We start from the raw sequence: 136,498 nt of genomic DNA, 5'->3' as shown, positions 1-136,498 counted from the left end.
CCCTTTTTTGGATGGGGACATGGAAACAGAGCTGGCAGCAGCCAGTAAAATGCAGAATCCAAATCCAAACCTCTATCTGGCCTCAAAGCCTGCTCTTTCCACACATTAATGAAGTGCACACCACACACTGCTCACAGGCCTCATTAAGTGAATGTGTTGCACTCCCCGCTCCAGCAGCACAGACTATGGGGCAGCGGGGTGTGTCTGCGGGTAATGTTACAAGAGAAAAGGACCGCCGAGGTACCAGCTTTCCACTCTGCAGGCTTCTTTGGTTAGAACTGTAATAAATGTCCTTTTCTAAGGTAGAATCTTGAAAGCTGAATACGCTGTAATAGTAGTAAAGATAATAAATGATGGTATCTATCTTAATTCTTTTCCTCCCAACATTTTATTATGAAAATTTTCTAACACAAAAAATTGGAAGACTCAGAATGTCCAGACGCCAGCCACATTTACTACTTTACCATATGTATATTTTTTGTCACACACCTTTCTATCTGCCCATCCATCAGTCCATTAGTCCATCTCATTTTTTAGATACATTTCAAAGTCACAGACATCAGTTCACCCTGAAGCACTTCAGCACACAGGTCATTAACTAAAGTTCAGTATTTGTTTACAGTCCATGTTTTAAGTAAAATTTACTTACAATGAAGTGCACAAATCTTAAGAGTACCATTTAATTAATTTTGACAAATGCACATACCCACGAAACCCCAATCCTTCTCTAGATACAGAATGTTCCCATCACTCCAGGAAGTTCCCTCGTGCCCCTTCCAGCCAAATCCTTATCCTCAATTGCCTCAAAGGCAATTATTATATTAGTGATTCCTGTCCTAGAACTTCATGCAAATGGAATTCGATTTTTTTTTTGAGAAGCCTATGGCTTTAGCAAACGGTTGCATACGTTCAACACACCTTTACTAGACTCCAGGTGTATATCTGTAAAAGAATTCGTTTAGGGAATTCCCTGGTGGTCCAGTGGTTAGGACTTTGCACTTCACGGGGCACTTTTTTTGTTGTTTCTTTTTTTTAGTTTTATTTTTGGCTGTGTTGGGTTTTCGTTGCTGTGCGTGGGCTTTCTCTAGTTGTGGCGAGTGGGGGCTACTCTCCCTTGTGGTGCACAGACTTCTCACTGCAGTGGCTTCTCTTGTTGTGGAACACAGGCTCTAGCCTCGCAGGCTTCAGTAGTTGCCGTGTGCAGGCTCAGTAGTTGTGGCACACGGGCTTAGTTGCTCTGCGGCATGTGGGATCTTCCTGCACCAGGGATCGAACCCATGTCCCCTGCATTGGCAGGCAGATTCTCAACCACTGTGCCACCAGGGAAGTCCCAGGGGGCATGGTTTTGATCCCTGGTTGGGGAACTAAGATCCCACAAGCCTCACTACGTGGTGAAGCCAAAAAAAAAAGAAAAAAAGAAAGAAAGAAATTAGTTTACAGGAAACATTTGTTTTAGTCAAGTGGTAAAGTTTGGAGGGTGCACAGGCAAGCCCTCCATACCAAGGTAGATACATCTATAGACTAGATCAAGGAGCAGAGTGATCCCCAGGGTGGGAGGTTCAGAGACTTACAGGGTCAGCCCCAGCATGGGGCTGCTGGGCCTCGGGGCATCCTCGGATACCTGTGTCCATACCTGCTATCAAAGATACCAAGATCCTTTGAACTCTTAAGTTTTTTTTTTCAGTATTTCAAAATACCAAATAGAAGTATCTAATCTTCCAGAGGCAGCAGAGACTGACAAAAATACCCTTCCCCCCTTGGCTTTCGGCTGTTATGATACAATCCTAATAGCTAACATTTCCAGAAAGTCCACACTGTCCCGTCATTGTTTGAAGTGTTTCACACATCACATTTCACTTGGTAATATCAGTCAGTACTGTAACCTCTCATACACAGCAGTGTGTCTGTGCCTCTAAAAGTGAGAAAGCATGTTTCCTCTAAATATGCACCTCGTTTGGTAGACTTTAAAAAAAAAACCTGAGGCCTGTGGAGAAAGATAATGAAAGAAATGGCTGGGCTAGAAAGAGGCAGGCCCCTAAGTCATTCTTTTTTTAAAAACAATTTATTTATTTATTTACTTATTTATTTATTGGCTGCATTGGGTCTTCGTTGCTGCTTGCGGGCTTTCTCTAGTTGCAGTGAGCAGGGGCTACTCTTCGTTGCTGTGCACAGTCTTCTCATTGCGATGGCTTCTCTTGTTGTGCAGCACGGGCTCTAGGCTCTTGGGCTTCAGTAGTTGGGGCACATTGGCTCAGTAGTTGTGGCTCGTGGGCTCTAGAGCTCAGGATCAGTACTTGTGACACACCTGCTTAGCTGCTCCGAGGCATGTGGGATCTTCCCGGACCAGGGATTGAACCCGTGTGCCCTGCATTGGCAGGTGGATTCTTAACCACTGCACCACCAGGGAAGTCCACCTCTATGTCATTCTTAAGGAAATCCTTTCCTGGGGGAGCCTTTGGGATCCAAACATAATGAATGATTTTTTAAATCATTTGATGGTTTTCAATCATGTACTGGAAATGTGAATAGTTCACATTATAGGAAGTTGAAATTATCAATCATAAGAAATGGGCACAGTATATTTATGATGAATTGTTAGTTTTTAAAAAGGCAGAAGAGTGACTTTCCTGGTGGTGCAGTGGTTAAGATTCCGCACTCCCAATGCATGGGGCCCGGGTTCGATCCCTGGTCAGGGAACTAGATCCCACATGCATGCCACAACTAAGAGTTTGCATGTCACAACTAAGGAGCCTGCCTGCCGCAACTAAGACCCAGCACAACCAAATAAATAAATAAATAACGTTATAAAATAAACAAATATAAAGGCAGAAGAGACTGCAGTTGTCAGTTGGGTTTCCCCTTGATGGGAGGCACGGGTCAGGAAATCCAGCTGTTAACCAGCTGTGACCACGGACAAGTCACTTGACCTATTTGGGCCTCAGTTTCTCCATCTGTAATACATGGGTTTGAAGTAATCACCTTAAGGTCCTTTCCAGGTAAGTCCAAGCTTCTCTGACATTGGACCTGAGACCCCTATCCACCGGAAGCCTCACCCCACTCTCCATGTGGCCTCAGCACCACTGAACAGCAGGGGGCACTCTCCACACGGGGACCCATGCCCTCCCCGCAGGCCTCTGGCCATCCAGGCCGAGACAGGGCAGAGGCCAGCGGTTCAACTGTCAGAGCGCAGCCATCCAGAGTAGCCTTTCCGTGAACAACGGGGGTGGCCACGGCCGCAGAGGAATCCACTGATCTTGCATCTTTCCAAATGTTTGTGAGACTGAAACATGTAATTGTATTTTCAGTATGGACAGCATTGAAGATGAGTGAAATCGTGGCACATATTCTTATAATTCCATGGTAATCTACTGCTCCAAAATCAAACACAGATACATAAGATAGACATTCTTTTTTTTTTTTAAATGGGAGGGTGTTTCACATAATGTCCTGGGTTCTCAGAGCATGGATCCATGCATTCATTCTTATCTATAGAGGGTCTACTTTGTGGCAGCCACCGCTTGGTTACGGCATTAACAAAACAACGCCCTCGTCCCTATTAAGACTTGTATGGTAAGAGCGTTTGAAGACGGTGGGTTGCAGTGGGGCTCAGGCCTCAGAACGCATAGGTAAAGCCATATATTTGAGATAACCACGAGGGTGCTCCTTACACACTCCATGTAGTGTCCAAAGGAAACTGCTTCGGAGGGTAGGAAATCTGCTATCTGTTCAGGAGTTTTTCCACCAGCAAAATGGGGTAATGGAGAAAGCAACTGCTGAGTGAGTTACATGTACAGATACATCAGCTCAGCTTGTCTGCATTTATCAGGCAGGAGAACGGGTGGAAGGATATTAGTGTACATACTAACCATGGTGCTAAAGCCCCTGAACAGCACAGGTTCTAGAAATAAGCAGCCCAAGGTGAAATGCCAGCTCTGCCACTCGCCCACTGGCTGACTCCGGGGAAATTTCTTAATCTACCTTCAGAGGGTCATGTGAGGATCCAGCGGGTCCGTGTGCTTAAGCCATCAGGACAGCGGCCTGGCACATAGAAATTGCTCAGTAAATACTCACCATATCATCATCATGATTGTAACTATAGCTTTAAATTGGCGCGGTTCCTCATTTCTTTTCATCTGGACTAAATTCTTTTAAATCTTAGTTTAAAAAGGCTGAATAAATTCACTTAGTCAGGCAACCCAATGTATGCATATAGACATACAAACATAAGTTAATTAATTAATTATTTATTAAGCACCTACTATGTGCCTGGCAGTTTTAGGTAATAAGGATTTGACGATAAAAAAGACAGAGCGTCTATCTTCTCAGGAGCTTACAATTTCCAGGGAGATGCCAGGCCATAAATATGTAAAAAAGTAAACAAGTGAAGGTGTAATGGGTATAAGCTGTGTTTCTTTGGAATTAATTTTAACAACACTGAAATAGTATTTGTGATATTCTTGATGATACGTTGCTATAGACAATGTTTGTGTCCCTCCGATATTCACATGTTGGAACTTCAACTCAATGTGATAGTATGTGGAGGCAGGGCCTTTGGGAGCTGATTAGGTCCCGAGGACAGAGCCCTGAATGGGATTAGTGCCCTTGTGAAAGAGACCCCAAAGAGTTCCCTCAGCCCTGCCAGCACGTGAGGACCCAGAGAGAAGACAGCGGTCCATGGGCCCCATGAGGGTTCTCACCAGAAACCGACTCTGCCGGTGCCTTGATCTTGGACTTCCCAGCCTACAGAACTGTCGGAAACAACTTGTTTAAGCCACTTGTGCAGGATTTTTGTTTTGGCAACACGAATGGACTAGCCATGTGTTCATGAAGAAAACGTCTTTCACTTAAGGAACCGATACAAGAATCCCATCAAAGAACTCGAGTCGAGGCATCTCCCAGGGCCCTTCTCCACTCTCACAAGATGAAAGCAGAAGCTGGGGATGCTGCACTTGCTCTTCCGGTAAAAGAACATTGCACCTGACTGTAACAGGAGTTGAAGCCTGGGCCTTCCCTGGCGGCGCAGTGTGAAGAATCTGCCTGCCAGTGCAGGGCACACAGGTTCGGGCCCTGGGCCGGGAAGATCCCACATGCCGCAGAGCAACATCGCCCACCCATCACAACAAGAGAAGCCCCCGCAATGAGAGGCCCTGCAGTGCAAGGAAGAGTAGCCTCCGCCCGCGGCAGCTAGAGAAAGTCTGTGTGCAGCAAAGAACACAGCCGATAAATAAATAAATTTATTTATTTATTTTAAAAAAGAAAAAAAGAAAAAGCAAATTAGGCACACTAGCTCTCCTCATTTAAAAAAAAAAGAGTTAAGGCTGATTATGCCTTAAATTGTGTTTGTTCTGGCTAAAGACTGAATTCCAGGCTGATATCTATAGTAGGATTCCAGCAGCTAGAGAATGAATGGACTGTGTTTCCTTTCAGCCTTCTAATATCTGGGTGAAATGTATATATGTTACTGCTCTTACATGTCTCACCAATGAACCCTCTTCAACAGGAAAAGAAAGCTTCTGCTAGCCCCGATAGCATTTTTGTGCAAATGAGAAAAAGATGCCCCCTTCCTTAAGGCATTTTGCTTTTCCTGAAAATTTTCCTAATAGATATTCATTTCTACAAGGTCTAAGATGTGAATGGCACTCCTTAGTTTTGTTCAGTGCACACCCCCAACAGCGATCTCAAACTGCTCTCCTGATAGGTCCAACCAAGAGAGAAGCAGAAGAGCAACTTATTTCATAACCCTGTTTTGTAATTGCTTTCTTTCTACCCTTTCCCCTTGTCAACAACTTTTCTCACCTGATGGCAAACAAAATTTCATGCCAGTGATGAAGTCTATACCAGGTCCCAGCAACTAAATGCTTTCTCAGGAGAAGACACCCAGCTAATATCTGGATGACCACAACAAGCAAGCAAAGACAACTGTGCGCACACACACCCTCAAACAGAACAGAACACATTTAAAGAGCCCAGAAGACATCCCAGTCTGGTCTGGCATGGGGGCGGGGAGCATATTTGTCAGCGGCCAGATTAGCTTCCATGCTTTGATCGCATCATCTGAACCTGTATTGCTCCACTGTTTCGGAATTACACTGGTCTGCGATCTCTGGCATCAAAACTGAGCTCTCTCTGCATATGTGGGAGAATACAAGATCCATCCCATGGGGGGTTTCTGGGGCTCCAGACCTAGTCTCCAGTGTCCGGTGGGTGTCAGGCATCTCAAGCTCAGCGTGTCTCAAACTTAGCCTGTTCCCTTCCTTCCCAGGCCTCTTTCTCCTCCTTGGTCCCTTGATCGCCATTGATATCATGACTGCCCTCTCAGTTTCACGGATGATCACCCAACTTCCCAGAGTCTTTCCCAGCATCTCCTTTTCCAACATGCCCCCTCTCCCCGACATCAAATCAACGACCGAGCACCCCCTGCCCGCTCCGGATCTTTAAATCTGTCTGATTCTCTCCGATGCCTGCCTTCGCCTTGCGTGTAGCCTTGGGCCCTTTGTCCTTTCTCTCTGGGAGTAACGCAACAGCTGCTCAGCCAGTGTCCTGGCATGGGGAAAGCTCCTGACCGCCTTTTAATTTTCCGCTCTCCTGTTATCTAAATAGAGCTCCAACCATTGACCCGAACTGCTTATTAACCCGCAGGGGCTCGTTGCTGCCTTTGGGATAAAATCTCAGCTCTGTTCCAGCCCATCCCAACTCAACCCTAGTGTGAACCTTCACTGTCCTTTCTGCTTCCCCTCTGCACCTCGGGTCTTCTGACCCCTTCAAGCTACTTAGAATTTCCTCAGAACATCCTGCTTCTAGCCCCCATCTTCCAGGACCCCGTGGACCCCTCCTTCCCCGGCAAACTCTCATTCTCCTTTCAAGGTCCAGCTCAAGTGCTGCCTCTTCTCAGCAGCTTCCCTACCCCCTTTGATTTGACTTTCCTAGCGCATTTTACAAACCTCTGCCTTAATATTTTTTGTCATGGTGTGCTGCAATGTGTTTCTCATGGTTTCTCTCCCATCAGAAATGATCTCCCCCCAGGCAGGTGCTGGCTCTCATTTTAGCACCTGTCGCTCTCAGAGCTGACACTCAGAAAGTACTCAAGAGATGGCTGAACCCTTGAAATGGAAAGATAAGAACAATGGGGTGACTCCCTGGATGCTAAGCAATTTCTGAGGAGCTTCAAGGATGGAAGGGAGGCGTCTGCTGCGGCCTTGGGGGGCCACTGCTGTTCAGAGAGCTAGAAAACTCAGACTGTGTAAAATCAGAACTTTCCAGAATGTTCTCCCATTTTGCCCACTTGACACTCGGGGGTTCTCTGGGACTGGGGCTTTACAAAATGAAATAAAAGGATCACTGCTTTTGACTGTAGAGTGAACATCTTTAGAAAGACAAACACTAAGAAAAAAAATCACTATCAGTGAATTGCAAGTTCTCAGCAAGGTGGTCAGACGTTAAACAGTGATCTTTTTATCTTCTTCCAATTCACCGTTCAAAAATATTACAAAAGTGAAAGCAGTCTTGCTGATATATTTTGAATTCCTTGGAGTTCAAGATGAAATATGAGGAAATATGAATGGGTCTCATTACCTTGCCTGCTAAATTCATTGATGCAATGTAAACACCATTTTCTTTTTGCCTGAAAACAGGCTTTTTCATAATTCTTTTTCTTAAGAAACAAAAAGATTATCTTAGATTATGAATATTTGAGTAGATTAATTTAAAAAACAAATACATACCTCCCATAATATATTTATATTAGTTTGAAATATTAGTTGTACGTCTATATTAGCTCGGTAACATGCTATAACATATACGCAGCTAAAGCCGTGCACTGGGTCCTTACTGGGCTGCTTGGATTCAAAGCAGGGAATCCTGCTCCTGAACCCAAGACCCTCATAGTCTCACTGGGAAGATGATGAAGTCAAGAAATAAATCAATGCAGTGAGGGTAGGAAGGTCTTTAACATCCTGTTGGCGCCCAAAATTCCAGCATGTAATTCTCTGGCAATGCTGAGGTCCACATCAAAGCGGAACATAGGCTGACTCCCGGTGTGGCCGAAAAAGCAGATTCATGTATAAGCAGATGGGAGCTCAAGAAAGAGGCTTCCAAAGACTTCTGTTTTGGACCTATTCCTTTACAGTGAAGGTCTGAGGCATAGCAACCGGGGTTTGTGCAAGGTCACCCAAGTCACCGCACAGCACCAGTCCTCCGAGCCACGTCTAGCACCTCATCCCACTTCACAGGGGCCCTAAGTCTGGAAGGATGTGCTAGGAAAGCTTGGCGTTCCTGCACCAGGTGAAAACCAAACTCTAAACTCAATGCATTACTCAATGCTTTCACTATTAAAAACCATGTTCTGTTATAGTTATAGTTTTAGTTAAGCAATTTTTCTGACTTAGAAAATCAGCTTCCTATTAACCACAGGCTGGGATACTTTCAGCTCAAGGGTAGACGCTTATGTCAACCAGATGGGTCATGAGTACATCACGTGTGTTGGGGGCATGAGCATCAACTGGGGCCCCGAGATGCTTCAGATTCCTGGTTGTCACTGAATGATACACCAGATGGGAAGAAGTCTGCAGTGAATTGGGGGGGAAATTAGATGTCTTAAAAAGGCAAATTATGTCAATGTATTTTTTCCCCTTTTTTTGATTCCTTCTCATCTGTGAGTATTGCAGCAAACTCCAAAAGGAAACTCTCTCTCCCTTATTTGTACTACTTTATTAAGAGGAATGTTTCTTGATTTCATCTCTTTATTCTTTATTCACATTTCTTTTTTTCTTTTTCTTTTCATGCTGCAACACTTGGAAGGCCCAAGTGTCACATGAGTTAGAGATGTTCTACAGTTCTCTTGGTGATATGTTAGAATCATTTTTATTTCCTTTTTCTGGAGAGTGTTTCAAACACCTAGGGTTTGATACTGCTCTTTTCACTTCGGACGGCATGCATTTTTCTAAATGTCTTTCGTGCCTTGCAGCCAGTGGCAACAAGCTCTAACAGGTCCAGAATGAAAGTGAAAATTGCAGGACTAAGTTTCCAGGCTCATTTTGTGGCCAATTTTCCAGGTGATCTTGAGGCAGTCCTAACTGCCTAAGGCATAATTGGGATGATAATACCACACCTATGGATAAGTTTGTCATACAGATAAATGAGGTCATGTCTGCAAAGGATTCTTGGATATTATAGAGCCACAGTGATTACAGCAGTTGAGAGTCTAACTCACGACTGTTTTTAGTGAGATCTGCTCTGGTGTCCTTTGTTTCTGTCTGGTTTCATTGTAACCAGCAGCTTTCTAGAGAGGTCACAGTGGGTGTTTAATGGGGACACAGAAGGATAAGAGAATCAGGTCAACACATAGGATGGTGTGTTAAATGTTGCATGTCCCTTACCACTATCTTTAATACCTGCTACTCTCCAAAAGGCACTGCGTGTTCCAGTGTTGTCATTCTGGATTCAGCCATCTATTTCAGAGGGTCCTCACCACCTTGTCTGCGCCACTGTTAGACCAGGTTGGTGCATATTTCCAACGTCTTGGGAAGTGGCAGATGGGATAAGTAAACATGGCCAAGGAGGCCGCACTGTCCATTTCTGCCCCGGTAGACTCTGACCTCAACAGCTTGAGCCCTTCTGAGGCTGCCAGGTGGTGGGGTGGGTTTCAGAATTCCCACCAGGCTTCTGGATAACGTGAGGGGAGAGGGGCTCAAACAAAAGCCTCCTGCGCAAGCGTCTTTCAGCGACCCTGGCGTACCACGCGTCCCTGATAAAACGTATGATGATGAGCTTGAACTCATGACTTATTGAGGCACTGACTGATCACCTACTCTGTGCCAGGCACTGTCTTCCTTACTCCTCTCAATCATCCTGACAGATGGGGGTGGTTATCCCCATTTTACTGATGATGAAATTGAGACCTCGGCAAAGGAAATAAACAACACAAGGGTACAGGCATCCCTCAATATTTGCAGAGGGTTGGTTCCAGGACCCCCGTGGACACCAGAATCCACAGATGTTCACATCCCTTATATAAAACAGTGTAGTGTTTGCATATGACCTATGCACATCCTCCCTTATACTTTAAATCATCTCTAGCTTGCTTATAATACCTAGTACAATGTAAATGCTATGTACGTACAATATAAATGCTATATAAATAGTTACCAGTGCACAGAAAATTCAAGTTTTGCTTTTTGGAATTTTCTGGTATTTGGGGGTGGGTGACATTGTCTCTCAAAAATCAGCGTACTGTCCAGGGAAAGCCAAGACACCTCCTGTTTGGGGGTAGAGGTCACCTCACTTAAGCACATGGAGCATCTGTAGACTGAACCTCCCTGGAGGAAAACTGCTCATTAGTAAGCCCGGGACAGAAGTGAAACTCCCAGTCAGTACTCCTTCCAGCCACTCACAGGAAATAGGCCTTCATACACAGCAGCACAGGAAACCCAGACCAGCCCTAGAATGCTTTACATTAATGGGTTAAAAAACATGCTGAGGGTGCTGACTTAGTGGTTGGGACTAAACTTGGACTCAGATGCAGGTCTCTGTGTAAAAGCCACTCTTTTAACTGCATCCTGTTGCTTCCCCAAGAAAATGCCAAGATGAGAATGAAATCTTATATTTGAAATTTGAAACCTAATTATTTGGGTATTTTATATCTTGCATTTTTATCTATCTTTTGTTTATCTTTTATCATGCCCTGAGGAAGATATTCTGCCCTAATAGTGATTATACAGAAAGAGGAACTAAGGGATAAGTAACATAATTACTTTAATGTTTTTAATTAAGCCTTTTATAGACACTATAAAATAAGCACTGAAAGTACTAACACAGCACCATGAAGTCATTTCCCCTAACTCACAAAAGGTCAAGGACCAAACTTGTGTAAGGATTTAGGCTTTTTGGTACCTGCATCATCTCTTTTTCTCTATTCTACTTTTATATAGTAACATATAAGAAGTATGTAAATATATGTTGAATGAATAATTTTATCTGAAATTAAATCCCTGTGTTTGCAATTTATTAAGTGAAAAAATCAGTAGGTATATTCTTTCTTTAAAAGTATACGCATAGGGGACCTAACGAAACTTCAAAGCTTCTGCACAGCAAAGGAAACTGTAAGCAAGACGAAAAGACAACCCTCAGAATGGGAGAAAATATATGCAAATGAATCAACAGACAAAGGATTAATCTCCAAAATATATAAACAGTTCATCCAGCTCAATATCAAAAAAACAAACAACCCAATCCAAAAATGGGCAGAAGACCTAAATAGGCATTTCTCCAAAAAAGATATATGGATGGCCAAGAGGTGCATGAAAAGCTGCTCAATATCACTAATTATTAGAAAGATGCAAATCAAAACTACAATGAGGTATCACCTCACACCAGTTAGAATGGGCAACATCAGAAAATCTACAAACAGTAAATGCTGGAGAGGGTGTGGAGAAAAGGGAACGCTCTTGCCCTGTTGGTGGGAATGTAAATTGATACAGCCACTATGGAGAAGAGTATGGAGGTTCCTTGCAAAACTAAAAATAGAGTTACCATATGATCCAGCAATCCCACTGCTGGGCATATACCCAGAGAACACCATAATTCAAAAAGACACATGCGCTCCAGTGTTCATTGCAGCACTATTTACAATAGCCAGGACATGGAAGCAACCTAAATGTCCATCAACAGATGAATGGATAAAAAAGATGTGGTACATATATACAATGGAATATTACTCAGCTGTAAAAAGGAATGAAACTGGGACATTTGTAGAGACATGGATGGACCTAGAGACTGTCATACAGAGTGAAGTGAGTCAGAAAGAGGAAAAGCAAATATTGTATATTAACACATATATGCAGAATATAGAAAAATGGTACAAATCAAGTGGTTTGCAAGGCAGAAATAGAGACACATATGTAGAGAACAAACATATGGACACCAAGTGGGGAAAGCGGGGAGAGTTGGGGGGGAAAGAATTGGGAGATTGGGATACCAAATTGTACACTCTAAATATATGCAGTTTATTGTATGGTAACTGTATCTCAATAAAAGTTCTTTAAAAAAAAGATAGTATTCGTACGTCCTTACCTATCAATACTTACTTTAAATGTAAACTAATTAAATTTTCCAATCAAAATTTTCCAATCACAAGACTCAACTATATGCTACCTACAAGAAATTCACCTCAGCTTTAAGGACACACATAAGCTCAAAGCAAAGAGACGGAAAAAGATATTCCATACAAATGGAAACCTAAGAGAGCAAGGGTAGCTATACGAATATCAGAGAAAATACGCTTTAAGTTGGAAACTACAACAAGAGACAAGGCACATCATTATATAATGATAAAGGGGTCAACCCATCAAGAGGATATAACAACTGTAAATGTATATGCACCCAACATCAGAGCACCTAACTCTATTAAGCAAATACTAAGAGATCTGAAAGGAGAAATAGACCACAATACAATAATAGCAGGGGACTTCAGTACCTCACTTCAATCATCCAGACTTAAAATCAAGAAGGAAACACAACTTGAAACATACTTTAGACCAAGTGCACCTAACAGGCATATATAGAACATTCTATCCAATAGAGACAGAATATACATTCTTCTCAAGCACACATAGAACATTCTCCAGGATAGATTATATGTTAGGCCGCAAAGTAAGTCTTAGCAAAGTTTTAAAGACTGAAATCATACCATGTACCTTTTTTGACCAAAATGATACAAAACTAGAAATTAATAACAGGAAGAGAAGCAGAAAATTCACAAATATGTGGAAATTATACAACACACTCCTGAATAACCAATGGGTAAAAGCAGAAACTTTAAAAATCTGGAAACAAACAAAATTGGAAATACAATATACCAAAATGTATGGGATATAGCAAAAACAATTCTAAGAGAGAAGTCTACAATAATAAATGCTTACATTAAGAAAAAAAAATCTCAAATAAACAGTTTAACTTTACACCTCAAAGAACTAGAAAAAGAAGAACAAACTAAGGCAAAGTTAGCAGATGGAAGGAGATAGCAAAGATCAGAGCAGAAACAGATGAAATAGAGAATAGAAAAACAATAGAAAAGGTAAATAAAACAGAGTTTGTTTTTCTGGAAAAGATAAACAAAATTAACAAAACTTTAGCTAGATTTTCCAAGAAAAAAAGAGAGTACTCAACTAATAAAATGATAAATAAGAGACATTACAACAGACAACCACAGAAATACAGAAGATCATAAGATACTATTATAAACAATCATACACCGACAAATTGGACAACCTAGAAGAAACTTGTTTATCCCTAAAAGTATACAACCTACCAAGACTGAATCATGAAGAAACAGAAAATCTGAACAGATCAATCCAAGTAAGGAGACTGAATCAGCAATCAAAAACCTCCCAACAAAGAAAATCCTAGGACCAGATGGCTTTACTGGTGAATTTTATTAAACATTTAAAGAAGAATTAATACCAGTAATTCTCAAACTTTCAAAAACTAAAGAGGAGGGATTACTTTCACATTCATTTTAGGAGGTCAGTATGACCCTTATGTCAAAGCCAGATAAGGTCACTACAAGAAAAGAAAACTGCAAGCCAATATTCCTGATGAATAGAGATGTAAAAATTCTCAACAAAATACTAGCAAAACAAATTTAACAGCACATTAAAAGGATCACATTCCATGATGAAATGGGATTTATCCCCAGGATGCAAGGATAGTTCAACACTGGATAGTGCAACAAGGACAGTGCACTGTTGGTGGGAATGTAAACTGGTGCAGCCACTACTGTTTCCACTATGGAGACCTGTATGACAGCTCCTCAAAAAGTTAAAAATAGAGCTATCATATCATCCAGCAATCCCATTTCTGGTTATACATCCAAAGCAAATGAAAACGGGGTCTTGTAGGGATACCTGCACTCCCAGGTTCACTGCAGCATTATTCACAACAACCAAGACATGGAAACAACATAAGTGCCCATCAATGGATAATTGGAGAAAGAAAATATGGTATGTATGTATGTGTATATGTATGTGTATACACACACACACATAATATATACACACACAATAATAATTCAGCCCTAAAAAAGAAGGAAACTCTGCCATTTGTGACAACATAGGCAGATCTGAGAGTATTATGCTAAGTTGTTAGCAATGGCTTTTAGATGCAACACCAAAAGCACCATCTATGAAAGAAGAAGCTAAGGTAACACAGAGAAAAGAGGAAACAGAACAGATGGACTAGAAAATATCAAGATGGGATATTTAAACCCAGTGATATAGATGACCACACTAAATGCAGATGCTCTGAAGATTCCAGTTTCAATGAGCAGAGATTGTCCTTCTGGATAAAGAAGCAAGACACAATTATTTGATGCCTACAGGAAACTTACTTGAGAAATACAATTTCTCCTAGCAGTGTTTTGTAGTTTTCAACAGAAAGGTCCTGCACTTCTTTTGCTAATTTGTTTCATGAGTATTTTTAGTCTTTTTATGCTATTGTGAACACATTTATTTCATAATTTTGTTCTTAGATTATTCATTGCTAGTATATAGAAACACAGTGAACTTTATTGATTCTTGTGTCCTGAGACCTTGTTATTTCATAGTGTCTGTGTCTCGTGAATTTGGGAGTGGCTTAGCTGGATGGTTCTGGATGAAGATCTCTCATGAGATGTCAGTCAAGAAGTCAACCAGGGCAATGACATCACAGAAAATAGCAGATTGGCAGCAGCAGGGGCCTGTCCCTCCAGAGAAACACTGAAAACATGAGCAAAAGTTATCAGAATTAACTTTGTTGGAACTCTGGAAAATGCTCAAAGGTATACAGCAACCACCATTTCTTTTTATTTATTGTTGGATTTGATCTGTTAATGTTTTATTAAGGATTTCTGCATCTATGTTCATGAGGGAGATTTGTCTATCGTCTTTGCTTGTGATTGTCTTTGTCTAGCTTCAGTGTCAGGGTAACATTGACCTCATAAAATGAGTAAGAAATTGCTCTTTCCTCTCCTATTTTTTAATTGAATTTGTGTAGGATTGTATTATCCTGCTCATTTTCATTAAATGTTTGATAGGCTTCACCACTGAAGCCAGTTGTGCCTGGATTTTCCTTTGTGCAAAAATTTAAAATGACTAATTCAATGTCTTTACTTGATACTAATCTAATCAGACTTGATGTTACTTTGTGAATCAGGGTTGGTAATTTCTTGCTAGGAATGTGTTTAATCTAACTTGTCTAGTTTGTTGAAATAAAGTTGTGAACAATATTTCCTTTTAATTCTTTTGATTTCTCTAGGGCATGTAGTGATATATCTTTTTTCATTCTGATTTTGAGAGTTTACATCTTCACTCTTTTTCTTGATCAGTCTAGCTAAACATTTATCAATTTTGTTGATTTTTCAAAGAATCAGCTTTCTGTGTTTCATTGATTTCCCTATTTTTTGTTTTCTATTTCATTGATTTTGCTCTGATTTTTACTATATTTTTCCTTCTGCTTACTGTGGGTTTGATTTCTTCTTTTTCTAGGTTCTTGAAGTGGAAGCTTATGTAATTGATTTGAAACCTTTCTTCTTTTCTAATGTAAGCATTTACTGCTATGAGTTTTCCTCTAAGCACTAGTTAGGATGCATGACAAAGTTTTGACATATTGCATTTTAATCTTAACTCAGTTTTCAAGATATTTTCTAATTTTCCGTGTGATTTCTTCTTTGATCATTGGGTTATCTAAAAGTGTGTTATTTAATTCCCAGACATTTGGAGATTTCTCAGATTCTTTCTGTTGCTGGTTTCTACCAAGTTGGGACAAGTAATTTTACTGTGATATCTAATACAAAATGATGAAAAGTAAATTACATCAGTGCTTCCCAAACTTTAATGTTCATGTGAATCCTCTAAATGTCTTGTTTTAGTGTAGATTTTGATTAAGTAAGGCTGGGGTGAAGCTGGGATTCTGCATTTTTAACACACTCCCAGCAGAGTCTAACCTATTTCAGAGCACATTTTAAGTGCTAAGATTTAAAGGATGATAATAATTTTCAAGATACTTAGTATTTAATTTCTTTTTTTAAATTAATTTATTTATTTATTTATTGGCTGTGTTGGGTCTTTTTTGCTGTGCGTGGGCTTTCTCTTTTTAGTTGCAGTGAGTGGGGACTACTCTTCGTTGTGGTGTGCGGGCTTCTCATTGCTGTGACTTCTCGTTGCAGAGCACAGGCTCTAGGCATGTGGGCTTCAGTAGTTGCAGCACACGGGCTCAATAGTTGTGGCTCACGGGCTTAGTTGCTCCGCGGCATGTGGGATCTTCCTGGAGCGGGGATTGAACCTATGTCCCCTGCACTGGCAGGCAAATTCTCAACCACTGCGCCACCTAGGAAGCTCCTTAATTTCTTAATTCCATTTATTTTATGATATTTTCCAACTGACCATCTTTATTATTTATTACTGGAAATGAATGTCTATCATCATAGTGCTTTACATTTTTAGAGACCGTTTTTACACTTTATCCCACTCTTTCTTTTTTTTTTTTGGCTGCACCACACAGCATTTGGAATCTTAGTTCCCCGACCAGGGATTGAACCTGCACCCCCAGCAGTGGAAGCACGGAGTCTTAACCACGAGATCGCCAGGGAAGTCCCAATCCCACTCATTTTTCAGAACAATAATGTCAAGTAAGGTGGGCAAACATCTATTTAATCATCATTTCAGGAGTGAGGAAACTAAGGCTCAGAGAGGTTGGGACTAGCTTGAAGTTGCTCACAATTTCAAGCTTAGATCATGCTCACTCCTTTCAATAACATCATACATTTGTAAAGCTGAGTTCTCAGTGTTTGCTGTGATTAAAAAAAAGGGGGGGGCATCATGTGAAGATCAACGTGGTACAGGAAGTGAAGGTGGTTTTATCCAATCTGGTTCCAAGTTTTGAGAAGTGTGAATGCCCAGCAGGCACCTAACCATTTAGTTGATTTCAAGATATTTATTTAAGGAAGAATAAAATATATTTTTTCAAGCCATGTGTATTATTTTTTCAAATGGCTACTAAAAACGTATATAATATGTGAAGTAATAGGAGTTTGGAGTATTCTTGTTGGCCTAGGGGGTGCCACGAAAAAATTACTGAGATGCTCAGGGCACTGTGAGTGGAGAAAGTTTGGGGATGTCTGCTATAGATAATTAGTCCCATATATGTATATATATATATATATATCTTTAGTTAGATTTTACTTGGGAGTTTGTGTTTTTTCTGCTCACTATACTACCATGTACATTAATGTGTTGTTTTGGAATTTAAGCATGTATGAGGAGGGGAAATTGTCTTTTCTGTGTTTTTGAAAGTGATTGGTAGAGTCTCGTGTTGCTGTCATCCACGGGGTGTGGTGCCTTTCAGTAATTACACTGATGGGAAAACTGAGAAGAAATTGCTAAAAGCCACAGGGAGAATCAGTAGCTGAACTCAGGAGCACATGAAAAGCAGGTTTCTCTGGAGTCTGCCACACCTTTTGGGGGACTTGTTAGGAAAAAAAAAATCTTCTAAGTCCTTGTAAACCTTGATTTATGGTTTATTTTGGGGCAGGGAGAAGATGAAACAAAAATTGTCATCGGAATGTAAGATGTCCACCTAACCGTCAGAGCTTTCAGGTACTGCCTCTGATTTGTTTAATTATTTGGCGATTCTCCAAACCCACCTAACACACCAGATAACAACCAGCCCTCCACTTGATAATGTGCTCAAGTCTGAATCAATAAGGTGGAATCTTCTTGAATTTTTTTTTTCCAACTTGAAGATTTCATATAATTAAATCTTAAATGCTTGGTCTGAGAACCATTTAACATGCAAGGTCTTTGAGTGCTGATTTAGTGCTAATATGTGAGTAAAATGAGGTTGTGAAAGCTAGATTGTGAAAGTCTTTTACTATGAAGTGTTGTTTGCTGGCCTCACAGCATGCATTTTCTCTTCCACCAGCGCCTGGGCTAACAACCTGGCAGACACCCCTTCTGCAGCTGTTCTTGGGGGGAACAACATATACACAGATGCCAGGGCCCTGCCCCTCTCCCTGTATCACAACCTCTGGGTGTGGAGCTGGGTTTAACTATTTTTAAAAACTCCCCAGATATTTCTACTGTGCAGCCCAGGTTGAGAACCACCAGCATAAAGTTCTTTAGCGTTTCATTCACTGAGTTTCTCATCTTTCTAAATTTTCTCTTGCAGTCATAGTCCAGATGACCCTGGTAACACTCCCTTGTCTTGGGCGGGGGTGGGAACACCAACCCTAAGTTTGGATCCATTGGTTAATTCATACTTGACTCAACATGTTGAAGATTAATCCTACCCAAAGGGAAGAAATGAAAGGTTTGGTTTTTTTTTTCCTTTTTCAAGAAATCCAACTCTTTAACGGGAAAATGGAGAGAGATGGTGTTTGCCTTTTCAGAATTCTGCATGGCCGGCCTGAGTCAGCACTTGAGCATGAGATCACATCATCTCTTGGGGGGGCCATATGCTCCTCTCAGCTCTCCTGTGACCCTTACACACTTTCCCACCATGCCGGGTGAGTGGAGCACAGGGTGGGTCCCCACTCATCTTCAGGCCGTGTGCTCTTGGGAAGCGCTCACGCTGCACAGCTTTACCCTGCGTTCCTGCTGGGCTCCAGGACCTTTAACACTCACTCACTCACTGGTAGATTCAACACATACCTGCTGCCTTTTGATCAGGTGGAGCAAACTGACTATATTTCCTACATTATAAACCCTTGCCAACGTTCTCCCTCCCTCTCCACCCACACCCTGGTCCTGGTTGAGGTCCTCACTGTCTCTTACCCGGACGTCCGCAGTAGCCCCCTGATCAGACTTGCTCCCTAAAGCCTCATCCCCTCGCAACCCCGCCCACGTGCTGCCCGGAGCCACTTGTTTATAATAAAATTCAGATGTGGTCCTCATGCCTGCCCTGCGTGCTCCAGAGGCGCCTGCCGCTAAGGTCCGCAGGGCCCTGTTAAAAGTGCTGGAATGGTGGTGAGCTGGCCCCTGCCCACTTCCCGAGCAGCCATCCCACTGCTGCAGCCTCACCGAGTCCTCCAGCAATGCTGATTTATGGCTCTCCAAGCGCATCCTTCTGGGCATTGCTTAACTGCCTCCTATTCACCTGCTGGTGAGGGGGGGATTCCAGTCCTAAGGTCACGGGGACGGCCAAGGACACACACACATACACACACACACACATCACTGGACAGAGGAGACTGTCACATGTCCTCACAGCCAGTGGGGCGGGGCTGGGGGGTACCCTGTGCCTCGTAGGGCCCCACGGGGCCTGCGCTTCAACACGGACTGAACTGCGTGTTTCTTGTGGGGGTAGGCTCGGTGGTACCAAGGGGCAGGGGTGATCTTGGGCTCACAAGGGAGGATGTGGTTGGCTTATTTGAACACCTCCACAGGCTGAAATCTGCTCCTCAGAGAAAAGTAGGAACTGCGCCTGGTCCCCTTGACAAAGAGGGTTGCTAGGGTGGGGGACTTCATCCTGGGGAGCACGGTGGGGAGGGGAACTTGTGATCCAGGCATTTGAGGCTCTGTGCGATTCACCAGATGCTAAGGCAGCACTTAACACTGGGCCCTCATCTTAGATTTTACATCACAGGCAGGAGAGCTTCCTCTCTGTGTTTCTCCACTTCCCCCTCCCATTGGCCTCTGGCTCAGTCCTAGTCCCCCTGGACCATCAGCTCAACTTCCTGTCCAGCAGGACACATCCCCTGACCTCTCCCCTCTGACTGGTCACTCACTGATTCCTAGTAACCCTCGCTGTACCCCCTTACCCAGAAGCTAAAAAAGTACTTTTAATTTTCTGTCTTTCCTCTAGAATGTAAGCTCATTGAAGACAAGGACACTGCACAACTTACTTATTTTTAAATCCTTGGTAAATGCCCAAGAAAAGATGATGTGTTTCAAGAATATAACTCACAAGCTTACTTTTACCAAAAAAAAGGTCCAATTTGCTTTTCTAATTTTACACTGTCAGAAAAAAACACGCCTGTTGGAATTCCTCAAAGAAAACAAGCAACAACAAAACTTTTAAACTCTACGAGAAAACTGTGAGGGGAAATTATGTAAAAATTGTTTTGCTGGGACTTCCCCGGTGGCGCAGTGGTTAAGAATCCGCCTGCTACCCCCCCAAAAAATAATAAATAAATAAATAAAATTTAAAAAAAAAGTATCCGCCTGCCAATGCAGGGGACACGGGTTTGAGCCCTGCTCCAGGAAGATCCCACATGCCGAGGAGCAGCTAAGCCCGTGTGCCACAACTATTAAGCCTGTGGTCTAGAGCCTGTGAGCCACAACTATTGAGCCCACATGCCGCAACTACTAAAGCTCTCGCACTGAGAGCCCGTGCTCTGCAGCAAGAGAAGCCACTGCAATGAGGAGCCTGCTCTGCAATGAAGAGCAGCCCCCGCTTGCTGCAACTAGAGAAAGCCTGCGCGCAGCAACGGAGACCCAACACAGCCAATAAATAAAAAATAAAGTAATTAATTAATTTAAAAACTTGTTTTGCTAAAACACACTCCCCTTCTCTTTTCTTCACAATGTTTAGTTTGGCCCATCTGCACACCTGCCCTCCTCTTAAACTTGTGTTAAGCTCAGGTTCAAAGAGAGCTTGTAATTCTAAAGCACCATTTCAAGTCAGCATGTTGGCAACCTGTTCACGTAGCCAGGAGCCGAGTTCACCTCTGCCATCACCCAGGGCACCTGGGCTGAGGCATTCAAGGTCAGTACCTCCAGGGACCTTCAGGTAGGAAACAAACACAGTGACAAAGCGGCTTTTATCATCCCCGACCTCCTCAGGAGAAGTCTGCAACTTTTCAAGACTGAAGAGAAGCAGAGTCAGGTTTCACACCCGGGTGCGCCTGGCTCCAGAGAAGGTGCGGAGATGGGCCAAGCAGGAAAGTGGACGCAGTGAATAGACCAATGTGGAGGGTCAGGTGCAGCAGAGAGGACAAGCCAGCAGCCTCAGGCCCCACTGACCCAAAGGCAAGTTTTCTTTGGCTTGAGCTGTACTTACAATTTTTTCCATTTTTTTTTGATGGTGGGAAAATATACATAAAATTTACCATCTTAACCACTTTAAAGTGCACCGTTCAATGGCATTAAGTATATTCACATTATTGTGCAATCATCTCCACCAACTGTTTCCAGAACTCATTTCGTCTTGTAAAACTGAAACTCTGTCCCCAATAAACACCAACTCCCTAGTCTCCCCTCCCCCTGCCCCTGGCAACCACAATTCTACTTTCTGTAGAATTTCTATGAATTTGATGACTCTAAGGAACTCTTATAAATGGAATGATATGCTATGTCTTTTTGTGACTGGCATATTTCACGTAGCATAATGTCAATGATGTCCATGTTGTAGCATGTGTCAGAATATCCTTTTAAAGGATCAGTAATATTCCATCATATACATTTTACTTGCCCATTCATCCAGGGGTACCTCCACATTTTAGCTAATGTGAATAATTCTGCTATGAACATGAGAGTACAAACATCTCTTTGAGACCCTGTTTTCAAATCTTTTAACCATATACCCAGAAGTGGAATTGCTGGATCATAGGGTAATTCTATTTTTGATTTTTTGATGAATAGCAACACTGCTTTCTACAGCAGCTGTACCATTTGGCATTGCCATCAGCAGGGTACAAGGTTCCAACTTGTCCGCATTCTCACCAAGACTTTTTTTTTTCTGTTTTGTTTATTTGCTTTTGCTATTGTTTTTGTTAATAGTAGCCCATCCTAATGGGTATGAAGTGGTATCTCACTGTAGTTTGATTTTCATTTCCCTAATGATGACTGATTTTGAGCATCTTTTCATGTGCTTATACAATTAAAAAAAAATGTTTCCCAACATGAAAAATATGGAAATTTCACAACTCCAAATTCCTGGCCTCTTTTGACAAATCAAAAGATGTGACAAAGCTGGGCACTCATTCCCACAAGGCAGGCCAGCCCGAGGGCAAGGCTGCTGCCTGGAAGGGGCAGGCACTCTCCAGTTCTCCACAGTCCCTGCCACTCCCTACTGCCTGACCCAGGGGGCCCAGGCATTTGTGAGTCCCTGTGGGGATGGTCAGCATTGCTCTCAATTGTCCAGACCTTTAGGCGAAAAACTCACCCCAATCCAGCCACACATTTTCCCCACCTGGTCCCTCGGGCCTCTGGAAAACAGTCAGCTCTGGAGACCGCATGTGACTGCAGTTTCCACTCCTTTTCCATATATTTCTTGTAATCATCGCCCAATGGGAGTCAAAAAGACTTTGCCAAGCAAATAACAGAGAAGAACTTTCCCCATAAAACTTAATAAATCCATCAAGAATCTGGGCGTGACCAGGGCGTGACATCCTGAGCCCAGATGATTTTGGGAGGGGCTGCTAGAGGGCTTTTGAAATAAAGAGCAGGCTGAGCCCTGGGTCCTGGCATTAAGCTTTTACAGACGCCAGCTTTGGAGTAAATGGCATGGCTTGATGAGGCTTTCTTGAGAAGCCAAAGTCAGAATACCAAGGAAGTTGCTGGCGTGGAACATTTCTATTGCTGCGCCTACTAAACAAATGCACAGAGGGCTTGCTCAGTGATGAATGCCCTCATCGTGCCCCATGGGGAGAAGCTGGAGGGTTGGGGGCCTCCCATCTCCCGCAGTTTGCAGGCAGTACCTGGGATCTTTGGCTGAGATACCAAGACTCAGTAAAGAAAACCTGGGGTCTTGTGTGTCTGGGAAGACAGGCAGGACCCTCAGCGCCTGCTCCCAGACTGAACCTGGTGGATCAGCCAGCATCTTACGGTGAGCAAGGGCAGGAGCAGGAGAGTCTGGGACAAACCCAGAGAGGAGAGGAGTCACCCGGGGGCCATGGCCTTCCTGGGACCTTAGTCTTACCCTTATGCAAGGATCTATTCCTATTAACCTTCCTAGCACCTTGAAGATGTGCACCAATTTCACAGGAGAGGAACATGGAGGTTTGTGTCACCATGGCATGTGACCTTGGACGTGAGCTATAAAAGTGTTATTAAAGGTCTGTTTGGCATTTTAAAGTCCCAAGTTCCTAGCTAAGTTGATTAGGTGCAGCCTGGATCAATTACAGCTTCAGCAAAAAGATGCTCAAGCTACCCATGGCAGGGTCTCATCATTTTGCAAATGTAGGCTGGCCCAGAAATCCTTCAGGGGCCCATGGGACATCAGAACAAACAGGCAGCTACCTTATTATTGTAATAACAGTAAGTAGGTTCATTGAGCACCCACATTAAGTACCGCCCCCCCCACCCCCCACCCCAGGCCAAACATGTTTCTGAACCTTCCCACATACTAATTCTGTCACCACAGATCTTTGAGATTGTACTGAATTCAGGGATGCAGGCCACAGACAGGTCTCAGGGCTCCAGCTCCGGGGGCCATGCCTCTGAGCCATCAGACGAGCTCGTTCTCTCAACTACTCCAACCTCAGGGCTCCATGTGCTTCTCTACAAGAGTTGCCATCTGCTCGCCCTGTCTGCTCAGAGCATCATTCCAAAAGCAAATCTGCCCCCCACACCCCTTTCCGTTTCCTACGAGAAGCGAGAACATCTGCGTCTGTGATTTTCTATTCCTCATGATACGGTGAAGTGGGCGCTGATCTAGAACCAGGAGAGAGTGAGCAGCGTGGGCACAGGTGAGTGGCAGATGCGGGACACACAGTCCCCCTGCCCTAGAGCTCGGGTCCCTGCGGTCCACCCACAGTGGGTGACCAGCAAACCTCAGGATGAATGTGTTCGTCCAGGAGTCCTTCCAGGCTGCCCAATCAGGTCATTGATGACTCCACTCCTCCTCCTCCATGCGGCAAAAACTTCTTAAATAATATTTTGGATTAACATTTTTGTAAAATACATTACTTCTTGCTTGCATTTTTTTCTTCTTCTTCAACTGCCAGTCTTCATTTTAGCAATTTTGATGGAAAATTTTCTAAACGGCTTTACAAGTCTTTACTTTTTTTTCAGAGCAACTAAAAGAAGCCTTTATCATGGAGAATTTTGAAGATACACAAAAGTAGTTCATAGTAGAAACCCCGCAGCATGTACTCTGCCGGGTCTGGCCGCTGGGCTCACATCGCATCTGCAGGAACCATTCATGCTGTGAGTGTAGCCGGAATGCGTTCATTCTCACCGTGAATGTCTCTTTCAGGCACTTGCACTGCTACAAAAAATTACGTTGTGTGAATAAACCGTAATTTACTGTCCTTCTGTTGATGGAGGTTTGAGTTGGTTTAGGTTGGAGGATGGAACCAAGAGAATTACTGAGAAGGATCCTGCCTGTGACTTTGGTGGCTCTGTGTGCTCACTTCTTGCGCTCTCTTTTTTATTGAAGCATAGTTGATTTACAATGTTGTGTTAATTTCTGCTGTAGAGCAAAGTGATTCAGTAATATATATACACATGGTTTTTTAAATCTTCTTTTCCATTATGGTTAATCATAAGATATTGAATATAGTTCCCTGTGCTATACAGTAGGACCTTGTTGTTTATGCATTCTCTTAAAATAGTTTGCATCTGCTAATCCCAAACTCCCAGTTCATCCCTCCTCCACCCCTCTCCCCCTTAGCAACCACAAGTCTGTTCTCTATGTCTGTGAGTCTGTTTCTGTTTCGTAGATAAGTTCACTTGTGTCATATTTTAGATTCCACATGTAAGTGATATCATATGATATTTGTCTTTCTCTGTCTGACTTACTTCACTTAGTATGATAATCTCCAGGTTCATCTATCTTGCCACGAATGGCATTATTTCATTCTTTTAATGGCTGAATAATAGTCCATTGTATATATGTACCACATCTTCTTTATCCATTCATCTGTCAATGGACGTTTAGGTTATTTCCATGTCTTGACTATTGTGAATGGTGCTGCTACGAACATAGGGGTATGTGTATCTTTTTAAATTATAGTTTTGTCTGGGTATATGCCCAGAAGTGGAATTGTTGGATCATATTGTAATTCTATTTTTAGTTTTCTGAGCAGCCTCCATACTGTTTTCCACAGTGGCTGCACCAACTTACATTCCCACAAAGACTGTAGGAGGGTTCCCTTTTCTCCACACCCTCTCCAGCATTTGTTATTTGTAGACTTTTTAATAATGGCCATTCTGAACGGTGTGAGGTGGTACCTCATAGTTCTGATCCGCATTTCTCTAATAATTGGCGATGTTGAGCATCTTTTCATGTGCCTGTTGGCCATCTGTATTTCTTGCTTGGAGAAATGTCTATTTAGGTCTTCTGCCCATTGTTAGATTGGGTTGTTTGTTTTTTTGTTGTTGAGTTGTATGAGCTGTTTATATATTTTGGAGATTAATCCCTTGTCGGTCACATCATTTGCAAATATTTTCTCCCATTCCATAAGTTATTTTTTTGTTTTGCTTATGGTTTCCTTTGCTGTGCAGAAGTTTGGAAGTTTGATTAGGTCCCATTTGTTTATTTTTGCTTTTACTTCTAATGCCTTGGGAAACTGACCTAAGAAATCACTGGTACAATTTACGTCAGAGACATTTTACCTATGATCTCTTCTAGGAGTTTTACGGTGTCATGTCTTGTGTTTAAGTCTCTAAGATATTTTGAGTTTATTTTTGTGTATGGTGTGAGGGAGTGTTCTGGCTTCATTGATTTACATGAGGCTGTCCAGCTTTCCCAGAACCACTTGCTGAAGAGACTTTTTCCCATTGTATATTCTTGCCTCTTTTGTTGAAGATTAATTGACTGTAGGTGTGTGGGTTTCGCTTCTCTTGAGTATAAAAACAGGAATGGAATTGCTGGATTAGAGGCTATAGGTGTGTTAAGCCTTAGGAAATTATGCCAAACAGGTTTCCAAGATGGTTGTGCCAATTTACTCCTGCCTGGGATTAGTAACTTTAAGAACTAGAAACATGCCTTTAATATTGAAATAATTCCAGTTTATGAACAATGCAGCTGAGGCCTGTATGACTTGAGTGATCTAAACCATCTTCATTTTCAACAGAGGTTTGGAAAATGCTGCTCAAGGGTGCAGAGAGGAAGGTCATTCTGGCAGATGCCAGGTGGCTTTCTTAGCTCCAGATATGAACCTGTATCTCCTCTGCTTAGAGCTCTTCTCTGTTAAGTTTCATGCTTGTGGGAAACCAGCCACTGGGGCCGAGGGTAGACGGCAAAACATCCGGAGCTGGCGTGTCCCGGCTGTAGACATAGCCTTCGAGGACAGCAGACCTGGAAATCCTGCAGTAAAAGTAAATGTGTAAATAACTTTTAGGAGAAAGTGTCGTTACTTGTAGGTGATATGATTGTGTATCTGGGAAATCCAGGAGAATCAACTGAAAAATGAATAGAAATAATGAGAAAATTCAGTAACGTGACTAATTATAAATTTGACATACAAAAAGCAATCTCTTTTTTCTAAAGTTTTTATTTATTTATTTATTGGCCATGCCACACTGCTTGTGGGATCTTAGCTCCCCAACCAGGGATTGAACCTGGGCCCTCAGCAGTGAAAGCACAGAATCTTAACCACTGGACCACCAGGGAATTCCCCAAAGCAATCTCTTTGATGTACAAAGAACCTCTTAAAAATATGGTAGAAGAAAAGTCCCACTTACAATACCCATAAAGAGAATATCTAGGAATAAACTCAATTAAAGTGAATATAAATGAGCCAAAGCTCTAGCAAAACTTAAAAAAAAACCTGAATGAATAGCAAGGCATACTCTATTTTTGAATAGGAAGAACTGATATTACATTTTTTCTCCCTAAATTTATCTTAAAATGCAATCTTGGGACCACGTAGGTAGCGCAGTGGTTAAGAATTCGCCTGCTAATGCAGGGGACAGGGGTTTGAGCCCTGCTTCAGGAAGATCCCACATGCCGCAGAGCAACTAAGCCCGTGAGCCACAACTATTGAGCCCATGTGCCGAAACTACTGAAGCCTGTGCGCCTATAGCCTGTGCTCCGCAACAAGAGAAGCCATTGCAATGAGAAGCCCGCACACCACAATGAAGAGTAGCCCCTACTCACCGCAACGAGAGAAAGCCCGTGTGCAGCAACAAAGACCCAGGGTAGCCAATAAATAAATAAATAAATAAATAAATAAATTTATTTTTAAAAATGCGATCTCAATGAAAATGATTCTAAGGGTCATATGAAAAGTAAAACATGAAAGAATAGCCAAGAAAACTCTGTGAAAGAAGGCTAATAGGGGGAGACTGAATAATAATAAAAGGTATTATAAAATGATACCTAATTAAAGGAGCTTGAAATAGCATATGAATGTACAGCTAGATCAGTGGGACAAATAAGAGAACCCAGAAATAGACCCAAATACATATGGAAAGACGGCATTTCAAAGCAGTGAAAAAACTGATGGATTCTTCAATAAATGACTGGGACAGCTGAGTGCCAGCTGGAGCCTTACCTTACTCCTTACACCAAAGTCAATTCCAGATGGATGAAAGCACTTTAAAAACATAAAAGTATGAGAAGAAAGTTGAGGGTTGTTTTTTTTTGTTTGTTTTAAATCATCTCCAAATAGGGAAGATCTTTCTAAATAAGACATACAACCCAGAAGCCATAAAGGGAAAGACTGCTACATTTATGTACATATAAAGTTTATTTATAGAAGATTAATAGGTACAAACTACTATGTATAAAATAAGCTATAAGAATATATTGTACAGTATGGGGAATATAGCCAAGATTTTATAATAACTATAAATGAAATATAACCTTTAAAAATTGTGAATCACTCTACTGTGCACCTGTAACTTATATAATAATGTACATCAACTACACTTTTTTTTTAAAAAGCAGATTAATATACTAAGGAAAAAAGTTTATTTAAGGAAAAATATTTATTTTAAAAGTTTTTTAAAATGACAAACTTGGAAAAAACACTTGCTACTCATACGACAAAGTCCCAATTGCCTTAATATTGAAAGAAATGTTATTTAAAAACAAAAAGAGCTGGCAAATATCAATAATCCAACATCCAAAAGAAAAGTGAATAAAAGACAAGAGCAGGTAGCTTATACATGAAAAAGTACTTAACCTAACTTACATTGAAAGAAATAGAAATTCCAATGAGACAATAAAAATTAAAAACATGGATAATTCACCTCGTAAGCACACAGGGAAAGAGGCGCTGCTGATGAAAGGTAAATGGCTCTGACTTCTTTCCAGGGCCCTTCGGTGTTAACTGTCAAAAACTAAAATGCATGTACCTCTTCATTTAGCAATTCTTCCTCTACCAGGGATTTACCTACAGATAGATATTTCTGAGGGCAAAAATCAATACATGAGAATTGTTTATTATAGCAGTGAATTGGAAACAATTTGAATGGCCTTTCAATAGGAGCCTGTCCAAGTGTGTTCTAGAATGGGGACTGAAAAGCTTTTTCTTAAAGGGCCAGATAGTATTTTAGGCTATAGAGGCAACATAAAGTTTATTGTATAGGTACCACTTTAAAACTATTCTCAGCTCAAGTATGAAAACAGGTAGCTTTGGTCTCAGGTCTAGAATATCCATACAACGAAACGCTATCCAGAATATGATGAGGTATGTCTAAGTATTAATTGTGTGAAAAAGCCCTAAGGCATACAGTTTAAAAAGTAAGAGATAGAGGGTGATACAAAATCAACACACAAATATGGTTATGTTTCTATACACTGATGATGAACAATGTGAAAAGGAAACTAAAGAGAATGATTTCATTTACAATAGCACCAAAAAGAATAAAATACTTAGGAATTAACCAAAGAAGTGAAAGACATACTGAAAAGTATAAAATATTGCTAAAAGAAATGAAAGAAGACACAAATGAATGGAAAGACATTTCATATTCATGGATTGGAAGACTTAATATCATCAAGATGTTAGTATTATCCAAAGTGATCTACAGAGTCAATACAATCCCTATTAAAATCCCTAATGACATTTTTTGCAGAAATAGAAAAATCTATCTTTAAATTCATATAGAATCTCAAGGGACCCCAAATAGCTAAAACAATCTTGAGAAAAAAAAAAAAAAAAGTTGGAGGACTCATACTTTATGGTTTCAAAACTTACTGCAAAAGCTACAGTGATACAAACAGTGTGGTACTGGCATAAAGATAGGTATACAGATCACTGGAACAGAAAAGAAAGCTCAGAAATAAACCTCATGCATACGGTCAAATGATTTTTCACAAGGGGGAAAGGACAGTCTTTTCAACAAATGGTGCTGGGAAAATATTTCAACAAGGAAGCTAGGGGGACTTCCCTGGTGGCACAGTGGATAAGACTCCACACTCCCAGTGCAGGGGGCCTGGGGTTCAATCCCTGGTCAGGGAACTAGATCCCACATGTAGGCCACAATTAAGAGTTCACATGACACAACTAAGACCCAGCACAACCAAATAAATAAATAAATAGATAAATAAATAAATATTTTAAAACAATAACAACAAAAACAATGAAGATGTACAAATGGCCAAAAAGCACAGAAACAATGCTCAACATCATTGATCATTAGGGAAATGCAAATCAAAACTACAGTGAAATACAACTTCACACCAATAAGGATGACTACTATCAAAAAACCAGAAAACAAGTGCTGGTGAGCATGTGGGGAAACTGGTACACTTGTGCACTGTTGGTGGGAATGTAATATGGTGCAGCTGGGACTTCTCTGGTGGCGCAGTGGTTAAGAATCTGTCTGCCCAGAAATAGAGACACAGATGTAGAGAACAAACATATGGACACCAAGTGGGGAAAGCATGGGGTGGGGGCTGGGGTGGGATGAATTGGGAGATTGGGATTGCCATATATACATTACTAATAAGAAAAAAAATCAAATTGTACACTTTAAATACATGCAGTTTATTGTATGTCAATTATATCTCAATAAAAGTTCTTTAAAAAAAAAAAAGAAAGAACCTGCCAGCCAATACAAGGGACATGGGTTCCATCCCTGGTCTGGGAAGATCCCACATGCCACGGAGCAACTAAGCCCATGCACCACAACTACTGAGGCTACTCGCCTAGAGCACTGTGCTCCACAACAAGAGAAGTCACAGCAACGAGAAGCCTGCACCACAACAAAGAGTAACCCCCACTCACCGCAACTAGAGAAAGCCCTTGTGCAGCAACAAAGACCCAATGCAGCCAAAAATTAATTAATTAATTTTTTAAAATGGTGCAGCTGTTGTGGAAAACAGTATAGTGGTTCCTCAAAAACTTAAAAATAAAATTACTGTATGATTCAACAATTCTACTTCTGGGGATATATCCAAAAGAACTAAAAGCAGGGTCTTGGAGAGATTTTTGCACACCCATGTTTGTAGCAGTATTACCCACAATAGCCAAAAGGTTGAAGCAAACCAAGAGTCCGCTGAGAGATGAATGGATAAACTAGATGTGGTATATACATACAATGGAATATTACTTAGCCTGGAAGAGAAATGACGTTCTAATATACACTATAATATAGAAGATATTATTCGAATGAAACTGGAAGACATTTTTTGAAGTGAAATGAGACAGATGCAAAAGGACAAATAGCATATGACTGCAGTTATATGAGGTACCTGAAACAGTCAAATTCATAGAGACACAAAGTAGAATGGTGGTTGCCATGGCTGGGGGAGGGGGTATAGGGAGTTATCCTTTAATGGGTACAGCGTTTCTGGTTGGAGTGATGAAAGAATTCTGAACATAAATAGTGCTCATGGGAATTCCCTGGTGGTCCAGGTGTTAGGACTCTGTGCTCTCACTGCTGTGGTCTGGGTTCAATCCCTGGTTGGGGAACTAAAATCCCACAAGACCTCTGGCACAGCCAAAAAAAAAAATAGTGGTTATGGCTGTACAACAATGTGAATGTACTTAAGGCCACTGAAATGTACACTTTAAAATGGTTAAAATGATAAATCTTATATTATGTATATTTTATCAGAATAATAAAAAGAATATTATTTAATGTTTTTAAAAAGCAAAGGATATAATAAGCCGCCATTTGTGTAAATTTGTGTGTGTGTGTGTGTGTGTGTGTAGGAAATTTCTGAAGGATACATGAGGAATATGGTGGGTTTCTGGGATAGCAGAGAGCCTTACTTTTTCAATATAAACACTGGATTTAGAAAGAAATATTTGCCATAAAATAGTAAAGAGTTTTCAATAGTCAAAGGATCACCAAAATCCCTTCTGTCACACCAAACTTGTATTTCCCAATCTGCTCCCCACACTGGTCACACCAAACCTCCTCTTAGAGCCAACACTAGCCTGCTCAGCACCTTTGTGTAATTAGGACAAGGCAAGCATTCCTCCAGGTGGATATGAGCCTAGAGGCAGGCAGCATGGAGGGCAGAGAGAAGGATGGGTTTCAGCCGCACTAGCCCTTCACTGGGGTGCCCTTTTTTGCAGTGCGTAACACGCACCACTGTTCATGGTGGCCCCCCTGGAGCCACTTTTTCCCTACTTTACCAGTGTTATTATTCATAGACCAAGAAAGAACATACAACACCTTTGTTAAAAACACAGTTTCCTTAAAAATAAATGTTCCTTTGAAAAGCTTACAAAAGGTTAAAAAAGAAAAGGGGGGGGGGATATTCCACTCTTTTCAGTTGTTTCATTGATGCAGTACCATCCAAATTGTCTGTTAATTGTTGGTTGCAGTGATTTTCATAACCACAATGACCTGTGGCACTTTCTGGTTACTTGAAATTTGATTTTTTTTCTCTCAGAAGGTCCTAATTGTTTAGTTAGCAGGGAAAACTCCCTTGTTCTCTATTTTCCTTTCCATTGGTTGGGTCTGTGTAACTGAAGCATTGTGTTGAGAGATGTGGTCTTCCGGGATGTGGTCTGAGGACTTTAACACACCAGTGTGAGGCCAGAAGTGATAGAGTTATAGGGTCAACATGACATCTGATTTCGGGTAAACAAAATGCACACCAAGTGGTTTCTGTATTCCTTTTTTTTTTTTTTTTTAAGAACAAGGCATTATATAAGCCACATTACCCCATGCAAAGAATTGCAATTATTTGTAATACTTTTGAGCCAGGGGTTCATTTGTATAAATCTGGAAAATCAAAACGACCTGGAAATAGTCAGCAAGGGGCAAAGCAAGAAGGAAAGTCTCAGCTACCCTGACAGCTGCTTTTTGGCTCCTACTCCATAGACACACAAGTTTGCCTCTCTCCATGACCCTAAGTCCACGATAAGCAGGCGCCCTGTAAAACCAGACCATTCTGAAACTAAAGGTAAATCCTTCCCTTCCTTCCTCCCTCTCTCCCCTCTCTCTCTCCCTTTCTTTCTTTCTCTCTCTCTTTCTTTCTTTCTTTCTTTCTCTCCCTCTCTCTCTCTCTCTTTCTTTCTTTCTCTCCCTCTCTCTTTCTCTTTCTTTCCTTCTTTCTTTCTTTCTTTCTCTCTCTCTCTCTCTCTTTCTTTCTTTCTTTCTTTCTTTCTCTCTCTCTCTCTTTCTTTTTCTTTCTTTTCTTTCTTTTTGCCATGATGTATGACTTGCAGGATCTTAGTTCGCCAACTAGGGACTGAACCCCTGCAGTGGAAGTTTGGAGTCCTAAACACTGGACCACCAGGGAATTCCTGGTAAATCTTTTTCTATGAAACATAACATAGACCTACTTTCAAATGTATTCTGTCCTTTAACAAAATTTTTTAGACTTACAGAAAAGTTTATTACTTACCATTTTCCAGATTATCTAGCATAACCATATAAAATTAAGAAGTTGTCATGGGTGCAGTACTATCAACCAATCTGCAGACTTTATTTGGACTTCAGCAGTTTTCCCACTACTGTGTTTGGATGTCATGCATCATTAATCTCCTTGAATCTGTGACCGTTCCTGTCTTCCCTGTCTTTCATGACTTGAGGATGATTGAAACGTACTGGTCAGTTATTTAGTAGAATAGCCCTCAGTTTGTGTTTGTCTCAGCATCAGATGCAGGTGAGGTGTTTGCACAGGAACCCTGAGGCACCGTGCCCTCCTCAGTGTATCTGTCAGGGGAGCAACGTGTTGACATGTCTTTTTACAGTGATGTTGTCTTTGGTCACTTCGTTATGGTGCTGTCTCCTGAATTTGTGTACCATGAAGATACTGTTTTTCTCTTTGTAATTAATAAATATCTTGAGGAAATACTTGAGACTGCAAATATTCTGTTTGTCCTCAAACGTTTGCCGACTACTTTAGCATTCATCAGTGGATCTGAAAATTATTAGACTGGTTTTCTTAAGAAGATTTTCTGTTTTCCTCTTTCTACATTTATTAATTAGAATTCTTCTATAAAGAAGAGCTGTCCTTTCTCCCTTATTTGTTTACTTAGACAAGTACGTGCTTAAGGATGTTTATTTTACTCCATGGGTTATAATCCAACATTATTGTTATTTATTTCATCGCTTCAATTGTTCCAGCTTTGGCCATTAGGAGCTCTGTCAGCCACTGACACATCCCCATCCTTTTCAAGTACTTCCTTCCTTACTGGCACCACAAGATGCTTCAGGCTCTTCATAGCAGCACTGTTTACAATAGCCAAGATATGGAAGCAACCTAAGTGTCCATCGACAGATGAACAGATAAAGAATATGTGGTATATATGTACAATGGAATACTACTCAGCCACAAAAAAGGAATGAAATATTGCCATTTGCAGCAACATGGATGGACTTGGAGGATCTTATGCTTAGTGAAATAAGTCAGAGAAAGATAAACACTGTATGTTATCACTTATATGTGAAATCTAAAAAATAAAAAACTAGTGGATATAACAAAAAAGAAACAGACTCGCAGGGACTTCCTAGGTGGTGCAGTGGTTAAGAATCCGCCTGCCAACGCAGGAGACACGGGTTCGATCCCTGGTCCGGGAAGATCCCACATGCTGAGGAGCAACTAAGCCCTTGCACCACAACTATTGAGCCTGTGGTCTAGAGCCCGTGAGACACAGCTATTGAGCCCATGTACTGCAACCACTGAAGCCCACGCACCTAGAGCCCATGCTTCACAACAAGAGAAGCCACAGCAACGAGGAGTCCACGCACACCACAATGAAGAGTAGCCCCCGCTCACCGCAACTAGAGAAAGCCTGTGTGCAGCACCGAAGACCCAAAGCAGCCAATAAACAAATAGAAAGAAAGAAAGAAAGAAAGAAAGAAGGAAGGAAGGAAGGAAGGAAGGAAGGAAAGAAAGAAAGAAAGAAAGAAAGAAAGAAAGAAAGAAAGAAAGAAAGAAAGAAAGAAAGAAAGAAAGAAAGAAAGAAAAGAGAGAGAGAGAGAGAAAGAAAGAAAGAAAGAAAGAAAGAAAGAAAGAAAGAAAGAAAGAAAGAAAGAAAGATAGATAGATAGAAACAGACTCACAGATATAGAGAACTAACTAGTGGTTACCAGTGGGGAGAGGGAAGGGAGGAGGGGCAATACAGGGGTAGGGGATTAAGAGGTACAAACTACTATGTATAAAATAAATAAGCTAGAACTATATATTGTACAGCACAGAGAATATAGTCAATATTTTACAATAACTATGAATGGAGTATAACCTTTAAAAATTGTGAATCACTATATTGTACACCTGAAACTTAGATAATATTGTATATCAACTATACGTCAATTAAAAAAAAGATGCTTCAGGTTCATCTTGCATTTTCCCTATCCCAGTGCTAGAAAAGAAGCACAAATGATATTGCTATCTAATTTTTCATGAATAAAACAAAATCTAACTATTGATATCTGCATGATAGGACTAAAATAATATCCCAGACCTCTATATCACCACCATCTAGAAACTGTATAATCGGTTTAGATCCTATGGTTTTGTTCATTTAAGTTATTTCTAGAAGAGAACATGACATATAGTAGGTCATAATACAATATCTCTGAGAATGCATGCTCCACACACATTTTTCTTTCTTAGCCTCAGAAAAATTACCCACTTGGCTGAATTTGGGTTTCTCTTCCTTAGGACACTGGAGAAAACGGTTACATCTCCTCTCTGCTCACCACAGGTCTCGTGCTCAGAACAGCCCTCAGTTCCAGACTTTAACCACAGAACCCAGGATGGGAAAGGTAAGGGAAAAGATGGTAGGACACGGCAGAATCAAAAGGTCACCACCTCCGGAAGACCTCCAAGCCTGTCGGCTTGGCCGACAGGCCTCGCCACCCCTCTTCCCAGGCTGTTATTGTTGTTGCCGTTTTTCCCTGAATCTGCTCATTCTCAGCCTCAGCACTGTTTAAATCTCGACGAGAAAGCAAGAAACCGAAGTAAGCAAACATAAGGATTTTTCTCTGCAAATGCTGCCTGGGTATGTTGGCTCCGGCCTCCAGCCAAGAACATAGATGACCCAAGAATCATCACCCTCAGCCAGGACCTGCCACCCTTCAGCTCAGAGGTTTCCTTATTTTGCAGGCAGTGATGAAGACGCGAGAGGCGGGTTTAATCCCAAGGCTCCTCGGCCCGCAGTTCTGCCTCCACGTGCTGTGAACTTGCCCCAAGCATGAGACAGGGCACCTGGGCACGCTTCCTGTGGTAGTCGGCAGAAAAGCCGGGTGGTGTTGAAGAAAAAGCAAAGTGAATTAAAAAACAGGAGATGGAGGTTCGAGAACCTCCCCATGAGTCAGCCTTGGGCTCAGAGAGGGCATAAAACCAGGCTGATGCAGAGACACCACCTGCTTTCTAAGTTCCCGAAAATGATTTTTTTTTTTTTTTTTTTTTGGTCCTGTTGACTGATAGCAAGTCCCACAGCAATGACAAGAATTCCTAGGATCAGGCCAAATTTAGGATTGACTTAACCCTGGGCCTTTTGGTATAGATACTATTTTCCCAGCACTGAGAGAGCTTGCTGCAAAGGAAGTATTGTTTTTCTTTTTTTTTTTCTTTTTTAAGCAGTAGAACTCTTGTTTTTCTTTACCTCTCTATAATCTTTTATGTCTTCATTTCTGGGAAGCTGGAAATCCGATGAGAAAAATGTATTGAAACCATGGGATGTGTGAGCAGCCGATATGAATTAAATTGTCTCCCCCAAAATAAGGATGTATTGGAGTCCTAACCCCCAGTGCCTCAGAAAGTGACCTTACTTGGAAATAGAGTCTTTGCATATTTAACCAAGTTCAGATGAGGTGACTGGTGTCCTAATAAAAAGGGGAAATTTGGACACAGACATGTACAGAGGGAAGCTGACACGAAGACACAGGAGAATGCCACGTGGAGGAGGATGGGAGCAATGCGCCTACAAGCCCAGGAACGCCTGGAGCTACCAGATCCAGGGGAGAGGCTGGAACGGTTTCTTCCCAGAGCGTCACGGGGAGCATGCCTTGGCTAGCACAGGGCTTTCAGACTGCTGGGCTCCAGAACTGTGAGATGATAAATTCCTATTGTTTCAAGCCACCAAGCGTGTGGTGTGTTGTTACCGCAGCCCTGGGAAACTAATACGTCTGAGTTAGAAGCCTGCGAGTTCACTGCTGTGAAGTTATGTTGATAAGACAGTCTCTAGGCAATTTGCAGATTTTGTGACAGCCGTCTATTGCCAAGCAAATCCTCAGGAAGCAGCCGGGGAGACAGGCATGCATGTGCACACAGCCCAGATGCCAAGTTTATTAGCTGTGTGACCCTGGGCAAGCTCCTATACCTCTCTGAAGCTCTCTGTTCACCTAAAATGAAGCTAATGAAACCTTTCTAGGGTGGCTTAAGGATTAAACACGATGACATTTTAAAAACGATCTCTAAGGAATTTCTTGGTGGTGCAATGGTTAAGAATTCGCCTGCCAACTCAGGGGACACAGGTTCGAGCTCTGGTCCGGGAAGATCTCACATCCTGCGGAGCAACAAAGCCCATGCACCACAACTACTGAGCCTGAGCTCTAGAGCCCTCAAATCACAACTACTGATTCCATATGCCACAACTACTGAAGCCTGCACTCCTAGAGCCTGTGCTCTACAACAAGAGAAACCATCGAAATGAGAAGCCCACGCACTGAAACGAAGAGAAGCCCCTGCTCGCCACAACTGGAGAAAATCTGTGTGCAGCAAGGAGGACTCAATGCAGCCAATAAATAAATAAAGTCATTAAAAATAATAAAAATAAAATAAAAATTTAAAAAATTTTAAAATGATCTCTTGTGGGGCCTCGCACATGGTAGTCTTTCAACAGATGTTGGTTCCTCTCCTAACCAGTATGAAAGGAGACCCTTTCCTGATGTCTATTCAGCCTAATAGGTATTAGTGAGTGTAGCAGAGCCTGTCAGGGTTCTGCCCAGACCCCTTTGCATCCCTTTAACTGTTTGGCTATTGCCCCTTGAATGTGCTTCCATGATTCACACCAAGACTCTTCACTGGAGGACTGTTCTTAGTAAAAAGGTGGTAAAATGTTGATAGAAGCACCTGGGAGTTAATACCCTCCCCCAAGCGCAGCCCTTGAACAAGGTCTGGAGGATGCCTGAATGCCTTTGTTTCAGGTCTAGGAAACTCCGAGGCATAACTTATACTCCTGAGTCCCCCCCAGGATGAAGCCATAGGACTTAACTTGAAAGCACAGAGCTGCTTATCCCTCTCTGTTCTGCTTCCCACACTCCCACACCTGTCTTCCCAGTGCGTGCATCCTTAATAAATCACTAACACTCAAGTCCTCAACCCAGAGTCGGCTTCTGGGGCACCTGATCCAAGATGATCAACTTCAGAACATCTCATGCAGAAAAGCTACGTGATACTGAAGTTCTGACAGTCAGAGCTAAAAGAACTGACCAGATGGTACACTCAAATCATTCACTACTTAACAGCTATGATAACCATACCAGTGTATTCATGTGTCTAACACCTGCATTATGTTCAACTCCAGTCCTTATCACCAGCCCATACGATAGGTAGTTTTATCCTCCGTGGCAGTTTGTTTAAATGGCCACAAATCTTTGACTCTCTGTTGAGATCTTTGTCCCCTCCCCTTGAAACCTGCTACTTTTAGAGAAATCTGCTCTATTTTGATAACTTGTTCTTCAGTTGCCAAGACCCGGCCACCCTAGGATACTCTTCACCAGGTGAGGACGTCCAGCCATGCGTGTTGCTTACACTTCAGTTGCACCTCTAGTAGACGCAGAGTTAAGTCTTGCTTTAATATGGGTAGAGGGTTCTAAAAAAGTACATAAAAGTTGAGTTTCTCTTTTTGTTCCTTTGAATTAATATTCTTAAATGCCATGGTTTGTGCTTTGGTTTAAAAACTCAGCTTTGAGTAAAGCATTTGCAGGCTGCAATTTTGACTCACTCCATTTTCAGGTGTTTGTGTCAGCTTCTGGGCCATGGCGCTGTGGTCACGGAGTCCATCAACTCTCTGCTGGAGGATGTGAAGAGCCAGCGCGCGGGGTTCTGCTGGGGTGGCTGCCGGCACCACTGCCCGCCCTTCGTCTCCCATCACTGCCGTGCGCCAGGTGAAGTCACTCTCCGAGGTCACATGCTAGTAAATGACCAGTAAGTAACAGAACAGGTCTCAGACCCTCACCGAGCACCCAGTGGTGGAGGCGAGAGCCCCACACAGCAGCCAGGAAGCTGGGCCGGCCAAGGGTGGTGCCGGGATCACCTTGTAAATTTTCTCAAGCAGCCTCTCTGTTTCTTCTTCCTCTTTCTCCTCTTCTCCTTCTCTTCTTCTCCTCCTCCTCCGCCTTCTCCTTCTTCTTTTGGCTTCGGGCTACCAGGATCTCAGTTCTCCAATCAGGAGTCGAACCCGCACCCTTGGCAGTGAAAGCACGGAGTCCTAACCTCTGGACCTCCAGGGAATTCCCTTTCACATCATGAAATAACTCAAAATCCCTGTGCCCCACCAGCAAAATTGGAAACGTCATCAAGCTACACCAAACAGACTCTTAAGAAGTCCAATTAATCAATTTTTCTTTCATGGTTAATGTTTTTGTTTGTTTTTTGTTTTCCTGCTGCATGTTGGCTTTGCCCATGGTTGCCTCTTGGAGAACCTGTGATGAACAAATGGATGGAAGAAGGCGCAGCCCCAGCAGCCCCGGGCTGTCCTGCTATTCCTATAGCCAACAGGACCCAGGACATGGGACAAAGCCATTGGAGGCTGTGAAGGCAGCGGCCTATTCAGTGAGCTTGTGAACAGCAGGTGGGCCTGTTGCCAGGAGTAACGGGAGTCTCTGCAAGGCCCTGAGCGATGTCCCAGTAAACCCATGGCCTGAGAAGACCAGCCCCAGGTTTACATATTAAACTGAATATCTCACGACCTACTCTCTGGCGCCTTCCTGAGTAATCTCCAACGCAAGCTTGTTGGGAAGTGCCGGAGGAATGGCAGGCTTGCCAGAGCTGGCCCCGAGGCCAACACTTAATGACCCACTTCAAACAGGACTGTGGCTCTTGTGGCAGGAGGGAGCCGCTGTTGCCCTGGGTGGAGCTTTAATCCCCTGAAGGTGTGTTTGCGCTCTCTCCTCACCTGTCCCCACTCAGAGATGATGCATTCAAACCCATGCAGCCCCCAAACAAAAGGCCACCAGAGGCTCAACCCTCAGGGGCTCTTGAGCACCAGGATGAAGGCCAAAGAAACCCTGGGAGTCAAGGGGGTTTGCGTAGAGAGGACAGTTGAGGCATTTAAACGTGTGACATCCACAGAAGCCACTTTTTCCCGGGTCAGAGAGGTTTGCATTGAAGCTGCAGCAGACCCTGACTGATGGTGGGTTTAGAAGACTCAGGGCAGGGGTCAGTAAGCTCATTCTGGAAAAGGCCAGAGAGTAAGTGGTCTCTGTGGCAACCACTCAACTCTGCCACTGCAGCATGAAAGAGCTTAGACAACACACAAACCAGAGAGCGTGGCTGTTGCCAATAAAACTTTACTTACAAGACCTCGTGGTGGGGAGGCTATAATTTGCTGACTCCTGACTCAGGAGATGGTGGTCAAAACAGGGCTAAGCCTTGCCCTCAGCTGCTCACGTGGAAAATATCTTTTATGTCTTCATTTAAGAAACATTTAAATAGCCTCACTATGCCCCAGACATTTGGAAGAGCTTTATAAATATTGATGCACTTATCACAATGATCCTATAAGGCAAGCACTATTATTATCCCTGGTTTGGTACAGAGAGGGTAGGTAACTTGCCCAAAGTCACACAGTGGTAAGTGAGACTGTCAGGATGTGAATGTATGCAGCCTGTGCTCTTACCCATCAGCCTGTGCTGTGCAGAGACAGGGTAGCCTTCATGGAAGGCACATCCACTGGGCACCCTGCTCTGTGTTAGCCTGGAGGGAAGGGGAACAGGGACAGAGGTGATTAAGATCCAGTCCTGAAATGGAACGGGACCCTACGGGGCCTTCCCAGGACAGAACCTCCTCACACCCACCCCTCCACGTCCTTCTCCTGCCTCTTGTCTGTAGAAAGACTTTAGCCAAAGAATAAACTTAAAGAAATGAGAAAATACAGAAACAAAGGAAAGCAGTCAAAGAGGACAAAATAATGACACTTGAGTCATTAAACAAAGTTAAGGACCTTTAGTTCTTCCTCAAGGTCTATAGGTAATATTCTGAGCCATGTCCTCTGAGCTGTCTTATAGATACTGAAACCCCACCAGGTGGAGAAGTTAACTACATGATGACCAGGCTGTAGCCATGACATAAGCTGCCACAATTCTGAGAACTGGCCTCAAGGAAATGGAAACAAACTGACCCAGGAACTGAAGATTAACTGCGCTTAAAACAATCAAGATGATGCTAGTCAGACCACTGCATGACCAGTTTCAAGATGACTGCCAGAGCTGACTGTGCTCTTCTGCATGCAGCCCCCTCCCTCCACCTATAAAAGCTCTTGCCCACTGATGGGCAGTGGGGAGTTGGCCTTTGGACATGAGTCTGCCTTCCCCTCCAGCTGGCCTATGGAATAAAGCAGACTTTCCTTTCCATCAACACTTGCCTCTTGAGTATTGGCTTTCCAGCTGGAGCAACCAGACATGAGTTCCGTAACAGTCCCACCCTCAAGGAGCCCTGTGGGGAGACACCAGGGCAGATTAACAAGAGTGTAACCTCAGGAAGGCGTGGGATGCAGGATGACTCCATTTATATGAAAGTGGAGAACCTAACAGTCAGAAAAGTGGTGGCCTTGGAGAGTACAGATGAGACTTACAGATGAGCACAAGTGACTTTCTGCAGTGCTGGAAAGGGCCTGTGTCTTCAACTAGGTATCTCATATAGCTAGGTTAAAAAGTTGTCAAGCTGACCCAATAAAATACACACATTTGAAAGAAAAAACAGCCTTGTGGTGTTGGGTGGAAGCTGGCAGGTAGTGAGGCAACTGTTCAGGCTGCTGCTCTCTGAGGCCTCTTCCGGGTGCTGGAGGATCCCTGGGCCCCAATCCTGTCTCCTCAGAGTTCTATGGGAGGAAACGGGGTCATGGACAGTGACGTGACCAACTAGGAATCAGTGCACTTGGCCCCGCTTGTCAGGCTGATGGCTGGGGGCAGCCCTCAGACTGGAGCCAAGGCCTGTCCCACAAACAGGCTGGGATACTTGAGACAGGCTGGGATACTTGACACAAAGCCTGGGCACACGTGTGGGATCCACTACCCAGTCACCCAGGTGGCCCCAGAAAGAGAGGGAGAAGGCCTCTCTGTGGCCGTCAGCCAGCACTTGAGCTGCAGACTGTGTCCCTGGCCTTGGCCAAGGGCCCTGTGAGGGGGACTCAGATTGTAAATTCCTTGAAGATGAGAGTCCTCTTGGGAATCCCAGTGGCTTGCACAGGCCTAGAGACTTGGGAAATGAAGACCGGCACTGAAGTCTCTCTGCTAAAGTTCACTCTGGGCTCTCCCTCCTCTGAAGGAATGAAGACTCTGCACTCACCGTCCCCAGCTCAGAGGACCTCTGATTGGAAAGGCCATCTCATCCCAGTGCAGACCCCACCCCTCAGGCCCTCAGCCTGATGGCCCCAAGAAAGTCCACTGGGAAGTTCAGAGGTCTTTATTTCCTGCCCCTTCACTTCAGAAGAACCCAAGCAGAAATGAGGTGAACGTTGTCCTCAGCCCTCTCACATCATCTACCTGCCAACAACTCACCTACCCACACACCCACCGGTCCACTCAACCCTCAGCCACCTGCCAGGCTATCTGTCCACTGCCCCCAGCACACCTCCTCCAACTTCTCTTACACACCTGTCCTTCAAGGAGCCGAGGGTCTCTGGAGATGATTTTCTCCTTGAAGTTGACAGTGTGCTGGGGATTTTCAGAGATGATAAGATCATTTCACAGTCAGGAAGGCTTCATGTCTGTGGACAGATGGGAGAGGGGCTGGATGCTGGGGTGCTGCTGTCTGCCCGCCCAGGTCCAGACCCACCACCTCCTGGCTCTGTGAGTTCAGGCAATTTCAAGTAACCTCTTGGTTCCTGACTCATCTGACCTGCAGAAGCCCGTGAAGTAAACCACCAAAATGGCCACAGACCTTCACCCCTCCTTGAATCATGCCCTGTGCAACGTGACTGCAGCTCCTTTCACCCAGAGGTGGAGTGATTTTCCTATCTCTTGAATCTGGGCTGACCCTGTGACTTGCTTTGGCCAAGAGAATGTGGAAAAAGTGATGTTCTGCCAGTCCTGGGCTAGACCTTAGCAAGCCTTGGTACCCTCTATCTCTCTCCCACTCTCACCCCTGTGCCCAGCATGTAAACAAGCCCAGGCTAGCCTGCTGGGGGATGAGACACCACGAAGATCAAAATCCCTCTCACTCCAGCAAACAGCCAGCCAACTCCCAGAAGCTGAGCTGACCTGCAGGTGACCACAGACCCAGGAGGGAGCCCAGCCGAAGCCAGAAGGACCGCCAACATGAGCCCAGCATAAATCACTCGCTCATGGAATCACAGGCAAATGGTTGGTGGTTGTTTCAGGCCGCAAAGGTTTGGGGTAGTTTTATGCAGAACTGCTGTGGCCACAGGTGACTGATGCAATAGGATTACAGGCGAGTCATGGGGTTGGGGAGTTAAACGAGATGCTCTCTGTCTGGCATGAGCCAGCATCCCATGGCTGGTAACTGTTATCCTCGGTGGGGGACACTGTCCCATGTGAGGATCACAGCTATGATCTCAGCCACATCAATTGGGCCACAAGTTGTCTCCACTCAAGCAGCCAACCAGCCATTCGTGGGCCATCTGCGGCCCCATCTACAGAAGCCCGGGCTCTGCCTGAAATTTCTAGCAAAACCTTTTTAAAGTTATATAATTAGCAGAAGCATGAACTAGCCAAGGTGGGACCTGCCAAGTCTGGGTGACACATGGAAATGCTGGACTCCCCTGCCACCTCGATATGGGGCCCCTGCCACAAGACAGCAGGCTGTTCCAACAGTCTCTTCGTGTCCAAAGAGAAACATGGGGGTTGAGGGGCCAGTTTCCCAGACGACATTCTGGCCCGCCTCTGGAAATGCTGGGCTTGTGTGCAGCTGGACAGGAGGGGTGAGCAGATGGCCTTGGGAGACCAGCCTCACTCCCACGGTGCAACAGCTTTGAACATGATGGATCGTGAAGCATTTGTGGTGCTACCTGATCTGACTGAAATTCTAATTCCAGAAGTGAGTCCTGGACTCAGCACCAATACCGCGGGTTATATATACAAGGATGTTTTTTGCCACCTTGTTTGTAGTGGTAAAAAAAAAACTGGAAATTACCAGAATATCCAACAATAGGGGGATGGCTAAAGAAACTGTGATACTTATACACCTGTTTCAAAGTAAATTAAACCTATGCCTTTTGACCTAGAAGGACCTTTATGATGTATTGTTAAGACAGAAAAATCAAGTTGCACAGTAATTAATGCACTGAGAAAGATCCCATTTTAATAAAATGATAAAATCCCATCTAAGTGTATAAATATTAGTATATGTGTGGGTAAGGGAAGGGTATGGAAGGATACACACCTGGAGGAGTGGAGTAGAGGGGAGATTACTAGCTTTTCCTTTCTTTGTATCAATATTTTTTATTCGGAGATCATCTCAAACTTATAGAAAAGTTGCAAAAATTAAAATAGTACAAAGAACACCTATATATCCTTTGCCCAGATTCACCTACTGTTAACATTTGACCCCTTTAGCTTTATGATTTGTGCATGTTCCCTGCCCCTCTTCACTTAATTGCAATCTCTCTCTACACACACACACACACACACACTTACTTCTTCCTTGATCCATTTGAGGGTAAGTTATGTGCATCATGGACATTTAGCCCTAAATACTCCAGCACGTATTTCCTAAGAATAGAGATGTTCTATTACATCACCACAACATAGCCTTTGGCTTAAGAAATTTAACACTGATACAAAGTATGTTCTCTGATCATAAGAGAATTAAACTAGAAATCAGTAACAGGAAGATATATGAGCTTTCAGTCTTAGTAGGGGTCCAGCTGGGAGGTAGGTGTGTGAGCCTGTGAGGCTGGCTCTGTAGTGTGGACGGCCAGAGTGTACCTCGGTCCCCGCCCCCTCCTGGCTAATATGTGTTGTCAAAGGTCCTTTCTTGGGAGAAGGACTTGAGTGAGAGGCATGCGGAGATTTCCCCCACCTGGAGATGAGGGAAATGGGCGCCTGAATTTGTATCTCTGTTCTTGGGACCCGCTCTGGAGATGCCTGAGTAATTCAGAGGTCAACTATGCCAAACGTGTCACTGCCTTCGAGCATACGTAGACGTTCCCTCCCTGGGCAAATGATAGAGCTCACCATTCTGGCTTTCCAGATCCCAGAGTTTCAGCTGGTTGGCCCTGCAATCGCCTAAATTTGCAAGTGAGACTGAGATCTAGAAAGGGGAAATGGCCTTCCTAATACCACACTGCTGGTGAATTTTAGGCCTCCCCAGAACCCAGGCTTCCTGATTCAGACGGAAGTTCTCCTTCCATCAATTCACATTTCACATTATCTGAGAGGTTACTCTGATGTCTTTCTTCTCAAGTCCTACGGAGATGGGTCTTATCGGTTCCCGAGCCTATGGACTCCGTTATCAGGATCACTTTCTTCCCCAGGGTACACTACAAACCTCCGGATGTTGGTCTACAGGATTCAGCAGAGGATGAGTCATCCACCCTCCTCTCGTTGGTAGGCTGTTTTTCCTCAAGGTTCTCCCACCATCCACTGTCGTCATGTCTACCTTACTCCTCAATCTGGATTTCGGCAAACCTCCCCCGAAGAAGGCATTCGAGGGGAATGCCAAGCACCGAAAATTTGTCAAGAAGAAGCGGCTCTTGGAACGGAAAGGCTTTCTGAATGAGAAGAAGCAGTCCCCTAGCAAGGTGCCTAGGTTGCACTCAGAACCTTCAAAGAAAGGGGAAACTCCCAAGGTGGGTGGCACTTGGAAGGCCCCTCCCCTTCCCGAAAAGAAAAAGACTGCTGCTTCCAGCAGTGGGTCAGAGCAGTCCCTGGACAAGAAAGCTGCAGTGCCTTGGCTGACCCCTGCTCCTTCCCAGGAAGCTGGTTCCGTTGTGGCTAAAGTAGATTTGCTGGGGGAATTCCAGAGTGCCCTACCAAAGATTCAGAGCCACTCAACTCACCCCCAGAAGAAGGACTCCCAGAAGAACCCTCCTCAGAAGAATGCCCCACGGAACTTCACCCAAGCTCATTCAGAGAATAAACACTCTGGAGCATCCCAGAAGATGCCGACAAAGATGGTGGCAATTGACTGTGAGATGGTGGGCACAGGACCCAGGGGGCATGTCAGTTCCTTGGCTCAATGCAGCACTGTCAGCTACAACGCAGATGTGCTTTATGATGAGTACATCCATCCCCCCTGCCACACTGGGGACCACTGGACCAGATGGAGTGGTACCCGGAAGCAGCACATGGGGAATGCAACACCCTTCAAGATTGTTCGGAGCCAGGTCTTGAAGATTCTCACAGGGAAGATCGTGGTGGGGCATGCCATCCACAACAACTTCAAAGCCCGTCAGTACTTTCAATCCCAAGTCCCTCACCCGAGACATGTCCCCTATTCCCGTCCTCAACCGTAAGGCCAACTGCCCAGAAAACGCCACCATGTCTCTGAAGCTCCTCACCAAGAAGCTGCTGAGCTGGGACATCCAGGTTGGGAAAAGTGGACATTCCTCTGTGGAAGACACTCAGGCCACCATGGAGCTGTACAAGTTGGTTGAAGTTGAGTGGGAACAGCACCTGGCCCAGAATCCCCCAGAAGACTAGTGCCAGTGGGGACCCTGGTGATGTGGGGAAGCAGAGGCAGCACCACACCCAGGAGAACAGGGCAGTGGACCAAAGGACAACTCTACCAGCTCCACGCCTTTGGAAGCTAGAGCTGTTGGGGAGGGTGAGGCTCCACCCCAGACTTAATATCCATTGAAATTTCACCTCGGGTGTTGTGTCCTGTGTCTGGTTAAGTGTTCCATGAAAGGAGGAAGCCTCCATGTCAGAACCCAGCCCTACAAGCTGTTTACCTCTTAAATGGTGCTAACATGGGTGCCAAGGTGCTTTGCTCCTGGGAAAGCCTTTTGACTTTCTAGGGGCAGGGCATAGTGGGAAATGTAGTTTACCAAACTGCCTTATCACTAGGGTGGCCATATGTCTCATTTTATGCCTTTCGTTCTCAAGTAATTAGCCTCTTTCACTCTCAGAAGTATGCTGTTGGATGATAACTTGTATGATCACAGTACAGCTCTCAGACTCTGCTTTTGGCTCAGAGTCTACATCTAGTCTGTGTCAGGATATCACCTGTTCTTTCCACCTTGACTTCCAGAGGAGCCATCCCTGGTGAGATTTAGTTCTCCTTATGGTTACAAGGCAGTAGAGGTAAGAGAGTGTGACTTGGAAATCAATTTTTCTGATTTAGGAAAGCAGTCTCCAAAAGTGATAGAGAACTTACGTAATTTAGATCCCACTTGATAGGTTAAAGAAGAATTTTAAAGTGTTTTAATAGTTTTTAGTCTTTTAGTTTGCTAAACCAAGACTCTAAAAACTCAAATTATTCCCTTGATAAATTTTTATAAAGGAAAAAAAAAGATACATGAAAACATTCCACCAAGATATGGGAACTAAATGACTCACTTCTAAATAACCCACGGGTCAAAGAAGAAATCAAGAGCAATGAGAAAACATTTTGAATTTAACAATGTTAAGTAATACAATCTTTGATCTAATCCACCGATTACACAGTTTATAATTCTTCGTGTCCTTTGCCATGTGACTTGATACTACCACTGACTGGTGTGAGTAGAATTAACCTCCCTCCCCCTTCGCTGAAACTGGGCTGGGACATGGCACTTGCTTGGGCCAAAGGAAAGGGGGCAGCGTGAGAACATGCCAGTTCCCGACGGAGGCTTGTGTTCTTCCTCTATCCTGTGTCCCTGCCACCGTCACATTAACAGCATCCTCCTGCACCTGCTGCACTGCTGCCCTGGGACCCACAGGGAACACATGTGGGGCAGACCCAAGCTATCCACACAGACTGAGTGGAAGGGGCAGAGCCAAGCCCTGCCAACCTGCAGACGCCTGGGAAAGAAACGCTTATTGCTGTGGACCACCAAGAACCTCCCATCTGTTACACAGCAATGACTGATACAGTAGCTGACACGTACAGAACACTTCCTTTAAGTGAATGATTGTTGTAAGGCCTTTACTAATGTTAACTCACTGCACGTGCAACAATCCTTTTACACAGATGAGGAGACTGAGTTTAAACCACCAGCCCAAGCTCATGTAGTTCACACACTAATGGTTGCGTGACCACGGGACACACTCCCTCTGGATATCTGCTGGGTGAGACAACAGTTGGTGGTCCTTTGAGCCAGTCTGAGCTGGGGCTTCTCTTACTTGCCGCCTAAAGTGTCCTGCCAAGTCCACCTGCACAGCCTTCTCCCTGCCTCACCCTCCCAGCCTCCTCCTCTCCAGCCCCGGGGATCTCTGACAAGCTTGGGGAGAAAGACACACTTTTCCCAAACACTAGTTTACACCCAGGCACCTCCAAGATGCCCCAAGGGTCACAAAAGCCAACGAGTCTGATTTTCTGTCCACAGATGTGCAGAGAGGAAAAGAACGTGCAAAAGAAAAAGCGGTGCGACAATAGATTTAAACCCCGAGTCAGGAGAGGAAATGGGCCCTGCTCCTGCTTCATTCAGGGAAGGCAGTAACCAGAAGCTCGGGCAAGCCTTTCGGCTTGGAGAAGGGATGCATTTGGGAAAGTGAGATGAGGAGCCTCCCCTTGGGAGGCCTGGAATGGAGGTGGGGGTGGGGCGGGAGATAAAGGGCAGACCCCACCTGGACTGGCTCCCCCCCAGCCTGTGCATCCCAACCTTGGCCATCATCAGAATCACCTGAGCTGGGAAGCCACACCTCCCCCCCGCCCGGGCCCCAACTACATGAAATTCTCTGAGTAAGGGACCCAGGCTGAGAAACCTGCAGTTCTGGCTTCATTTTAACCAGGGTTTCCTCTCTCCCCTGAGGGCAACCACCATTGTTCCAAGCCCCCCAGCTACCAGGCAGCCTGCCAGGTACTCCACATGCTCTCACAGGTCCTCCTCACAACAAATGAAAGGTTTTTAACAAACAGGGAAACTGAGGCACACCCAGTAAGCAGCAGGTGCGGGACTCGGGCTCAAACAGTCCAGAAGCCAAGCTTTTTACAGCCAGGCCACACGCCTCAGTGATTCAAATGACCTGAGAACCAGGAGAGAAGACAGAAATTGCCAAGAGGCTCAAGAGGGCAGAAAGACTGGTCTGCTGTCGGACTGGGGGGCCTGGAGAAGGAAGCGGGGTTCCTGGGATGGCCAATCTGGGGAGACCAGGCCTTCATCGACTAATGAGAGCAGACAAACAAGGGACGAGGTTGAGTAGGTGGAGCCAAAGGCACCCAGAGACAGAGAATAAATGTTTAATTCTTCTGTGCAGCCACTTCTCCCAGGACTCGGGGAAACAAGTTATACAGGGTTGGTTGAGGACCAGCTGAGGGCCTAGAAAAAAAACACTCCAGATCCTGCCTTTGGGTTGTTTTGTTTCTGCCTTGGTCCCTCCCTTCTCTTGCCCCACCTCCACCTCCCTCCTTAATAAACTGAATGAAGGAGACTTTCCAGGGACCCTCTCCACAAACTCCCCAGGTGGGACCAGCCACTGAGACTTGGTTGGGAATCACAACTTCAATGGAGGGGGAAACATATGAATAAATGATGAGAAATACCAAGATCTCCCTATTCCCTTGAGATTAATAGATGATACATATAATTTATAAAAGAAGAAATGCTACTAGGAAATAAACAATGGAAAACGTTCAACCACACTCGTAATTTTTTAAATGGCAAATCATTGCCTGTTTAGAAATTAGCAACAAGTACTTTATTTTTTTTAATTAATTTATTTTTTGCCTACGTTGGGTCATCGTTGCTGCACGCAGTCTTTCTCTAGTTGCAGCGAGCGGGAGCTGCTGTTTGTTGTGGCGCAGGCTTCTCATTGCAGTGGCTTCTCTTGTTGCAGAGCATGGGCTCTAGGTGTGCAGGCTTCAGTAGTTGTGGCACATGGCTCAATAGTTGTGGCGCATGGGCTTCGTTGCTCCGCAGCATGCAGAATCTTCCTGACCCAGGGATCGGACCCATGTCCCCTGCATTGGCAGGCGGATTGTTAACCACTGCGCCACCCGGGAAGTCCCAGCAACAAGTACTTTAAGCGACAATAACTAATCCTGGTAGTTTTGAGGTGAGACTGGTACCTTAACACATTAATGACAGTGTTGGCAATGAGAAAGTGACAATGAAAATGTTCACATCCTTTGACTTAATTCCATTTCTAGGATCTATCCAGAAGTAAAAAATCAAATCCATGGCAAAAAACCTTAAGCACAAACACGTTCACTGCAATGTTATGTATAAAAGCAGAAATCTTAATGAGGAACACTAAAAGAATAACTAAGAAAATAGAACCATTAAAGAACGGTCATGAAAGCAATTTGAAAAAATGACCGTGATACAAGTAGGTAATCCCTAATCTACTTTCTGTCTCTATTAACTTGCCTTTTGTGGACATTTCATATAAAGGGAATTCTACAACATGTGTTCTTTTGTGTCTGGCTTCTTTGAAATGTTTTGATGCGTGACATTTCATCCCTGTTGTAGCATTTATCAGTGCTTTGCTCCTTTTAATTGCTGGGTAGTACTCCACTGTACGCATACATCACATTTGTTTATCCATTCATCAGCTGATGGTCACTTGGGCTATTTCCAGCTGGAGGCTATGGTGAATTAACATTCACATACAGGTCTTGGTGTGGGCATGTTTTCATTTGTCCTGGGAGGAACTGCTGAGTCACATGGTAATTCTATGTTTAACATTTTGAAAAACTGCCAGCCTGTTTTCCAACAGGACTGCACTATTTTACATTCCCACCATAAATGTATTTCTGCACAGCCTTGCTCACCTAATGTCTTGATTCTAGCAGCCCTGTGAACATCATGTGAGTTTCCCTAATGGCTAATGATGCTGAGCATCTTTTCATATGCTTACTGGCCACTTGTATATTTTCTTCAGAGAACTGTCTATTCAAATCATTTGCCCATTTTAATTGGAGTATCTTTTTTTTTTGAACAATTTTAGGTTCACAGAAAAATTGAGAAGGTACAGAGATTTCACAAATACCCCATCCCCAGATGTACACAGCCTCCCCCATTATCCACATCTGCCACCAAGGTGGTACCTTTGTTACAGGAGAACCTACACTGACACATCACTGTCAGCCAATGCCCATAGTTTACATTAGGGTTCATTCTTGGTGTTGCACATACTATGGATTTTGACAAATGTATAATGACATGTATCCATCATTAAACTATCATACAGAGAATTTTCACTGCCCTAAAAATCCTCTGTGCTTTGCCTATTAATAATCCCACCCTCCCTCCCTAACCCCCAGAATCTGATCCTTTCCCTGTCTCCACAGTTTTCTCTTTTCCAGAATGTCATATAATTGGAATCATACAAGCAGCCTTTCCAGACTAGCTTACTTCACTTAATAATACGCATTTACGGTTCCTCCTCGTATTTTCATGCATGATAACTTGTTTCTTTTTAGTGCTGAAAAATACTCTGTTTTCTGGATGTACCCGTTTATTTATCCATTCACCTGCTGAAAGACATCTTGGTTGCTTCCAGGTTTTGGCAATTATGAAGAAAGGTTCCTGTGCAGGTTTGTGCATAGATATACATTTTAACATCATTTGGGTAAACATGAGAGTGTGATTGCCGGATCGTAATGATGAGAGTACTTCTATTTTTGTAAGATACTGCCAAACTGCATTCTAATGCGGCTATATTGTTCCATGTTTTCACCGGCAACGAATGAGAGTTCCTGTGGCTCCACACCCTCACCAGCATTTGGTGCTGTCACCGTGGTGAATTTGAGCCATTCTCATAGGTGTGTAGTGGTTATCACGTTGTTTTCATTTGCATTTCCCTGATAACATATGATGTGGAACATCTTTTCATATGCTGGTTTGCCCTCTGTATATCTTCTTTGGTGAAGTGTCTGTTTAGGTCTTTTGTCCATTTAAAAATCAGGTTGCTCATTTTCTTATTATTGAGTTTTAAGTGTTCTCCATATATTTTGGATAACAGTCTTTTATTAGATGTGTGCTTTGCAAAGATTTTCTCTCAGTTTATGGCTTGTCTTCTTAATTTCCTGACAGTATCTCTCACACAGCATAAATTTTTAATTTTAATGAAGTACAGCTTAGGGAATCTTTCTTTAATGGTAACCGACTAGGACCCTATGGGACCTTCCCTGGGAAAGACCCCTCCCCCCACATCCTCTGCTTTAGTTCCTCTCTGAAGTACCTAAATAATAGTATTGGATGCCCATTCCCTGAGTTGTTTTACAGATGCTAAATCCCTCACCAGATAAAAGAGGTTAACTACTTAATGACCATGAGCACCTACTGAAGCCTAAGGACTGATAATGTGAACCCCTGTGACCCCACCCTGTGACCTCACCATTAGCCAATCAGGGAACTGTGCACGAGCTCATCACTTACTCTGGGACTCCCTTCCCTGACCTTACCTCTCAAAATGCTTTGCTGAAACCCATCCAGAAGTTTGTGTGCTTTGAGCATTAGATGTCCTGAATTCCTTGCACAGTGCCCTGCAATAAATGCTGCTCTTTCCTTCACCACAACCCAGTGTCAGTTGTCTGGCTTTACTGAGCATGGGCAAATGGACCTAAATTTTGCTTTGGTAACATTTTGTGTTGTATCTAAAAAGTCATCACCACACCCAAGGTCACTGAGATTTTTTCCTATGTTAGCAGTTTTTTTTTTTTCCCCCTTTAATTAATTTATTTATTTATTTATTTTCCAATTTATTTTATTTTTTTATTTTTTTGGGGGGTACACCAGGTTCAATCATCTGTTTTTATACACATATCCCCGTATTCCCTCCCTTCCTTGACTCCCCCCCCTCGAGTCCCCCCCACCCTCCCCGCCCCAGTCCTCCAAGTGTTAGCAGTTTTATATGACCCATTTTCAGTTAATTTTTGTGAAGGATATAAGATCTGTGTCTAGATTTGTGTATGTGTGTCTGTGTGTGTGGATATCTAGCTGTTCCATCACCATTTGTTGAAAAGACTGTTTTCTCCACTGTATAGCCTTTGCTTCTTTGTCAAAGATCAGCTGGCTAAATTTATGTATTTCTGGGCTCCCTGTTCTGTTCCATTTACCCAGTTACCTATTCTTTCACCAATACCACAGTGTCTTGATTACTGTAGCTTTATACTACATCTTGAAGTTGAGTAGTGTCAGTCCTCAAATTTCATTCTTTTCCTTCAATATTGTGTTGGCTATTCTGGGTCTTTTGGCTTAAACTTTAAAATCAGTTTATCAATATCCACAGAATAACTTGCTGGAATTTTGATTGAAGTTGTTTTGAATCTATAGATCAAGCTGGGAAAAAATGACATTTTGACAATGTTGAGTCTTCCTAGGCATAAATGTGGAACATCTCTCCATTTATTTAGTTCTTCTTTGATTTCTTTCATCAGAGTTTTGTAGTTTCCCTCATATAGATCTTGTACATATTTTGTTAGATTTATACCTCCTAGTGTAAACAGTATTGTTTTTAATTTCAAATTCCACTAGTTCATTGCTGGCATATAGGAAACTGACTGGCTTTTGTATAAATAACCTCATATCTTGTAATCTTGCTATTCACCTATTAGTTCCATTTTTGGGTCAGTTTTTTATAAATTCTTTCAGATTCTCTACATAGACTACCATGTCATCTGCATAGTTTTATATCTTCCTTCCCTATCTGTATAGCTTTTATTTCATTTTCTTGCATTTGCTAGAACGATGTTAGAAGTAGTGGTGAGAGAGGACACCCTTGCCTTGTTCCATCTTAGCTGGAAAGCTTCTAGTTTCTTACTAAGTATTCTAGTTTCTCACCATTAAGTATGATTGCTTAGGTGTAGGTTTTTTGCATAAGTCCTTTATCAAGTTGAGGAAGTTCTCCTCTATTTCTACTTTGCTGAGAGTTTTTATCATGAATGGGTATTTGATTCTGTCATGTATCATGTGATATGATCATGTGAGTTTTATTCTCTAGCCTGTTGATATTACATTAATTGAAAACAAATTGTGATTAACTGGAAACAAGGGGTATCTGTTAAACTATGGTACACACCTATAACAAAATATAACTCTATCATACATGATTTTTTAGCGCATGTGACAACGTGGAATGTTATTTGTGATCACCTAAAAAAAAAACAACCCAGAGAGTCCTATATCTTATAGAACAAGATATACAATATGATCACAGTTCTTTTAAAAATTAGTATATGAAAAAAATTGGTATATGCAAGGGCATGTGTATGTGCGTAAAACAAAAGGCCTTGAAGGATTTATACCAAAATATCTAAAGCAATGGGCTCTGCTGGGTTACAGAAGCCTCTCTGGGAGCTGGTAATAAGCCAACGTGAAGTTAAGCAAAAAGGGTCATTTGACATGTAACGTCTAGAAAAGGCGAATCTACAGAGACAGAAAACAGATGAGTGGTTGTCTGGGCTTGGGTAGGAGTGGGGACTGGCTGCAAATGAGCGCCAGGGGCCTATCTGGCCCTGTGTTAGTGATAACTCCATAAACCCACTAAAAACCACTGAATTGTACACTTAAAATTGGTGAATTTTATAGTATGCAAATTATAGCTCCATAAAACTTTAAAAGGAGGGAGGGATGATTTACTATAAAAATGGGATGGATGTAAAGAGAGGCCTTCCCCAGTCCTGAGGAGGAGCCCCAGCCTGGCCTCAGAGAGAGGCCTCACCTGAAATATATCTGTAACTGTCTCAACCCTTCCTGTTCTCTACATGCTGGCCCACAAACAAAAGAAAAACTAAAAAACCGTGGGCTCCTGCCCAGAGCTCCTCCACTCTGGCCCCAGGAACACCCTCACTGCATTCCTAGCATGGATGAGACATCTACCAGCTACAGCCCGCCTGCTGCCCTAAAGGGGAACAATTCCAAGCTGGCAGCTGCCCTCTGGGTATCACATCAGAGGCTTTTCTATAACAGCCTTTGTGGTTGACTATACTTTGGTGCCTTCCCCCCACCGGGGAATCACATATCCCAATACTGGTCCTTGTGAAGCCATTCTGCATGGTCTAGGAGCTTGGCCATTCACTGGCTCTGGCTGATGGGTCAGCAGTGAGCACGATGTGAGCAGAGGTCTGGGAAGCACATGCAGTGGGCCTGTCGTCCTGGAAAGTTGGAAGAATGTTCCTTCCTGGAACCCAGCCACCTCGCCATGAGGCAGTGCAAACAGCCCTGTGGAGAGGCCCACCTGGAAGAGAACCGAGGCCCTCAACCAGCACCCCAGCTAAACTCCCAGATGACGGGGGCTGCCTCAGTGCCCCTGCTGGCACCACGTGAGAGAACTGTCCAGAAAACCCTCAGAATCCCAAGAGAAAACAAACTATGGTCTTTTCTTTTTAATATTTTATTTATTTACTTATTTATTTTGCTGCATCGGGTCTTAGTCGCGGCATGGCACGTGGGATCTTGATTGCGGTGCGTGGGCTCTTCATTGAGGTGTGAGGGCTTCTCTCTAGTTGTGGTGCACAGGGTCAGTAGTTGCGGTGTGCAGGCTTAGTTGCCCCACATCATGTGGGGTCTTAGTTCCCTGACCAGGGATCGAACCCGCGTTCCCCGCATTGGAAGGTAGATTCTTAACCACTGGACCACCAGGGAAGTGCCCTAAACTGCTATGGTCTTAAGCCACTAGATTTTGTGGTGTAGCAATAGGTAGGACAGATTCTTTAGACTTTGTCATCAGAGAAGTTCCAGTAAGTGTTGAGATGCACAACCTGTAACACTGAGTGCCTGGCCCACCTGCCCATGACACCCTGCTGCTGTGCTCCTGAAGCAGCACTGGGGAGGCAGGAATTCTGGCCACATCTTCCTGAAGTGACAGGCAGGCTCTTGCTTAAGCTCAGGGCACTGCAACATGGAAGAACCGGGCCCTGCGGACCCAGCTCTAAAAGCTGCTTCCAAAAGATGTGACTCTAGAATACTAAGGCGCCACTGTCTGGATGCTGAGACCAGTGGTGAAAGTCTGAGGAGCAGTAGGATATAGACGCATCTCAGTGAACTTCCCCATGAGACATGTATTTGCAAAGTGAACTCCCCCGCCTTAACTAAAAGTTAACCTTGCCAGAAATGGGACTTATGTCTGTGGTATTTCTGCCCAAGTGCCTACAGAACCTCAACAGGAGCAAAGAGCAGACACCCCCAAATCCTGGGACACGGCAAACGTCCACATTCACAAAGACTTGGGGATGGTTCCTGATTACAGGAGACTGAAGGAGCCTGATGACTGAATGCAACACTCCATCTTGATTTTCTTTTGCTATAAAAGGCAGTCTTAGGACAATCAGTGAAATGTGAATTAGGTCTGTACGTTAAATTAACAGCAGGGGATCAAGGTCAAGGTTAACTTCCCTGATTTTGTCACTGTACAGTAGCTAGGTAAGAACATTCCTTGCTTTCAGAAAGGCACACCAAGATATTAAGTGTAAAAGGGGCACAGTATCTGCAACTTACCTTTAAATGGTTCAGAAAAAAGTGTGCATGTGCACACATACAGGTATGTGTGAGGGGGCACAAACGTGTGAAACAGGAACATTTAGTGAACTGGGATGAAGGGTACCTGGGAATTCTTTGTACTCTTTTATAACTTTTCTGTCAAGACCGAAATTATGTCCCAGCTGGCTCCAGAAAGGTCTTCCCTCCAGTCTGAACAAGGTGTGTTACTATGTTTAGGCTCAAACACCCCTCTGAAGATCTGATGACGCTTCAGGCCCCTCTCCCCCAAAAAACATTCACACACACCTGCCTATGCACACGACCACCTCAGGTTATGAACCCTGACGTGGGAGCCCAGCAAGGAAAACACGGAAGGTCAGAGGTCCATGCGGTGGAGCATGTGGGAAGTGAATGAACAGCCAGCTCTGAATCCAGGCCACCTGTCAGGGTCTGAGGCCCTAGGCCTCAAGGAGGGTTCCTCTCCTACATCGCAGGCCCCACAGGCCATGGAGGGGGCACCCAGTGCTGGGACTGGGGTCCCGTCCTCTGCTTTCCGTCTGTGCGCCCTGGCATGGATTTACACTCCTCTCAAGCCTGTTTTCTCTTCCCTAGAATAGAGGCAACGGGGACTTCCCTGGTGCAGTGGTTAAGAATCCGTCTGCCAATGCAGGGGACACAGGTTCAACCCCCAGTCTGGGAAGATCCCACATGCCATGGAGCAACTAAGCCCATGTACCACAAGTACTGAGCCTGAGCTCTAGAGCCCACGAGCCACAACTACTGAGCCCGAGTGCCACAACTACTGATGACTGTGCACCTAGAGCCTGTGCTTTGTAACAAGAGAAGCCACCACAATGAGAAGCCCGAGCACCACAATGAAGAGCAGCGCCCACTTGCTGCAACTAGAGAAACCCTGCATGCAGCAATAAAGACCCAACGCATCCAAAAATAAGTAAAAAAAATAAATTTAAAAAAATAAAAAATTTTTAGTTAAAAAAATTTTTTTCAAATACATTAAAAAAAGAGAGGCAACTGTACCACCACCTCATGGAGTTGCTGGGAGAATTCAGAGCTCATAAATGGGGCTGACATTTTTTCCTGCTCTTAGCACCTTGTACCTTGTCTGCTCAATGCTGCCTCCACTGGAGCCCACTGGGCTGGGTGCTGCTCAGGGCAGTCAGCCGCGTGGACGTGAGGCCCCTGCCTGAGGCTTACACCCCAGAGGCTCCAGTTGCCAACAATTCTTTTTTGTCTTGATTTCCTCTGAGATCAGGCCTTTGCTTCCATCCCACTTAGAGCCTACTGCCTTGTGCTGGGCAAACCTTTGATTTCATTTAGCCTTTAGCCACATTCAGTTTAGCTAGAACACTAGACATTTTTGCCAAACATGAACACACGAGCAGTATATTTGCCTTTCAGGGGCCACTCACCTTCACCTCAAAATTCTCTCTCAAAAGGACACGAATTATTATAAAGTGTCACTCAGAGTGCAGATCAGTCTGTCTTGACCCCCTGGAGTTCCGCTGCAGAGGAAAGCCTGAGAGTCCATGGGCACAAATAACACACCCAGGGCACATACGGGCCAGGGCTCAAATCGCCCATCTCCCTCGAGTGACAGCACTACCTTGAGCTCTGGGGTGAAAAAAATCCATTACTTTAGCCATAAAACAGACGCACTCAGAGAGTAGCATATAACATACCTGTAATGTTAAGAACCTAAACCTTAAAGGCTGAGTGCGTGGCAGGTGACAGCTGGCCCCTCGCAGTCTGTTGGGGGTCCCTGCAGGGCCAGGCTGGGAAATGCTGGTTTTGACCCCCTGGAAGGGAAGAGGGTGAGGAGGAGCCCAGAAGTCTCCTCCTCGGAGGCTGACCATCGCTGCTCTCGGGATCTTGGCACCTGAGTGACTCTGCATGTCCAGGCCTGGGCCTTGTTCAGGGGAGGGGAAAGGGAGCCCTGATCACATCGGGTTAATGGAGACAAGCGACAGGATAGCTGCAGCCTCTTCACACGGGAAGACACACACACCCCTTGAACGAAGGGATTCGCAACCTCCCTCTAAGCACAGCCTCTAGAATAGAGATGGCTGTGGTCCACAGATCATGGATGCAAAATTTTAAATATGCAGAGTTTTCTAGAGCATATTCAGCTTTCTTTGGATTCTCAAAGGGATAAATGTCCCCAAAAGATAAGAACTACTGCTATTAGTTTGAAAGCAAACTGATGAGACTGAAGCTCTGGCCACAGGTTGTCACAAGGGAAGATTTTTATTTGAGAACATTGGCTACGTTTGGAAACATTCTTGCTAAACACCTGACTGACAGTCCAGCTCCAACACCCACAAACCCACCAACAGCATCATCCTGCAGACAAGACAGGTCTATCCACGGCTGGCTCTCCTCCCACCGCCGCATGCCTCCATCTTGGGGGCACAATCGAAAGGGCAGGCCTCCCGCTACTCCAGCCCTGAACCAACTTCACAGGACAGAACAGGATCCCGCCTTCCAGACCAAGGCCCCAGCGGGAGATGCTCCCAGGAGAATGGGTGAGGCGATGTTACACACAGATACTGTGACCAAAGTCAGCGAGTGCCCGAGGGGTCCCCCCGGCTTCAGTGACAGCACAGCCAGGCTGGGGTGGACTGGTTTCCACTATGTGACCATCTCACCACCCTGGGACAGCATGGTGCCTCCCAGGCACTGCAGGAATCCTGAACCACGATCACATTTCTCACTCTTTAAAGGGGACAGAATCTCTCTCCCCAAGGACATAAGTTTAGACCTTCCTGGCTCAACAGGCTGTCGGGTGAAGGACAGCACACCTGCCAGTCTTAGTTGACCATGGAGTCCAAGGTGTGGACAAAGGCCTGTCCAGAAAGGGCTGGGCAGCGACTCAGCTGAAGGGGTACCCACACTCACGCCACAGTCCACGCTGCTCTCGGCTCAGCTGAGATTAGAACCTGCAACAAAATGAGTACCTGCCGCTGAGTCTACCAACGGTCTTTCTCTTCGAGCACGTGTGGCCCTCTGTGAAGGGCTGTACTCACTTCAGCGTCGGAGCCGCAGAAAGAATGCGTGTTTACACTCTGTGCTCTCCAAGGGGTAATACTTATCATAAAAATCTAAAACATACTCTTCAGTCTTGAATCCAAACTTCTGATAGAGCAGCATAGCAGGGTTGCTTGCTGAGACGTGAAGGGTTACATCCTTGCCCATGCAGGTCTGCCAAAAGAGTGGAAAAACACAAGGTGAAAACAAAAAAGCCGCAGGGAAAATGAGTGGGTGAAGAAACTCTTTTAAGTGAAGGCAGTCAGTTACAGAAACTGGAGCAATCGGAGCCTGAAGCTGAGACACTGCAGCACCAGCAATAGCAGGAAACCCGACCCCACTCTGCCACCACCAAAACACTGAACGTTCAAGACCAAGGAAACAGACGGTAAGCTGGAGCAAAGAGCCAATGGGGATATTTCATTGCCAACTGTTTTAGATTCAATTACATTTAAACATATCAAGCACATCAATACCAAACACCATGACAATACTGAAGAAATAGAGGACGAAACCAAACGTTCTGCTTTTAAAAACTAGACATCATCCTTCGAGGGAACTGTAAACATTTCTTGCTTGGACCTACTAGAAAAGATGTTAAATTATGTGGCCAGATATGAAATATTAAGACTTCCGTTTAATTATGCAACCTGAATACCCCATGCAGATATTCTAAATCCCAAAGACCCCCTTCTCATTACTCCCAAACTTCTCAGAACTGAGGTTTCTACATTCAGCATGAGCCTAATCCTAAGGGAAAAGTGATGCTTATTCTATCAAGTCTTGGCAAGTTCTTAGATTCTTTAATTAGCTGCACAGAAGTACCCCAAAAGTCACATAAATCCAGAACTTGCTCTTTAATGAGGAGGCGCTGAGACTGTCGACTTAATGAGTCGCTCAGATTTTACAATCCCAGGTTCCTCAAGGCTGCCCCACTAAGAGGCCTTGGTCAAAGGTAGACAGACACTTTCTCTTCCCTGCTTCACTCACATTCCGCATCCAAAGGCATTTTTAGGACAAGAGAGAACTACGAGCACACCAAGGACAAGAGTCCTCTTTACCCTGCAAATTGGCAGTCCCAGCAAGGCTGTCGCCAAGCATGGCTGACTGTCTAGGCGGTACTATGTCTAGGCTGGGGCTTATGGTCTGGCCAGGGGCCAGTACTCATATACAAAGACAGACACTCCTCCACCCAGCCAGGGAGGCTCAGGAAGGACCAACTGGGCCACCAAAACATCACTCCTGCCCTGTCCACCGGCCCTTGCCAGTGAAGGAGAATGCAGAAGCCCCGTGGCCAGTCTGCCAGCACAGGGTGGACCCAGGGAGGTCGGCCCTGTGCGGGGGTGGGGGACACAAGGGACCATGGCGGGGATAACAGAGACAGCCTCATACTAACTACCAAGAGAGGAGAAGAGAACATGATTCCCTGAAAGATGGTTCTTGAGACCAAAATTTGGGAATTATTGAGCAAGTTTTATTAAAAACTGGAAAAAAAACATTTCACCATCTCCATCTTCTATTTAAAAAGAATCTTGCCCACATGACACACAACACTCCATACCCAATGGTTTCTAAATAAGATACCAGATAAATTCTGGGGAAAAAAAAAATCCCTGCATGTTCCTCTGGTGTCAGTATATGAGCACATGGTCCATTTCCCTCAAAAGTGACTCAGACACATCAAAGGATGGATGGATCACTTAGAAGGTTCATATCAGCTTACACAGCAATAACAAAATTAGAAACAGGCAGCAATAACAGAGTGCACATACTACTGATTGATAGTTTAGCTAAAACGTTTAAAAATACCTAAGAACTAAAAATCATAGGTCCACTTCCACTTCTCAGAGTCACTGCGGTGGGGATTCCAAGAGCAGCAACAGTTACAACACGGATGGTACAAGTGCCTCAGGCTCCCACTTGTGTACTTCGTTCATTTTATTTATTACACATGTTCACAAACTGACTCCTTTGAAACTCGGGTCTGAGGAGTGACCCTTTTTGGGGGTGAAGGCGTCTGTCTGGGTGTAATAACCTCGTGAGTGATGCAGACTGGCTCCCCGGCACCTGGTGTCACCTGGCTCTTGGCTTCCAGAGGCTTCCAGGGACGCCCAGAGGCAGGTGAGCAGACAATGAGCAGGGACAACATACCTGAATCAGATGATAAATCATGAAAGTTGCAATCCCTGCTCGTCTCCACTCAGGATGGACAAACAGAAACGAAATGTAAGCTTCGTTGTACTTCACATCAGGGACCATGAAGCCAAAGGCGATGATGACTTTCTTATAGAGGACCACAACGCTGAAGTCCGGGTACTGCAGGCACTCGGACAGGTCAACACCTACGGAGAGAGGCCAAGAGAGTCAGGTTGGGCTTGGGAGTTAGTGGGCAACAGGCTGCTCGGTTTTTAGCTGCACCTGCATGCTAAAAACACCCGAACTGTAGACAGAGACATTACCACACATACCACACATTCAGATCATGAAAATAAAAACGTGAATTTTAGAAAATATCAAAATTAGCATCGCCTGGTCTATGTACATATGTTAAAAGAAGAAAAGCAGGACATGGTGGGTAGGAGAGAACACACAGGCTCAGAACTGGATGCACCTGGCTTTGCACGCGGCCTCCGGGGCCACGTGTGCCAGCTGGCACATCCTTAAACGTCCCGCCTCGGTGTCCGCCTCGGGTAAGATGAGAGATACCCAGACCCCAGGAGGTTGGGGAAAGATCCCGAGACCGCCCACACACACTGACAAGCTCTTTGGTACAAATGCCATATTTTACAATAAAGGAGTTAAACACAACCTAACTCCACGTTAATGTGGGAAAGCGCCCACCGTAGGGGCAGGAAGTAGCAGACACTCCCAGAATGTTCCTCTCAGCCCCCATCCCATCCCCACCACGTGCACTGTGACATCCTGATGAAACCTCATCCAGCTCCTGGAAGACCTGTATTCTTCCCTTTACATTCCACAGCAGCGCAGTAAAACAGATCCACAAAGGACGTGTTTATCTCTAGCAATGAAAGTGTGTTCCTTTAATCAATGGCTTCAGACACAGTACGTTAAGATTCTTATTTTCAAAGTCTGTGATTGGGGTATTTGGCTTTTTAAAAACAACTTTTGGCTGTGCTAACACTCTTCAAGGACCAGCTAAATAAACAAAGCACACAGAATTATTAAGCAAAAATCAAAAGTGTCCAAACACGCCCAAGCTACCAGTGTGTGTGGTGCTGATGGACGTTACCTGGGATCTAGACACATGTGGAACCAGAGACAAACAGGGAAGAAGAACAAACAAAAACACTGTTTATGACTTTAATTGTTGGCTTCTTCTTGATCTTAGGAAAGAAAGAGATGTTTATTTTTTAATTTATTGGCTGCATTGGGTCTTTGTTGCTGTGCATGGGCTTTCTGTAGATGCAGAGAACAGGGGCTACTCTTCATTGCAGTGCACAGGCTTCTTATCGTGGTGGCTTCTCTTATTGCGGAGCACGGACTCTAGGTGTGCGGGCTTCAGTAGTTGCCTGAGTGGGCTCAGTAGTTGTGGCTCACGGGCTCTAGAGTGCAGGCTCAGTAGTTGTGGCACATGGGCTTAGCTGCTCCGTGGCATGTGGGACCTTCCCTAACCAGGGATTGAACCCATGTCCCCTGCATTGGCAGGCGAATTCATAACCACTGCACCATCAGGGAAGCCCAAGAAAGAGATGCTTATATTTTAAATTTTTTATGTTAGTAGAGGCAAACTGAATGAAATCATATGAGTAAAGATTTGGGAGGTCACATGACATACACTAATTTTAAAAATTGCTGAAGTGAATGACACAGAAAACACATCTGCCTAGTTTGAGAGGGGAGAACATACCAGGCCAGAAGAACTCCTGACACATGGAGTTTATCGTTGGGATGTGATTTGGCCGGACGTAGCAGTAATCAAGAGGTGCGTCTGGCTCCGGTGTCCAGTGAGGGTCACTCCTGTGTGGGTGGGAACGAATCTGGGACAGCAGCTGAAGTTTGGGTGGCTTTGTTTCATAATCACGCCTCCAGAACCCAGAAAATAAACAAACTGAAGTCAAGAAAAATACCCATTATTCCTAGCCATTTGATTCACAAAACTCTTTGATCTGCTTGAAATTTTAAATTAATTTGCACTACTTCATATGACAGCCAACTTTTAACAGTTACGATACTTTCTGGTATGAAATTTAAAATTCACTCTAACATTCGTCAGACCAAACCCCTCATTACCTGCTAGGAACTCTACCAGTGCTGGTGTGCCTTAATGAACAGACTGGGGAAACAGGAACAGCATTCTAATTCAACCCTCTGAGTGCTCTGACCCAGGACACAGCCCAAGAGAGGAAGGCCCAACCCTGCCAGGACAGCTGGGGACCAGCAGGTGAAGCAGGCTCCCAAGCTGCATCCCCGTGTCTGCCAGGGAGGGCAGGGCTGGGCCAAGAGGGCCGCATGACTGGTGGCTGCAGAGACAAGGGTGCACCGTGAGCAGCCCAGTGCTGGGGCCTCTCCGGCCAGCTTGGCACCCAGGGTGCTGCCTACACGAGGAGACTCAGCATCAGTCCACGTACAGGCCCAACTGAGACACCGTCCCACTTCTTCAGTTTGCAGATGACTACACATACAACTTTGAAATTTAAAACCAAGCAACGAGCATGATAATCATAATGAAATCTAAGAGTTAACTTATCCTTGGCTCTTATGTTTCTTTCAAAGGACCATCCTTTCTGCAAAAATGTTCAGTACAGTTGAAACAAGCCAAGGATGAGACTGGACACACAACACAGTCTTGGTCCTTGCCGATGTCAGCTCAAGGGTTTTGGTCTTTATTCACTCCAAAGGGGGAACAGGGCTCGAAAACCACAAACATTAGTCTCCATGACACACTCGACATCACAGCTCTTCTCTTATATACCTGATGTAAGGCTTCAGGATCCGAGAAGTGTAAGGGCTGACAATGCTCTGGTCCACAGCCATATCTTCCGATCCCACCAAACGGTACAAAAACTTCGTGGTCTGGTGCCGAAATCCTTTCCTGGATGGCAAGGCAGTCTATGAGAAAGACATGTTAGTTATACAAAAATAAAATTACTCAAAGAATTGGTTTAATTTCCACAGGTTAAGTAGTACTCACAACATTTTTATGTGTCAGAAATTAGGTCTTTCCACAGGACCTAACTGGAAAGCTCAAGGTTCAACACAAACTTCATAGGTACCTTTGAATAAAAGTGGATTATGAAAAACTAATCCCGGCGATAATAGTTTAAAAGCAAAATAATTTTTAAAATTTTAAAGTTATGTAAAGATTTTAAAAGAGATTTAAACAGGTGAAATGCAGAACTGATCCCTGGATTTACAGCTTTTCCAGGTTTCATGTTGTCTATAAGGCACAATCAAGCCACTCATCAAACGTTCACCAGCCCAAGCGTGGGGTGGGGAGAGGGGCAGGGGGCCATACACAGGCCTCCTGTCTCACGAGTGCTCTCTGTTATCACAGGGGCATGGGGTCAATCACTGCTACATCGTGGATTTATTACAATATATCTCTACTGAGTAAATCTGACAAAAGTAGAACTGATGTAAGTTATTATCCCTAAAACACAGCACGAGCGGAGAGGCCCAACCAGAGGGTTAAGGGGGACATAGTCCTGCTCCTCTGGAGGGTGTCTCCATAGAAGGGCTGCAGACGTCTGCTCTCCAGACACTGCTGCACCAGGTCCCTTGGTCATGTCGTAACAGAACACAGACAATTACTGTTTTATAGCAAAGAGCTCAGATGGAAGATTAAAAGGCACATTTATAAAGTGGTTTGCCAAGGGCTGGATGAAGTTTAGAAACCTGAGTTGTTTTTATAGAATCAGCTTGCTCTCAGCATAGAAATAACTTTGTTGGAAGAAGAGCAAGAATTCCTTCCTTAATAATTTGCTCTGGTTACCTTCCCAAATTGGACACCAAAACTTTCAAAGGCCAACTCTGAAATTCTTTCAGGATTTTAAGTCTCAAGGTGAAATTCAAAGTTGTGGTATATAGTTTCCAAATACGGCCCCAATGCTTCTTCCTGTGCCTGAAGGTACACGTGTCTCTGTATGAAAAGACAGAATCGATGTCCCCTCCCCTGGAATCTGGCGGGCCAGGACAGGCTGGACCAGTCAGAATGTGGCAGAAGTCACATTCTGGGACTTCTGAGCCCAGGCCGTAAGGGAGCTGGTGGCTTCTACTTCCTCCCTCCTCGAGTCCAGCTGCCACAGTGTCCAGACAGGACCACTGAAGGGCTGGCAGCTATACGGAGACAGGTTCTGGAGGACCCAGCTCCTGGCTGAGTGGAGCCACAAAGGTGCCCTTTCCTTCAGCACATGAAGTGGAAGAAACACCCAGCTGAGCCCAGTCAACTTACAGACTCAGAAGAATTAAGCAGTTACTGTCTTAAGCCATTAAGTTTTGGGGGTGGTTTGTAATGTGGCCACAGATAACACCAGCCCCTGAGGCCGTGAAACAGCATCAGGTAAAATGTGAAGGTGAGGTTTGTGAACCCATGGATGCACACAGTCCCCCCACCCTCTTCCCTCTCCCCTGCTTCCACACCAATTAAACCGTCATCAGCTTCTGCCTGGACCACCACCCCCACCTCCTACTGGGCTTCCTGCTGCCATGCTCGCCCCACACCACCCATCTCCAAACAGAGCCGGAATCCTCTTTTAAAAACTAGTAAGTTCACTTCCCTGGACAGCACATCTGTTTTCAACATGGTTTTCTGAATATTTTAAGCTCACTGCTGAGACCTATTGCTCCGGAAAAAAGATTCCTTTTAAAAAAACATTACTGTTCTTTGGAGAGATGGAAAAGAGTATAGATGAAACAAGATTGACCATGAGTCCTTTCTACTTTTGTATTTATTTGAAATTTTACTTAATGAAAACTATTTTATAAAGAAAAAAAAAATTACTGTTCTTTGACAACGCACCTGGTCACCCAAGAGCTCTGGTGGAGATGTACAATGAGATTAATGTTGTTTTCATGTCTGCTTACACAATATCCATTCTGTAGTCCACGGATCAAGGTGTAATTTCAATTTTCAAGTCTTATTATTTAAGAAATATCTCTCATAGCTATAAGGCTATAGCTGCCAGAGATAGTGATTCTTCTGATGGATCTGGGCAAAATAAACAGAAAATCTTCTGCAAAGTATTAAACATTCTAAATGCCACTAAAAACATCTGTGGGGCTTCCTAGGTGGTGCAGTGGTTAAGAATCCGCCTGCCAATTGCAGGAGACACAGGTTCAATCCCTGTTCCAGGAAGATCCCACATGCCGCAGAGCAACTAAGCCCGTGCGCCACAACTATTGAGCCTGCGCTTTAGAGCCCGTGTGCCACAACTATTGAGCCCATGTGCTGCACCTACTGAAGCCCACGCGCCTAGAGCCCGTGCTCTGCAACAAGAGAAGTCACGGCAATGAGGAGCCCGCACACCACAACGAAGTGTAGCCCCCACTCACCGCAACTAAAGAAAGCCCGCACACAGCAAAAAAGACCCAACACAGCCAATAAAATTAAAAAAAAAAAAAAAAAAAGAATATCTGTGATTCAAGAGGTCAAAATATCAACATTAGCAGGTGTTTGGAAGAAGGTGATTCCAACCCTCATGGATGACTTTGAGGGGTTCAAGACTTCAGTGGAGGAAGGAACTGCAGATGTGGTGGAAATAGCAAGAGAACTAGAATTAGAAGTGGAGCCTGTAGATGGGACTATACTGCTGCAGTCTCAGAACAAAACCTTCACAGATGAGGAGCTGCTTCTTACAGACAAGCAAAGGAAGCAGTTCCTTGAGGTGGAATCCACTCCTGGTGAAGGTGCTGTGAAGACTGTTGAAATGACAACAAAGGACTCAGAATACTGCAACTTAGTTGATAAAGCAGCCACAGGGATTTTGAGGATTGACTCCAATAACTATGGATAAAATGCTATCAAACAGCATTGCTGCTACAGAGAAACTGTTCGTGAAAGGAAGAGTCAATCAATAAGGCAAACTTTACTGTTGACTGATTTTAAAAAACTGCCGCAGCCACCTTATCAGTCTGCAGCAGCAACATCAAGGAAAGACCCTCCACCAGCAAAGAGATTACAACTCACTGAAGGCTCAGATGATGGTTAGCATTTTTTAGCAACAAGGTATTTTTAATTAAGGTATGTACGTTGGTTTTTTTTTAGACATAATACTATTACACACTTGACAGACTACATTATACTGTAAACATAACTTATACATGCACTGGGAAACCAGAACATTCATGTGACTCACTCTACTGCAATATCTGCTTTATGGTGGTGGTCTGGAACTTATAAACCTGAAATATCTCTGAGGTCTGCCTGTAAAGCAGTCAACAAATGATGTCAGGACAGGTCTCTTCAAAAAACCAAATGAAGAGATTAAAAAAAAAGAAATAATGGTGTCAACATCCACATTAGCAGTCCAGAAGGGGAGAAAAAAAATAACAGAGGAATGTATTTAAAGAGCAGTGATGAGGAATTTCCCAAAATAAAGAAGTATGAAAGGACCTTCAGTTTCCAGTCCTACATGTAAGGAGCTTGGAAGTCCTCACTCCACTGTAACAAGGAAAATGCTGACAGGTTGAAAATCAACAACTCTTCTCTGTCCCATCAGAGAAGTAAGGTCACAGGATAAAGAATAAAAACAGAACATACAATTTTCTTTATAGAAGAGAATCGACAAGACTATTTTCTCTGACTGCAATATAATTTGATTAGAAATTAAATAAATTACTAAAAGATACTGTAAAAATTCTCATGTACTTGAAAACGAAGAGTTATTTAGTACTAAATAACTCTTTGGTTAAAGAGGAAATGCTGAGAAAAACTACAAAACGCTAAGTACTGACTGATAAAACAAAAAATCACATCATTTTAAAAGCCATGGCTAAAATATCACAGCTATGAATATATTGATCAGAAGACAGGAAAGAGAATGGACTGACCAAATGCATTTGTGGCTGCTCCCCTATGTAACAGCATTAAAATAACGCTAACAGGGACTTCCTAGGTGGCGCAGTGGTAAAGAATCTGCCTGCCAATGCAGGGGACAAGGGTTCAAGCCCTGCCCTGGGAAGATTCCATATGCCACGGAGCAACTAAGCCCGTGCACCACAACTATTGAGCCTATGTGCTGCAACTATTGAAGCCCACGTGCCTAGGGCCCGTGCTCCACAACAAGAGAAGCCACTACAATGAGGAGCCTGCGCACCACAATGAAGAGTAGCCCCGGCTCACAGCAACTAGAGAAAGCCCGTGTGCAGCAACGAAGACCCAACGCAGCCAATAAATAAATTAATTTAATTAATTAATTAAAAAAAAATAACGCTAACATTCCAGGTTAAGGTGGGGATTAAACACAAACATCCAGTTTTATTTCCTCCCAAAACCCAACTACAACTACAGACACAGACTTAAAAAAAAAAACAGACAAGCACAAAAACCCAAAAAGATCAGGAGAAGAAACCACAGTAACTGGGAAGCAGATGGACAAAAAGTAACAGATTTAAAGCCAAAATCCCAAGCTGGCTTTCAGTGAAGTGGGAACCAGCCCAACCTGTACTGCAGAATCCTCCTAAAACCCAGGTGGCAGCACCAGGTTGTGGAACTGGGAAAACTAAGGAGCAGGTAAAGGCTGTGTGCGGAGCAGTAAGGCCCCAATCCTACCCACCCCGGGTGGCTGCCCTCCCCTCAGGAGTCTGGGGGCCTAGCTCTACAGAAGGTGCAACCGGGCTCTGGACTGGACCGGGCAGCTCGTGTGGCACTGAGGGGTGAGGCCCACTCCAGCTGAAGGCTAAGACCCCTCCTGTAGTGGCCACAAGGGTCCTGAGACTGAAGATTCTTCTGTGGGGACTCTAACCGGCCTAAGGGTCTAAAGGAAGTGACACTGGGGGTCCTTGGCAGCGGACTCACCTAGAACTCTAGTGCAGACTCTGAAAGCAGCACTCACTGTCGGCCTCCTTCCAGGACTGCGGTTAAGCTGGCGCTCAGCTTCACCCAGCGCTGGCTGGGGATTCTGGCTCTAAGTTCAAGGCCTTTCAGACACACAAGGTCTCAAAGTTTACTTCCCAGGCAGCTTTCCCCAGGAAGCCACTAGGACGTGCTTCACTAAAGAAGGGAGTAAACCTGAAAAAAGGTAAAGATGGGGGCAGGAAATAGGGGGTTCAATCCTGCAGAGGGGAAGATCCACTCAAGTGAGGGGAGATCCCAGAACCACAAGGGTGCCCAGTACAGAGCAACAAGTGTGACTCAAAGGGCAGACTCCTGAGGCTACCGTCACTAAGCCTCTGCCCCACCAGACCGTCCTTTACACCCGAGGAGGCTCGTCATGCTCAGCCTGGCTCACCGCGCCTATGAGGCTCCCCCACTCCCCCGCAAGGCTCCCTGGGTCAGCCAGGGGCACTGAGCCCACAGACGACTGCCCTGACCTCTGACAAGCTGTAGGGAAGTACAACAGCCCCGGGGCAGGACAGGGACCCCACGCCCCAACCAGATTTCCGCACATTCCCTGTACACACTGCAGCTCACTGGCACTCAGATGGTGGGAACCTCATGTTTCCCAGGACTCCCTATCGACCTCCACCACCGACTTCCCCAGGAAGGGGTCATGGCAGCTGAAGCCAGAACACAACATTCCACAAACGGGAATTCAACAACAGAAATGTATGTATTCTCTCATGGTTCTGGAGGCTAGAAGTCAGCCACCAAGGTGCCAGCAGGGCCGTGCTCTCTCTGAAGTTCTGGGGGACAACCTATTCCCTGCCCTCCTCTTGGCTTCTGGCGTGGCCAGAAGGCTGGAGGCCCCTTAGCTCTGCAGACACAGCACTCTGAAGATTGCCTCAGTCATCACGTGGTGTCTCTCCTGTGTGTCTCTCCTCTTCTTGTAAGGACACCAGCCACACTGGGTTAAGGGCCCACCCCGCTCCAGTGTGACCTCAGCTTAACTGCTTACATCTGCAAAGGCCCTATTTCTACATAAGGTCACATTCACAGGCACAAGTGGTCAGGACTTCAATACACACTTTTGGGGACACAATTCAACCTACATCAGTAACCCGCAAAGCCCATTAAGCTTCTCTTCTCCTGGAAGGCTTCATCTAGTAGTGGCAAGTTCCTCACACAGCTTCATCTGTGCTTCTTACTTAGTTTTCGAAAAAACAAAAACCAAACCAAACTATGCCGACACTGTTTAGGGATAAAGATATTAAAAAGACAGAGGAGTGATTAACACTAAAAGTCCAAGAGTGGCTCTCTCTGGGGAAGCAGGCAGTGCACAGAAGGATCTTTAAGGTATTTTTAATGCTCCATGTCTTAACCCAGGAGCTAGATTCAGTCATTCATCTTATTAACCTCTAAACCATACCCATATTTCTATGCATTCTTCTAAGAGTACGATGCGTTCCATAATTTTAAAAATTAAGTATAGGAATTAAAACATATGAGAACAAAAAACAGGTGAGCAGATGACAGCAATGAAAGCATATGAGTAAGTGGCAAGTGACCAAGATGAGGAGAGCCAAAACCTAAGGCGGCAGTGAGGACAGGCCAGAGCCAGCGCCTCAGGACAGCACTGCAATGGGGGCATCAGGTCCTGCTAAGTTGAGGGCCGGCAGGGGGGCTATGGACTGAGCGTCTCTTTAGTAAAGAGGCTGAAGCCCCAACGGCACCTCTGCCGTCCACATCCAGAAATGAGCCTCTCCCTCCACGGGCAGACTAGACTCTCTGGAGACTCCAAAGAGATTCTGATGCAGCCAAGGGTGGAAGTTCTGTCCTGAAAACAGGGAGACTCAGGGCAAGTTTAGCAACCACACGGTCAGCTCCTGGCCCTCCTTACGAGGCTCCTAGGATGTAGGCAGGCAGGTTACTACTTTCCAGGAAAGGAAAGCTAGGAAACAGGGAAAAAATGAAAATTATAGGGATCCAGCTAGAGCAAGGATCTCTGGCAAACTATACAGCCCAGAGGCCAAATCCAGCCTGCTTTGGTAAATGCGTGTTCTTGGCGCACAGCGATGCCCATTCATCACATACCACATATGCAGCTCTCACACTGCACAGCAGAGCTGGCATGCAAAGCCATAGCTATTTTACTATCTGACTTTTTACAGAAAAGGCTTGCAAATCTCTGGTCTAGAAGGTCCAATATCCAAATAACAGGGATGCTGTGAAGAGACAAACCAGAGAAAATAGAAGCTGGGAAATTCCAGAATTCAAGAAAGAGCGTTTCAAATGGGAAGGCCCACAGAGCAAAAGCCCAGCACCAGGAAAGAACAGTCCCACACACGGTATATCACCGAGTAATATCAGAACACTGGCAACAAAGACCAGATCCCACTAGTGTCCAAAGAAGATAGGAAAATGTAAAAAGAGTCCAAACAGGCAATTCACAAACAACTAGAAAACAGAAAAAATGCTTAACTTCACCTATCATCAAAGAAACGTAAACAAAAACCGTTTCTTAACTGTATCTCAATAAAAGTTCTTTAAAAAAAAAAAAACCGTTTCATTTTATAGCCATCAGATTAGCAAAACTAGTTAAAGGATGGTTAGCAGCAAACGCCAGCAAAGATACAGGGAGAGAAGCTGTCTGGCTCCTGCCGTGGGAAGGCAGATTCCAGCACTTCGGGGTGGAATCAACTGTCACGGGAGCCTCACACATGCAAATCCACTGAACATCCTCCGGCCACGCTGACCCACGCTGACCCCGCCTGCTCTTTCCATAGGGTGTCTCCTAACTACACAGACGTCCAGACGCCTTCACTCCTGCTCAGCTTAGTGCCCGGTACGCTGTATGTCCTCAACAAACCTGTCCATCAAGGCCATGACCCAGACCATGCACAGCCACCCTAAGAGACTAAGAGATACAAAGAAAATGTCTAGGTTCTGTCTGGAATCCCCAAAAGGAAAACAAAAAACCAAACTCAGATGTATGAAGGGATGTTCATATTGGACAATTAAGAAAAATAAGCCCAACTGTTTCTGTACTTCTCTCCCTTGCAGTTTTCTTCCACATCCCCATGAGCTCTGTGGAGCTGCAGCCCCAAGAGTTGGAGAACGAGGGCGACACTCACCTGGTACCGGTCGAGGATTCTGAAGTCCTGACAGGTCGTCCTGTATGTGGCTTGTCCAGCCGGAAGCCTGGAAACTCCTCCTTCTTTGGCCCCATAAATCCCGTCCACTAACAGAAGTGCAGCATTCACAACCTGATCCAGGTCAAAGAGCGGCAGCCCCCGGTCCCTCTTTGCCTGGCGGACGATCAGCTTCCGCTTCAGCCGCCGGGCCTCTGGGGTCATGGCCACGGCTCCAGGACAGGCTTCCAGCCGCTTGAGGAGCAGCTTCTCCTCGTAGATGCTCACAGGAGTGAACGTGGGTCCTTTGGGCTTCCGGTCCTTCTCCAGCGTGGACTTCCTCTTCTCTCGAGCCCTCATTTGCAAGGACGTGTTGGAGTCTGTGTCCTCGCTGTCGATGTCCATCCTGTCGGGCTTCTCCTCCTCACTCTCCACCTCCTGCTTGATCTGCTCGGGGGCTCTTACCTTCTTCCTGCCCCCGACCCCTGGCCCCGAGGCGGCCGAGCCGGCAGGGGGCGGGACGTACTCCATCCCGGGGTCGATGACACCGTCACCTTCCATCTCATCGTCATCTGTGCAGAGCAGAAAACAGAGGGGGGAGTGTGGACCTGCTGCCCACAGGGACAGCGCACGCACTGCCATCAGGGCCACACACAACCCAAGAGACCTGAGGACAGGCCGTCTTACCGTGAAACAAGGCTTGCGGCGGCATCACGTCTGGAATCAGATCAGCTTCGGAGAGCAGGCTGGGCGTGGCTGAGTGAGAGGCAGGGGTCCCAGGGGCAGAGAAATCCAGAGATGGAGAAGGAGACGGGCTCGTCAGCGGGGTGCGGTCGGAGGAGCTCAGGGATGAGAAGTCGATCACTTCTCCTTTTTCCAGAATCACATCTGGCCTGCGGCCTCGGCTGATGAACTTCACAGGCGTCGAGGAGGTGCTCCGGTCAAGAAAGCCAGCTGCCTCTTTCTGGGCTCTCCGGATGTCCTTCGCTTCCTGAGTGCGAGACCTTTTCTCTTTCAATTCCATGGCAGATTCCACAGGATTCCGACTTGCCCGCTTTCTAAGTCCCTCGACAGTAATGATGGGATCTAAAGTTGGTTTTGAGGCTGCTGGAAAAGAATAAATATCTAAATTTTTAAACAGCTATTCAACATTAGCTTCTTCTGCTAACTTGTGAATCGACTACTACCATGTTTGAAATAGAGAAATGTTCAAAGAATGTCCTGAACTAAGACTTAGATTTCTCTTAACCAGGAAAAAGGAATTATAATGCAAAACACTTCTGCACCTACTGGAACTGGTGAAAGTTAAAAGTTTGATAATGCTCAGAGAGCATAGGGGGAAATGGATATTTTCATGCCTTTTTGGTAGGCATAAATTTTATTACAACTTTTTGGAGGGTAATTTGGCAAAATGATTAAAATTTTGAATAAATATGAACCTTTGATACAGCAACCTATTTCCAGAAACTTATCACAAAAAATTGGCAAATGTGTATAATTATAGTATTGTTTAAATAACAAAAATAGGGTAGAAATAACCAAAATGTCCATCAACAGGGTAATGGTTTAATAAATTGTATACATTCAGTGGAATGCAATGAAATAAAAGAAAATAGGGTAGATCTACATGTACTGTTACATAAAGATGTCCAAGGTATATTGGTAAGTGGGGAAAAAAATAGAGAACAGGTAATATAGTATGAATCAGTTTACGGTTTTTGTTTTTTATTTTTCAGTAAGAAAATGCTTAAATATGCAGAGAGGACTCTGAAAGCTTCACAAGAGACAGCAGTGGCTCCACTGGAGTGAAGCTGTAGGCAGGATGGGTGTGTAGAGAACTTTCAGATTTTATACCTTCAGTACTACATGCTTTGTTCCCACAATTATATTTTTGAAGATTTAAAAGCTCATTAAAAACTTTTTAGGTAAAAAAAAAATCAGATCAATGTGTGACAGTAAGGAGCTACTGTTAATTTTTTGTAAGCATGAAAACGGCATTATGGGGACTTCTCTGGTGGTCCAGCAGGTAAGACTCCGTGCTCCCAATGCAGGTGGCCCAGGTTCAATCCCTGGTCGGGGAATTAGCTCCTGCATGCATGCTGCAACTAAAGATCCCATGTGCCACAACTAAGAGTCCGCATGCCGCAACTAAGAAGTCCATGTGCTGCAACTAAGACCCAGTACAGCCAAAATAAATAAATGTACTGAAAAAAAAAAAAAAAAAAAGAATGACAACTTTAAATCAAAAAAAAGAAAGAAGAAAATGGCTTTACGGTTAGGCTATGAAAAAGAGTCCTTATGGCTAAGAGATAAATAATGAAACATTTAAGAAGGAAATGCTGATGCCTGGAAGTTGCTTCTAAATAATCCAGAGGTGGGGATGGGTGGAGGGCTGGGAGAAAGGACCCAGGAGCCGAGATAAAACGAGACTGCCAGGTTAGCTGCTGAAGTGAAGACAAAGGTATAACTCTCTTCACATTTGTATATTTAAAATTTTCCATACTAAAAAGGTTAAAAACATAAATAGATTGAAAATCTTTCAGACACCACATTTTAAAACTGGTAACTTGATTAGGAAGTTATAAAACATTTTTTGTATAACATTTATTTATGGCATAAAAATCTGTGTTAGAACAAAACTACAGAGCAGGACAGCGCTGGGGAGGCAAGGGCGCCACACCTGGTAAAAGCGGATTGTCTACACTGGCACTTCTCGGCTAATGACAGTACCTTTCACTTTCAGAGCGGAGGCAGACAGCTTCTCTCCCTCAGGTTTCAGGGTTGGGGGCCTGTTGTGGACGAGCTTCCACCATCCTGGTTCTCCGAATTCCTGAGCTCCTGAGCGGAAGTACATGGGGCTCCCCACGCTGAGGCAGCCCGCCACAGTGCTCCACCAAGTGGAAGTCTTCTTCCTAGAAAGCCCGAGAATTTAAAAATTATTGGCTTTTCAACTCTATCTTTACACTGACAGTGTAGTCTCTGCCTCCGAGTCTGTGACAGGCTACGGAACCTCCCCTCTTTGAAGGAACAGAGCACATCAGATAAGGGAGAGGCTCGGGGGTCTGTGTGGCTTCAAATCCCAGCTCCATCACCTTCTAGCTACCTCAGTTTCTTCACCTTTAAAGTCAGAATAATAGAACTTGCAAGGCTGCTGTGGGCATTACATGAAATAATTCAAACAAAGCTCATAAAACACTTCTTATCAGAATCACCATGATTACAGAGTTCTACAGGCTAATTTTACTTAACTTGCACTGCTTTTATGTGTGAGTTAAACACAGCCCTTAAGAAAGAAAGCAGGAGAGTCATCAGCCCTGGTAAACAGTTCATTCTACCCGAGGAGTCGGATGCATCCCTTAGTCTGCTACTTGCCTTCGAGTAGTAGAGCAGGAATAAAGCTATATGGTATGTCCCACAAACACAGAGTTGAACCTTGGGGGAATAACCAACTCTGACCAAACTTCCCCAAGACACAGCAAGCACTTCAAAATAACTACACAACAGTGTATACAACAAAAATTTTAAATGATATGTAAAATGTCAACTATACAGGTTCCTATTAAAAATGCCTTTTTAAGGAAACTGTTCTACTTCCACCTTGAAAACATAAATCAATGACAATAAATCCTAAAGAACTGTTGTTCATAAGAAAGCCAGTCTAACATGAAAAATACTGCTAGGGAGGCAAGAGAATAAAAATATCCTTAAGAACAGAAATGTACTAGAAAAATACAGACAAACCAAAAGAATCCCACAAAAAACAAACAAACTTTAAAGGATGAGCACTATCTGAGATGGCTCTCACCTGGAGCACCCCTCCCCCGTCTCACCTTGTTCTCACCTTTCCGGGCAGAACCCATTCCACTTGCTTTCTCACACCACCCGCCACTCTCCCACAGGCCCCTTGGGCTCTGTTCACTTTTCTTCCCATTGTCCTATTTGGCTTTGAACCCCTCTAGTGAATTTTCAGTTGTACTTTTCAGCTCCAGAACTTCATCTCTTTATCGGTATTTCTGTTTTGTCCATACATCGCTTCCCTGAATTTCTCCATCTCTTCCTTTAGTTCTCTGGGCATCTCTAAGACAGCTGCTCTTAAGTCTTTGTCTAGTAAATCCACTGTTAGGTCTTTTTCAGGGACAATTTCTGTTAGTTTATTTTTTTCATTTGAATGGGCCCTACTTTCCTAGTTCTTTGCATACCTTGTGATTTGTTTGTTGAAAACTGGGTGTCTGAATTTAACAACTCCGGAAATCAGACTCCCGTTCTTCCCCAGGGTTTACTGCCTTTTGATGGCTGCAGGCCGTTTCTGTGTCAAAGATCAGCTGGAATGGAAAGTCAAGGTCCTCTCAGCTCATTTCTAAGCCTGTGCCTCCCAGCTGGGCATGCACGGTGGCTAATTTCCCCTGTACATGTGGTTGCTTTTGAATGTCTTAGTTTTCAACGTCTGGCTCCAAAACGGGAACAAAGAGGAAAGTGAAGGTGGGGAGAAAGATGTCAGCCCTATAAGTCCCTTTAAAGTCACTTCAGACACAGGGGAAGGGGCTTGCAACAGTGGGGGAGGTACAGCAACAAAGGCTGCCCACCCCTTTGTGGGCACCTCTGTGATCAGAAGCAGCAGTGATTAGAGCACAGATACGCTATTTGGAGGACACAGTCCTTTGTGTCCACCTGGGATTCCATACTGAATGAAAGCTGTTCCAGGTACATGTGCATGGCTGTCTGCCACAGGGCTAAAGGGTGTGAGATCATTAAACCCTACCATGCTCAGAGTTAAAACTGATCAACACTGACTGTAATCTATGGTCCAAGGCTTCCCCTGGAAGTTGCAAGCCTTCAGCTGACTCCAGAGTTCCAATACAGTCACATCAGGTCCTGCCACTGCAACTGCTGTCTAGGTGGGCAGGCAGATCTGATGCTTCCTACTCTGCATCTTCCTAGAACCCTCATCATACAGGTATACCTCATGTTATCGCACTTCAAAGATATTGTGTTTTTTAAAAATTGAAGATTTGTGGCAATCCTGAATCAAGCAAGTCTACTGGTGTCACTTTTTCCAACATCTGCTCACTTCATGTCTCTGTCACATTTTGTTAATTCTCCTAGTATTGCAAACTTTTTCATCATTATTATATTTGTTATGATGATCTGTGGATCTGTGATCAGTGATCTCTGGTGTTACTCCTACAATTTGCTGAAGGCTCAGGCGGTGGTTAACATCTTTTAGCAATAAAGTATTTTTTTTAATGTTTATTTGGTTGCATTGGCTCTTAGTTGTAGCATGCAGGATCTTTCGTTGCAGCACACAGGCTCTTTGTTGTGGCACACAGGCTTCTCTCTAGCTGTGGTGTGCAGGCTCTAGAGCACATGGGCTTAGCTGCCCTGTGGTATGTGGGATCTTAGTTCCCTAACCAGGGATCGAATCCACATCCCCTGCATTGGAAGGTGGATTCTTAACCACTGGACCACAGGGGAAGTTCCACAATAAAGTATTTTTTAATTAAGGTCTGTACACTGTTTTTTAAAAATAATGCTACTGTGTATTTAATAGACTGCAGTATAGCATATACATAACTTTTATATGCACTGGGAAATCAAACATTCATGTGACTCACTTTATTGTGATACCTGCTTTACTGCAGCAGTCTGGAAGTGAACCTGCAACATCTCCGACGTATGCCTGTATAATATTTTTAATTTTAAATACTACAAATGTATTTTATCACATTTCATCAAACCTAAGGCCCACTGACTTTAAGATACACCATTTTGTGTACAAGTAAGAAGGAAAACTAGCTATTGAGTAAATTAGGACAAACCATCACTTATAAGATGTATCCAGCTGTCAGAGATGTCAAAGTTCAAAAAACTGTTTATCTTAAAATCAATGAAATACGGTAATAGAAAAAATATTCAAACTACTCTTCACTAATCAAAATTATATCTTCAGCAACAATTCAAGGCCAGGACTGTAAAACCAGAATAAATGATCACATACACAATGGCAATTAAACTGCAGTAATTAAGCTTCTGTATACTTTTTAACTTGTTTCTACAATAGGTACATAAAGTTGTTTAGGTTAGCCCTTAATAAACCCTTATGCATTTAAACTTTAATAAAATGTTAAGGGCATATATGAAAAATCCAGAGTCCCTCCCATCAGGAAGCACACAGGAGGCTCCTAGATAACTTCCTCCACAAGAGGGCAGAAAGCAGTATCAAGCAGTATCAGCAGTATTTCCTCTTGTGGAACTGAAAACCACAGCCACAGAAAGATAGAGAAAATGAAAAAGCAGAGGACTTTGTACCAGATGAAGGGACAGGATAAAACCCCAGAAAAACAACTAAATGAAGAGGAGATAGGCACCCTTACAGAAAAAGAATTCAGAATAATGATAGTGAAGATGATCCAGGACTTTGAAAAAAGACTGGATGCAAAGATCGAAAAGTTTACCAAAGACCTAGAAGAATTAAAGAACAAACAAACAGATATGCAACACAATAACTGAAATGAAAAATACACTAGAAGGAACCAATAGCAGATTAACTGAGGCAGAAGGGCGAATAAGTGACCTGGAAGACAGAATGGTGATCATCACTGATGCGGAAAAGAATAAGGAAAAAAGAATGAAAAGAACTGAAGACAGCCTAAGAGACCTCTGGGACAATGTTAAATGCACCAACATTCACATTATAAGCGTCCCAGAAGGAGACGAGAGAGACAAAGGACCTGAGAAAATATTGGAAGAGATTATAGTTGAAAACTTCCCTAACATGGGAAAGGAAATAGCTACCCAAGAGTAGGAAGCGCAGAGAGTCCCAGGCAGGATAAATCTAAGAGGAAACACGCCAAGACATATAGTAGTCAAAATGACAAAAATTAAAGACAGAGAAATATTATTAAAAGCAACAAGAGAAAAACGATAAATAACATACAAGGGAACTCCCATAAGGGTAACAGCTGATTTCTCAGCAGAAACTCTGCAAGCCAGAAGGGAGTGGCATGATATATTTCAAGTGACGAAAGGGAAGAACCTACAACCAAGAATATTCTACCCAGCAAGGATCTCATTCACATTCGACAGAGAAATCAAAAGCTTTACAGACAAACAACAGCTAAGACAATTCAGCACCACCAAATCAGCCCTACCACAAATGCTAAAGGAACTTCTCTAAGCAGGAAACAGAAGAGAAGAAAAGGACCTACAAAAACAAAAACAAAACAATTAAGAAAATGGTACTAGGAACATACATCTCAATAATTACCTTGAATGTAAATGGACTAAATGCACCAACCAAAAGACACAGACTGGCTGAATGGATACAAAAACAAGACCCATATATATGCTGTCTACAAGAGACCCACTTCAGACCTAGGGACACATACAGACTGAAAATGAGGGGATGGAAAAAGATATTCCATGCAAATGAAAATCAAAAGAAAGCTGGAGTAGCAATACTCATATCAGATAAAATAGACTTTAAAATAAAAAATGTTACAAGAGACAAGAAAGGACATTACATAAAGATCAAGGGATCCATCCAAGAAGAGGAGATAACAATTATAAATATATATGCCCCCAATATAGGAGCACCTCAATACATAAGGCAAATGCTAACAACTATGAAAGAGGAAATGCAAGGCAGAAATAGAGACACAGATGTAGAGACTAAACACATGGACACCAAGTGGGGAAAGCGGGGAGGGTTGGGGGGGAATGAATTGGGAGATTGGGATACCAAATTGTACACTCTAAATATATGCTGTTTATTGTCTGTTAACTGTATCTCAATAAATGTTCTTAAAAAAAGAAAAGAAAAATCCATAAACAAGAAACTGTATTCCAATTTAAAACTTCATTATACAGTATACTATTCTCTTAGATCCTATGGCAAATGAGAAATGGTTAACATTGTTAAGAATTTTAAAGTGTGTTCCATGGATAGCTGAATGTAAATCTTTAGTAGCTCTGAGAAACATTTAATTGTTGGGGTAGTGAGTCTGTGCGTTCATACATGGAGACATCTGAGCACTGGTGAACACCTCGGGTGAGTGGTTTTGGGGCTTTTCCAATCACTGATGCTTAAAGCAGAGTTCCCAAAGTGAAGGACAGCACTGAGGCAGGAAACTAAGTGCCAAGGAATGAGAGTAATTTTTAATTCTCTTTCACTCCTCTGGTTAGATCAAGGAGGAAGTTAGTTGTTTTAAATTCTCACTAATACAGATAGCCTCCCTTTTTGATCAAGAAAGATGCCTTGGGACTTCCCTGGCAGTGCAGTGGTTAAGAATAAGAGTTTGATTAAATGAGGCTTTTTTTTAAAATAAAAATTTTTTTTTAATAAATTTATTTTTTTAAAATAAATTTATTTATTTACTTTATTGGCTGCATTGGGTCTTCGTTGCTGTGTGCGGGCTTTCTTTAGTTGCGGTGAGTGGGGACTACTCTTCGTTGTGGTGCGCGGGCTCCTCATTGCCGTGGCTTCTCTTGCTGCGGAGCACGGGCTCTAGGCACGTGGGCTTCAGTAGTTGCAGCACATGGGCTCAATAGTTGTGGCTCACGGGCTCTAAAGCACAGGCTCAGTAGTTGTGGCACACGGGCTCTAAAGCGCAGGCTCAGTAGTTGTGCTGCACGGGCTCTAAAGCACAGGCTCAGTAGTTGTGCTGCACGGGCTCTAAAGCACAGGCTCAGTAGTTGTGGCGCACGGGCTTAGCTGCTCCGTGGCATGTGGGATCTTCCTGGAGCAGGGATCGAACCCATGTCCCCTGCATTGGCAGGCAGATTCTCAACCACTGTGCCACCTAGGAAGCCCTCAAACTCTTTATTTTTTAACATTCTAAGAATCTGTTCAAATGCCTTCCTGCTCAGTAGAAACCAAATTTCCTCTGGAGGTAGGATAAGAAGTACAGAAACCTACACTTGTAATTACATACACTTCCACTTCAATTATTAACTTAAAGTAAAAACATTTTCTGGATTACACAATTCTCAGTAACTGCCACAATACTCTAATTCTCTAAAGGTTTGCATTAGGCTGTCTTAAATCTTATACATTTTATTCTTTACATCTTCATGCAAGTGTAAGATTTTTTTAAAAAAATCACATTACCTACTCCCTAGTAAAAAAGTCCAGTGTTTCTCAATGAAAGAGCAGATGTCTTCTTTCCACCGGAAATAGCCCTGACGCCCACTGCCTTCCAGGGACAAGTTGTACATCGCCAGCATGACCACCTGAAACATAAGCAGAACAGGCTGGGAGAAAAGCACGAACAGGGATGGTAAACTTCAGGGCGGACTGCTTGTTGTTTTATATTCTGAGTAGGAATAGAGCGGGGAAAGGAAGGATAATGTCTTGGAATATTTTCAGGACAGAATTTTACTTCCTTTTTTGCTTTCCACAGATGAGTATCACTGATCCCCTTAATCATGTGTACTTATTCCTCTCATGTTACATGTGCAAGGCTGGTGTGTGGCTGAACTGGTGATGAGTGACTACTGCCCTAAGCACCCCCCACCCGAGGCCCCCTCCAGCACTCAAAGGCAGCACTGAACACCATGTTAACCACGGGCATCACGAGGCCCCAGGGCCTGCTCCAGCTGGCGTTTCTGATGGACAGTGCTGACCTTTACTAAATATTCTGAGCATCACCCCTGCACATATACTTTTCTAAGCTCTTTAGAGGGCGAAATAAGAGACTCTCAGAATTTCAGAGCTGAAGATAACGTGAGGTACCATCTACTCTGGGTTTAGCCTTTCTCAGCCATGGAAGCCTTTCCTGAGATGAAATCAGCATAGACAAGGGACAGGGACCTGAAACACCTGGCTGCCCGGCCCATCCTCAGAGTGGGACACCCCCAGCTCCAGGAGGCTCTGCATCTGGTCCAACCTCCTATTTTACAGATAATGAATTCACAGCCCCAAATGGGGAAGTACTTTCCAGAAATATACATAACACATGCTCACTGTAAAAGACGTCACTAATACAGGAAAGGGCAAAGAAGGAGGTAAAAATCCTTTTGAACATCTTCAGTGACTGTCCTTTCAGATATTTCTCTTCGCATCTAAATGCAATTTTGTACTCATAAATGGACAAGAAAACATACCAGCTATTCAAAACCATGTTTTCAACCTAATAAAAATAATGATTAACTTTGGGCCAATGAAACTGAAAAGGGGACAGAGAATCTGAGGATCCTTCCATAATTCTTCTTTCCGTGAGGAGTAGCCCAAAGCTGTACGGAGTCTAACAGACTGCAGTTTCATCCTCCCCGACATCGATGTTCACAGCCTGAAATCCAGATGGCCCAACAGGGAGACCTACGACTACACCCTCACAGGGGCCTGGTGATTCTGATGCTGCTACCAACCGAGTCTCAACTTCCCCCATCCTTAAATCTGTAAAACTTGTGGACAGTATGCCAAACAATTAACCCCATGAAGAGACTTTTTGAATTCATCCACTTATTTTTGCATCGGGTCTGCATCAGCAAACAAACCTCTCCCTTTAAACAGTTATTGTTCATGGGAGTCGTGGATACAGGATTTCAGTTTGGGGAGATGAGCATGTCCTGGAGATGGATGGTGGTGATGGTTGCAAAACAATATGAATGTACTTAATGCCACTGAATTGCATGCTTAAGAATGGTTGAAATGGTAAGCTTTGTTACATGTATTTTACTATAATTTAAAAAAGCTACTGCTCAAGAAATACCTTAAGAAAATGATGGAATGAATTCTTCTGCCCACTGAGACTCCTAGTAACTTGGAAACGTATTCACTGTTAATCTCAGTGGTAGAGACATAACTGTGTTGTTTCATTTCCACTGCTATTTTTTTTGAAACATTTCATGACTTTAGAAAGTTAAAATTCACATATGTACTTGAAAATAATTTTTCCTATTAACGCCATATTTACTGAGCAAACTACAAATCCAATAAATGAAGGACATGGTTTTCCCCCCTCTCCTGGAATTTGTAATCTTAAAGAACGAATCCCAGTTGCGTTTTCTGCTCTCACACACCAGCGCAAGCTCATAGTAACAGGCGCGCCTTGGAGACTAGCACAGCCCCAAGGCCTTGCTCAGGCTGGCACAGCCCAGCGGGCACCCCCCAAGTATCTGCTGAAGAGCACCTGGAAAGATAATAAGCATGTCTAGGACAAGGATGTAAAAACTACCCTGTCCTTCCTGGTAGCTTCCCTACTTTTCAGACTGTTGTTCACAAATCACCAAGGAGAAGGAGGACACAGAAACAGTGGAAGAAATAGGCCTTTTAGTCACCTCTGTACTGCTGGTATTTGTAATATAAACAAGCATTTCTACTTCTTATTTTGAAAAATCAACAAAGTTTAAGATTTAAAACAGCAGAAAACCCATATTCCAATTGAAATATGACATTAATAGAGTCTATTCCAGACCAACAGATCTTCTTTTAGCTCTTGCACGAGAGAAAGAGACAGACAGACAGACACAGAGAGAAAAATGAAAGAGATGCAACTCGGGACTTCCCTGTTGGTGCAACTAGAAACACTGGTTAGTACTTTTCCAAGAACCAGCTGTGTCTGGTCCCAGTTTTCACTTCAACATCCCAGGATATTTATTATCTACCACCCATGTGTCTTTTGGAAGTGGAAAAATAATTTTCATGTGATGTTGGTCTAATTAAATGTGCAAATTGAGACAATATTCTGAGCGATATAATCAAAAGTCCTCTAGAATTCAGGAGGTTGGTCCCTGCAGGGGAGCTCTTACTCACTTGCTGCCATGTCAGCTTCAGCCTCTCATACTGCTCCTTGCCATCTTCTGAGCAATCGCAACAAGTAAACCTAAAAAAATTATCGCCCTTAAGGTAACTGAGCTGTTCCCTCAGCTGACCTAGGAGGAAAACAAAAAGGCACATCACAGGTGTATCTAGAACAGACCTAACCCAAAGGTTTAATCAATCTACCAGCCGTTTCCCAAGTTTCTCAGGCTACGTTTTTCCTTTCTTTCAGCCAACCCATGATGGCAGAGGCGGCGGGGCGGGGCGGGGGTGGGGTGGGGGTGGGGTGGATTATCCTTCTACCATCAAGTGCATGCCCACTAAGATCTGTGGTTCCCTGACTTTCAGAAGAAGACACCAGAAATGTAGGTAGGATTGTTCTTACTGGCTGTTCCAACCGTTAATTCCTGACTCCAACAGGTCTCCTCACATTCTTCCAAGAAATAGCTGAGCTCCCACTGTGCCACTGGGCTAGGAACCAGGAACACTACACTCAAGACAGATGTGGTGCCAGCTCTCGGAGGCTTACAGATGCTGGGAGGCCTACAGAGGAGTGAGTAGGAAATCACAGCAGCACAGAGGCTCTTTATCCTCACTGTTCATCACAACCACCCAGGAAGTTGTTTTAAACATGGCTGGGCCTATCCCATGCAAAATAAATCAACCTCTGGAAGCAGGGCATTTTCTGAACTTGCCCAGGTGATGCTGATGCTCTGGGAGACGTGGAAGCCCCTGGATGTGATGTAGGATATGATGGACACCATGGGTCAATGTGAGGGCACATAAAAGAAGTGCCCATCCACATGAGAAAAAGTAGAGTGGACGGGGGCCTGAAGGACGGCTAGAATTGGCAGGTGAAAAGAGGTGCTTGGGGGCGGGGGGACGGGGGAGTGTAGAGACACATGTTCCACAGAGGAAATTTACATGTGCTAAGTCCTAGGGATAAGAAAGAACCCCTTGTGGAGAAGGAAAAGCTCACCCTAACTGCAAAGCTGTTTCTGTAGGGGGATAGGAGGACACGAAGGAGAGAGGCCAGAGCAGTCAGCAGGGGCCCCAGCAGGCAGGGCATGTACAGTGCAGGCTGTGAGGATGGGAGAAAGCCCCCAAGGTACTCAGGCAGAACCCTGAGTCTACCAGCGAAGATAGCTCAAAAGCAAAAACCAGCTAATGTGTAGTCAATTTTAGGTTTGCTTTCTAAAAAACAATGTTAATTTATTAGTAGTAACTATGAATCTGAATAGTTGAATCCATCTTAAAAACATCTCCACATACCAGAAAATGACCCACTTCACAGTATACATACATAAATTTCTCTGACCTAGTTACAAATTCTATTACACAAAGTATTCCTCCAGCACATATGTCTTTACTAGTCTCCACCTAATGGAAACATCCTATTTTGGTAAGAGCCCTGATGCCTGGCAAAGCACCTTGTTGTGTGTGTGTATCTATTGCCAGCAGATCAAGGAGGTCAGCAAGTAGAAAACATGAATGGCCCTAGAAAAAGTCATAAAACACTTTTAATCTGCTAATTCCGACCTGTATCAGCACACTACAGCAGTTGTTTTCCATGTAAGTTAAATATTACCAGAGTTGTGTTTATGAGTCTGAACTTCAGCTCTACGCTGGGCCTAGAATTTGGCCCCACATCCACAATAATGTGATCTTCGTAGAAAAATGTGGCTAATTCTTCAAGTAACACAGAATTCCCAATTTTCTAATTTTTATTGGGTTACAATCAAGAATGCTAATTTTAAAACGTGATAGAGGTTGGCAGGGATATTTATTAGCACAAATGTCTCTATGTTTTATATGAATTTGCAGTTAATCAACTGAACTAATAATAAACATAAGAGTTATCTTTCTATTTGGGTCTATTTCACATTCATGTTTCTTTCACAGGTTAGAAAACAAACCTTCCCGCAGGAATTGACAAAGCAAAGGAAAGGAGATGCTCTTACTGGCAGGGATCCACTTCTGGCACTTGTCACAGAAGTAGGACAGCTGCTCCTCCATCCACGACACATCCCCTTCGTCACTGTTGAGGGAGTCCCCGCTCTGGTCGTGAGACAAGTCCACGGACACCTGGTCCTCCGATTCGACAATCAGCAGAGTCTCCCCCTCCACCTCCCCCTCCTCCAGCCCCTCTGAGGTGGATGTTCTCGTGGCTTCGTCGTCATGCCGACTGATCAAACTGCTCAGGTGGATGTTACTCTCCATTCCCTCCAGCTCAGAGGTTCAGCACTTTCAGGAACAATCCCAATCTCTGGATAACAAGCTTGAAGGGGCTCCTTGATGACCACACAAACAGAAACTCTCAGAAGACAGTCTGCCCACCTCCACTCAGACTCAAGGGGCTCTTAAAGCAATTATTTAAAATATATGATCCATTGTCCTTTTTCTGACCAAGTTTAAAAGGACAATGACAAAAAAAAAGACTGAAGATGTCAGTAAGCTGTTCTCCATCAACATGCATTCACACACTTAATGCTCTCTGTTCCATCAATATTCCACGTGCAATTCAAGTCACGTTTTTTGAGACCCTTTTGCCAACACCATCTTCTCTCTTTCTGCTTCAAGTTGCTCAGTCAGAAGAATCTGTTCTCCCAAAAGACGAATATTTTCTTTTTTCCGATTCTGCCTCTCAATGTCTCTGATGACTCCGTCACGAAGCCTCTAAAAATGTTAAGAAACAGATTTCAGTAAAACCCAGAACAGGTGGTTCCCATCCTTGCATCATTCAAATTCAAAAAAAAGCGTTACCAAAATACACTTAAAACTTTTAGATTCCAAGTACCCAATTACTATTTTAACTTTCTGTGTAAATGTACGTGTAATAAACCATCAAATTAACTGGGTGGGTGCAGACCTCTAACCATATTCTAAAAAATCCCATGTCATTTAATATAAAAATGGGAAATAATAATTAAGAAAGAAAAACTGCCACTATACTGAATTTTAAAAGTTTAGTTGACATATGATGCTTTAAAAATTTGATGAGGGACTTCCGGGGCGGTCCAGTGGTTAGGACTCCACTGCAAGGGGCATGGGTTCGATCCCTGGTCAGGGAACTAAGATCCTGCATACTGCATCCGGTCCAAAAAAAAAAAAACACAGTGAACTACATTCCTGTTAGCAACTGTCCTAGCTGAATAATAAACATCAAAGAAAGAAAATTACTAAAATTTGAACTATAAGAATGCAATAAAGAACCCAGCTTATGTTATATACAGAGAAAAAGTAAAAATTACATGGAATTACTATCAATTATATAATGGGGAGAGAAGAGGAAAAAAGAACGCTACCAGCAGAGGAAAAGATAAAGGCCCTTCAATGGTAGTTACTTTGATAAGCACTAAAGACAGAAAATTCCAGAATGTGGACCTGGCATCTAAGATGAGACTTTCTAAAGCATCAATCCAATTACTAATAACATTTTATAGTTTACAGACCATAAAATACTCTAATAACTTAACAGTAGCCTTGTGGGGCAGAAAAATGGTGGTGGGGCAAGGGGCCTGGGCATGGTGTTTTTAAATTAGTTACATCTATTTTAACAACTCACCCAGTACCTACTTGCTGGCCCTCCTCCAGGCCTAGGGCTTCAGTCCCCATTAAGGGTGAACTGGGAAATTTAAGAGTGGGACTGATAACCAAAAACCAACCGTCTTGAACCCTGCGCCCTTGGCAAGATCTCCAGGTGGAACTGGAGGCTCTCATTCCACTCCTCCCTCCCCAGCTCTTCCTGTCCTATGCGCCGCACATCAGGACACACCTACACACCCCACCCAAGCCCAGAAGCCCACACTGGCCACACCTGCTCTGAGGTCCTCCCCTCCATTCTCAGGGACTTTAGCACGTGGCTTGGGATCCTGTTCACCACCCATCATTTGCTAGCTTCCCCCAGGTTTCAAGGTCTGTGCCGACTGCCTCACACACCCTTCCTGTGACTTCCACTTGACTACCTTACTAACCACCGAGACCTCTTCACCATCACAACTCTAACACCTAGAACTCGGCTCCTCATGTAGTGCTCACTGCTGGTTTTCCTGGGTTCCTGTGCGGACTGAGGACGATGTATGTAGTGCTTAGTACAGTGCCTGGTATGTGGTAGACAGTCAGGAAACAATGGGGGACAACAGTCATTGTTTCATTTCTTGCTTCCTTGAACTTTCCAACACACCGACTGTGTCAAACATTCGTCCTCCTCTTTTCTGCTGCTGAGAAGTAAGCACCCCCCCGCCCCCCTAAAAAAGATAGTAAGACTGCAATGAATGATTAGATGTAAAACAAACACAAGGTATTCTGGTCAATCTTCACCTCTAACTTCCAAACACCTAAACCTCCCACTTCTCGCATTCTCTAACCGTGGGTCTCAACTCTAGCCGCATGTTAGAATCCCTGGGTCGCTTTTAAAATATACCTAAGCGGGATTCGCATCCCCAAGACATTCTGATTCAATCGGTTGGTCGGGCGCAGGGCCCAGGCTGTTACGTGGAACCATAGCCCCTGCAGCTGGAGGTCAGAAGCAAGCTTTCACCCAGCCCTACTCCATACTCGGAAAATCCCTGCTCACTGGCCTCAGAACTGCATCTCTACCCCACTTCTTAGAGGAGGAAGTCTCCTGCCTCTGTTCCAAAAGCTACCCCCTTAGAATCACCACTTCAACCCTAAATCTCTATAATCTCTTCCGCGCCGCGTTACCATTAATCATCCCATTCTCTCCCCTAAATTCTCCTATCATCACAGACTTCCTCTCCTCTGACTTCCAGAGTGTGAACACAGGACAAAGCCCTCACCTGCTACATCTCTGCACCCCGAGCACCCGGCGCCGTCCCACGCAGACCAGCCTGTTTACACTGACTCACCCAACTGCCTGCGTCCACCCGGGGGAGACCGGGCTCCACCGCACCCCACCCCCCGGCTGCCCCCGCTCGCGATCGGCCTTCCGTCCCACAAGCAGCTGCGCTTCCCCATCTCCGCTTCCCGACGCGCCCGGGGCAGAGTGTGGCGCACGGGGGCGCGACAGTAACGTCTGCCGACTGGAAAAGGGAAAAAAAAAGGGGCTGGGAGACACAGCAGGGCGGTCAGGCCCCTGAGCGATCAAGTCACAGATGTTTCCGGGCATGAAACTACCGAAAAGAGAAAATTTGGAGGCTGGGAACTCCATCGTTCCCAGGCTCTAGAGTCCACAGCAAACTGTCCCTTGGAAAGGAAAATCCCGCCGCACACGACGATCGCACCCCATTCCCGAAGGCGCGAGGCGGGCGCAGGGTCACCGGCGCTTCCACACCCGCGAGGGGCGCGCGGGTGCGGGCGGGGCCGTGCCCCGAGAACCGGGGACCCTGCCCCCACTTCGCGGACGCCCCAGCGCCGCACCCCCAGGAGGGGGTCCCCCGGCCTCGGAGGAGGGGGGCGGGAGGCAGGAAAGGCGAGGAGGAGGCGGCGCCACGCGGAGCGAAACCTTAGGCCCCAAGCCGCCGCCGCCGCCTCCGCGAGGGCCCGGAAGGCGAGCGCACGTGTCACCGACCTGCTGGTCCTGCCGCTGCTTCAGATGCACGCCCGCCACGGTGGCCGCCGTCAGCACCACCGAGAGGCCCAGCACCACCTTCGAGCGCCCCGACATCCCTGCACGGGCTGCCACGGCCTCGGCTCCTCGCGCCTCAGGCCGGGGCCGCCGCCGAGGGCGCGCTGCGGAGCGGGCCAGGCTCGACTCCTCGAGCGCAGAGCCCCAGCCGCGGCGAGGACCGCCCGCCGCCGTCAGGCGCGAGCAATCGAGAGTCGAGAGCCCAGCGGCGCTCGTGCTCCGCGAAAAGCGCGGCTTCGGGTAGGGCCTCGGGAGCCAAGGGATCCCCTCCCTGCCCTGCAGGCTGGCGGGTGAGACCTCTCTCGAGAGCCCAGGCCCAGAGCTGGCCCCGGCACCACCCAGGGCGGGGATCCAGGCGCCTGAGCCCTCTCCGTTCATCCCCTGCCCCCAGCGGCCGGAGGGTCCGGGGGGCCGGATGCGCGACCCGGTACCTCGCCGATCCTCTCCTGCGCGAGTCCCTTCGGAGCGCGGGGCTGCCTTGCCCAATGCCAGCCTCACCAAACGCAGCCCTCGCTGCCCCTTTGGTGGGGAGGTGCCAGCAGGAGATGGAGTTTTTCTCGTTAGACGTTGTAGACGCGGTCCCCTGCTTTCACCTTGACGCTGTGAGGTGGCGGGTCAGGGTCTGGTTTTTCTTGACATCAGAAAGCCTTCTGGCTACAGAGCAAGCTCTCTGGGCAGGGGCACCTCCCCACCTGCTGCTACAAAAGGCGTTGTCACCTTGTCGCCCAGGTAATCCCTGAGGCATCCCTTCCACCCCAGTTCCCTCCCTCAGAGGCCCGCATTACTGGGGACAGAAACCATCACGTGAAGCAGAGTGTGGAGAACCACCGCAGAAGATATATGCGAGGCGCTGTGCTTCCCGAGGAAAAGTATTGTCATCGTCATTCTTTCGCAGATTTCCCAAAGGACGAACGTCCTCCTGTGCAAACAACTGTGGACGCTGTTGATTTGGGCAGAGTCTTGTTAGCCTCGCCCCGGGGGCTTCTTCCACAGTGATCTCTGTAGCGCTTTGCTGTTCCAGCATCTGTTGTGCGAGTGTCAAGGGTTTGAGGTGAACGTTTCTCTTGAGAAATGTAATAAGATAAAAATAATTTTTAAAAAGGAAAATCTCTTTTCAAATGTCATTTTGTCTGCAGCATTTTTCTCAGCAGAGAAGGAAGTACCATTGTGTTTGGAGAATGGTGTCCCTGTGCTGACGTTGGAGGTAGAAGCAATTAAATTCAGGGTATATTTGGATGTGTCTCTAAGGAAAAAAAAAAACTATATTAGACTGCTTTTTACTTAGGGTAGGCTCCAGATATTTTTTTTCTAAGACAGCGAGCCTTAATAAAGTTGCATGTCTTTAGAATGTATGTCAGAGTGAGGTGGCCTTTTATTCTATTATGACTGATTTTTCAACTTGTCTTTTTGAAATGGATTGTTATTCTACCTTTTTAAAATCCCTTATGGGGAATTCCCTGGCTTCCCAGTGGTTAGGGCTCTGGTGTTTTCACTGCCGGTGACTGGGTTCAGTCCCTGGCCAGGAACTAAGATCCTGCAAGCTGCTGGTCGCCACCAAAAATAAAAAAAATCCCTTATGTTAACAGTGTCAAATTCAGAAATGGATTATCTGTTTAAATATTTATAAACCTAAGCAGGATATTTTCTGTGATTATTGCCATGTAAATTACAGGGTTGTGAAAGTGACTGCACATCATCAAACATTGAAACCAACTATTTTTTCATTAAAAAATTTCCATCTAGTCTGAGTGTATTTTTAAGTGTGTCCAGTGTGTTTGAATAAAGCAGTTTCTAAGACAGCTTTGAAGAGTTTCTACCAATGAATACATTTTCAAAGAGGGAAGTCCAGACTTGCCGATTGGCTCATTTTTTTTTTTCCAACAGACTTTGAATGTATCTGGAGCAGTGGACTCAAGGCAGCCCCCAGCCCTCAGGCAGCTCAACACCTGCAAGGAAGACAGACTGGTATCAAGTAATCACAATAAAAAAAGACAGGGAGACTGCTGATTGTTATCTGTCAGGTAGCAGTTCTTACCTTCTGCATGCTTGTGTCTCCAAATTCTTTTTTTTCTTTTTCTTTTTTTGCTGCCTGTGAGATCTTCGTTCCCTGACCAGGAATGGAACCCTTGCCCCCTGCAGTGGAAATGCTGTCTTAACCAGTGGACCATCAGGGAAGTCCTTCCTTCAAATTCTTATATTGAAATCATAACCCCCAAAGGGATGGTATTAGGAGCTGGGGCCTTTAGAAGGCAATTAGGTTTAGATGAGGTCATGAGGGTGGGACCCCCATGAGGGGGTTAGCATCCTTATAAGAAGAAAAAGAGACAACCCAGCAAACAGATGGCACCTGCAGACTAGGAAGAGGCCCTCAGTAGAACATGACCAGGCAGGCGCCCTGATCTCAGACTTCCCAGCCTCTGAAACTGTGAGAAATACGTTTCTGTTGTTTATGCCACCCAGTCTATGGTGTTTTTGTTTTAGCAGCCGGAGCTAAGACAGCAATTATCTGTTCCCCAAAGTTAAGTGTGGGTGTGGATCTACCGCTCCAGACTGAGCATCACCTGACACAGAAGAGTCAAGACCCAGTTCTCTGTAAGGACCTTCCAGCAGCTCCGCTCTGGGAGCCAGGTGCTGGCTTGTGTTGAGTTCCTCACTCCCTTCCTTTCTGTGGTAAATCACCACTAATGCCAAGTCAGTGGAGAGGTCCTGCTTAACCATTGCGGACTCCAGGTGAGAGGTGCTCCTGAAGTAATCACAGAAGTAAGTACAGGCATAGTTTCTACTATAAGGTGGAAGATTTAAAATTGAGGCCACCTTGCCCATAGGGAGGGTAAAAAACATCACTTCATAATATGCAAACACTTAGTGCCGAGACCAGCTCGGCGACTCGAGGTGAGTGACGGGTGCCGCAAGCTTGAAGAAGACACAGACACAGACTGAAGAGAAAAGTGGGACCGGGGGGCTCAAGACCTCTCGGATCAAGAGCCCTGCTGACTCATCCCAGGTTGCTTTTATTGAGTTCGTGGGCTAACATTCTCAGGTTACACTCATAAACAATCAAAGGCCTCACATGACTGAGGCAATTATCTTTGTTTACTTCCTGGGTCTGAGTTGAGCAGGTGTGGATTTGAGCTGGGGGTGGAGAGCAAAACAGCCCTGGGGGCAGGAGACCTCTCTCAGATATTGGGGGTCTGTGCCCCACCCGTGTTGGCCCCTCTGCGACTGTGCCTGTCTTAGGTTGTTCCTCCCTTGAGGAATCTTACCCGTCTCTGGCTAACCAGTCATCCTCCAGGGCCAAACACGGTGATATAAGGAAGGTTCTATGCACCACCCCTGTTGGCCCCTCTGCAGCTGTGCCTGTCTTAGGTTGTTCCTCCTCTGAGGAATCTTACCCGTCTTTGGCTAACCAGCCATCCCTCAGGACCAAACAGGGTGATATTAGTCTCCACGCCCCGCACCCTCAGCTCCTCCACTGCTCAAGCAGGACATTCTGAATCCCATCGCTCGGCCCACATACTTCAACATTTTCAAGGTTTTCGAAAAGGTTCCAGAATGTCTTCCCACAACTTAGCACATTCAGGCATCCTGCACATTTTATAAATTTATTTATTTATTTATTGGCTGCAGTGGGTCTTCATTGCTACACGCAGGGTTTCTCTAGTTGCGGAGAGCAGGGGCTACTCTTCATTGTGGTGCATGGGCTTCTCATTGTGGTAGCCTCTCCTACTGTGGAGCACGAGCTCCAGGCATGTGGGCTTCAGCAGCTGCGGCACACAGGCTCAACAGTTGTGGCTCATGGGCTCCAGAGCGCAGGCTCAATAGTTGTGGCCCATGGGCTTAGTTGCTCCGCAGCTATGTGGGATTTTCCTGGGTCAGGGATTGAACCCGTGTCCCCTGCATTGGCAGACGGATTCCCAACCACTGCGCCACCTAGGAAGTCCCACCATGCACATTTTAAAGCTGTTTATCCTTTGACCAGCATCTCTCCACTTCCCTCACCCTCCAGCCCCTAGCAACCACCATGCTACTCTCTGCTTTTGTGACTTCAATTTTTTTAGATTCCACATCTAAGTGAGAACATAGTGTCTTTTCTGTGTCCAACTTATTTCACTTAACATAATAAAATGTCCTCCAGGATTTCCTTCTTTTTTATGGCTGAATGATATCTCATTGTATACATATGCCACAACTTCTTTTTTTTTTTTTTTGGCTCTTTATTGGAATATAATTGCTTTACACTCTTGTACCAGTTTTTGAGGTACACCAAAGTGAATCAGCTGTATTTATACACATATCCCCATATCCCCTCCCTCCCACGACTCCCCCCCACCCTCCCCATCCTGGCCCTCTAAGGCATCACCCATCATAGAGTTGATCTCCCTTTGTTATACAGCAACTTCCCACCGGCTGTCTGTTTTACAGTTAGTAGTATATATATGTGCCACAACTTCTTTATCCATTCACCCATCAGTGGACACAGGTTGTTTCCATACCTTGGCTATTTTGAATAATGCTTAAATGAATGTGGGAGTGCAGATATCTCTTCGAGATCCTGCTTTCATTTCCTTTAGGTACATACCCAACAGCGGGATTGCTGGATGATATGGTAGTTCTATTTTTAATTTTTTTTTAAATTTTTTTGGCCACACCACACAGCTTTCAGGATCTTAGTTCCCCGACCATGGATTGAACCCTGGCCTTGGCAGTAAAAGCCCAGAATCCTAACCACTAGGCAACCAGCGAACTCCCTATTTTTAATTTTTTAGGAACTTCCATACTGTTTTCCATAGTGGCTGCATCAATTTACAGTCCCACCAACAGTGCACAAGGGTTCCCTTTTCTCCACACCCTCACTAACACTTGTTATCGCTTATCTTTTTTTTTTTTTGTGGCTGCGATGCTCAGCTTGCAGGGATCTTAGTTCCCCTACCAGAGATTGAACCTGGGCCCCCGGGAGTGAAAACGTGGAGTCCTAACCACTGGACTGCCAGGGAATTCCCTTATCTTTTTTGCTAATAGCCATTCTAACAGGTGTGAGGTGATATCTCATTGTGGTTTTGATTTGCATTTTCCTGGTGATTAGTGATGTTGAGCACCTTTTCACGTGCCTGTTGTCTATTTTAGTTATAAGATAAATAAATTCTGAGGGTCTAATGTACGCTATGGTGACTATAGTTAATAATACTTGTATACTGGAAATTTGCTAGGAGAGTAGATTTTAAGTATGCTCACCACACACAAAAAAGGTAAACTGTGTGAAGCAATGGACATGCTAATTACCTTGATTGTAGTAATCGTTTCACAATGTATAGGTAGGTCAAATCATCACACTGTACACCTTCAGTATATACAATTTTTAATTGTAAGTTATACTTCAGTAAAGTTGGGGGGAAAAGAAATTTTAGAAAAAAATTTAAAGGACTAAGAATAAAAATAAATTATATACACACACACACACACACAAAAGAGAGAGAAATGTGGTACTGATACCTGATACAACATAGATGAACATTGATATCTTAAACACATTTATGCTAAGTAAAAGAAGCTAGTCACAAAAGACCAAGTATTATATGATTCCACTTATATAAAATGTCCAGAATAGGCAAATCGATAAGAGACAGAAAGTAGATTACTGGTTGTCAAGGGCAGGGGGTGTTGGAAGGTGGAGAATGACTCCTAATGTTTCTTTTTGGGGTGATGAAAATGTTCTAGGATTAGATCATGGTGATGGGTTCACAACTCTGTAAATCTACTAAACCACTGAATTGTACACTTTAAAAGGGTAAATTTTGGACTTCCCTAGTGGCATAGCAGTTAAGAATCTGCCTGCCAATTCAGGGGACACAGGTTCAAGCCCTGGTCCAGGAAGATCCCACAATGCCATGGAGCAGCTTAGCCTGTGCACCACAGCTACTGAGCCTGCGCTCTAAAGCCCATCAGCCACAACTATTGAGCCCGAGTGCCGCAACTACTGAAGGCTACTCACCTAGAGCCCATGCTCCACAATAAGAGAAGCCACCTCAATGAGAAGCCCAGGCACTGCAACGAAGAGTAGCCCCCACTCTCAGTTACTACAGAAAGCCCGTGCGCAGCAACGAAGACCCAACACAGCCAATAAATAAATAAATAAATAAAACTAATAAAAGGGTAAATTTTACAGGATATTATTTCAATAAAGCTGTTAAAAGAAGGGGAAAAAAAAAAGCTGTTTATATGTATCGACTCATTTCATCTTCACAGTAGGTGCTGTTATTATCCCCATTTTACAGATGAGGAAGCTGAGGCACAGAGCAGTAGGTAACTTGCCCAGAGTCCACAGCCTGAAAGTTACAGAGCAATCTAATTGTTTTGTTTTCGAAAGACATAAAAGATTAAATTTACCTGGTTTAAAAGTTTAAAACAGAAAACATTTATCTTTGGACAATAGACAAGAGGAATGTGTATATGTAGAATCTTCCAATTCCATACTTTAGCTACTTAAAGAATAGGAGAAGTGAAAAGAAAAGAGACTAAGATTAGACACACAGGTGGTCTATGGTTCCTGAGGTCATAGCATTGGCTTTTCAGGATGTTCATTTGACTTCTGACGGGTGTGCCCCATTCACACGGGCCTCTGGGGTTCAGTTTTTGGGTTTCCCGTTCCTCCCTTTGTAGGAGCCCTGCAGCCAACCCTCCAGTGGGATGCTGTTCTCAGAAGGTGGCATCTGTGAGCGAAGCTCTACAGCAGTGAAGGGCTTCTGGCTTCACTGGGGACAATCCCTGACCTCCTGGGGCCTCGGTTGCCCCCTCTATACTGTAGGGACAATGATAATGCCTGCTACCTCCTGGGCTTGCTAGTTGAGATGAGGAATTAGCAGCGTGACTGCACCAAGCCAGGCATCACTGCCGCAACCTGGCCAGTGAGCCTTCAGGGGTCCCCCAGGGAAGGAGTCCTGAGACAGGGACCCCTTGGCCCTGGGGGAGAGGGAATCCTTGTCTTCACATCCTCAGGAGAAGTCTGTTCATTTGCACCAGCTCAGAGGGCCTTTCAGTGACATCCCAGCTGACAGCAGTGGGAGTGCTCTCCCTGCGCTTGCCCAAACTGTGCATTAGAGTTTCGTGGTTTCAGAATACTTGGTGTGGCTGAGTTCTTTTGAATTCAAAATCCAGTCACGTTGTCAGAGAAAAATGTCAATGTTACCGGTTGTTAATGGAAGAAAAGAGCTGTTAGTTCCTCTAAATGTAACTATTTCAACTGCTGTAAATTTATGAATCGTTAAAAAATGGCTTTAACTGACAGTACCACATGTTGGCATTTAAGACATAGGACAGCTGGAACGCCCTGTACTCCTGATGGGAGTGTCTGTTGGAACCACTTCAGCTGAATCTGCTGAAGCTGAACGGGTGCAAACCTGGTGACCCAGAAACTTCAGCCCCAGTTGGAGGCCCCACAGAACTGCATACATGGGTGCACCCAAAACACGTGCAGGCCTGTCTGTATAAATCCCACTTGCAGAAGTCAGCATGGTGGGTACCTTGCTGGGGGCACAGGGGTGAGGAGGGTTGCAGTGGAGAGTATTTACTGGGAGAATCGGGTGTGAATGGGTCTTCTGGGATGCTGATGTCATCCTGTTTCCTGATCTGGATGTTGCTGCTGGATATTCGTAAAGATTAATCAGGTGGTACATGGATTCTGTGCTCATATCTAGATGCATGACCTCCTGCTATACAAAATCTTAGGTACAATTATGAACTGAAAAAAAAAAAATAGCTTCACATTTTATCACCACTTCTTGCACCCAGAAAGGTTTTTCTCTATGATGACTATCAAGGATTGAAGAGATCATACTAAGTCAGATAAAGACAAAGGTATGATATCACTTGTATGTAGAATTTTAAAAAGTGACACCAATGAACTTATTTATGAAACAGAAATAGACTCACAGACATAGAAAACAAACTTATGGTTATCAAAAGGGATGGGGGGAGATAAATTAAGAGCTTGGGATTAATATATGCACACTAGTATATACTATGTACCATATAAAATAGGTAAAGAAGGACCTGCTGTATAGCTATATACGTATAACTGAATCACTTTGTTACACACTTGAAACTAACACATCATTGTAAATTAAATATGCTTAAAAATGGAAGAGATTATCATTTAAAATATCTGAATCGGAAATTGTGTGCAGACATTTTAGACATAAAACTTGATCTAAAAAAGTTAGCTGCAGAGAAACATGCTCTAGTTTTTCATTTTAAAAAAATCAGAGAGGGCTTCCTAGGTGGCGCAGTGGTTGGGAATCCACCTGCCAATGTAGAGGACATGAGTTCAATCCCTGCTCCAGGAAGATCCCACATGCCGCGGAGCAACTAAGCCCGTGCGCCAAAAAAAAAAAAAAAAAAAAAAATCAGAGAATTGTTATCAATGTTTAAATCTACCAGTACTTTTTTATTCTTCCTATATTTTATAGTATCATAGTTTTTTGTTTTTATTTTTTATAATATCATATAAAGAAAATGTAAGTAATTATTATCCACAAAGCTCCATTTAGAATTATCCAAGCTTCCTCAAGTTGATTCCAGCGAGCTGTACAAAAATCCTTTTTTCAAATGTTTATCAGGATGGGACAAAGATTAGGAAGCATAGCTAATTTAACACAATTTGCTTTGCAGGCAGAACTTCAGAAGCTTGTGTACCTGCCCTTATTCTAGTATCTTGATGTCCAGTGATCACCTCAGCTCCTGCCCTTTTCAGCTTTGGACTGACCCAGATGTGCCCAGAGTGACCACTGCTCTCTCGAAGGGGACAGCGGTGCTCCATTCACAGCTCCTGTCCCCTTTAAAGTCAGCTCTGATTAGAACTGGAGAAGAGGCTGGTGGTGACTTGCAAACGTGAAGCCTCAAGAGCAAACCTGCTTGCTCAAACTCAGGTGCTCTGGAAGCTCGGGAGCTGTGGGCTCCCCCACACTTGTTGTTTTTGATCCCTGAAGTCCCTTCGAAATTGATTGCTTTTGTGATACTTCTTGCTAAATAAAACCACTGGGAGACCTAAGCCCTGCCATCATATTGAACTTACTTCTTAAGACAAAAATATGAATCTGACCTTCTTAAAAACCTCTCAGTGGCTCCCCATTCCTATAGGATAAAGCCTCAAACTCTTTAGAATAGCCTACTACCCTCTGTGCTCCGCTGCAGTCTCTGCAAATAAGAGGAAACATCAAAAAGAAGTACCAGTGGCTTGGAGAGGAACCAAGCAATGGAGACTAAGTGGCAGGGGTGCAGTCACCTCCCTGTGTTTGAACCATGTGGTTACCCAGTGCTTGTTCCACCTGCACTCACACAAGGGCAGGATTTGAAAAAATGCCTCCACCGCTGAGCGTGTAATTTGACTTCTGCTGTGTGGGCTTGAATCGGGGCCAGGTCCCCTCAGCTATTGTGGGAGAGCTGGGTTTCCAAGTCACTTCTGTCTTAGGGAATATTAATTGCCTACTCTTGTGGGAGGTATTAATAGGGAGGCTTGGGTTCATAGTGGGAGAGACGGTGGGCACAAATGTGCAGGTGAGAGCAGAGGCAGGAGGCAATGAACGAGAAGGTTATGCAGGGTGGGGCTGAGTAAGAAAGGAGGCAGAGAGGCAACGGTTTGTTTAGGAAGAAGGTGGACGGCGTCAGCCAAATTGGCACCAGTGACCATCTTTTGTGCAAATGGTTTCAGAAACATCACACCACAGGGGATCCCATAAAGCACCGTTAGGATTATTTAAAAAGCAAATGCCCAGCCCTGCCTCATGTATGGCCCTATAGTGGGCTCTTGCAGGCAGTTAATACAATAGGGTCTCATCTTCTTTAAGCTTAGCTTCTCAAACCAGCCATCCACAGAAAGCAAACATCACAGACAAAACCGCCCTTGAAAATCCTTAGGAAGGTGTCATGCTGGAGAAAATAGACTTTCTCTAGGTCCAACACAGACTTACTTCCAGTGCTGGAATTGATCAATGTGAACTCAGTGAAGGATCTACATAATTTATTTGGAATTCTGCACTGGATATTTGTCTCTTCTCACCCATTTAGTAATTTGTTCAATCATTTATTTACATCAATACGGACTCATGGATACTTACAGCATACATTGTGTTATAATGCAATATTACTTATTTTGTGGCTTAAATTGGTCCAACTTTGGCCACTGGGAGCTCTCTCCATTGGCTCCTGTACCCTTTGACATGCCCCATCAAGGTGGATTTTAATTTGTTACATACTTCCTTATTTTCTAGCCCTACAAGATACTCCAGGTTCACCTTGTATATTTCCTGTCCCAGTCTTAGCCATTTCTCCAAGGAACCCTGCCTTTATTGATGATGGATATTAGAAACCAAGACCTGGGCCCTGTATGTGCTTGCTGCTCCTGGCGTGTTGTTTCTTTTAGGCACTCTCAGCTGGCAGAACAAGTGTGTGTGTATATACCAACCTGCGCATGTACACATAGCTATAAACATTTCCATACGTCCGAGTCTACACTAAGTGAAACATGAATTATTACTGCGGTCTCCAACTCTAATCCTTTACTGCATGGATCATTCTGGTCCCCTCCCTTGTTCATCTGTAAATTCTCACTCCCACCGCCCACCACCCACTTACTTCACTGTTCAATTTCTGTGTATGTGTAGGCAGTCTCAGGACTGTTAACCCTTACCCTCATGAGAAACCAGTTTATCAGCTAGCGTACTGTGCTTTTTGGCAGTTCCTTTGTCTTTGGTCTTACAGACTCCGTGGATTTCCAAAGTTGCTAAGTCAGCACCTTTTCCCCACCTCCATCAGGGAGGTTGTTTCACGTATTGAAATACAGTTCAATGCTCTTGTCACAGCTTTCATTCTTTCCTGAGAGGTTTTTTTTTAATCCCTCTATAAATATCCCAGAATCAACATAAATCCATTCTCCCCACCACCAACTGCAGTAGATAATGTTGTTTTTAACCTTTACCTTTATAGCTTTAAATATGTTTAGACCTCTGTGCTTGATGTATCAATTTTAAATATTTTCTGACTGCCAGCTCTAAACATTGAGGAAATGTGTAATCACCCTACTTCCCACCTTCATTCTTTCTCAATTTTTTTATCATTTCTTCACTGCCAGAGTTTATAATATTTGCATTCTGTTCTGTAACCACAATTCCCACATTTATTTTCATCTTAGTCCCACATTTAAATGATTCAATGGTCATTTCCAGTACTGTCAGTGTTGTCTCTCCATTTATCCCATATTAGCATCTTCAAGAAAGGGGTTATACACCTCCTAGAATAAAGGAAATAAAATCAAGAATAGACAAATGGGACCTAATGAAACAAAAGCTTTTGCACAGCGAAAGAAACCATAAACAAGACAAGAAGGCAACCCTCAGAATGGGAGAAAATACTTGCCAGTGAAGCAATGGACAAAGGATTAATCTCCAAAATATATAAGCAGCTCATGCAGCTTAATACCAAAAAAGCAAATAACCCAATCCACAAATGGGCGGAAGACCTAAACAGACATTTCTCCAAAGAAGACATGCAGATGGCCAACAAACACATGAAAAGATGCTCAACATCACTAATCATCAGAGAAATGCAAGTCAAAGCCACAATGAGGTATCACCTCACACCAGTCAGAATGGCCATCATCAAAACATCTAGAAACAATAAATGTTGGAGAGGGTGTGGAGAAAAGGGAACTCTCCTGCACTGTTGCTGGGAATGTAAGCTGGTACAGCCACTATGGAAAACAGTTGGGAGGTTCCTTAAAAAATGAAAAATGGAACTACCATATGATCCAGTAATCACACTGCTGGGCATATACCCGGAGGAAACCATAATCCAAAAAGAAACATGGACCATAATGTTCATTGCAGCACTATTTACAATAGCCAGGACATGGAAGCAACCTAAATGCCCATCAACAGATGAATGGGTAAAGAAGATGTGGCACATATATACAATGGAATATTACTCAGCCATAAAAAGGAATGAAATGGAATTATATGTAATGAGGTGGATAGCCCTAGAGACTGTCATACAGAGTGAAATAAGCCAGAAAGAGAAAAACAAGTACTGTATGCTAACTCATATATACAGAATCTGAAGAAATGGTACTGATAAACCCAGTGACAGGCCAAGAATGGAGATACAGATGTAGAGAATGGACTTGAGGACACGGGGCTGGGGTGGGGGGTGAAGGGAAAGCTGGGACGAAGTGAGAGAGTAGCATAGACATATATACACTACCAACTGTAAAATAGATAGCTAGTGGGAAGTTGCTGTATAACAAAGGGAGATCAACTTGATGATGGGTGATACCTTAGAAGGCCAGGACAGGGAGGGTGGGAGAGAGTCACGGGAGGGAGGGGATATGGGGATATATGTATAAATACAGCTGATTCACTTTGGTGTACCTCAAAAACTGGTAAAAGAGTGTAAAGCAAATATATTCCAATAAAGAGCTTGAAAGAAAGAAAGAAAGAAAGAAAGAAAGAAAGAAAGAAAGAAAGAAAGAAAGAAAGAAAGAAAGAAAGAAAGAAAGAAAGAAAGAAAAGAAAGAAAGAGAAAAAGAAAGAAAAAAAAAGAAAGGTTATAAAAACTGTGTTTCCTACTGGGACATTTTTAGAGACATGGATGGACCTAGAGACTGTCATACAGAATGAAGTGAGTCAGAAAGAGAAAAACAAATATTGTATATTAACACATATATGTGGACTATAGAAAAATGGTACAAATCAACCGGTTTGCAAGGCAGAAATAGAGACACATGTAGAGAACAAACATATGGACACCAAAGGGGAAAGCAGGGAGGGTTGGCGGGGGAATGAATTGGGAGACTGGGATACCAAATTGTACACTCTAAATATATGCAGTTTATTGTAAAAAATAAAAAAATAAAAAGTTAAAAAAAAAAAAAGAAGAAGAGGAGGGACCCGCAGAGAGAAGCCAGGTAATGACAGAGGCAGAGATGGGGCGATGTGTCCACATACCGAGGGGCACCAGGAATCACCAGCAGCGCCCGGGGTGGGCAGAGACCAGGGACAGGCTCGCCCCTCAGAGCGTCCAGGAGCCCAGCCTGCCCACACCTGGTTCTCGGACTCCTAACCTCCAGAACTACCATAAAAGCACAGATTTTTCCTTTTTCTTCCTTCCTTCCTTCCTTCCTTCCTCCCTCTCTCCCTCCCTCCCTCCCTCCCTTCCTTCCTTCCTTCCTTCCTTTCTCTCTCTCTCTCTCTCTCTCTCTCTCTCTCTCTCTTTCTCTCTCTCCCCTTCTTTTTGGCTTGTGGGATCTTAGTTCCTTGACCAGGGATCAAATCCAGTCCCACGGCAGTGAAAGTGCAGCGTCCTAACCACTGGAGCAGGAGGGAAGTCCCCGAATTTCTGTTGTTTCAAGCCCCCCAGTCTGTGGTACTTTGTTATAGCCGCTCCAGGGAATGAGTTCCCTCCAAATAAACTCCCTGCACCAGAAAAAAAAACACTGTGTTTCCTGAATTCTTGCACATTCAAAAATGGTTTTGTGTTGGCTTTGTACCTAAAGCACAGTTTGACAGGGTGTAAGCTTCTTGGAATATGAGGATATGCTGTCTTTCCACAAGGGATATATAGACTTTACTTATCAATCTTCTAAAATTAAATAGCTGTGGAGACCTGAGGGCTGCCTAATTTTCCCTCTCAGTTATTTAATTATTTTGCACACTTGTTTAAAGTATACTTTCTTTATCTTTGAAGTCCAACAGTGTTACTAGAATATGTTTTTGAGTCAATTTTTTCTTGGACATGATGTGTCCCTTCATTTTGTACATTCATAGCTTTTTTATTTCTGGAACATTTCTTTAAAAATGCACTGTTCTATTACTTCAGGTTTCTTCTTCAGGGACACCCCAATTATGTGCATATTGGATTTTCTCTGCCTGCCTTTCACATCTAATCCTTTTAGACTCTGGAGATTTCAATTATGTTTTGCATACTTTTCTCAACTCTGTTCTCTAGATCACTCCCTTTATTATCAGCCATGTCTATTCTACTCTGAGAGTTGTTCTACTATGGTAAATTTCATTTGTCATTGACTCCTGGTGTACTCTTGAAATTCCACTTTTTTCTCAACCTTATTAGCTCAGATTTCATCTTTTTATTGTGACAAAATATACATGACATAAATTTACAATTTTAACCATTTTAAGGGTACAATTCAGTGACAATAAGTACATTCACAATGCTTTGCAACCATCATCACTATCTATTTCTAGGACTTTTTCATCATCTCAAACAGAAACTCTATACCCATTAAATAATAATTCCCCATCCCCTCCCCCCAAAGCCCCTGGTAACTTCTATTACACTTTCTGTCTCTATGAATTTCACTAGTCTAGGCTCCTCATATAAGTAAAATCATATACATTTGACCTTTCGTGTTTGACTTTTTTTCACATAGCAATGTTTTCAAGATTCATCGATGTTTGTAGCATGTATCAGCATTTTCTTCCTTTTTATGATTTAATGACATTCTATTGTATGTAAATATGACATTTTGTTTATCCATCTATCTGTAAATGGATATTTGGGTTGTTTGCACTTGTTGTCTATCGTGAATAATGCTGCTGAGAACACTGATGCACAAGTATCTGTTTGACTCCCTGCTTTCAATTCTCTTGGGTATATACCTAGGAGTGGTATTGCTGGGTTATACAGGTAATTCTATATTTAACTTTTTGAGGAAGTACCGCATTGTTTTTCATAGTGGCTGCACCATTTCACATACCCATCAGCAACGCACAAGGGCTGAATGAGGATTCCAATTTCTATACATTCTCTCCAACACTTATTATTTTCCATTTTTTTCCATAATAGCCATCCTAATTGGTCTGAAGTGGTATCTCACTGTAGTTTTGATATACATTTCCCTAACGACTAGTGATGTTGGACATCATTCAATGGTGTGTGAAAGTTTTAAATTTTGATAATGTCCAATTTATCTATTTTTTCTTTTTCCTTTTTTGTCTGTGCTTTCGATGTTATATCCAAGAGATCATCACCAAATCCAGTGTCATGAAGATTTTACCCTATGTTGTTTTTCTAGAAACTCGTACAGTTTTACTTCTTACACTTAGGTCTTCAATCCATTTTTACTTAATTTTTGTCTGTGGTATAGGGTAATACTACTACTTCATTTTTTTTTTTAAGATTTTTTTGATGTGGACCTTTTTTTTTTTTTTTTTGGTTAACTTTTTTTAAGTGATTTTTAGTACAGTGCTACTTTATTTATTTATTTATACAATAAACTGCATCTATTTAGAGTGTACAATTTGGTATCCCAGTCTCCCAGTTCATTCCCCCCCAACCCTCCCTGCTTTCCCCACTTGGTGTCCATATGTTTGTTCTCCACATCTGTGTCTCTATTTCTGCCTTGCAAACCGGTTGATCTCTACCATTTTTCTATAGTCCGGTGTGAACCATTTTTAAAGCCTTTATTGAATTTGTTACAATATTGCTTCTGTTTTATGTTTCTTTTTGGTTTTTTAGCCGTGAGGTGTGTGGGATCTTAGCTCCCCAACCAGGGATCGAACCCACACCCTGTGCATTGGAAGGCGAAATCTTAACTACTGGACTGCCAGGGAAGTCCCTACAACTTCATTCTTTTGCATTCATTGCATCCAGTTTTCTCAGCATCATTTTTTCAAAAGACTGTCCTTTCCCCCAAACTTCCCAACATCATTTTGTGAACTTGACACCCTTGCTGAAAATCATTGACCGTGTATGTGAAGGGTTACTTTGGGGCTCTCTATCCTATTTTATTGGTCTATATGCCTGTCCTTACATCAGACAGAACCACATTATTCTGATTATTGTAGGTTTATAGTAAGTTTTGAAATCAGTGGGAGTCCTCCCACTTTGTTCTTCTTTTTCAAGATTGTTTTAGGACTTCCCTGGGGGCGCAGTGTTTAAGAATCCACCTGCCAATGCAGGGGACATCGGTTTGAGGCCTGGTCCGGGAAGATCCCACATGCCACGGAGCAACTAAGCCTGTGCCCCACAGCTGCTGAGCCTGGGTACTGCAACTACTAAAGTCTGTGTGCCTAGAGCCCATGCTCTACAATAAGAGAAGCCACCACACGGAAGCCCGTGCACCTCAACAAAGAGTAGCCCCTGTTCACCACAACTAGAGAAAAGCCCACGCTCAACAATGAAGACCCAACAGCCCAAAATTTAATTAATTAATTAGTTAAAAAATTTTTAAAAGATTGTTTTAGGTATTTGGGGTCCCTTGAGATTGCATATGAATGTAAGGATTGTTTTTTCTGTTTCCGTAAATAATGCCATTTGTGTTTTGATACAGATTATATAGAATCTATAGATCACTTTGAGTAATACTGGCATCAACAATACTAAGTCTTCTAATTCATGAACAGGAAATGTGTTTTCTTTATTTATGTCTTTAAGGTTTTTGGCAACGCTTTGAGTTTCCAGTGTACAAGTTTTCTCTTCCTTCATTACATTTATTCCTATTTTATTATTTTTGATGTTATTGTAAGTGTAATTGTTATCTTAATTCTTTTCTTGGATTGTTCATATGTAAAAATACAACTGATTTTTATATATTGTTTTTGCATCCTGCAACTTTGTTGAATTTATTAACTCCATTTTATTGTGTGTGGAATCCTTAGAGATTTCTACATATAAAATCATGTTATCTGTGAATAGAGATCATTTCACTTCTTCTTTGCCAATTTAGTTGCTTTAGTTTACTTGTTCTTTTCCCTTTTCTTGACCCATTGCTCTGGCTAGGACTTCAGTACTAGGTTGAGTAGAAGTGGCAAAAGTGGGCATCTTTGTCTTGCTCTGGCTCTTGGGGGAAAGCTTTCAGTCTTTCACTGCTGAGTATGATGTTAGCTATGAGTTTTCCATACATGGCCTTTATTGTGTTGAGGAAGTTTCCTTCTATTCCTAGTTTTGTGGGGGTTTTTTGATAAAAGTGTTGAATTTTGTCAAAAATTTTCTTCTGTATCAATTGAGATGTTTATTTAAATTTTTTCTTCATTCTTTTCTTTTTTTTTCTTTTTGGCAACACCACATGGCTTGTGGGATCTTAGTCCTCCGATCAGGATCAAACCCTGGCCTTTGGCAGCTTTGAAAGCACAGAGTCCTAACCCCTGGACCTCCAAGGAATTCCCTCTTCATTCTATTAACATAGTGTGTTACACTAGTTGATTTTCATATGTTAAATCAAGCCTGCATTGCAGGAATAAATCCTACTTGGTCAAGGTGTATAATCTTCTCTAATATGCTGCTGAATTCGGTTTGCTAGTCTTTTATTAGGGATTTTTGCATCAATATTCATCAGGGATATTGGTCTGTAGAGTTCTTTTCTTGTAGTATCCTGTCTGGTTTTGGTATCAGGTTAATGCTGGCCTCATAGAATGAGTTAGGAAGTGTTCCCTTGTCTTCAATTTTTAGAAGAATTTGGGAAGGATTAGTATTCATTCTTCTTTAAATATCTTCTTTAAATATTTGGTAGAATTCACCAGTGAAGTCATCTGGTCCAGGACATTTCTTTGTTGAGAGGTTTTTGATTACTGATTCATTCACCTTAATATAGGTCTATTCAGATTTTCTATTTCTTTATGATTTACTTTTGTTAGATTGTGGGTTACTAGAAATTTGTCCATTTCATCTAGGTTATCCAATCTTTTGGCATATAAACAGTCATAGAGAGACTGAGAGTCTCTCTTCACCCCTCATCCTCTCCAGCCTCACTGATAGATTGAGTCTACAAATAAGAATTCTCTGGTGATTTCTCATTCAGCCCTGTCTCCATCCTTCGTTCACTCATTCATTCAACAAATGTTTATTCACTGCCTAACATGTGCCAGGTCTGGTTGTAGGCACTTGGGATATATGTATATCAACAAAACAGACAAAAATCTTGCCTTAAGGGATCCTTAGGGAGAAAACAGATAATGCAAATAGACATAAATGGATCATTTGTGCATTAGAAAGTGATAAGAAAAGCGGAGCAGGGTAGGAAGGTTAGGAGTGCCAGTGGGGAGAGGAAGTCAGAGTACACTACAAATATGGTGATCAGGGTAGACCTCATTGACAATGTGATAAATGAGCAAAGATGTGAAGGAACTGAGGGAGGAGCCATGTGGATATCTGGGAGAAAAGTATACCAGACAGAGGGAACAGCAGGTGCAAAGGCTCGGAGGAGGGGTCACGCCTAATATGCTTGGAGCATAGTAAGGAGGGCAGGGTGGCTAGGGTGGAGTGATCCGAGAGAGAATGGTAAAAGAGGGGATTAGGAAAGTGATGGTGGGGCCAAATCATTTAGTGTCTGTAGAACACGGGAGGGATTTTGGCTTTTACTCTGAATGGAATGGGGGTTGTTACCGGGTTTTCAGAGGAAAGCTGGCATGATCCGAATTCCCATTTAAAAGCATAACTCTAGTAACTGGGTGGAGGAAACAAGGGTAGAAGCAAAAGAGCAGTCATAAGGCTATTTCAGTAATCCAGCCAAGAAGTGGTGGTGGCTTGCTCCCAGGTGGCAGCCGGGGAAATGATGAGAGGTGGGTGAATTCTATGTGTGTTTTGAAAATGGAACCAACAAGATTTGCTGATGGGTTGGGTGTGAGGTATAAGAGAAGGAGGCCATCAAGAATGACTCCAAGATTTGGGGCATGAGTGATTGGAAGGATGAGGTCACTATGCACTGAGATGCGAGAGGCTGTGGATATAGGACCTTGGACCCACGGTAACTATGAGGTGTGTACTAGATGTCTAAGTAGAGATCTTGAGTAAGCGTTTGGATACCAAGCCTAGAATTTGCGATTGGGGTCTGCTTGGATATATAAATTTGGGAGTTTTCATGTACATAGAATTTGAGGGCTTGTGATTAGATGCCATCACCAAGGAAATAAGTGTAAACAGATGGAGACCAAGGACAGAGTCCAAGAACACTCCAGCATAAAATGGTTCAAAAGAAAATGAAGGACCAGCAAAGGTAACTGAGAAAAAACGCCAATGAGGGAGAAAGAAAACCAAGAGGCTGGATGTCCCAAGAGCCAGTGAAGGAGAAGAGAATGATCAGCTGTCCCAAATGCTCGAGGGTCTAGAAAGAGGAGGGCGAAGATGAATTCTCCATGTGGAGGTTATGGGTGATCATGAAAAGAACTGCTTCGGGGTTTCTTCTGTGGGTGGGAAAGCCAAGTTGGAATAGATTTCAGAGGGAACGGGGAAAGAAATTGGAGACGGTCATACAGACAATCCTGCAGAGGAGCTTGGCCACAAAGTAAAGACCTAGAGTGGTAGATGTTGGGAAAACAAAATTGAGAGAAGTTTGTTTTATTTTGTTTTTTAAAGTGTGAGCAACAACAGCATCCTTGTGACCAGGTGAGAGAAACACAAGAGAGAGGGAAGAGAGGGAAGCCATTGATGGTGTGGTGGGGAAAGAGGAGAATCCCTGAAGTGATTTCCTTGAATGTGCAGGAGAGGATGGGATCTGATGTACAAGAGGAGGTGTTGGCTTAGATAAGGGCCTGAAAAGTAACTCCAGCATCTATGGTACCAGAGCCATGAGGAGGCCCAGGCCACATGGAGCGGTCACATGTGGATGTTGTGCCCAGCAGCCACAGCTGAGCTCCCAGCCAACAGCCCATGTTAACTGCCAGACACGTAAGTGAACGATCCTCGGGTGAGCCCAGCCCCCACTTTTGGCTGTCTTGGCTGAACCCGGACACTGGAGCAGAGAAGAGCCGTTCTCACAGCATAAACTCCTGACCCACTGGAACCATGACGAATCATAAATGATTAAACTTTTGGAATAATTTGTCACTCAGCAGCAGATAACTTATACACCCTTGTCTTCAGCAGTCTCTTGTACCTCAATTTGTGAGCTTTTCCAGCATTCTCCTGCAAAAATCAGCTTTCTTTCTTTCCTTCTTTCTTTCTTTCTTTCTCTCTTTCTTTCTTTCTTTCTTGGCTGCATTGGGTCTTTGTTGCTGCATGTAGGCTTTCTCTAGTTGCGGTGAGTAGGGGCTACTCTTCACTGTGGTGCGTGGGCTTCTTATTGCAGTGGCTTCTTTTGTTGCAGAGTATGGTCTCTAGGCACGTGGGCTTCAGTAGTTGTGGCACGTGGGCTCAATAGTTGTGGCTCATGGGGTCTAGAGCGCAGGCTCAGTAGTTGTGGCACACGGGCTTAGTTGCTCCACGGCATATGGGATCTTCCCGGACCAGGGCTCGGACCCGTATCCCCTGCATTGGCAGGCAGATTCTTAACCACTGAGCCACCAGGGAAGTCCCAGCTTCCTTTTTTTAACTCCTCTTGCTTCCCCCCACAACCTGGCCCCGTTGCAGCGTTTGGTTTCAACTTTCTCTAATCTACTAAGTTAATTCCCGCTTATTTGTCTACTTTCCACCTTTAAAAACTGTGCTGACATCTCTTTTCTACATGTTGCTGCTTCTCCTGTTCTCTGTGCCCTAATAGGGTTTGCTTGTGCTTTTAAATCTGTATGTGGTTATTTTAGTGAACTCTGGGATGAGTGGAGATAAATACATGTGTTCAATCCACATGTTAAACTCATGGTTTCCCCTCTCTAATTAAGTAGAACCGAAGGTGATTTAATCCTTTTCTGAACCCTTGCAACATCCTATGATTTAATTTTGTGGCAAAAAATAGATATGAACGTCAGCTAGTTTATACACATGTATGTGAAGTATTATAAGGTTTTCAAATAAATGAAGGAAGAGTTGAATGACCAAGACCTGGGGAGGAAAGAAGATAGAAAATCTTCACTGAGTGTTCACAGATCTCTCACTACTCACTAGTAGTGCTGTTCAAGGGATAGGACATGGGCCATGGGTGTCATCTTACATTTTCTGGTACCATATCAAAACAAACAAACAACAGAAAGAAAAAAAATAAACAGGGGAAATTAATTTTTGTATATTTTATTTGACCCAATATATCTAAAATATCCTTTCAACATGTAATCAATATAAAAATTTATTAATGAGATATTTTACATTTTGTGTTTGTATTAAGTCTTCAAAATCTGGTGTGTAATTTACATTTACAGTACATCTCAATTCAGACCAGCCTCAGTTCAAATCTTCAGCAGCCACACGTGGCTAGTGGCTACCACACTGGACAGTCAGGTATGGGGAGTCGTTATTGACCTTGAGGAACTCACCTCCAGAATTGTTTTTGCCTGTGTCTCTGTGTTTCAAGTATCAGGTTTTCAGAAGAGAGAATCTCATTGGTCCATCTTTGGCCTACTTTGGACCAATCAGCCATGGCCAGGGGCCATCATGTATCAATAAAATTGAAGAATTGGCCACTTGGGACCATCTTGGATATCGGAGAAGGTGGAGCTGTAAGTCAGGCAGGTATCCTAAGAACGAGAAAATACACCTTTATGTTAATATTTACTCTTTTTACAAGCAGAATGATAGTAATCATGTCTTTTATGTTTCATATTTCCTGCTGCTTTGACATCTTGGGGCCTTGCTGAACCTAGAGATATTGTACTTCCCCTCCCAGGGCTGGACAATTCCTGGAGATAGTAAAGGACTCACCTGCAAGGAAGTGTGCTTTTCATGTGCAAACCACCAATCCAGAGCCCATACCCCAACCACCCCTCTCACACTCAGACCAGGAAACTAGCAACAGCCTCTATGCCCCAGAGCCCACTGAGATGATCAAACCAGCCGATCTTTTTTTTCCCCTTCTATTTTAATTGAGGGGTAATTGACATACAGCACTGTGTAAGGTTAAGGTGTAAGCATAACGATCCGACTTACACATGTCACAAAGTGATTCTCACAGTGAGTTTAGTGAATATCCATCATCTCATACAGACATACAAAGAAATAGGAAAAAATTTTTACATGTGATGAGAACTCAGGGTTTACTCTCTTAACAACTTTCACATGTAACATATATCAGTGTTAGTTACGCCTACCGTGTTGTATGTTTTATCCCTCTTACTTATTTATTTTGTAACTGGAAGTCAAAGTAGCCAATCTTAAGCCTGCTTCTCCTGCCTCACCTGTTCCTCCCCTCGGAAGCCGCAGTAAAAGCTCCTGCCCACGTTTTCGCTCCCCGGCCTCTGCCTCCTGACCAAACGTGGTGCTTTCCCACGTGGCCCTGCTGTGCCTCCTATTTCTAGGGATCTGTGAGTATAAGTTTCTTCCTTCATGATGGTGATTTTTGTGTCTGTATGTCTTAACATACCTGATCAAAACAAATCCAGGATACATTTTAAAGCAAATACTGTCCATGTCACAAAGTTTCCAAGTATAAGATGGTGCTCAGAGAACACTTTTCTTCCCATTTGTCTAGGTCTCCCATTGCCTTAGGACAACCTTCATTTTCATTTTTCTGAATCTTTCTGGAGTTTAAGTATACAAGCAAACACAAAATTTTTTCCCTTCTTTTTACCAAAAAGGCATCATAATATACCCACAGCAATAGTTTTTTTTTTTAATATCTATTTATTTATTTGGCTGCACTGGGTTTTAGTTGTGACACACGGGATCTTCACTGTGGCATGGGGGATCTGGTTCCCTGACAGGGATCGAACATGGGCCCCCTGCATTGGAAGCATGGAATCTTAACTGCTGACAACCAAGGAAGTCCCTGCAATAGCTTTTAATCATCTCATGACTAATGATGTCATTTTCCGTGTTCTTGCTGTCTTTGTAGGAACTTTAAAAAATTCTTATGTGGTCACATGTAGTTCATTTAATTTTTGTATTGTTATTATTTAATCTGCCATACCAGTAGACCTTTCCACTGCTGTTGTATTTTAAACTCCTGGAGGTGAAAGCTATCCTATTTATCTCTGACAGCACGTTATCTATTACAGTGCTTCGCACATGTCAGTAAGAGTGAGCTAAAGTGGAAAAGATGATGAGCACGTCTTTGTGGAATAAACAAGCTAAAATTAGGAAAACATATGCAGCATCTATCCTTTTCCAATAGTAACCAATTTCATAACTATTGTACTTTTTTAAATTGATTTTTATTGGAGTATGGTTGCTTTAACCATTGTACTTTTAAAATTATTAAAAACACACAGTTGTCTTAGTTTCTGTTTGGAATGGGGTTTTTGTTTTGGTTTGGTTTGGTTTGGTTTTTGTTGTTTTTGTTTTGCATTTTAAGGATAGCAGGATAGTATTTGAGAACTTGGAAAAAGAAAAGTATAAAAATCATATCAGAACGTCATTCAAACCTAACGTATGTAAATAACCTCAAATACATGAGTCAAGGTTTAGTATTTTTCTTACAAGGAACGGGCTTACATTCTTATTTGTGAACTTTTTGTGAGGAACATGAAGGCACAAGGCAAAGAGAGAATAAATCAAACCAACGTGGGGACAAAAGAGAGCACGAGACGTCCCCAGGAAGTCTGTTAGAAGCTACGTGGCACACAGAGCCCCTGCTCCGTGATTGCTCTGGTAGGAATTGGGATCTGTGCCCGTTACAGGCTGTGGCAAGCCTTCCCTTTAGGAGTGACCTGCACTAAGGAAGCTCTAATCCCCTCCCATTGCCACGAGGGAATCATAGGTCCTCTTGGGGAAAATGGTCGCTTGTTCTTCTCATGCAGCTGCGTTTTCAGCAAGCAGGACAAAACACAAGCCTGAATTTGATGGGTTCCTAACACCATCACCCCCTTTGTTATCAATAGCAAATATTTATCTAGGGCAGGGACCACGTCTTTGCTCCGGTGTCCCTGGAGCCTAGCACAGTGCCCTGTCTGTGTTTGTCGAGCCAAGATAAGAAGCCTGCTTCCAAGGAGCCAACAGTTGAGGTGAACCTTAGCTTTTTGTACACCACTATACAAATCAGATTAAAATAATTTTAAAATCTTTTTTTTAAAATAAATTTATTTATTTATTTATTGGCTTTGTTGGGTCTTTGTTGCTGCATGAGGACTTTCTCTAGTTGCGGTGAGCAGGGGCCACTCTTCATTGTGGTGTGTGGGCTCCTCACTGCAGTGGCTTCTCTTGTTGTGGAGCATGGGCTGTAGGCACACAGGCTTCAGTAGTTGTGGCACATGGGCTCATTAGTTGTGGCGCACGGGCTTAGCTGCTCCGCAGCATGTGGGAATCTTCCTAGAGCAGGAATTGAATCCATAACCTCTGCATTGGCAGGTGGATTCTTAACCACTGCACCAGTTAGGAAGTCATAAAAATCTTAAGCATTTTAAAACACTGGGGTATTACTTATACAAGTAAAAGTGTAAATCTTAAGTAAGCAGCTTAATGAACTTTAACAAATGAATACATTCACAAGGCCACCACCCAGATCAGAACAGAGCACGTTTCTAACACCCAGAAGCCTTCTTTATCTCCCCCTAGGAAGATATGACTTGTATCCTCTTAGATTAATCTTGCCTGTTTTCTGAGCACTATAGAAATGGAATTATATGATGTGTTCTCTCTTGTGTCTGGCCTCTTTCACTTAATGCTCTGTGAAATTCATTTATGCCATTGCACATATCAGTAGTTAGTTCTTTTTCATTGCTGAGTAGTGTTCCATAGTATGAACACACTACAATTAACACACCCATTCTCCTGAATCAGCACTTGGGAAACCCTCAGTTCAGGCTGTCATAAATAAGGAATATTATGGACATTCTTATACATATCTTTTTAAAAAATTCTGTTTATTTGATGAGTTTTTGTGTTTGTACCATTTTATGAATCTTAACGTGTGTAGATTTATACAACCACAATATAATCGAGATACAGTCCCAGCACCCCAAAGAACTCTGTGCTACCCCTCACCCCTCAACACTGACAGCCACTGATCTAGTGTCCATCACCATAATTTTGTCCACTTGAGAATATCATATAGGTGGAACCACATAGTACGGAACCACTGGAGACTGGCTACTTTCACTCAGGTAATTATTTTTTAAATTTTATTTATTTATTTTTTATTGGCTGTGTTGGGTCTTCATTGCTGCACTCAGGCTTTCTGTAATTGCAGAGAGCGGGGGCTACTTTTCGTTGCGGTGGCTTCTCTTGTTTCGAAGCATGTGGGATCTTCCTGGACCAGGACTCAAACCCATGTCCTCTGCATTGGCAGGTGGATTCTTAACCACTGCGCCACCAGGGAAGCCCGCAGGTAATTACTTTGATATCCCTGACAGTACATCCGTTTTTATTGCTGACATGTGACATGCCTTTTGATGGACATAAACACTCACTTCTATTGGGTATATTTGCAGGAGTGGAATGGCTTGATCAGAGTTTCTTCATATGTTGCACTTTAGCAGGGATGGCTAAATATTTTTCCAAAGTGATAGAGCCACTTCATCAGCTCGTGGGAATATTCTGCTTTGTATGTTTTAGCCATTCTTGTAGGTGAGAATGTAAATTAGACTTTACAGTTTGTCATAAGTCATAGAAAGATTTAGTCATCTTCTGCAGCAGATGCTCTTGGTGCCCTGGGATCCCTGTTACTGTCCCCACTGCTGCTGCAGGTACTGTTGCTAATGGCTCAATCTTGCAACTTTATCCAGGGCTTGCCCTTGGGCCATGAGAGCTGCCACACAGTTTTCATCCCCAGCCCCCCGCACCGCCCCTCCACCCAAACACACATACTCTCGGGGGGTGCAAAAGCCAGGTTCCCTTGCCTCAAGGATTCACGATATTGCAATTTACACTTCAGTGCCCCCCACGGGATCAAGCTGAGACTGTTTCACCTGAAACCACATTCATGTTTGCTTTTCCTCCTGCTCCCCTCCCTCTCTTACAAGGTTTTCCTCTGAGCACCCCCAATAAAGCACGTGAACAAGAACCCCCCATTTTCAGCTCACTTCTGCTTCTAGGACCCTGACCCAAGATGGCTTTGCAACAATTATTTCTCCATCCTCTGCCCCTCAAGGCTCTGCTTTCTGTTTTACTGTCTTTTTAGAAAAACTAGACATTTGATTACAACTGATAGAAAAATCTGATAAGCAGTAGTTTACAAAAACAAGTCTTTGTTTTCTCAAGCAACTTTAGCCTTAACGTGACAAGTGACAGTTAAGCTGCACGTTTCCACGCAGAGCTATGAGATAAATGAAGTTACCCTTGACCATCCCACTTGCTTTCCAGGGAGCCCTGCCCGTGTGGGTACCTCCTGCTACTTGGTTTCTCTCCATGAGTCCCTGTGATCTCTGAATGCTCACTCCACTTTCAAACAGTACCCCCCTGAGAATTTTCAAGTTTTGGGAGGTGCTTCAAAGACTCTGCACGCAAGAATTACTATCTTGTGCCAAACAATTAAAAATTTTTAAATCCTGAGATTTTTATCAGTAGGCAACTTAATAACTAGACAGTTAATTTCATTAAACTTTTCACAACATCCATCTTGCTATTTCTCTTTGTAGGAAGTGATTAAAGAAATTCATCCATGCTCGGGTGTTAGCGGCATTCACTAATTAAATTAGTATTTTTAGAGGGCCTGATCCAGGCTTTAAATTAGGTGTGGAGGTTACAAATGTGAATATTATATTGGCCTTTCTTTTAAAGACCCTGCAGGCACACATACATTTTTCACTCTATTGTAATTGTCAATTTGCTAGTTTATCTTGTCCATTAGATTGTAAGCATCTTGAGGGAAAAGGCTGTTTATCTCTGTGCTTCTAAACTAGCGTTGTGCCTGGAACATCCCACACAGGTCTGCTGAAAGCAGAGTCACAGAGAAGAATGAGGGAGGACAGGGAAAGAGAGACAGGAGGGGGAAGGGTGGGGGATGGCCACCCATTCTTGGCAGTTTTCCCACTGAGACCCTTGAATCCCCTTTTTTCATGGGACGTCTTGTGACTTGCTTGGACCAATGGAATGGGGCAGACAGGATGCAGTTCCAGGCCTAAACTCTAAGAAGCTCTGGCAGCTTCTGCTTTTGTTCCCGGGGGAAGCCAGCCCCCTGCTAGAAGTCCAACTATCCTGAGACTACCACACTGTCAGGTAGCCCACGATAACCTCATGGAGAGGCCATGCAGAGCAGAATGGAGGGAACCCACCCACAGGAAGGACTGAAGCCTAGACATACGGCCCCGGTTGAATTTTTCCAAGTAGACTTCAGCTATTTGAGCCCTTCCAGCTGAAGCTCCAGATTTCACAGAACAGAGATGAGCTGTTCCCACTGTGCTCCCACCAAGTTACTAACCCACAAAATTGTGCTCAAGTGAAATGGTGTTTTAAGCCCCTAAGTTTGGGGATTGTTTGTCGCACAGAAAAAGCTACCTGAAAAGAGAAGTATTTACCAGAAAAAGGACAATTTATCATTTCATCATTCTCAGTAGCTTTTATTTACTTTAAGATATGCCTGTGAGGGCTTCCCTGGTAGCACAGTGGTTAAGAATCTGCCTGCTAATGCAGGGGACATGGGTTCAATCCCTGGTCCTGGAAGATCCCACATGCTGAGGAGCAACTAAGCCCACGTGCCACACCTGCTGAGCCTGGGCTCCTCAGCCCATGAGCCACAACAAATGAGCCCACACTCCGCAACTACTGAAGCCTGCGTGCCTAGAGCCTGTGCTCCTCAACAAGAGAAGCCACCGCAAGGAGAAGCCTACATACCCTCAATGAAAAGTAGGCCCTGCTCTCCTCAACTACAGAAAGTCCGGGCACAGCAAGGAAGACTCAACACAGCTAAAAAATAAATAAAATAAATACATTTATTTTTAAAAAAAGATATGCCTGTGAAAAGAGAGCAATTCTAATACACAGTAAAAGCTGTAATAGTGGAGATGTTTTGGGGCAGAGAAAAGTTTTCTGATACATTCCTCATATCTTACGAAGGGTAAGGAGGGAAGCTGGGGAGCCCCCTGCACATGTTGAAACTCAGTTACCTACCCTGGTCGGGGAGCTTAGGTCAACGAATGACGCAGGTCAGTGATGGCAGGTAGGGAACGGTGGGAACAGTGGACTGGGAAGCACCTGCACTCAACTCCAGCCAATTGCAGCCTCGAAGGAACACAGGCCCTGCATTGCTGGATCTTCCATTTTTCCCCAAAGCAAAATAGCCAGACTTTCATATGAAATCTCCAGATTTTATACCTGGGCTATAAAATACATTGGGCTTTCCATTTGAGCTCCCTGGTCCAGTGAATGAGAGCACTGGACGAGGTGTCAAGCTCATCATGTTGCCCACATGTCTCTCCAGGCACCCTGTGGCTTATGGAAATGAAAACTGGCCGGTCTATGTGCTTCTCAGCAAAACCCAACTGGATCAGAATCAGTGCTTGAAGTTCTAAATGTTGGTGAGACATGGAGCAACCACATCTAATGGGTGTGTGAACTGGTACAACCACTTTGGGGAACTGTTTGGCAATAATTACTAAGACTTAGCATGTACCTGCCCCATCCCTATGGCCCAGCAATGCCACTCCAGCATACACACCCAAGAGAAATGCAATACATGTTCACCAAGAGACGTGTATTGAAATGTGCATAGATGCACAGCTGGTAGCAGTCAATGACTGGAAACAAATAGTGCCCATCAATGCTAGGATGGATAAACAAGGCATTGATCAAGAGAATAGTACACACTCATCGCTTCTCAGCCTTTTGACTAAGATCAAGTGAAGAGAATAGTACACAGCAATGCGGGGGAAAAAAACAAAAAAACCCACACACAATAGAAACTTACTTATTGTATGTTTACTGCGTGAAAAAATATAGATAAATCTCACAACAAAACAGTGAGTGAAAGAACTAGACATGGAAGAAACTCTATAGTATGGTATACAGTGTACAAGGGTTCTGGTTTCCCTGCATCTCCATCAACACTTGTCATATAAAGTTCAAAAATAGGCAAAATTAATCTACAATTTAGACTGATAGAGGTTACTCTTGACAGGATTGAGTGTAACGGGGCTTCTGGTGCCTGGGTCATGTTTTCTTTCTTATTTGTAAGCTAGATACAAGGATGTATTCAGTTTGTAAAAAACTTCATTGAGCTATACATTTTTGATTTGTACACTTTTCTATATGTATATTTCAATCAGAATTTTGAAAACCAAGATTTGAAAAATGTAGAGCTTCTCTTTTGACCTAGGACAAGCCTCTAGCTACCTGGCCTGGACACGTAGTGTGAGAGAATCTTTGTTTTCTTAAGTCTCTAGAAAATACTGCAGTGCTCTGGGGCAGCTGCTAGCTATCCTCTCTAATTTCTTCTCCGTCTTCCTGGATACAGGGCAGCCTAACTGGACTTTCATTTCCCAGCATCTCATCCTGGGCCAGTGGGAAGTCAGCAGAAGTGAAGGATGTGAGCAGCTTTCTAGCTACCTCCAGCTTATGACGAACTACCCACTATGGCTTTCTCAGGTGCCTTGATGTGGAGATGGCAAGGATCAACCTTTTTTTTTTTAATAAATTTATTTATTTATTTATTTTTATTGCCTGCTTCTCATTGCAGTGGCTTCTCTTGTTGCAGAGCACAGGCTCTAGGCATGCTAGCCTCAGTAGTTGCGGAGCGTGGGCTCATTAGTTGTGGCTCGTGGGCTCTAGAGCTCAGGCTCAGTAGTTGTGGTGCACGGGCTTAGTTGCTCCATGGCACGTGGGATCTTCCCGGACCAGGGCTCAAACCCATGTCCCCTGCATTGGTGGGCAGATTCCTAACCACTGTACTAACGGGAAAGACAAGGATCAACCTTTGACCAGGTTGATTAAAAAAACAAAAATCCCAGGGATGGCAGAGCCACAAAACATAAAGCAAGCAGGTCTCTGAATGTCCACGTGACCCAGAATCCCCTGTTGTCCTGTATGAGCTGGAACGATGACTTCGGAGAAATCAGCCTCTTTCTTATTTAAGTTGCTGTATTTGGTGATTGCTTTGTTACAGCAGCTAAGCCTCTGCTCTCTCCCAGACATTTCGCAGGGCAGCTGTCCTCACACACCCACAGGCAGCCGAGTCTTGGGGCTCAGGGGCTGCACTGTGGAACTGCTGAATACACGGAAGTCAGTCAGAATTACTGTGTCATCTGGGTCCTTTGAAGCCACAACTGTGGGAGGAGCATTGAAAGAAATATTCAGGAAGGATACGAGGGGTTAGAGCCCTGATTCTCAAAGCACGGCCCCCGGGACAGCAGGCGCCGCAGCACAGGGAGCTTGTTAGACAGGCAGATACTTGGGTCCCACCAGATGGAACGAATCAGAGTCTCTGGAGATGGGACTCAGCAATGTATGGATTACGAAGTCTGCCAGGGGTTCTAACGCCCACTCCAGTTTAGAGGGGGTCAGGGAACTTTTTCTGGAAGGGACCACATAGTAAATATCTTAGGCTCTGCAGGCCACACGGTCTCCACGTCAGGGGCCCGGCTCTGCCAGGACAGGGCAGAAGCGGCCACACGCCACGTGGAAATGAGCAGTTTGGCCGGATGTGGCCTACGGTGGGCCTTAGAGAATCAGGTAAATGCAGGAGAAAATGATCTTATTTTTGAGAAAGAGAATGTCCCCCGCGTCTCTGTCTCCCCTGTGGTCAGTCTTCAAGTCTGTACCAGGCACCCCCAGGGCTCCCAGTTCTGAGCCTCTTACCCTCCGTGGCTGAGCCCCCTCCAGGTTCCCTGCCTCACCCCCACCCACCCCTAGAAGATCTGCTCTTTGTGAAATTCTATTATCATTATTAAAGTCTGATAACAGCTAAGAGTGCCACCTCTCCCAGAGGCATTGCATCTTGACTTGGGACAACACCTGGTGGTGGTGGTTGGGGAGGTGCCGGGGGGTAGGCTTGTGTCCAGCATTGGCCTGAGCCCATCCATGGGCAGCTGTTTACAGGGTATGGGAAGACTTCCTGTCTCCGTGAAGGTGGGTTCAGGGCACAGACTCCGCTTTTATGTAAATCCTGCTCTGTCTGTTTTGGGCTCAGATATTCCTGGGAGGAAAGTGGAAATCTACTGCCTTTTAATACTGCCTGGGTTTAGACTGCAGTGTTCAACGGAGCTGCTGGCTGTTCCTTCTGTTCTGGGTTCAGAGAGCCTGCAGGGAGGAGACGCAGTCGGACGTACTGGCCATCCCTCCTGGGCTGGGGTGCCTGGCCCCTCAGGGACCAGGCAGGTTTTCCCTCCTGTGGAGGCAGAGAACAGCCTGCTCTCCACCCCCTTGTCTCTCTGCATGTAGCCATGGGAGGCAAACACCTCCTGTCTCAGAAAAGAGACCCAGGGGAATTCCCTGGTGGCATACTGGTTAAGAATCCACCTGTCAATGCAGGGGACATGGGTTCGATCCCTACTCCAGGAAAATCCCACATGCCGCAGAGCAACTAAGCTCATGAGCCACAACTATTGAGCCCGTGTGCTGCAACTACTGAAGCCTGCGAGTGTAGAGCCCATGCTCCACAACAAGAGAAGCCACACAATAAGGAGCCCGCACATCACAATGAAGAGTAGCCCCCACTCACCGCAACTAGAGAAAGCCTGTGTGCAGCAACGAAGACCCAATGCAGCAAATAAATAAATAAATAAATTTATTAAAAAAAAAAGAAAAGAATCTGCCTGCCAATGCAGGGGACACAGGTTCAATCCCTGGTTCAGAAAGATCCCACATGCTGCGGAGCAACTAAACCCGTGTGCCACAACTACTGATCTCATATGCCACAACTACTGATCTCGTGTGCCACAACTACTGAAGCCTGCACACCTAGAGCCTCTGCTCCACAACCAAGAGAAGTCACCGCAATGAGAAGTCTGTGCACCGCAACGAAGAGTAGCCCCCACTCGCCACAACTAAAGCCCGCATGCAGCAACAAAGACCCAATGCAGCCAAAAATCAATCAATCAATCAATCTTAAACAAAGCAAAGCCAAATATAATTTAAAAAAAAGAAAGAAAAGAAAAAGAAAGGAGACCCAGGGGAAGACCCCTTTCCTCCCCTATCTCCTATCCATGAGGACTCAGTCACCAGTTAAATTGGGTTTAAACTAAATAGGGGATTCCTGGCTCATTTAAGTGAAAACATGAGGAGTAATTCTGGCTTGAAGCACAGTTTGGTTCAGGGGCTCAGATGTCACCACAGGGTTTGGCTTTTCATTCAGCCTCTGGCAGCCTCTCTGTGGGCTCCCTTTGCAGATGGGCTAGCAAGATGGCGCCAGCAAACCCAGGTTTCATCCTTGTACTGGTTAGGGTTCTCAGAGAGTCAGAACCAGAACCAGGAGGATATCTATCTACCTATTACACACACATATACACATCTATCTATCTATCTATCTATCTATCTATCTATCTATCTATCTATCTATCTATATCTATATCTACCTATCATCTCTCTTTCTATCATCTATCAGTCAATATCTATCATCTATCTATCTATCATCTATCTATCCTTTTGAAACTTAAAAAAGAGGACCTATACTTCTTTTGTTTGATTCAGTGAAGTTTTTGTTTCCTTGGTTTTTAAAAATATTTTACTATGATCTGTTTACCTTGTGGCTTCTGGATCTTCTGCTATTTTTGGTGGTGGGGGTGCTTCAGGAAAAAAAAGTTTTTCTTTCTTTGCTTTTCTTTCTTTTTTCATAGAGTAATTTGTATAACACGGGAATTAGCTGGTCTTTATAACTTAGACACTTGAAGGATTTCACTGGTAAATTTTTTGGCTCTAAGTAATTTTTCAAAGTACTTAAACTTTTAAAAAACTTCTTAAAGTATGTTTAAAGTATTTAAACTTAAAAAAATTATTTGTGTCTTTTTGTAAGGAGTTTGTAATTGAGGTTTTTAAAATAAATTAATTTATTTATTGGGTGTGCTGGGTCTTCACTGCTGCATACAGGCTTTCTCTAGTTTCAGTGCATGGGCTCCTCAGTATGGTGGCTTCTCTTGTTGTGGAGCATGGGCCCTGGGCATACAGGCTTCAGTAGTTTCGGCACGCAGGCTCAATAGTTGTGGCTCCCGGGCTTAGCTGCTCCGTGGCATGTGGGATCTTCCTGGACCAGGGATTGAACCCGTGCCCCCTGCATTGGCAGGTGGATTCTTTTTTTTTTTTTTTTTTGGCACACGGGCTTAGTTGCTCCGCGGCATGTGGGATCTTCCTGGAACAGGGATCAAACCTATGTCCCCTGCATTGGCAGGCAGATTCTTAACCACTGCGCCACCTAGGAAGCCCCCTGGCAGGTGGATTCTTAACCACTGCACCACCTAGGAAATCCCTATAATTGAGTTATAAGTAGAGTACCTGTCTTTAAACTGGAGGGGCTTAAATTTTAATTCTTATTTTAAAAAGTAATCTTTATTCTTTAGAGGAGTTTTGGATTTACAGGAAATTTGCAGAGATAGTACAGAGGCTTCCCATATACCCCAAGCCCAGTTTTCCTTATTATTAACATCTTACATGTGTGACACATTTGTTACAATTAATTAACCAATATTGATACATTTTTATTAACTAAAGTTAATATTTTATTCAGATTTCCTTGGTTTTTATGTAATGTTCTCTTTTTTTTTTTCCTTTTCCATTTTGGCTTGTTACAGGATGTTGAATATAATTCCCTGTGCTATACAGTAGGATCTTGTTGTTTATCTATTTTATATATACATAGTAGTGTGTATTGTTAATCTCAAACCCCTAATTTATCCCTCCACCACTCCCTTTCCTCTTTGGCAACCATAAGATTGTTTTCTATGTCTGTGAGTTTGTTTATGTTTTGTAAGTAAGTTCATTTGTATCGTATGTTAGATTCCACATATAAGTGATATTATATGATATTGTCTTTCTCTGTGATTTACTTCACTTATATGATAATCTGTGGGTCCATCTGTGTTGCTGCAAATGGCATTATTTCATTCTTTTTTATGGCTAATATTCCATTGTATATATGTACCACATCTTCTTTATCCATTCATCTGTCAATGAGGTTGTTCCCATGTCTTGGCTACTACGAATAGTACTGCTATGAACACTGGGGTGCATGTATCTTTTCGAATTAGAGTTTTCTATGAACACTGGGGTGCATGTATCTTTTTGAATTAGAGTTTTCTCTGGACATGTGCCCAGGAGTGGGGTTGCTGGATCATATGGTAGTTCTATTTTTAGTTTTTTAAGGAAACTCTATACTGTTCTCCACAGCAGGTGCATCAATTTACATTCCCACCAACAGTGTAGGAGGGTTCCTTTTTCTCTGCAGGCTCTCCAGCATTTATTATTTGTAGACTTTTGAATGATAGCCACATAATGTCCTCCTAATGTTCCAGGATCCTACCTAGGACACCACATTATACTTAGTCATCGCGTATCCTTAACTGCCTCTTGACTGTGACAGTTCCTTAGGTTTTCCTTGGTTTTTGGTGACATTGTCAGTTTTGGAGGAGTACAAGCAAGTATTTTGTAGAATATTCCATATTGGAATTTATCTGAGGTTTTTCTTCTGATGAGGCTGGGGTTATTTGTTTTTTGGGAGGTAAAATGCCATTTTCATCATATCTTATCATGAGTGCGTATTATCCACGTGACTTATGGTTGATGTCGATCTTGATCATCTGGCTGAGATAGTATTTATTAAGTTTCTCCACTAAAGTTACTCTTTTGTTTTCCTTTCTGTACTGTCCTCTTTGGAAGAAAGTCACCGTGCAACCCTCACTTGTGGATGGAGAGTCAGGCTTCACATCCCTGAGGATGGTGCAGTAGCAGAATAATACCCTCCACAAAGCTGTCCACACCTGAGTCCCCAGAATGTGTCAATATGTCTCAGACAGCAAGGAGGGATTAAGGATGCAGAGGAGTGGTGAGAGAAAGGAAGAATTAAGGATGACTCTTAGGTTTATTCTGGGGTGCTGAATGAACACCATTTATTGATGTGGGGAAGCCTGGGGCAGGGACTGGGGGAAGGAGATATTTCAAGGAAACTGTCAAGACTTTTTCAGACTTACTGGGATGGTCGGGAGACACACAGATAGGGACACGGAATAAACAGCTGATTCGGGGGAATCTGGAATTCTAAGGAAGGTGTGAGTTGCACCTATGATTTTGAAGGTCAAGGAATTTAACAATAAGGAATGGGTGAGATCTCCTTGGGAAAGAATGCAGGTGGGGAGGGGAAAGGGACCTGCATCACGCTCTAAGGAAGAGTTGAGAACAAAAGCCAGGCTGGAGGGGGTTCACGGGAGGAAGAGTGAATGGAGAGTGAAATAGTGTAGGTACATATTGTAGAGCACACACTGTGGTTCTCAAACCCAAATGATTATCAGAATCACCTGGAGCCCAGATTCCTGGACCCAGAGGTCTAGGGTAGTGCCTGGGGGTTTACATTCCTAACAAATCCCCAGGTCATGCTGATGCTGCTGGCCTGAGGACCACAGCCTGAGACCCACGGGGAGAATGAGCACTTTTGACATGAATGGCCATCAGAAAACTGGAGGGCAGGGAAGATAAAGGAAGGAGTTTTAAAGATTGAAGATGAAGGGTATTTGCTTGCTGATGGGAGCGATTGGCAGAGTGAAGGAGATGGACGATGCAGAAGGGAAGGGATAAGTGAAGAGACAAAGTCCTTGATTCTGCAAAAGGGGCTGGATTTGAAGCATCATGGGGGCTTTGGCCTCTGGTAGGAGCTGGACAGTTACCCCATGGTAGCAAGCATGCATAGATTTAGCGGATTATAGGAGGGAGATTGAGCAAGCTTGTACCAGGGAGCTTCTGGATTGGCCATAACGAATGAAGACTTTATCTGGAAGCTTCTATACCCTGTATTCTCAGGGACCAATGAAAGCAAAGTGGAGAAAATGATGGAGGAGGTTTGAGGCAAGGGTACAATGTATGAACTTGTCATTTTGGGGAAAGAAAGTCAATTTTCTAGACCAGCCTAGTTGAACTTTCTGAAATCAGAAAAATGTTCTGTAATCTGTGCTGTCCAATATAGTAGCCACTCACCACATAAGACAATTTATATTTAACTTAATTTAAATTAAATTAAAGTAGAAATTTAGCTCTTAAGACTCACTGGGCATATCTTGTGCCTCCGTAGTGCATTCTTGGAGAAACAGAGTGGGTGCGGGGTTTGTGACACCAGCCAGCCCCGGTTGGTAATTTTTCTTCAGCAACACTACCAGCTCAACGGCAGGCCCAGAGAAGGCAGATGGTGCAGGCCTTTCAGGATGGAGTTTTTTCATATTTGTAGGACAAAGGGCAAGAGGACCAAAGCATCAAGGGTATTGTGGATGGAGCGGTTACAGTGCAGGACTGTAGAGTGTCCAGGGCAGGACACTGAACAAGAAGAGCATCAAAGACAAGAGGACTCTCAAATGTGTGCCCACTGTTAAAAGGACCCTTCCAGAGTAAAGCATTTATCTTACTTTATCTGTAAACTGTATCTCAAGGATAAATTGTGGACAAGGGGACGTTTCTCTTCACACAACGTTCCAGCTAATAAAGAAGGAGTGATAGAGCATGATAATCTATAAATCCCCAAGGAAATAATGGGCACAGGCGATGCACATCAATGGCTGCTAAATCCACAAAAACGAGGGACAAGGTATTTTACGTCGCTGGATGGAGGAAGTCAACGCCACCTGGCGCAGTCTCGCTCAGACCAACTCTGAGTCTGATCTGGTTTCTGGATCCAACAGCCCATTCACAGAACATGTTAGCGCCGGGGGATGGAATCAGCACATCTAGACTGTGGGAAATGCTACCGGATACACAACTTGGCTTCTCCAACAAATTAACTGCAAGGGGGGAAAAGAGAGATGGAGGAGAAATCTAAAAGAGATTTATGAGCCACATCAACAATAATAATAATGTGGTTACGCTGTTTACGACCCTTGTATTTTAGAAATACGAGCTAAAATGCTCACAGGTGAAATTATATTTCTGGGATGTATTTCAAAATGATTATCCAGTGGAGGATTAGTGGTAGCTGATGAGGGGTACTGGTGGCTTCTTTATACTATTCTCTCTACTTTCTGGGTATTTGAAATTTTCCATCATAAAAAGGTTAAATAAAAGAACCCCTCCTTCATTGGATACTCTTTCCAGATATGAACCTGCCCCTCTCTCCTCCCTTTCACAGCCAAGCATCTTGAAGGGCAGAGATGCTGTCTCTTCACATCCTTAGTCTCTGCTCATGCCTTGCACCATACAGTCTTGCACCTGCCCGCATCCCTTTCTCAGACCTGCTTAGCTGAAAATCCTCCACAGCAGGGAACAATCTTCTGCCCTCACTTCCCTGACACTGTTGTTCACATCTTCCTTTTCACGCTCTCCAAACCAGGACAACTGGAGTCAGACAACAAGAGCTCATGTCCGGTTGGCCACATCTTGGCTGGATCTTACTGGAGAACCGCTCTCATTCTCCATCTCCCCAACTTGAAAATGGTGATAATAAAAGTGTCTACTTATCCTGGGTACTTACTGCTGTGTAACAATCCACCCCCAAACTGAGGAGCTTGAAACACTGTTTATGATCTCCTACAGTTCCGGGTATTGATGGTCTCGGCCGGGCAGCCATAGTCAGATGGTGCCCAGGGCTTAGGTTGCCTCACTTGCGTGCCTGGCCCTAGACTGGAGTGGCTGGAGCAGCTGGAGCTGGCCAGGAATCTCACTTTCCCCATGTGGCCTCTCTCCATAGCTAGCTGGGGCTGCCTCTCAGGATACTTGGACTTTTTACATGACAGCTGGCTTCCCCCAGAGGGAGCACTCAATGAGACAGGAGTGGAAACTTCCCAGTCTGGAATCTGGCACAACCTCACTTCCACCATATCTATTGGTCAGAGCTGTTGCCGAGCCTGCTAGGATCCCAAAGGACTTGGTGAAGTACCAGAGAGAAAGTCTCAAAGTTGTCCAGCTGCAAAATAAACCTACTCTTTATCATAAACTCTCTCTCCCTTTCTCTCTCTCTCAGCAGTGGCTTAAACAATACAGGGTATCTTTCTCTCATTATGAAAAATATGAAAATGGACAGTTGCAGGCATTCCTTCAGCTGCTCAAGGATGCCTTCAAAGGCCCATGCTCTTTCTTTCTGCTCTGCTAACATTGGCACATGGGCTTTTATCATCATGCTGGCATCCTCATGGTCACAAGATGGCTGCCACACCTCCATATATCATATCTAAGCAGAGCTCTCCTTGGGACTTGTTGGATGAAACTGTCACATGGCCATAGCTAGCTGAAAGGGAGGCTGGGAAAGAGAGTGGAGCTTGGTACGTTACTCTGTCACATGAAATTGGAGGTCTCTCACCAAGGAAAAAGTGGAGAGTGGATATCTAGTAGGTCACATTGTGTCAGCCATGTTTCCATATGTAGCTCACTGCTTGGCACTTGGTAGGTCATAAATATGCAACAATGATGGACTGTGGCCACTGGGGATTAGAAATGAGGACCCCAGGTCACCTCCTCTAAGGGAGAGTCCCTACCGTTCACCCTGCAATAGAATTAACTACATCCTCTGCCCAACAATATCCAGGATTTTATCAAAGCACGTCAAAGACATAGGACCCATTTTAAATTTGTTTCTGTCTCCTTCCTCTCATCGTGACCCTTTGAGGTCAGGAGCCCAGATTTGTTCCCTGTTGGGTCCCCATCACCTCACAGGATGGGGAAATCCATGTGATACTGAGTTCCAGGTTTGGGGAGTTTTGATAATAGAAACTATTCTTGGGAAAAGTGAGGGAAGCCAGAAAAAGAGAAAACAAAACAGAAGAAACATTCAGAGCCAGTCACAAAATCCTCTTGAAAATAGGCATATATGGAACATTAAGTAGCAAGTAAAATTACTTTTGCTGATTCAGTAAAAAGGAGAGTAAGACCAAAAACAAACAAGCAAACAAACAACAACAAAAACAACAATAACAAACAAACCCAAAAGGTGGTTAAAGAGAATAGAAATGAGGAGCAAAAAGCATAAAAGGAAGGGAGAAAAGAGAGGAGAGGAGAAAAGAAGGAAGGGAAGATGGATGTTGGTGGCTTAAACAACAGAAATGTATTCTTTCTTTCATTTTTTTAAATATTTATTTATTTATTTGGCTGCGCCAGGTCTTAGATGCTGCGTGCGTGATCTAGTTCCCTGACCAGGGATCGAACCTGGGTCCCCTGCATTGGGAGCACGGAGTCTTAGCCACTGGATCACCACAGAAGTTCCAGGAATGTATTCTTTCACATTTGTGGAGGCTGGAAGTCTGAAATCAGTACCCCTCGGTTGAAACCAAGGTGTCGGTAGGGCCATCCTCCCTCTGGAGACTCCAGAGACGACTGTTCCTGCCTCTGTCAGGTCTGGTGCTGCTGGCGTTCTTTAGCTTTTGGTCGCATCACTCCAGTCTCTGCATCCTTGCTCACACCGCCACCTCCTCTGCTGTCTGTGTGAACCCCTCTCTGTCTCCTCATATGGGGACAACTGTCATAGCATTTACCCTCCCCCCACCCCAAGATAATCCAGGACGATCTCCTCATGTGAAGATCCCTAACCTAATCACATCTGCAAAGACCCCTTTTCCAAATAATATCACGATCCTGGTTTCCAGGATTAGGGCAGGCATACCTCTGGGGGAAGCGGCATTTTTCAGCTAAGGAGAAGACATAGACGGGCCAGCTCTCCCACTTGAAAAGCCACCTCCCTTTAGAACCATATTGGCCCCAAGTCGTTCTTCCTGTGGGATTTTAGCTCTACACATACATCACCCATTCCATCACACAGTGGCCGTGAGACCATGCCTCTCACATCCCTGCCTGCGGGAGTGTGATTGGCCCTGGACCTGGGTGCTGCTCCGAAGCCAGGGGCTGCTCCAGCCAGTGACTGGGCACAGCAGGGATGCTGAGTCCACCGCCCCCCGGAGGCTCCTCTGACCGCTGACTTTGGCTGAGGACTCTCTGGAGGCCTTGTTGACTCTGCCTTAGAACTTCCTAGCCTTCTAAGATGCATCCACACAGCCTCCCTCCCATCCTGCTCTGCTTCCCTGGGGTCAGGACTGGAGCGTGGTCAGACAGTTCTCCAAACTTTTCCCAGTCACCTCTCCATTTTCTCTCAGGTATATCCCATAATACAGTTTTTGCACATTTCATTCCTTGTTGGTATCTGCTTCTTAGATAATCTAGACTAATACATATTACCTATCTAATACTTATTTTTACCTACGTTATTTTTAAAGGCTATTACAATACCCTCTCTTTTCCAACTACATATTTGTGTAAGGCCAGATTCTTTTCATATACTTTAACTAAAACAACATATTGCAACAGATTGGATGCAGGAGCATCTATGAAGCATAAGTGTAAAATGATGTCACTCTAAATTTTCTTATTTTGTTTTGGAAAATTAATTATTTCTTTATAAATGTTTATTATGCATGTTAAAAAAAAGTCATCATTAAATAAAGGTATTTAAAAAGGGGAAGTTTTAAAAGAATGAAATTCTGCCCTTTGCAACAACGTGGATGAACCTAGAAGGTATGACGCTTAGTGAAGTAAGACAGAAAAAGGCAAACACTGTATAATCTTACTTATATGTGGAATCTAAAAAATGAAACAAATGAATATGACAAAACTGAAACAGACTCACAGATATAGAGAACAAACTACCAGCGGGGAGAGGAAAGCTGGGAGGGGCAAGAGAGGGGTAAGAGATTAAGAGACACAAACTACTATGTATAAAATGAATAAGTAACACGGATATATTGTACAGCACAGGGCATTATAGCCATCATCTTGTAATAACTTTCAATGGAGTATAATTTGTAAGAATTTTGAATCATGTTGTACACCTGAAACTAATGTAATACTGTAACTCAACTATAATTTCAAAATTTAAATAAATAAAATCATCTAATAGAATATAAAAATAAATAAAAAGAACATTTCACATCACTACTAGAAATAGAAAGCCAATATCACTTGCCACAAACAGGGGAAAAGCTGAAAATATAGATAGCGATATACACCAACAGAATGATGTTGTTAAAGTCTAACCGGGTACCCACTGCTTGCCTGACAGGCAATCAAAGCCTGAGTTTGGCCTGCACTTTACAGGAAGTCTTGCCAGTATTAGAAAGGAGTTAAAGACCTACTAGCACCAAGCTGAGACTTTCTCCTGGACCAAATCAGAAGGGTCAAAGAGGATTAAAAAGAGACCAACTTTCTCCTCTGGGGCTTCCACGTTCGTGTTTACCTGAGACCAGTAAATACGCCTCCAAAGCCACAGAGCCTTGCCTTGTCAACGAGCAGCAATGGTGAGTTCGTTGTCGGGAAGCCTTGTGGTGGGGGAAATTATTGAGATATTAACTTATATTATGCTTAAGTAGTGATTTTTTTCTCCATCAGTACCAATAAGGTAGGTGTTCCTTGATGCTTTTCAGTCTTCAGGGAGGTCTGGGTTGAAAAAGCAAAAGCTTTTGATGCGTCTCTCTTGCAGGCTTTAAAGAAAACCTAAATTTACAAGTTGGTGGGGAGAGGTGTGGATGGAGGGAGAGCAGAGAGGTTGTTCAGGCTGGGGTGGGAGATAGAGGCCTAGGATCCAGAAGCAGTGAGGACCCTCATGCCCCTCACTGGGGGCAGGATCTAGAGGGGAAGATGGAGGAGGTGGCTTCATGGCAAACCCACTATATTGGGATGGGAGCTTGGAGTCAGGTTAAAGAAAATAAAATCGTGACCTTGTCCCCATACCTGAGCATGTGGATCTAGATTCATACACACCTGTGAAATCAACTCACTCCCAAGGCATTTATCTATTTATATTTATATTTTTGTGGTGCCCAAATGATGGAGATTTGGTGTTTCACATGTACGTCCTTAACTGACAGAAGCAAACCCTCTGTCTTATAGGAGTAAATTGACGAGCCATTATGGTCTGGTGGCCTTTGGAGACCCAGCTTGTGGTTCGTGGGGAAGGGACACACTGTCTTTGTCATGAATCACAGGACAGCAGAGAAGCGAACAAGTGTCATTTTTATTAGATATTTAGCTGAAACTCTTGGTAGAAAGTGAGAAAGCACAACTCCCACTGGCTTGAGCGAGTGAGTGAGAGAGAGAATTTATTCAACAGTTCCAAGGGTAGACTTGCTTCAGGCTGGGCTAGATCCAGTACCATCAACTCAAGTTGGCTCTCTCCATCTCTTGGCTTTGCTTTCCTCTGTGTTGGCAACGTTCTCAGGCAGCTGCTGGTGGTGAAGGTGGTTGTCTGCCCTGGGCTTTTGTCGCATTCTCTCTCAACCTCAAGGGAAAGGGAGTCTCGGCAACAGCTCCTATGCAGCGCTGGTTCAGTTTGGATCTCTGCCCTGCGGCCAAGCTGAAGGTTCTAATTAGCCGGGTTAAGTGCCCACCTCCCCCAGGAGGGGTGGAGTCAGCCTGTCCAGAACTGCCTGTTCAGTTACTGGAAGACTGGGGAATGGATGCCGGAGGGCAGGTGGAAACACCAGGGGGCCTCCACAGGTAGACGTGTCCCTTCCCCAGACACAAGTGTGCCCAGGAGCAGGGAGAGCTCGTTAGTGTGGAAGAGGACACCAAGATCTTGCTCTTGGAAGCTTCTGAATGTGTTTACAGACTAACTCTCAGGTGGGGGGGGGGTTCCCCACATGGCACCTCCTGGGCCGGCTGGGGGCCCTGATGGACACCCTGCTGGTTTCCACTGAGCAAAGGATGGAAGTTCTCAGCATCTGGTGCTTTGTTAACGAGGGGCTCAAGAGCAGCACTCCTTGACCTTTCTAAGCCTTTGTTTTCTCACTTGTGAAATGCCTATAAAAAGAGCTTTTCTCTCCCACAGACGTTGCTTAGTGAAACAATGTGGCTAGTGCATATCACCCAGTGTCTGAATTAGAGAAGGCATTCAATTAACATTGGTCATTGGTATTTGAAGGATAGGAAAATGCTTCCTACATGTATGTTCACAAATATGATCCCATTTGATTCTCATAGTAACTGCGTGACGTAGGTAAGAGACATGTTGTCCCATTTTAGGGATGAAAACACTGAGGCTCAGGGAATTTAAATGACTTTCCATGTCCCTGGAGCATGTCAGTGACAGAGCCACGGTTTAAAGTCAAGTCCTTGGCCTTTCCATGCGACCTCCGTGCCCCCCCCCGCCCCCCAAATCACAATGCTGACCAGGAACATGTGGGGAGGCTGAAGGACAGACGTCCAGAACAGCATAGGCTCCTCATGCTGGTCATTAATAGTCTAGACCAGCACTGTTAGATAGAATTACAACTTGAATCACAGATGTAATGTTAAATTTTCTAGTAGCCACATTAAAAAGTACAAAACAGGGACTTCCCCAGTGGTGCAGTGGTTAAGAATCCACCTGCCAATGCAGGGGACACGGGTTTGATCCCTGATCTGCAAAGATCCCACATGCTGCGGAGCAAACTAAGCCTGTGAACCACGACTACTGAGCCTGCGTGCCTAGAGACTGAGCTCCAAAACGAGAGAAGCCACTGCTATGAGAAGCCCACTCACCACAACGAAGAGTAGCCCCTGCTCATCGCAACCAGAGAAAGCCAGAGCGCAGCAATGAAGACCCAATGCAGCCTAAATAATTTTTTTAAGTAAAAAACAAAACAAAAAACTCTGAACTCTATTTTACTAATACATTTTATTTAACCTAATATATCCAAAATATCATTTCGACATAAATTAATATGCAAAACTATTAATGAAATATTTTGCAAGTTTTTTTTTTCTGTAGTGTCTTCAAAGTCCAATGTGTATTTTACATTTACAGCACATCTTACTTCAGACCAGCCACCTTTCAGGTACTCAGCAGCCGCATATGACCAGCTGGTGGTTCTTGTTTTGGAGACTACAGGACTAGAGGCAGATTAGGTGTTAGTTTAGGGCACCAGAAAAGCAAGTGCATGAGAGGGGCTGAGAGAAGAGAGAGAGACATTTCGCATCCAGGAGTTTAACCAGAACCTTGCAAATTATTCTAGAAAGAAGAGATTTAATAAAATAATGGCACATATTTGTGGTTTAGAATTGTTCTTAATTTGAGATACAGAGGAGTGGGCATGACCAGACAACATAATCTTGTCCATGATTGGAAGACGAGCTAATGAGGTCCTGGAGACAATGCCAATTGCAGAATAGATGACCCAAGATGTGGCAACAGACTCCACTCTAGCTCGTTTAATCAGAAAAGGAATTTATGAAAGGATGTCAAGCAGCTCATGCTGTCTCCAGGAGACCGACCATGCAATCTTCAGTCTCCAAAGGGAGCTGCCGGAAATGATGCTCAGACTGCAGTTCCGGGCATCTCCAGTAGGGGCTCTGTCGCCACAGTCCGTGTGCCCGCGCCCCATCCTCGCTGAGCACAGGACCACAGGACCGGCCTCCAGGACTATGACCCCCGGCTCCTTGCACTAAACCCAGTGTGTGCGTGAACCCCGGTCATGGATCCGGGGACACATCCTTGCACCCACCAGCAACGGAGTCTGACAAAGCAATCTAATGTCTCTCTTGTGAGGAGGTGAGACTCCTAAGGGGAAATTACCCAAAAGTGAAGGTGTGCAAAGCAGGGCTCATGCTGGTTTAGTTTTTTTATTTTTAAAAATTGTCAAATATATTACAATGACAAAAATGTGTATACTATGTATACCTGGTTTAAATAACAACAATTATTCTCACTTTCCAGGTTGAGAAATACAGTATTACCAGTACTTTGGAACCGCTATCCCCACCCCCTGTTTATTCCTCCTAGATTTTACACCTGGTCCTCTCTCCAAGTGAGCACCATTCTCCTGACTTTTGTATCAATCAAAACTTTGCCTAGTGGGTTTTTTTTTTAATTGAGATATAACTGACATATTCTATTAGTTTTATTTATTTATTGTGGTGCACGGGCTTAGTTGCTCCGTGGCATGTGGGATCTTCCTGGAGCAGGGATCAAACCTATGTCCCCTGCATTGGCAAGCAGATTCTTAACCACTGCGCCACCTAGGAAGCCCTATTCTATTAGTTGTAGGTGTACAATGCAATGATTTGATATATGTATGTATTGCAAAATGATTACCACAATAAATTTAGTTAATAACATCACCAAACATCCTTTTTTTTTTTTTTTTTGGGGGGGGGGGCTGTGTTGGGTCCCTGCTGCTGCACACGGGCTTTCTCTACTTTCAGTGAGTGGGGCTACATGTCATTGCGGCACGCGGGCTCCTCATTGCAGTGGCTTCTCTAGTTGCCGAGCACCGCTCTAGGTGCGCAGGCTTCAGTAGTTGTGGCATATGGGCTCAACATTTGTGGCTCACAGGCTCTAGAGCTCAAGCTCAATAGTTGTGGCTCACGAGCTTAGCTGCTCTGCAGCATGTAGGATCTTCCTGGAGCAGGGGTTGAATCCATGTCCCCTGCATTGGCAGGCGGGTTCTTAACCACTGAGTCACCCAGGAAGTCCATACTTATAATTTTTTCCTTGTGATGAAAACTTTTAAGATCAACTCTCTTAGAAACTTTTAATTTCTTTTACTTAAACGTTTTATTTTGAGATAATGCGGATTCACATGCGCTAGTGTGCCCTTCATCTAGTTTTCCCCAAGGGTAAATTTTATGGAAGGAGAGAAGGGTATTAGCAGCAGGATATTGACATTGAGACAACCCACAGGTCTTATCCAGATCTACCCAGTTTTACTTGTACACACTGGTGTGTGAGTGGGGGTGTGTGTGTGTTTAATGCTATAAAGTTGTATCACATGTGCAGGTTCGTGTAGCAGCTACTACAGATATGGAGTGGCTCCATTACACAAGGATCCCTAGGTTACCCTTTTACAAATCCTTAACTCCTGTATTTATTTATTTATTTATTTATTGGCTGTGTTGGGTCTTCGTCGCTGCGCGGGCTTTTTCCAGTCGTGGCGAGCAGCGGCTATTCTTTGCTGCGGTACACAGGCTTCTCATTGCAGTGGCTTCTCTTGTTGCAGAGCTCGGGCTCTAGGTGTGCAGGCTTCAGTAGTTGCGGCACATGGGCTCAGTAGTTGTGGTAGACGGGCTTAGCTGCCCAACCGCATGTGGGATCTTCCTGGCCCAGGGATCGAACCCGTGTCCCCTGCATTGGTAGGCGGATTCTTAACCACTGCGCTACCAGGGAAGTCCCTTAACTCTTGACAACCACTAATCTTTTCTCCATTTTTACGATGTTGTCATTTCAAGAATGGTATGTAGCCCTAGCAAACTAATACAAAATATGAAAGTAATGTAAAGGTAGAAAATTAATTTTTTTTAAAAATAAAATAACTAATTTCAAAGAGATCAGAAACTGAAGGGCGATTGCCCTAAATCCTCATTTTCCCATGTAGGATATTAAAAGATAACACACCACACTCAAATATGCATAGGTATCACTGTGAGCATATTTTGCTTCTGAACTAAACAAACCAGAAGAGATGTTGTTGCCTCTAAGAAACCCTCAGGGATTACAATGATCACAGGCAGGACCTGTCCTTTTGGTAAGCCTATTAGGGCAATTCAGTGTCTATCTTCCTGTATATCTCTACTAAAAATAAAAAAGGAATAAACATTTTTTAAATAAAAAATTAACAATAAGAAGAATGTTATATAAATGGAATCATACAATGATGCATGATCATACAATCATATAATGATGTATGTAAAACCTTAGGGATTGCTTTTTTTCCTTCCCAGCTGGGCCAGGTGGCATGCAGGATCTCAGTTCCCCAACTGGGGGTTGAACCTGCATCCTCCACAGGGGACGCTTGGAGTCCTAACCACTGGACCACCAGGGAAGTCCCTGGGATTCCCCTCTTCAACTCAGCATAGTCTCTAGAGATCCTTCCCAGTCATTGCGTATTGCCTAATGGTTTTAACATGTGTCTGTCTTCCTAAACCAGGTATTGTTTACTTGGATCTGTTTTTTAAAATCATTTGAATCTTATAGTACAATTCTTCTGTCACTTGCTTTTTGTCTTTCAGCAATATGTTTTTGACATTTAGTTTTGTTAATGTGTGTGGCTGTGAGCCATTTCTTTTCACTGTACAGATTTATCACCACGTGTTAATCCAATCAGTTATTGATGGTCACTTGGGTTGTGTTGAGGTTTTTATCTTTTTATTTGAGTATGAGGAATGATGCTACAATGAATATTCTTGTCTGTGACTCGGTGCAGAA

The 136,498-nt window shown here is 43.9% G+C and overlaps 2 protein-coding genes and 1 pseudogene across 7 annotated transcripts; 1 reads left to right on the top strand and 2 right to left on the bottom strand.

Moving 5' to 3' along the window:
- Nucleotides 1–23,289: 23,289 nt before the first annotated feature.
- KAT14 (lysine acetyltransferase 14) lies at nucleotides 23,290–86,117 on the bottom strand. Of its 6 annotated transcripts, XR_009048343.1 has the most exons (12): nucleotides 85,859–86,117; nucleotides 83,892–84,010; nucleotides 81,246–81,367; nucleotides 74,870–75,051; nucleotides 72,827–73,246; nucleotides 72,143–72,711; nucleotides 63,945–64,081; nucleotides 62,880–63,055; nucleotides 61,163–61,353; nucleotides 59,097–59,185; nucleotides 42,096–42,208; nucleotides 41,189–41,320 (listed from the first exon to the last, which is right to left on the bottom strand). XR_009048343.1 is itself a non-coding variant. In XM_057701178.1 (11 exons), exons 1-11 carry the CDS (start codon nucleotides 86,115–86,117, stop codon nucleotides 26,088–26,090), a joined length of 2,397 nt encoding a protein of 798 aa, XP_057557161.1. In that variant the 3' UTR covers nucleotides 23,290–26,087. The 6 variants fall into 6 exon arrangements, 5 of the variants coding, with proteins under 5 accessions (XP_057557161.1, XP_057557162.1, XP_057557165.1 ...); XM_057701178.1 differs by lacking the exons at nucleotides 41,189–41,320; nucleotides 42,096–42,208 and adding an exon at nucleotides 23,290–26,220; XM_057701179.1 differs by lacking the exons at nucleotides 41,189–41,320; nucleotides 42,096–42,208 and adding an exon at nucleotides 23,290–26,220 and having other exon boundaries at nucleotides 72,827–73,243.
- On the top strand, nucleotides 45,053–46,103 carry LOC130832644 (interferon-stimulated 20 kDa exonuclease-like 2; annotated as a pseudogene).
- Nucleotides 86,118–86,423: 306 nt separating the features above from the next.
- On the bottom strand, nucleotides 86,424–89,624 carry LOC130832645 (protein PET117 homolog, mitochondrial). Its single transcript, XM_057701183.1, has 2 exons — nucleotides 89,428–89,624; nucleotides 86,424–86,573 (listed from the first exon to the last, which is right to left on the bottom strand). The coding sequence occupies exons 1-2, from the start codon at nucleotides 89,521–89,523 to the stop codon at nucleotides 86,424–86,426; spliced, it is 246 nt and encodes an 81-aa protein (XP_057557166.1). The 5' UTR covers nucleotides 89,524–89,624.
- Nucleotides 89,625–136,498: the final 46,874 nt, after the last annotated feature.

The sequence above is a fragment of the Hippopotamus amphibius genome, chromosome 12 (genome assembly GCF_030028045.1).
Source record: "Hippopotamus amphibius kiboko isolate mHipAmp2 chromosome 12, mHipAmp2.hap2, whole genome shotgun sequence".
Taxonomy (NCBI): Eukaryota; Metazoa; Chordata; class Mammalia; order Artiodactyla; family Hippopotamidae; genus Hippopotamus; species Hippopotamus amphibius.
The sequence above is the reverse complement of the archived record's forward strand: the minus strand, read 5'-3'. Positions and strand labels throughout refer to the sequence as shown.

What these genes read in the sequence shown, in the direction of transcription:
- KAT14 (XM_057701178.1), bottom strand. Translation starts at nt 86,117, where the DNA reads ATGGAGAGTAACATCCACCTGAGCAGTTTGATCAGTCGGCATGACGAC. An exon ending in GCCGCAAGCCTTGTTTCACG is followed by an intron (nt 72,712 to 72,826) that starts GTAAGACGGCCT and finishes TGCTCTGCACAG; the next exon opens with ATGACGATGAGATGGAAGGT. An exon ending in GAATCCTCGACCGGTACCAG is followed by an intron (nt 64,082 to 72,142) that starts GTGAGTGTCGCC and finishes TCTTTCTCATAG; the next exon opens with ACTGCCTTGCCATCCAGGAA.
- LOC130832645 (XM_057701183.1), bottom strand. Translation starts at nt 89,523, where the DNA reads ATGTCGGGGCGCTCGAAGGTGGTGCTGGGCCTCTCGGTGGTGCTGACG. An exon ending in AGCAGCGGCAGGACCAGCAG is followed by an intron (nt 86,574 to 89,427) that starts GTCGGTGACACG and finishes TAACATTTTTAG; the next exon opens with AGGCTTCGTGACGGAGTCAT.